The 144,179-nt window shown below is 40.8% G+C and overlaps 3 protein-coding genes across 4 annotated transcripts; all 3 read left to right on the top strand.

Moving 5' to 3' along the window:
- The first annotated feature begins 60,112 nt into the window (after positions 1-60,112).
- RAP1B (RAP1B, member of RAS oncogene family) lies at positions 60,113-92,235 on the top strand. Its single transcript, XM_061467145.1, has 8 exons — positions 60,113-60,257; positions 79,234-79,318; positions 80,730-80,798; positions 83,925-83,981; positions 85,391-85,531; positions 87,571-87,714; positions 89,461-89,576; positions 90,993-92,235. Exons 2-7 carry the CDS (start codon positions 79,262-79,264, stop codon positions 89,545-89,547), a joined length of 555 nt encoding a protein of 184 aa, XP_061323129.1. The 5' UTR covers positions 60,113-60,257; positions 79,234-79,261; the 3' UTR covers positions 89,548-89,576; positions 90,993-92,235.
- Positions 92,236-98,897: 6,662 nt separating this feature from the next.
- On the top strand, positions 98,898-128,704 carry NUP107 (nucleoporin 107). Its single transcript, XM_061467144.1, has 28 exons — positions 98,898-99,007; positions 99,813-99,898; positions 101,642-101,731; positions 104,971-105,086; positions 106,918-107,053; positions 107,584-107,687; positions 109,542-109,669; positions 110,073-110,121; positions 111,316-111,387; positions 111,876-111,964; positions 112,871-112,949; positions 113,862-113,975; positions 116,289-116,379; positions 117,506-117,582; positions 118,109-118,168; positions 119,455-119,600; positions 119,708-119,756; positions 120,869-120,938; positions 121,365-121,483; positions 123,130-123,168; positions 123,518-123,668; positions 124,658-124,764; positions 126,094-126,196; positions 126,359-126,519; positions 126,712-126,837; positions 127,105-127,218; positions 127,490-127,657; positions 128,539-128,704. Exons 1-28 carry the CDS (start codon positions 99,000-99,002, stop codon positions 128,644-128,646), a joined length of 2,760 nt encoding a protein of 919 aa, XP_061323128.1. The 5' UTR covers positions 98,898-98,999; the 3' UTR covers positions 128,647-128,704.
- A 923-nt stretch (positions 128,705-129,627) lies between these two features.
- On the top strand, positions 129,628-135,845 carry SLC35E3 (solute carrier family 35 member E3). Of its 2 annotated transcripts, XR_009745869.1 has the most exons (6): positions 129,628-130,112; positions 130,205-130,315; positions 131,767-131,925; positions 132,152-132,221; positions 132,882-132,964; positions 133,409-133,461. XR_009745869.1 is itself a non-coding variant. In XM_061467140.1 (5 exons), exons 1-5 carry the CDS (start codon positions 129,723-129,725, stop codon positions 133,593-133,595), a joined length of 930 nt encoding a protein of 309 aa, XP_061323124.1. In that variant the 5' UTR covers positions 129,628-129,722; the 3' UTR covers positions 133,596-135,845. The 2 variants fall into 2 exon arrangements, 1 of the variants encoding a protein (XP_061323124.1); XM_061467140.1 differs by lacking the exon at positions 132,152-132,221 and having other exon boundaries at positions 133,409-135,845.
- Positions 135,846-144,179: the final 8,334 nt, after the last annotated feature.

The following is a 144,179-nucleotide window of genomic DNA, read 5'->3' as shown; positions in this document are numbered from 1 at the left end:
TAAAAATAGTGCTATCATATGGGAGCCACTGCAAGGTAAAATTAAAATATGTAATGGGAGGTGCTTCACGGGAGTCAGGGAAGTTTTGACACAGGAAAATAGAAGACAGTGGAGATGATGCATTTCTGTCCCTCCTAACTAGAGCTGGTGTTTCATGAATGGTGCCATGTGAGCTCTGTGGACCATCTGTGTTAACTGAGCCTTGTCTGTGGACAAAAAGGCTGTGTTGGCTGGTGCTAAAGCCAAGCTCTGGGCTGGAGGTTCCAACAGTCCTGTTTCCACCTGCCTAGCTTTCCTGTTTTGGGTGGGCATGGCACCCAGACCCCACACTGGGAATTAGATCAGTTTATCATGTTTACTTACCCAAGAAGAGCTCATTACACCAATACCACTGTCATGCTCACACAGGAGAATTTGTGCTTGCTTCCAGCGCACATGTGCTATAAATCCCTATTGCATCTTATCCACATCCTAGGAACAGCTTCCTTCCCTCCTCCTGCTCCTGCAGTGAGAAGGGGAGAGAGAAACAGCATTTTCATAAAGGACACGGTAAACATCACTGATTACACTTGAGAGATCTAGAGGGTGAATGCTTTAAATACAGTGCTCATTTTGTTAAACACTGTTTGAAAACATTCTGAATGGGGATTAATGAAAACCAATAGTTTACTAGCTATGTTTATTGTTTTCTCATTTAATTAGGGACTTAGCTCTATGGTCCAGTGTCAACAGAGCCAGCTAATACTTAAATGAGGTTGGGATACTCATTTTTTCATTGCTTTGCTATTGGGGGAGGAAACATTTTGCTCTTTGTCTCTCCATTTAATATTTTATTATGAAGCAACAATGCAAAGTTTCTTCTGTCATCCACATCTGTGTTTTGAAATGAGGGGGGCTAGAAAGCAAGGCAACTGACACTACTTAGGAAGCTAAAACACCTTGTCTGTGCATTATGCAGGAACACAGCTACATGATCACAAACTGATGCCCCAGGCAAAAAACAACATAGAGGTCCCTGAAGGTTTCTCTACTCCCCCAAGGACACGCCATCTCTCCACCCCTGCATGGAACAGTATTGACAGGGGAGTTTTCTTCTCTGGCAGGCAGAGACTTGAGTTCCAGCCACTTCTGGCACCATGCTAAAAGCCAGGGGAACATCCGACAGCATCTTCCTGCACCTGGATGGGGTGGCCTGACTCTCCCAACACCACCTTCCAGCTAGTGTGCAGTCACTCTCAGCTTTTAGGGTTTATCTTTTAGGTTTTAATTTGCCTTGAGGTTGTCTTCTAGGTGCCAGCAGGCTCAGGCATCAGTTCATCCATTACACACTCATCACCCTTTGCACGTATCAGCACCGCATTTAGCGTGGGGCATGTTGGGATCATTTGCTGTGGAACCACTTCTCAGAGGGTGAGATGTGCTCCAGTTATGAACAGAAAATACAGACAGCAGCAGTGGCAGGCCGTTGCAAGGCTAGGCTTTCTTCCTTCATGCTGGCATTCCCCTGGCACACGGAAAGAATGGGAATGAAAGACTGCTTCAGATGTAAGTGTAGCATCCATTTGTATTTAACAGCTAGCATTGATTTCCAATTTCATATCTGCTGAACAGTAGCCACCGGCCACATTAAAATTCATCATCATCTTCACTGCACCTTCCAATTCAGATTCTACCATCACCCTTAATGAATCAATCCATGTCAGCATACAATGCATATGGGTTTAGCTATTCCTAGTGACTTTATGAAGTGAATTCAGTTGGACTCCGAAGAGCCTGATTTTAGTTCGTGGGGCTACAAGGAGGATTTAAATATAGAACTGTTAAGCAGCTCAATAACGCGTTCAATCTGTATTGAAAAACATAGTATTAGACTACTTTCTGTCCTTAAACCACACATGTTTAATGCATGATAATAGCATTTATCCATCATCATGAAGGTTTGCTGCTCCTTAAAGCAACATGGAAAACACCGTATCAGCTGTGTTATTCTTTGCCAGTGTGGAAGTGCAGCTTTCTGTGTGGCTCACCCTGTGCACACCATGAGCACACACCAGCACAATCTGCGTGGAGGCTGGGTAGTCTGGAAGGAGGAGGAGATCACAGTTTTTGTCTTTCAGTCAAGAAAGGGAAACAAATTTAATTTTGTGGCTCTGAGGCTCTGTAGCCAGCTATAGGATTTGTTCCTTTGTGAGCGGGTTGCAGAACCTGCTATCTGGTGGCCTTGCTGGTTGCACCAGCAGAAACACTGGAAATGTCAGTGGTGCAGAGGAGGGAGACGAGACCTGGGGCTCTTCCAGTCTGCAAACAGAAATCAGGCATCTCCAGCCCAGGGATCAATACAGGCTGCTGCTTGCTTTGTTTCACACGACCTGGAGCCACCCTACTTTTTTCCCCTTATTACAGGACAGCAGTGAAGTGCATGTTAATGTGTGGCCTGTGCAGCCCTGTGTAAGGAAGAGGCACAAATCTTCAATACAAAGGCAGCACTGAAACACTCTGACAACTGACAGCAGCAAACTCGCTTGGTGCCACATTTAAATGGTGGGTTTTGTTTGGGGAAGGGCAGCTCTGCTTGTATCCTGTTCTCCTTCAAGAAATTAGTTCTCTCTAGACCTAATGTTAGCACAGTGAGTCCAGAGATATTACTCATCAATTAAAAACTCAATAAAAATATAAGTTGTCATTGCCATAATCCTTCATACTGGGAAATGTGGAGTTGAGAGCTTTACCATCCTGGCCTATTGAGAAAAGCCTTAAAGACTGCCGACTGTGGTGTTAATTGATTGGTGTCATTTATAAGTAATCTAACAATCCTGAATAATTTATTTTGCAGTGGCGTGCTGAAAATATACAGCTTCACAGATATGTGCTAAACAGGATGTAAGGCAAAGATTAAGATTCAGTGATCTCCTTAGGAGCACTTTCTCATGTGCTATGCTCTCTGGTGCTTTTATTACAGCAGAAGTATATAGATCTGACAATAGGAACATATAGATCCAAGTGGTTGAGACATACAGGCTCAATATTCTTTTTTTGCAGCAGATTACCCATAATGAATTTTAAAAGCGAGGAAGGTAGATGCCGAGCAGGAAATCTGCAGAGCTGAGGACAGCCTTGCTGAACCGCAATAAATGTTGACCACTGTGTTGCTACAACAAGGATGCTGATGATGGGATAGTCTTAAGTCTCTCTCCAGCCAAAATGGAATAAAAACTCTTGCCATTGAGTGACTGTGGAGCAGGTTTTCCAAGGGTCACCTAGAGGGGAGTGACTCTCATTAACTCACATTGTTTTTACAACTGTATGAATAGGCCCAGCTGATACACTTTGAAATCTAGAGGAACCACCCCAGAGAGCCAGGAAGACTGGAGAGACTGGCAGACAAAGCTAAATCTCTCCCCTTATGGAAATGAAAAGTTCATGTGAGCTCTTATTTGCTCAGCCAAAGCTGCCGCTCAAGTCAATGGCTGATGACCTGGGCTGGTTTCAAGTCCTCATCACCCCTCTCTTGGGAAGAATCCCACCAGCACAGGCCAAACCCTGTTAGTTTTTGGTTCTCTAAAGCACAAGAAGCTTTTCCCTAAATTCCATTTGACAGGAACGATGAACTGCGTTGCTGGGAGTTGCTTTGAAAAATGTTCCATGTGCATTGTAACCAAGAAGTCTAATCCCACGCAAGTTTGTAAAAGAACACGGAAATCAATCCCAAAACACATGTGATGAAAGGATGGGCTCCTTACGGCGTCATTTCTGTGCTGTCATATCAAATTTAAAAAGTAGAGAATTATATTCTTGAGACCTGATTCACGTGGCTGGCTTAAAATTGCATTTGTACAAAATACTTGTATTTTAACAAGTGTTGCAGGGCGCGGTATTTCTTTCAGAAAATGAGTTTCTGAAGTGAATAGATCGTGCAGAAATCCCAACTTTCATTTCACAAAGTTTTTAGTTCTTCAATCTGCTCCTGGAACGGAGCCTAAAAATGCAACCAAATATAGCTAAATGGCTCAGAAACTAGAATGGCAGGAGAAAAAAGCATACAAACCTTTATTTTAAACCTCTTCATTTTTCCCTTCCCTTCCAACTCTGACCTTGTTTTGAGGCCCGGAGGGTGATCCTTCTAACCCTGAGTGCGATGAGCTCTGACTTCTCCATGGGACTTTTCCATCTGCATGGTGTTTCCAGAGCTGTGCTTGTGTGAGGGGAATGCTGACTGCAGGCAGCAGATCCCATTTTGCTCCAGAGAAGTCAACAGCAGAGCTCTCCCTGACTTCAGTCAGTGCTGGATAGCATCCAAAGAGAGCAAGGTCAGGAGGGAATATACTTGTTTTCATTATTCATGTTGGTTGTGTAAACACTGCTCACTTGTGACTGAAACATATGTGACTTTATTTCTATCATTTTTAGGAAAAAAAAGCCCAAACATTTACCAAGAAAATAATCATTACTACACACTGATAGCTCATTTTTTCCATTGCTCTGCACGTCAGAGCGCACATTGGTACAAATACAACTGATCTGGTTAAGCGTTTTAGTACACAGGGGAGTAAATTGTTTAGGATGAAAGAAATTCATTATCCACAGTTTTCAGGGCTGAAAGTCTGGCTGTTTTAATGTTACTGCTGAGTAAAAAATGCGAAAGTGCATGCTGCGACAAGCTCAATACATCTTTAGATTCTATTCTAGTACAGTAAGCATATTAATTAGATTATTGTTCATTCTTTCAGTAATGCTGGACCCCAACATGGCTAGTAGGGTAACTAAAGGTAATCAGCCAAAGAATAGCCAATTTTCCCTAGATTCTTTTCTCATTAATTTAATTCACAATGGGGAAAACTCCTGGTTCCCTCCTGAGATGGGGACAGGGAAAGCCTAAGTGGCAAAACCAGAATGACTGGAGAGGTCACACATGAATCCAAGAGATAATGTATTTGCACAGGAAGGCAGTATCAGGCTGCATACTGCAGCAGCATGTGTGCTCCCACTCCAGGCAATACAGATTAAAGCCTCTCCTCCCCCTGCAAACAGAGGGCTCCTGTACACAGCAAACACAGCCGGCCCTTACACAGACCTCTGCTATTTGGACAAGAGATTCTGTGATAAAATTATAGGACCTTCTCAACTAGGCCCTCACATCAGCATTTTCCTATAAGACTTTTGCTTTGTCCATATTACCTTCCAGCTTGTGTATGATAAAGGAGTGAGAGGACACATTCATTTATTTGTTTCTTTGTATTTCACCCCTTTCACCCCTACTTTGGAAGAGTTTCATGATTCATAAACCTCACCTTGCACTGTCTGAAGCAACTCCATGTATACCATGGGAGTAACATCTTGGGAAATCAAATGTTCCCCACCTGGGCTTTTGTATGGGGCTGCTGCCAGATCCCCCTTTGAGGCCTGAGGTCAAGATATTAAAGAGAAATCATTTCCAATTCACTGAAAAGCTTTGTGGGGTGGGATGGTCCACAGTTCAGCATAGAGCTCTTTACACTGTGTAAAGTTAGGTTTGCAAGTGCTGAGTTAGTTGGCTTCAAGAGAAATTACCATATAGGATTATTTTCTTTTTTTTCATAGTCTCATTCTGGGGTTTTCTTTTGAGAAAATAGAGCTAGTTTGTATGGCCATAAAGCTATAAAATTGCTGTGCACAACACGCACTAGAGATGAGATACAAACAGTATAAGGTTTTTGACTGAGAAAAACTGCACCCCCATCAAAAAATGCCCCGACCACAAGGGCTCCCTTCGGCTCTCTACCTTGCAGTCTGACAAAATTTGCCACCTCTGCAACACAGGCGCTCGGGAACAGACCCATGCCCGCAGTGCGGTGCTCGGAGCTGAAGCAGCGAGGAGGGAGGCTGGCTCTGCGCTGCCTGCAGCTGGAAGCAGCCCCAAGGGACCCGCGATAGCAGCGGGGAGCGGGAGCAGCCCCGAGGGGACTGGGAGCGGGAGCTTCCACCGCATGGCAGGCCCTGCTGCGGCACTACAGCGGTCACTGCTCCCAGCTGCCGGCATCGGCTCTGCACCGCTTGCGTAGCTGCGGAGGGTCTGCGTGCACCTCCGCTGCCCCAGTTTGCAGGCTGGCCTGTAGCACAAGCCGCAGATGAAGATAAATTATCAGCATCACATCCACAGAAGTACCTGCAGCACCAGCACGCTTTGGTGCCCTTCCCAGGCTGTCATTCTGACGGGCCCCTCAGGATAACCCTGGCCTGAGCTGAGCCCAGGCACGTGTAGATCTGGAGGAGCAAAACGAAAACTAAGCACCCTAAAGATATTCTCAGGCAGCCCCAGTTACAGTTTTCTGTTTAGGCAGACCCTGCCTTTAATAGATGGCTCAGTCATGCTGTTGGGAGCTCAGCATCTCCCTGAGTAGAGCCCTCCCCTGCATCACAGCAGAGCTCACCCTGGTTATCCCTGCAGCTGAAAGCACCTTGGCAAAGGTGCTGCATAGACCTGAGGTCACTACGTATTCATGGCATTTCCCTGTGCTGCTTCAGAGCTGCTGCCAGTATCACTGCCAGGCCCTGCGCTGGGCTGCACCTTCATGTGAGGGGCTCAGACAGTGGGAGTGGGACCGGGACCAAGGCAGTGGACAAAGAATGTGTCCCTCATCAGTACTGGAGCCTCCACCTCTTTCACTCCCTTTCTTACTCAAGGGATTGTTTTGCACTGGGACAGAACATGATGGTAAAACCAACGGAGTGAAAAGACATTAACTTGAACGTACCACGTCCAAGTTTTTGGGTGCCTAAACTGAGACACTGAGCTCTGCCTGCTATTCATAGCCAAGAGCTGCCACCGTTCCAATGACCATTACCAACCCTATCTGGAAAAAACAGACAAACAAATCAAATTGAGAACCAAAAAGTAGGGGCAGCCAAAGCCAGTGGTGACTGCAAGACCAAAGGAGGCTGTGCCTGCTGAGGGCTGCACTAGTGCTCAGCCCAGTGCTTTGCAGTGGAGGTTACAGAGATGAAAATTTCTTGTCATTGTCTGTCTCACGAATGCTGGTTTGGGGGTGAAAAGTCTAAAAAACAACAGGTACAGAAGTGCTTCATATATATGCCTTGGACACATCTGCTTTCTTTGCCCATCCTGAGAAACTGGGTTTGGGCTGGCAGGGGCAGAGAAGGAAACAGGTCCTTTCCCTGCTGATGCAGTGTGTTCACTAGACTGTGCTCTTCCATCTGCCTCTCATCTGTGTACTGAAAAGCACAGCAACCTCTGTAATTTTGGTGCCCTGACCTGATGCCACTGATAGCTTTATCTCCACCCCCCACTGCTCCAAGCGGCTTTGACATTTGCCAATGCTGAAGGGTCACTGTCCTGTCCTCAATCCCAGGTCCATCCAGCTGGAGAAAAGGGTACAGGATTTGTTCCTTCATGAAGAAAAACAATGAAGAGCTGAAGATGCAGCTCCTGGTTGCTCTCTGAGTGACAGCATGGCCCTAGGGTTATGCTTTTTCACACCGCAGAGCAGTGTGGGCCTGCTTCAGTCCTGAGCTGCAGCCCTGGCCCTTATCAGGTATTGGCTACCTAGGGGAACAATAGCACAAGGAATTTTGTTTGCTCAAGTAATGACAGACTTTATTATAGTGCAACTGTACCATACCAAACATGTTTAATAATTAAGCAATGAGATAGAACAATAGGCAAATTCCAGCACAATTTTTACATGCCTTGAATTGTATGATAAGGCCAAAGGCCCAGGAATTTTCATCCAAGGATGAAACTATTTTGCATCTGAATCACCTATTCTATCTAGTTTTCTGCACTCTGTAGCACAATGGTGATTTCTGGAATAAATAATATAAGCATAAAAATTTTCATGGTCTGAGACCTTGGAATCTATTATCCCAATAATATATATGTATCACCTGCATACAGAACGGTGGAATACACCCCTTTGTCTATGATTAAGTCTGGGATTGATTTTCAGACTGCAGTTAACAGGTCTGAAAAACAGGTTTGCTGATGGAATTGCTGACAGATTAACTACGTCGATGCAAGGGACATCACCGCAGTGCCACGGTTGCTAGCTCTCAAATATTTTTCCTTAAGCCATAAAAAAGGAGAGAAGAACTTGAGATTTCAAGACAATGCTTGTTCTTATCTGCTGCAAGTTTGATATGAGTTCTGTTTACTTCACACTTGTCTCTCTGCTTTAGAACTTGAGGACATTATTATGAAATGCAATCATTTCCACAGCAATGTCACACAGATGCAGCATCAACTCTGAGACTTTAACCCTGTAAAAATCAGGTGAAACCAGAGTGAAGATTCTCATAACAAATTTACAACAAGCTCTTTGTGGTCTGTTTTGCAAGGGCTTTCTTTACACAGAGAACATAATACCAGGCAGTGTGACGTGCTGTATAGCAAGTATTTATTTTTGAGATAAGCATGGAGGCTTGAAAGGTCTAATGAGCTAATGAGATAAATAAGGCTCTGCTGGAATTCAGGGCCGGATGCATGTGGCGATGGTGAGGAAACTGCCCAGCTGCCCTGCTACTCATTCTCTCAAGACCAAACTGCTGGTGGGCAAGATATTATAGCTGCAGGCTGCTAACCCCTCCCCACCTCTGCTCTGAGTAGTCCGTACCTGCAGAAATAATATAAGCCATTCCTGGGATTAGTAGGCATACTAATATTTAAGGGAGTGCATACTTGATCAGGCCAATTAAAAGTAGAATCTTGCTCTTTGTGATGGCCAGGATGCATCGTTCAGAGGAAAAAGAGCAAACCTAAAACTTAAGTGTTGAATATTTTGTAATATAGTTGTATGTCTGCAATGTTCTTTAGAGATACTGGAAATGTAATTGTGATTCCTGCCCTCAAAACCTTCTGCTTCAGCACCAACCTGAAGTTCAGGATGCACAGGAGACCAAGCCCACAGGATTAACAGGCAACCTCATCTGAAGGCCATCATGTATGGACTAATCATGACCATATGGTAGGGCAGGTGGAGACAGACCAAGCAGGTAAATGATGGATGGTCACTAAGTGTCACCTCAGGGCTGCTCTTAAACATAGCATAGATGAAGATCTGATTACAGTATAGAGAGAAACAGGTGAGGAAAGAAGGCATCAATTAAGACGTGATATCTGGCTGCATGGATAGGTATTTGCACATCTTCCTGTGTGCTCAGCCAGCTGTGAGTGTGTAACATCTGGAGTTAGGAGGGGGGGTTACAGCTGGGACACAGTCCTTTCCTGATTCCTGCAGATAATCAGCTTTTGCCCTGAGGCACGACACTTTGCTAACCATCTTCTTCAAATCCAATTTTAAATGGACTGCAAGATCATATTGTAACACGGGCTGGCCAGTACAGCATATAAATGAATAAACTCAAGGTATGACCTTACATTACAATGCATTTCAGGCGCTGGGAAAGTGCAGAAGGAAATCTGTTCTATCAAAAAGGGCAACAACATTCTTTCAGCATAGCTATTCTTTGTATTAGATCAGATATCTAGATTTTTACCATTTTCCTGAATAAGCAAAGGCTGTTTCACAGAAGCTTCAGGGAAATGGCTGCATTTTAATACAGTCTAATTGACTTTTATGGTTATCTCTGAGGAGTCCTGGTCATAAAAGCTAATTAAATTATACTGATCTACATATTCAAGAACTATTCTATTTCTCACCCTTGGAAAAAGAAAGAAAAGAAAAAACCCAATACTGCAGGCTCATATTCATGATTAGGACATGCTACAATCTCCTGATCCTCTTTGTGCAGTTTGATTTGCTCAGCATTGCAGGATATAGTTAACCTACCTGAACAAGTGCCTGTCCTCACCAGTTTTAATGTTATGTTATTTCACATCTCTCATTCTGCAGATGCATAGGAAGATGGATATACATAATTTCTACATTCAACTAATAATTCTCTAGAGAAGAGATTTTTAAAAAGAAAAACAGTAAACCAAGTCAAAAGTAAATCATCTGAAGCTGCACGATGGGGACTTCCTGCATTTCCTTCATTCTCTTTATTTTAGGTGGCCATTCTTTGTTTCCTTGCACCTTGTGAGAGACCCTGAGTTTACTGTAATAACAGTTCAACAGCACGCCAATCCTGATATTTTAAAAACCAACACTGCTATTTTTTTTTAACCTGAATTCCCATTATTTCCCTGTATGTATTACCTGCACAGTGCCAGATTTCTGAGACATTTAATTGCCAAACAAATCAGACACGTGCCAAGGAAGATTTTATGAAGCAGACAATGTTTCTGAAAGTCCTCATAGAAGCCTAAGTCCATCTTTCAGCACCTAAATACCATTTGAAGCCCAGCCTAAGGCTGTAAGCAAAATTCCCACTTAGAGTTATGGCAATTTGCCCTGACAAAAATTGCAGAAACCAGTTCCTGTAGAGTTAGTATCAACATATTTCTACCAGGCCTTCTGACACAATGCACCATACCAATCTCTGTCCAAATGCAGCTAACACATTGTATACCGAATAATTACTGAGAACCCCCTAGCAGTATCTCAGAGTCCAGTGGTCTCCCTTGCACTTGCATGCTAGGGGGTATGAAACCCTCTAGATGCCAGCAGTGAAGTGGTAACATCCCCTTTTCGCTCTTCTGTTATGGATTGACTTAACAGCTCTGACCATATCTTTCACCTTCTACCTGTCCTCTCTCTCAACTTCTTTGGCTCCAGGTATCCTGGGGACAGCTGTTAACATCTGTTTTTTATCCATGACTTTCCTGGCAATACGATGGAGAAGAATTGCCATTTCCACCACTTTTCCTTACTGCTGACCCATTCTTCTGTCCCAGCTCCAAGGAACTTATAAAACACCCACAACATAATATTTAAAAAGTTCATTTACTAAATGTAAAGACATCAAGGGATCAATGCAATTGGAACCTATAATTATCAGCACCAGCAAATCCCTCTGAGAAGACCCTCAGTATTTTGGGAGTTTGTAATGAAAACCCTCTACATTTTCTACAAAGTAATGCAGAAAATTACCAAACTTTGGCAAAACGTCATTAACTCCCATAGGAAAACATGTGTAGAAAAGGAGGCAGGACTCCTTGCTAATCTAACCAAATTATGAAAGGGACCAGCATCAAGATTGGACACTGCCTGCGTTCCATGCCCTGTAAGGCCAACAGGAGTCACTTCATTATGTCAGGACCTGTTACCAGCTATTAGCTATGACAGGCAGAAGAGCTGGGCCTCTCCGTTTCTTCAGCAAGGGCAGATGGATACAAAGCTTCATTGTACTGGTGCCTCATAGTCCTGTGTTGTGTCATGGAGAGGTTTTGGTGCCAAGCTACTAGCTAAGGATCAGATTGCAAAAAAGAAAATCCCTTTGGGGAGAGAGCCTGTACAAAGCAAGGACTTTGTGAGACAAAGAATAAGGGCTCCCGTCAAAGCAGGCACCTCTCTTGCTCTTGTCAGCCTGCATGTAGCAGCACCTCAGTGAAAGCAGAGCTGTGTGCTCTGCACCACTTTCTCAACGGAATTACACAAAATTCCAGGTCCTGTGCATTGTCTGAGAAATTACCGGCAAAACCAGACATCTGCAGATGCAAGAGGTCCCTGTTTACAAAGATCCTACCCAGCAATGCTGCCCTGAGCCCAGCTGCAATCAAGCAAGGGCGTTGCGGACCCATGCTTCTGGCTAGGATTTTGCCAGGGTGCTGCCTGGACCAGCACCTCCCTGGGAGCCAGAGGTACCAGGGGACCAGGGCAGGACTTCACCCCAGGCAGGGAGCAGGGCAGCGGGGAACAGCTGGGTTCAGCCAAGGGTCCAGATCATTGGGCACCTCTGTGGTGGTGAGGTGGGCCCAACGTCAAGCCAGAAAGTCAGTCCACAGGCCAGGATCAAGGGGGTGGATGGCTAAGCACAGCTGTGGTGGTGCTGGAGACTGGTATCCCAACATCACAGCTCAGATGGATGTCTAGCTGCCTGGCCTGAAATGGGGCACATGGTAGAGGCTTGGTTCCTGGTGAGGCTGGACAGGGCCAGTAAAGCTATTAGTGCTCCCACAATGCTGAGATGCTCAGTCAGGAAACCTTGCTTTTTCATCTGCTTGCTAGTATCTGGAATTTTTTGCTGTGGTCTCATTGCCTTTCCTGTCTGTGATCTTGCTGCATTCCCTGTAGGCACATGGAAGCACAACTGAGATTGTCTCCTGCACTGTCATCTTGCATCGGCATCCCCTTGGGGCATCCCCGCTCCAGCTCCACTGTGACTTCAGCAGAGGTGGAGGTCCCTCCTGTTCCAGATGAGCTGGTGGCTTCTTTATGTTCATGTTGAAAGGAAAGCAGCTAGTGCACTCACAGAGTTTAACCGAACCCAGAAATATATTAGCAGGGAGCAGGCAGTCTCAGGTACTTAGTTCTATTTGTTTAACACCCAGCCCCTCAGGTACTAATAAATAGTGGCATTTCAAGGGTCAGGTTTCAGCGGTGAGTTTGTGCAGCTCTGCAGGGGATCTGCTAATCTGGACCGTTTTTGTTTCTACCTGGGAAATCTGAGCTCCAGGTTGGTACTTGGCAGGGCTGCAGCCACAGCAGTGTGCACAGTGCCTCTCAGCCGATTCCCACTGACCTGACCAGCCCCTTCAATAAACACAACTGATCTATTTTAACTGAGTAGTCCCGCGGACTGGTTATGTCCTTGTTCACAGATGGATTGCTAGGGTAGAGATTCATAACTTCTGTTATTAAAAATGTCTGAAGCTGTTTGCCACCACTGCTGTAACACCGGAGGAGACTGCCCAGCCGGGCCTCTTTTGCAAAGCCGCTCATATGTGTGTGATCTAAGGACAGTTATATTGTATTAGCGTGCAGGATCTGATAAGCAGGGTGGACAATAAGATTAGAGCCTGTGGTGTTGACAGAAACACATCCCATCCACCAAGACCTGTGCAGTGCTTAGGGAGGACTCAGAGAGTCCATTCCCCAGTGATTGCACTCTGATTCTACCTCCCACCCACCCTTACCCACAGCTCGGTTTCACTGTTGTTTCCTCCCCACCAGTTTCTGTAACTATTGACTTTTATGACTCGAATGCTTTTCCAAATGCAAAGCCGGGTTGTGGAAGAACTGGTGAGGGAAGAACAGCCAATGGTTTTGTTTCTTCCAGAGACATCTTCTAGTGCACCACTGAGAAGCACTGCAATGTATCTGTGAAGTGTCTTGATCTTTCAGGAATGCTGTATATCATCCACTGATGAAGGTGATGCAAATCCTCAGGTTACTGTCTGCCTGTACTATGCCTGAGTTACCAGGGAGTACCAGTTTTTAGAAAATAACTCATATTTGGAAGCCTCCCTTCCTATGGGGATTGGGGTATTTTGGTCACTTAAATGGGAGTTAGGAGCCTAAATGCCACTTAGGGTCTAGTCCTTAGCTGTTGCTCCTCACATGATGGCCTGCCCACAGGGACGCGTGGCATGGGTTTGCCGTGAAAGTCATTAATCCTGAGAGTGGTACGAAGATGATGAGCAGGATCCTGTGCAAGACAGACATGCCTCCTGCATCATCCAGGCTGCTAAAAGTATGTGAAACCATAGTTCATCTTTTCTCTCTGGACCTTAGCAGCCTTTGTTAAGACTTTGGTCCTGATCATAAGGATGTTTCTAGGGGTAGATCTAAATCCAGCAAAGCCTGAATTTAATATATTAACAACTGCCATATTTGATTTGTATTGTGCTGGAGAGCCAAGGTGTCCATGCCAGAAATGGCAGTCTGTCTTTGTATGAGGCCTGGTTTAAGTAGCACATCTGAAGACAGCCCTGGCTCCCAAAAACACAGTTTAAATTTAAGAAAAGATTCAGCAGACAGGCAGAAAAGCAGAGAGGAGAACAAGCCTAAGGAGGTGATGAAACAAATATTTGTCAATCTGGTAGGTCTTGTCAAACTCATGTAGGCAATGTGGCAAAAGGAGTGTTTTAAGGGAGGACTGAGGAAAGATTATGAGGCAGCTCTGCTGATGCTTACAGAGAGCTTTTGCTGAGTGTTGAGGCCAGCATGAGACAGAGCATGGAGGCGTGTTTGAAAAGCTAGCAGGAGGAAATGGGCATCAATGCCATGGGCTGGTCAAAGCTCCTCAGCCCTGAAGGAGATAATTGGTAGGATGAGAATAAGCCATGCTTCTGCCCCATCCCCAGCCAGGCACAGAAAGAAGGTACTGGCAGAGGCACATTCTTAGAGCATTACATGTCTGTCAACAACCAGAAAGTCCCCTTCTTTTGACCTGCCCTGAGTCAAACTGTAAAGCTGAAATGGAAACAGATGGACAGAAAACTGCTGAAGAAAAGGACTTCATGGAAGCAGTATAAACATGCAGACAGTGTTTTCCAATGTTTTTCAAACAGCTTTTTCTCTGGTTAAAATTCAATAAGAAGATACTGGAGGTGCCTTCTGATGTTAGTAGAGAGTTATCTACAGTTTGAGAGTAAAGGCTTATTCACTCACCTATCCTTTTGCTTGCTTGTACTTATTTTTACAGATCTTCCTTAACACACTATTAGTTAACATTCAGCAACTGCTTCTTGCTTCAGCTGCACTTTTCTATATCAGTGCAACCACTTTTCTCTTAGTCTCTTGGTGTTTGTTCTCTGTTTTGTTTGGATTAGAAAAGAAGGACTTGCACTTGGAATTCCACCAATTGCTTCTTGAATATTTAGCAGTACCTATTTGTAAATTCCTGAAAGTTTTAGTGAGTTTTGCATAATTGTTCTGATTATTATCTCTATTGTCCTTCATAAAGGAATACTTGTGCCATTTATGCTACTCTGCATTCCTCCAGCTCCAGAAACAGCCCTAAAGTCAGACCAATCAGATGCCTGGATTTGGTGCTGCTAGCCTGGGTTTCAGTGTCTTTGCCAAGTGTCCGGGTTAAAGCATAGCCCACACCTGCTATGTGCTAAGTGCAAGTAGGAGGGAACTAAAGTTGCAAGGAAGAGACAATCTTACCTTGTTACACTAGGGGCACCACGTTTGGTATGTATTTTCACTCCTCTCACACAAACAGAAGTCATCTTCTACTTGGCATTGTCAAGGTCTGTGCTTGCTCTGAGGAGGTGCTTGTGTAGAGGTGAGATTCAGGCAGGATTCTCTCCTGAAAGTTGTGTTGAAATCTGGGCACAGATATATCTGAAAGCAATTAACACCTGTCCTGACTACAGCGTTGTTACACACACAAAAATTGCCAGCTCTTTTTTCTCTTCATTCTGGTGTTTGTTATAGTCACCTGAAAAGACTATTGGAACATGAAAACAAAAAAAGGTCCCAAATTATCCTTAAAATGTGTTCCTTCATGGGTCTTTTGGACTAACAGATCTTTATCATCTGTGCAGTGCATGGATATATGACTACAATTGTCATCTGTAGTGCTACACCAGAAACATGCAGCTTACATACATTTCAGTCAGAATCTGAAATTGTGCCACTTGGCTCAACCACATGCAATGTGTGTATTTGTATTAAGTCACCTACATCAACAGTGCATTTGTCCTCTACTAAAAATCATACTATGTAGATTAAAGTACAAGAGTTACATTTTTTTTTCATGTCCTGTTCTATAATTATGGTGACGTGACCATCAGAAGGCAGGGGCAGTGTTGTAGGGCAGGAGGTTGGCTGCTGAAGCTCTATTGCATTAGTTCACCATAAGTGGGTGGTATGAACTCACTGGGAAGTGTACATCCAAAGGCTCAAAAAGGAGAGCACTCTCACTATTCTCTGTCTAGGTACTGATATTTAGCTAACATTGCTTTAACTACAGGAGACATTTCAAAGGGTAGTATTTCAAAGTGTCTTAGTCACTTCACGGTTTTTTGACCTATTGATTGTACTTTACGTATAACCTCCAAATATGCAAAAGGTGAAAACTCAGGTTTCAAAAGCAGGAGATAGAATGATCCTTCACCACATTTCAGTCTCTTTATGCCAAATACAGTATTGACAGCACATCAAAAGAGAGCCATAAAATTGGCAGCAGCAAATATTCCTTTAGTTAAAGTACTGCTGAAGATAGTAGTAAAACCTGGCCACTTGTGCCAATACTGTCAGAGGGGAATGCTAGAGAGGGGACCAGAGAGGAAAAGCACCAGGTTCAAGGGTGGTGCTCATTTGTGTTGTGGTCACTTGGTTTAAGCTGCAATACCTTTGAAAAGTCCAGTACACACCACTGATGGTGTACATTAAGGAGAGTGCTTCCAGGCCTACAATGTTGATATCGCATCTCCTGGAGATGCAGCACAGAATTTTGGAAAACACTGCTCTACAGTGTTGGCAAACAGCTGGATTATTTACTATAAAAAGGATAAGAAAGAAAATGGTCCAGCTGGTATCAACAGTGGACTGGGAGTCAGGAAGGCTGGGTCATGTCCTGTCTCTGTCTTTAAAAGGGGTCGTTAATTGTGTAATTCTCTTAACATACATGCACATTGTCATGTCAGTCTTTTAAATAATAATACTCATCTTCCAAGAAGCTTATATCATTTCTAGGAAAGTCATTTAGTTACTTGGATGACAGGAGCTCTGAGCATGCACTGCATTATTACTGGACCATGTGGTCTCAGGCTATTGTCACTGAAATATTAAGCAATGATCTGATTGATTCTTCTTATGACTTCTTGAACTGAGCCATTACCCAGAGTTAGATACCTTCTTTGCTGATTTGACAAGAAGCCTTGGTCCTATGTCTCTCTTTACTCTCAAACACCTTAAAAAGAAACATTTTCATGCCTAGATGCTTACCAAACAACCCACCATTCTGCTGCTCCATAGATTAAAGAACAGCTCTTTGTGCTAGACTCCTCTCAGGACTTGGTCAAGCTTTGTCTTTTGGGTTTTTTCTCCTCATCTCTGTCCCTTTGTTGCAAGGCTAGGAGACAGTTGTCATTACTTCCATCTGTCAAACATATTCCACTTCCAAAAGTGTTATCCAGAAGGCTCACACCAGCTTTATATGGGCCTTTCTTGTAGGTGGTGATCTCCTAAATTTATTTTTTTTCCTTCATTTGTAGAAGCTGCTATTTTTTAAGTTCTCTGTTGCGGCCTCCAGCTTCGGTGGGGTGCAGCCTTACACACAATGTTTGTTTAATGGAGTGAAAGGCCCTTTTTTTCACCTCTGCAGTGTTCCCACTGACTTCAGCGGTAATCTCCCTGCAAACTGAGATCAAAATTTGCCCTGCATTTGGGAGTGCCTTGACTTAGCTGCAAAGAGAACCATTTTTTAAGGAAATATTTACATTTGTGTTCTATTTGTGGCTTATTCTATGGGAAACAATTAAACGGGTTCTTTTCCCAAGTGAATCTGAATGCTTTGTATCTTCATTGTGAGATTTTTACTCGCTTTGCTATATTTTTATTGCTGAATTTGTTATGCTGAATAATCACGGGTAGCAGAAGCAGTCAGCAGGCAACTTAATTAATCATGAGTATACATTTCTGAATGTCACATGGGTTGCCCGGAAGAGAGCACAGACAACATCAGAGGAAAGCCAGCAGCATCCGAAAAACGTTCCTCTAAACAACCGGGAACTTGAAGGACAGATAAAGGGGTTTCATACTTAAAAATAACCTGCTAGATAATTGTTCTTCCCATATGTTGAAGAGCTGCTGTTTTGTCATTTCCTTGTGTTTGTTTAGTTTACATGTTAGTACATGCAGTGCATAGACTGTGGATTGTTTTTCTGACTTCAAAACTCTGAAGTTTCACCTAGAATTTGAAAGGGAATATTAAAGTTACCTTAAATGGGAAAGAGATTCTACTGATATTGAACAGTATGGGCTTTCATGCTTCTGACTCCACATGAATGCACAAAATCATTAGACAAGCCATTCAATGTTGTGAGTTTCTCGGTGCTCACAGGGATCCCATGAGAGCAGAAAAGCAAACTGCAATACTCCATTTATATAAAAGTTAGCTACAAGAAAGCGCCGTTCAGGGTACTCACACAGTCTGGACCCCTAACCCAGTCTTCATGCCAAAATCCTGCTGAGGCAGTGGGAAGCTCCTGTGCAAAGAAATCTAGCAGGTGTGGGCCTTATCTTTGTGCCTTCAGCACGTCAGTTCTGTTTTCCGGTTGCAGCTCCTTTTGCCTCCCTGAAATTTTGTTTGTTGTGCAAACAATGAATATTTGTTGATTCAGATCCCATTAAAATTGTAACATTTTGTATTGGCATTTATTTTATAAATTTCCTTACTCTTGGTACAAGAAAGATTTAAATGGATATTCCATTGACCGCCTGAGCAATCAGGGCTTTAATTTTGCTTTCAGTGAAGTTTCAGTTTTCAACAGACACAAGAACAGATCTGCATTCATGACTGCTTTTTATAATTAAACCAACAAGAGAGGAGCTGCCATTAATGTAATGCAGTTTTCCAAATCAATATCATGGCTTCTTCCTCCCTGATCTGCTGAAATACGATTTCAGAAACACAGAGCACATCGCCGCTTGCGGGGAGGAAGGCGCAGAGTACCCAATGTTCCCTCACTGGCAGGAAAAGTGAAACCTAAGTTGGGGGACTTTAGAGAAGAGAGACCAAGGGGAGCTCGGAGTTTCATAAAGCAAAAGACATCAGCTTAAGCCACTGTTGTGCCTGTGCTGGCTCCCCACAGGGGGAAGGCACTATCAACCTCCTCCTTGCTTCCTCATTAGTTATTTTTGGCTCCAGACAAGTCCTTCATTCCTCTTTACCAAGAATTCTAGACTTCCGTCACCAGCATGAGGAGAACAACACCAGCAAAACAATGTGTATGTCTGGGTGTGCTCCAAAGAATGAAGCTCAAGGATAGAAATTGTTGTGACATTTTAATAGAATAAAGACGGTTTCTAATTTAGCAACTGAGTTTATGTCATAAAATGTTATACTGGCAAAGATTAAACATACTTTGTAAATACATTTTCCAAGCTTCCCCAAAGTCAGCTCGTGCTACACATATTTAATTTTGTCATTAGGGTGTCGTGCAGAGTTCAAGAAGTAATACGAGTGTTTCTAAAACAATGAAGCCTGACACTGTGAAGCACAGAGTGTTAGAGAATCCTGCAGGAGACTGTATTCCATCACAGGACCGAGTTCTACCAAACACTGCATCAACTTTGCTTATGTCTTGGGGTTTTTTGTGGGTTGTTGTTGTTTTTTCTTTTTGAGAGAAAACTGGGATAAAAAAAAAAAATAAATATTTCAATCAAAATCAGTTTTTCAGAAAATATTTTGGATCACCAGGGCTTTTTTTTTTTCCCCACAAGAATGAAACCTCCAAAATCTCTGTGGTATTCATACCACGCATCTGCACTTTGAGACATTCTCAGTATCCCCTAGGTCCAGAAATCTTACCCATAGGTGGGGTTCTTCTGAACATTCATGTGTACATTGGGGATGCTTTCATCTGGATTAGTCATCTAAATTTTCTGCATAGCCAATCCCAATGGGAGAAACAGACCCTTCTATAAAAGCAGTTAATCTTATCCCAATCTAGACATCTAAAATAGATCTAATACATGAAGCCCTTTCAAGGTGCCTTTCTGTTCATGATAAAGATAGTCCGAGGTGTCTAGCTCAGGTGTAGAAGTTCGAATTGTAGATGACTCAAGTTAGGTGAGATGAATTCTGCCCCATATGTCTTCTTGATTTTACAGGCTCTCTTGGAAGCAGACTCTGGAGTAGGCAGTGAAAATACTGAGACATTTTTGCTCCGTAAAACAGCAAGTTTGGTGTTTCCCAGGCAGGTCTACTCACCATATGTCTTTACATTTGTTCTGTATCACAAAATTGACTTCTTGTTGCTTGGTTAAATACAACATTTTTAAGAAGCTAACATATGGCAGTACCACACCAGTTTTCAGAACTGGGATGCTATGGAGAGCAATGGGGAATTCTGTTTAAAAATTGGTGTTAAGAGCTATCCTCAAAAAGTCTCTGCTAAATAGGGAAAGGGAGAGGTTTGGGAAATTTTTACCAGAAGTACTTCTTAGAATATTGATAAATTATGTAACATACTATGAGTTAGTTGTATCAGAAAATGCTTATGGCAGTTGTTGAGTATTGCCCTGAGGACTTAATTCTGTGCATGCAAATACATTAAAATTCTTTACACAGACAGATGTTTAAGAGGCAAATATGTTAGAGAAGAACCTGTCAGGTCTAAAAAAATCTTTGCTTGTTTTCTCCACCTTTCAAGTAACATTCATTTCATTATTATTTTTATGTTCCAGGGTAAGGAGTAAATAATGTAATGGCAACCAGCTGTCTTGCTGGCACCAGTCTCCCTGCCCCCTGAGGCTTCAATACATCAGTAGGTGTCCCACGCTGAGAGAGCCAGCAGAAGAGAGATCAGAGGCAGAAGAGGGAATCAGGAGGGAAAATGTAACTCTGGTTGAGACTCAGCACACTTTGGCCAAATTCTTCCCTCAGGGCAGCTCTCCAGGCCTGTGATGCTGCCCACAAGCAATCCATGTGTAGGTCAATGGCAATAACAAGGGCCACATCTACACAGCTCCATAAGGATGAGACTATTTCACAGAAGCTTTCTGGGTGTCACCATTTCCCTCTGGACTAGATTGCACAGGTCACACCGAACTTCATCCAGGGGTAACATAATAGGAAATGTCAACAAAGCTGCTTGCTTCCATGGCATAATGCTCCTCACATCCTAATACTTCAAATAACTGTCATCTTCAGACCCTTCCACCCACTGCCTTAGCTTCCCTACATCTAAGCTGAGGGAGCCTCAGCCACAGGATTCCCCATCTGCACTGATCACAGCAGACCCTGAGTTCAGAGAATCCCATCTTGTTTCACACAAGCTCCCAAAGCTCTGCTGGCATGACAGCACTGCCGCTGAATCACCAACGTGTTCTTAGTCAGCCTGCTTAAAATGGCACAGCTCTGAATTGCCTGGTTGCCTCCTCCAAGCTGCATCTGACCTGCCAATCCTGCTCGCTTGTTTCTAGCTACTGGCCTCATCTCTGACTTTGCACCTGCACGCTCCTTGGGACATCTCTGTTCCAAAAGCCATGCCACCACCTACAGCCCCTTCCTCCGATGAGGTACCAGAGCCTTCTTCCATTTCCACTACCAGACCATAAACCCTCCAGGGCAAGGGCTTATTATGTGTTGGGTGCTGACCTCCTCCTGTACCGCATCATGTACATTCACAGCACTATCAATTATTTAAAATAGCTCTGCCTTCAGTGCAGCCACATGCTGAGTTAAGCTCCGTAGCCTTTGGGTAGTTTGCAGTGATTTTCTTTTTCTTCCTCAATGTTTCACAAATTGCTTGCTGCTCTGTAGCACTTGTTACTATTTGCTAAGGGAGATGATATGGTGTATTATCGCTTGAGAGAAGTGTTTTTGTGGAGATAGTGTTAGCTTTCTTCCCCAAAATTCAGCTTTGCTTGCATAGAAATGGAAGCCCAGACCTCACCCCCAGAGGGGCTTTGACTTCATTAGCACTTTCATTTAGCTCAGACAAGTAATTATTAATATCAACATCCAACTCTAGCAAATCTAGCTGGATGTGCCACAAGATGACAAGATGTAATAAACACAAAATTACATAGACTTAGAAGAAGGGAAAATGTTCCTTTCAGTTAACAGACTGACAGGACAGCAACATCAACAAACAGCAATGCACTTAAGTAGTTCCATATTTTTTAACTTCATGTTGTTCCCATGAACAAAGTTAATTTCTTAATGCTTTTTCCTTTGAAGTGTTGGGGAAAATTTTAATTATTCACTCAGGTTAATGAAGGAATTAAGCTCTGCCTCTTGAAATATAAATACCAGGATGTTAGATGACACAAATGCTGGTTTTGTTTATCTCAGAAACAGCTGGAGGCAAATGCAATGCCTCTGCTCCCCAGGGTCTTCCAGGGCCCAGGGCACCCTGGCAAGGCCTGTGGGCTCCCCATCATCTTCCCATCATGTCTATTCTCTGAGCTAAACCAGGAACAACGGGGTCAGGGTACAAAAGGACATGGTGAAAGGCAGACAGGATAAGAGACCTTTCTTGCCCTGTGCACTCTGTGTTTGAATTTGTGTGTGTATGCATGCATGGTAATGTCCAGGAAGAGGAATCTAGGAGCAGATTCCTCTTTTACCAGGGACCGTGTCATCAAATGACTCATGTTATAGACACGAACAGTCAAAAAACGTTATTGTTCCTGTTTTTCTCTCTTCACACATGCCTGGACCTCCAAATAATAATATTTTATTTATCTAGCCACCGTGCCAAGAGCATTAGCCCCTAAAGCTATTGAGCCTCATCATGGAATATACAATCCCCACTCCTTATTTTCAGGTAAGTCCCCAAATCAAAATGTAGGGCCACCTGCTTAGGCTACTCAGACAGCACACTTCGTCAGTATAATACACAGCAATCCACCTTTTAATGGGAAAACAGTGGGGAAAAGAAACTATGATCTGACCCACTTTCCATGCTCTGTAAGTCTGTGCCCAGCCTCCAATAGTCTCATAGCCACCACAGGATGGGGTCTGCTGGGTATCTGGCTTGGAGACAGCTCAAGGTCTGCAAAGGCCTTCTTTACACGAGCGTTTGTGCTGAGCATGATCAGCTATAGGTCAGTCACTCCCAAACCCACTAAACACAAAAGACAGAAAGAGGAAGGGACAAAATCCTAAAGCATAGCACCTAAATTTTGCTTAGATGTCAAAACCTCTGTGCTTGGCAAATTCACACCAGGAATCAGAGAGAAGAGTTTCTCTCCCTCGTTGAGCCTTTCTCTATGGTGTAGCAAAGCTGAGGCAGCACGGGGCAGGGCTCTCTGGGGTGTTGGTGACTAACACCGGCTGTGACACTGCCTGGCTGCATCTTCAGAAGGAGTACAGAGGAAAGAGGAAGAGCCTGAGAACTAAAAGAGCTAAACCAGCTACTTGAATGCTTTTCCTCAAGTCTTATTCTCTGTTTCTTTAGGCCATTAGCCCACAGGAAACCCTTATGCCATATGTGAAGGCATGTCACAATTAGGAGTGATTTCAAATATCTGTCCAAGAAAAAAATCCTTCTGCTGTGATCAAAGGCAATTTCCTCCTGTCTAACTGACAGACTTTATACTTACATTCTTAAAAGGATTTATTTTTTCCTCCCGTATCTCCAATATCTCAAAATTACATTTAAATTCTCACCTTCTCCTCCACTGTACTGACAGTCCATCCTCAAACTGTTGTCTTCAGATTTACTAAGCTGTTTTATCATCTGAGTTGGTAATGAACACATTGAACAGTGTCAGAGCGGCCCCTGTACAACCCTATTGCATACCTCTATATGGTCTGTTGGTGAACTGTATATTACCACTTTCCTGACATGCTTAGACAATAAACGTGGCTAATCATGCTTTGTATCACACTCAGGGTCCCCAGAACTTTACCATCAGTCCAGGAGGGTGACTCAAGTCAATCATTTCGCTCCCCCTTCCTCACAAACTCCTCATACTTTTGCTGCTGTCCACACTTCCTCCTACCCATCATATCCCTGCCAGAGTCCTCACAACCATAAGAAAACAGCTCTTGTAAGTGAGCAGAAGCAGCTACCAGATTGTGGAGCCACACACAGAAGATCCTACACCACTTGGTGGGGGAACTCAGGAAGTTCTCAGTCCTATATTTTGTCTAACGATGAACCTGGAAGTCCTGGAGAAGAATTTAAGACTGTAGTAAGCTTTTGCATTTTCACCCCAGGAATCTGACTCTGGGACCCTGTGGTGAAATGCCCAAATATATGTAAGCAAAAATCAACCATAGACTGAAAATGCTGAATGAGGAGGAAGTAATTCAGAAATGTTTGCTTGTCCACAAAGTATATTAAAAAGCCACAGAAGCACAACAGAAATAAGGCCCCTAAAGGCAAGACTATAAACTGTACCCTTCATCTTACCCATGGCTCAGAGTTTAGGCAGCCTGGGGTTAGAAGTGCATGGTGTTCTTGTCCAAGTTTTAACTGATCATCATGGTGCATTTGCCATTTTTCCTATGGCTGACCAAAAAGATCCAGTTAAAACTGCCAACATCTTTTTAGAATTGTTTTTAATTCTTTATTCAGTGAAGCCAAGGTTTTACCCATGATCCCTTAGCTCAAAAAAGGGAAGCAATAGAGGAAAAGAAGTATAAGCTTATGATTTATGTAGATGGCTGGTCCTCTATGTATTCCCCAAATCTCTTTTACTTGCCTATTATGCCTAGGCTGGCTTCCTGCTGGCCTCCTAAAAGACATACATTTCAATAAGGAATTTGAGGCAAGGGACAGCGGCCTTAGTGACTCCTTAAGGCAATAGCCACAATAATCTCCTCAGATGTGGAAAATAAACATACATATGACTTGATTAATATTCTGCATGATAATGTCTTACTTTCAGAATGACTTCTTACATGAAAAACTGAGCATCCTCTAACATTCAAAGTGGTTTTATGCTAAAAGTAGCATGCAAGTCAAATTGAATGTCCTTGTAGAGGTTACAGGGTGTACTGATGTGAAATGTATGTGATATCAATAGTCACACGAGCAAAACTGTCCCATATGGATAAATCTGTACACCAAAGGCTTTCATAGCTGCAGCCACTGTGGAAGTTGTTTTGATAGCCCATCTTTCCAACAGAATTAATAAGCTTTTCCAAGAATAAAATACTACGGGCACTGTGTCTTTGCCATCAAATTTGGGGTAACAAAATAATGCTTCTCTGAGACATAATGCATAGATAATCGTGCAGTGGGAGTGCTTTCCTCAAGCACAAAGCCATTCTTTCTCCTGATTAGGGACCAATTCAGAAACAACTGGTTTTCAGTGACTCCAAGAACCAGGCAATTACATCCCTCACACCAGAACATACTCTTCAGATGTATTTCTATGTGCCCCATTCCTCTTCAGGAAAAATGACTTTATGATGGGCATCCAGGCTACTGTTAAAGTAGTTACCAAGGGCAGCAAAAGGTGGTGACATGGGCAATTGACTACTATGTGTACCCAGGCTGCTTGTGCTCCAGTTGCTAGCTTGTGCTGTCATACCTTTATCGCCACTGTTACCAGCATGAAATATATTAAAATTAACACAGTTAGCTCAGAGGTATGCCAAATCTGCCTTGAGCAAATATTTATAGTCTGGGTAGACATATCCAGTTCAAAAGCCAAGAAAAGTGGAATTGTGTCTGTAACGATGCACTTTTCCTACTCATTTTTCTTTTATGCATATTAGCAAAATAAGCTTCCTTTGTGGAAGTTCTTATTATAGTCTTACTTAGAATAGACTGGCAAGCGATGAGCTGAATCATATTAGGTTCAATCTCCCTTTTATGGCAGCAAACAAGGAGTCACTCTGCTGAAGTTCACTGGAATAAAACTAGGCTAAGTGGGATCTGAATCAGGCTCACAAGCTTGTGCAAGGGTGCTACAGGAGCTGCTGGTGATACATGTATTTTGGAGTTAACCCTCACCTAATTCATCACCATCACGGTGACAATAACAGTTCTTGGAATTGAACAGGAGTCTAAATGCACACAAAAGAGCATACGGCAAAATGATCTACAGCCTGTGAAACAGGTTTTACTTATGATGTGTACCATGTATGAGAGCCTCTCAAACCCACATTTGATACTTGTATCCCACAGTGGTAATGGGACTAAAAAGCATAAGTAAGGGTTACAAGATAACCCCTGACACAATTTAACTAATGCCTTACACTCATTTTTCTCCGACCCTCTAGGCTGTCATGTAACTAAGTATTAAAAACTACTGGGGATTCCTTGTGATTTAGCAATAAAAGCTGTTTCCTGACTCTTGTGATCTGACTAGCTTAAAAGGCCACTTGTTCCCTGACACATAAGCAACATTATGACAACATTATACAGCAAATCATTGCGTCTTTCAGCAATTCCTGAACATTTATTATTGCTTAATTGCAATATCAGTTTTGTTGGTGAAGACTGTACCAACTACTTTCCACAGTGTATTCATTTCCACCCATTTTTACTGCCGTCCCTGCTGTTCTGCTTCATTATTTTTTACCCTCCCTGGGCCATGCACCACTTTGCTGAACCCAGTGTCTGTTCTTAAAAGCCAGTTTTCCTTGCTAAGTTGTTAATTTTTTATTTTTTTTTCCTGCTGGCTTTGATGTCTTTCTTCAGTTTCCCAGCGCATCCTCAGAACTGCAATTCATTTCAGGCTTTCATTTCTCTTGATGCCTGCTCTTTAATTTGCTACTACATGTGCCAGCAATTTACAACTGTCTGATTTCTTTAATTTGAATTTTACACGCAATAATAAGGAAGACACTTAAGTCGATGTAGTGCTATCAACCTACAGTGCAAAGAAAGGGAATGTACCAAACAACATCTTCAGTTGCTTTATGATTCTAAGCCTTCATGGCATTTTTCATCTTCTAATCTAAAGACAAGGACAGAGATATGCAAATTACAAACAACAACAAAAGTAACCCTGAATGAAGGTCCAGTGTATTTGAAAACATAATTGAGTCTAGCAATGAAGCTAATATACTTGCTTTTGTTCAAAAGGTATTCTAAATTTCAAGACAAAATGCCCAAGGCCATTTGAAACTCACTTTCAAGAACTGTTTGAAGGTGAACTGCTCTGTCGGGGTAAAAACCCCAGCCCAACCGTGCAGCACTTGCACAGAGCAAGTGTTACACCCTTCATGGGGGATACAGAATGGGGAGAAAGCACACACAAGGGAGAAGGAGAAAAAAAGAGTGTGAAGAAGGAAGAAATAAAGGCTTGCAGAATTATCTCATGGCTTCTTAAGTGCCCCCCAGAATACAGTGTACATCCCACTGTTCCTCCTTTAGCTCACTACAGGGCACAAAAGCGTAGTTTCCCTGTGCTTTGTAGTTCACCTTTAAGACCTTGCTTTCCTGAAGTCAAACTCCTTGCAAAGGTCTGGCATACAGAATTATTCTGCTCAGATCACAAGGAACAGGCTTATATTTTATGTTGATGTAAAACTATAATGGCAGTGCTTCCTGTATATGGTTAAAACAAAGAATGGAGAATTTATCATGCCTAAATTCACAAGAAAAAATGAACATACTTCTAAAGGAAAAAAAGAGTCGGACCCCATTTTCCTTGTCATGTTCATAAAATCATTATTTCTGTGGGATTCTTTTTAAGTTCAAAGCACTGGGATTTTTAGTAAATGAGATAAGGGGGAAATGGTGAAAACAGCTTCCCTGAGGAAAACTATTCCCCTGTTCTTAAAAAGTTTGAGCATATCAAAACCTTAGGGAGATGAAAGCATTTTCCATTACAATTTGTGCTTTTCTTCTTATTTTGTTTTGTTTATTGGGGGGGGGGGGGATATTGTTATTTTTACAGAAACTATTACGGCAAGAAAGAAAGAAACAGATCATTCAGAACCATAAATGAGCTCTTGCTTTGGCTGACACCAGTCTCCTTCTTCTCATGATGTTTTGAAAGGTCTCCCTTCATTTTCAGTAGCATGGCATGGTATCTCTTGCTGTTCTCACATTGGGCTGTCAGTCAGTTGGTTTGTGGCCTTTTAGGCGTCGTGTGCCTCATGTGTTGATTACAGAAGAAAATTCAGCACGAACAAGAGCTAAGAGGAGTAAGCTATGTCCCAGATTTTTTTTAAATGTATTTCAATCTGAAATACCCTGGAATCTTTATGTATAGCAATAGACTCACAAATACCAGGCAGGGAGGGTCCCTGGGAGGTCCTCTAGTCCACCCCATTACCTACAGTAGAATGGACCATATCTGTGCCACTTCTCATAGATACTTCTCCAGCTTTCTCTTAAAGACCTCCAGAGATCTGCTTTCCTAAGACATGTACTCTAGTCCTTCACTATCCTTGTCATTAAAATCTTCATTAATGCCCAAGCTGCACGTTGCACGTGCATTATCCTCCTTAGCACATTTCTTCTGGTCTTATCCGACATGAACACAGAGGTCAGACAACTTCCTGTCCTCTCCCTGGCAGCCCTCAATGTGTCTGAAAAAAACACATTTGAAGGCTAATACATGTCACTCCTCTCTCTTTATTTCTCCACAGAAAACAACCGTGGTTCCTCCTGCCTTTCCTCAGAGTCTGGGCCCCCATGATTATTTCTTGAGTTCTGATTATTCTTGCTTTTCTCATGAAACCCTGCCATTAGTTCCCCCTTCTTCTGAAGTGAGATATCCAAAAATAGATTCTGCACGGATCAGAAAAAGATCCCTCCCTTGTCAGACACTGCCTCTCCGACTCAGTATGGTATATCCATATGGAAAAGCTCCATCAGCCACAGCAGAAACAAATATTATTTAAGTATCTACTAAGCTCAGTTTTCAGGAAACTGCAATTTGGACTCGTCGTGTCATTTGAAAGCGTTAATAGGCATTAAGGCTAGTACTGCATTCACTAATATAAGTGAATACTCATCCAGTGGGAAGGAAAGTTATAGGTGCTGTTGGATCCCTACAGCCATGGAGCTCCCCTTACTGCCATGTAAGGGCCTCCACCAGTGTCCTGCTACTAAAGGTCATTTGCTTCCCACACACATGAAAAAAAGAGATGCAGAAAATCTGAGATGAGAGGGAGAAAGTGCTGACCTGCTGTAACTCAGTGTTGGAACAAAATGATGCATGGATAGCAGGATCATATCTTCATCCTTTCCTTCTTTTACAAAACTCAACCCAGTTTACACTCAATTAGTATAAAGTTTGCTGGAGACTAACTTTCAGAGTTAACCTCCCAAGAGACTGGTCAGTAGCTCTAATAACAAGGAACCTTGTGCTGTACAGCTGCCCAGGGCTTCTCTCGTGTAGTATTTAGGATTCCATTCAAGAGCAGTTCCCCTTTGTCTGCTGCCTTCATAAATAATAGATACATCTTGCATTAGAGATCAGCAAAGATTGTTAAGCTTTCTTTTTTGCCAGTGTAAGTTTTGGTATCTTTTGAAATATTGATATAGTTGTGCAATTTGGTGCACTATTACCATTTATAAGCAAGAATTAAAAAACAGAGAAGAGGAAAAAAACATGGTAGATATAAAAAGCAGATCTCTGGCACTCAAAAACATCAAAAATGTGATCTTTCCATTTTTAAGTCTATGGAAAAATAGCTGCATTACTAACTTTTCGTAATATTCTTTTAAGAAGACTCTACAGAGATTGCTGTAGGTTTCAAAGCAATTACGGTAGGAGGTCATGAAAAGCCTTCAGGAAATGCTGCCAAAGTACTGCACCATCTAAAAGGGAAGAACACAGTGCTGGAAACTTTTCAACTTTGATTGAGAGTAGACAAAGGAAGACAAATTTTCCAAGTACTCTTTACTCATTTCACTGATTTTATTTTTAATGAAACATTTTTATCTGAAAACACTTTAATATTTTACCTTGTTATTCCTTTTTGAGAAAAAAAAACAACAAAAAACAACAAAACACGGATAATTCACTGCATGTTTTGGTGGGAACCAGTTTTATCAAGGCTAGTGACTCCTGCCTTTTTTTTTTGTGCATGCTACGGAGTTTAACTGTCTAAGCAGTGACATTGTACTTGTTATTGTGGTTCTTTGTATGCAGTGAAGTCCTATTTCCAGCTCTCTGGCCCATCCCTTCTGCATATCCCACAGACAAGACTCTTAAGTGCAGCTTATTACAGGGACAAGTTAACCAGTAATTTCATTGTGCTCCGTGGCTGATCCTGAAATGCAGGCTGCATAGCCAAAAAAGGGTGGACAAAAATGAAGGACTGCATTAAATAACCATAAAAGTTACAGGGTCTGATAATACATACAGTTATGGTAAAATCATTGCTTTCGTGCTGTGGCCAACTTGCCATTATCCAGAGCTATGGGAGAAAAGGATGGGAATAAAGGCCTGAAATAACCTAGCTAATGGAAAACTGCAGGCAATATGGTGCTAAGCAACTTGGTGCCAAGGCATTTGAATGGTTTGTTCTGAGGTCAGCCAGGGTGACTGGTGCCACCTTAGTGCTAATAGGCCCTTCTGGAGCAGGTTGATTCCTTCAGGACCACACAAGTGTGGCCTTTTGTCCATACTCCACATTGCAGGGGTGCTCAGAGCTGGCTGAGGAGAGCACAGCGCAGTTGTAGTTAGGGCTCTGCAGGAGTTAGCTCTGGTCCAGCTGGACTTAGTACCTCAAGCTTAGTGCCAGACTAAACTGAGGCCTGCTTAGTGCAAAGCCACAGTGAGCCATGGGGTGCTTGGACACCCAAGTTACCTCTGTGCAGAGCAAGCTTCAGCCTGGTGGGATTGAACAGTTCAGTTTACAAAGCATACGAAATTAGCTGAGCTTCCTCAGAGACAAAATTACCCTAGGTATGGTATGGCTGTCTATGCAACTGTCTAAACTACTGAGCCTGGCCAGATGCAAACTGCCTCTGTAATCATGATATAATTTAGCCTGAAACCACACATCGCTGAGAATGGACTGCTTTAAAGTCAGATCATCTGGGATACATGGAAGATAAGAGATTCACTCAAACTCTTGTTGCATGTCAGTAAGAAGTCCGCAGCTGCTAACTCAACCATTTCTCTAACTTTCAGTTTTACTTCAGGCTACTCTGTGAAAACAAGGCTGGAATCTCTGTCCTTACCTTCTGCAACCACAGGGAACGGCAGGGTGAGGCACTCCTAACCTGTGAAATGGAAACTGAAAAACTGATCATTCAGCAGATAGAAAATGGAAATAACAGGACTGAGTTAATAGGGACTGAAATGTTCAGCTTTCACAACCACACAGGGATACCACAAAATAATCAAGAAAACGAAGCTATTTGGGAGTTGGAAAGCAGGGAACAGGTACTCTATATCCAAATGGATTAGCTAAAGCATGACTGACTAAAAGTACATGTGCCTATTTAAACCACCCATTTAGCAGCACTAGGGATGTGAAAAGAGCAGGAGAGACTGACCGCATTGTTTTCTTTTGACTCAGAGTCAGGCTGTTTGGACTGGAAGAGGATCAGAACTTGCAAGAAGCTCTTCACTCTTCTAAGATTCATCAGGATACACACAATGCATACAGAAGTGGCTTACCCTTTCCTCACATCATCAATATGTTACAGAAGGAGAGTGGGAAAATACATAGAGAAATTTTCCTCTCCTTCAGTTTTCCTCTTGGTGACCTCTATGCACATTCCTCTACAAGTTATTGACTCCTCTCTTCTTCCAGTTTTTCCTATGAAGAAATGTGAAATAACCCACAGAAATCTTTCAAAATAGAAAGAGAGACACCACGTCAATGAATATTATCACAACTCAGTATCCCATCTTTAACCTCGGCCAGGAGTAAATGCCTAGAAAAGCATTCAGGAACAGAGCAAGTGCATGATGCTGTTCCCAGAATATTTATCGAGCACACAGCAATTTGTGTTTCAGAGGAATCATGAACCAGACATGGTGATTTTGCATTTAATAGCCCCCAGTGGATTCATCTTTCATTAAGTTGCCTGGTCACCCTGGAACCCTTGCTAATTTTATTCATCTACAGCATTTTGTGGTAAGGCGAGTCACATCTTCAGCACTTGTCCTCCATCTTGTTGGTTAAGGTTCTTGTGTTTGATATCTGAAGGAGCTATTTCAGGAATTGACCAACTAACGTTGATCTTTGACCTTGAGATGAAGAGACAAAATATGATTCTCCTTCAAAAGATCAGACAAATGTACCTCTACCTTTAAACAAAGAAACCCCACAGCTGAGCAATGGTAGTATCTGGTTTTACACAGTGAAAGTACCTGAGCCTGGTTTCAAGGTGCAAGCCTTTCATCATGCACAGTTGAATCCATTAGAAGAGTTCTCAATAAGTAATATAAACTTGGCTGCATAGTGGAACTATAAAGATGCATTGCTTTTTGATTAATATTGAACTGAGTTTATGCTGCAGTGTGGCTAGACAGATTCACTCCCATGGAGTTTCATAAGCAGCATCTTCTGTTTTCCACCATGCCTTCTTGCCAAAGGAGACAATTCCCCATGCAATTTCTCATAATGTTCCAAGGAATTCACAACAGAAGCATGAATTCTATTGTATACTGAGGAAAAACAGATCCTTTGTGCCATAAGGTAATGGAGCATATCTAAAATAATACAGCACAAGCATTAAGCTCAGCAAGAAAAACTCTGTTCTGTTACTACTAGCTTAGTGACAGAAAATGAAGCTGAAAAATTTGGCCAAGCATACTTCTGTATTTTCCTTACGCCTGGTTGTTGTGTTCAAACAAAGGCCTTCTCTTTCCCACACAATATAAATGCTTCTTGTTCGAATCTAGAGTCCATAACTTAAGAATTTGTTCCTAGGAAAATTGTTTTATTGCTGTTACTAGTTACTGAGAAGAAGAAAGATGTAATTTCCAAAGCATTTAGGATTCTGTGTTAATACAGACAGAAAGAGAGAAAACACTAAAGCAGTGGATTGATTTTGGACAGCCTGGATGGCACCCTGCTGGTGTACCCAGTTTAACTTGACATCAGCTGGGAACTGCCACAGAGCAAGTTGCAGAGATTTGGACAAAAAGCTCTGGCAGAGAGGTGAAAGTCCCAGATACCCATATGGATATGTCACCTGATTCTGTGTAGGTGGATAAGATTGTGTTGGGCTGAAAGTGGACAGGGAGAAGGGAAAACCAAGGAGAATTGTCCATAGGATCTGTACAGAAACCCGTACAGAGGAGAAGGAAAACCTTCAGCAAAAATGCTGAAGGAGCTGGGAGGAACAGAAAAAGAAATGAGTATGATGGAAGACATTCAGTATGATATGACCCAGCACTGTACTAACCAGGAACAGAAAGTTGTTGGAAAGTAAATCCAAATCCTTTATAGTGGGTCAAGAAGTATAATAATAAATGAAAAGGTCAAAGACTCGTAGTTTTGACTCTAAAATTTGCAAGTTTCTTCCCCTATACAAAAGCCTGTTTTTCCAGTGTATTTTTCTTTGCTGCACTGGTGAATAAATTCTGCTTTTGCATTCAGGTAGAGTAAGAACTTTCTGCTTTCTGCTTCCCTTTGAGGACACCGAGGGCCTGGAATCAGTGGGATGGTGAACAGCAGTGATTTTAGCAGGCTCCATAGATTACTATGGTCCAGCAAGAAGGATTTTGCAGAGGAAGAATGGGCAACTAGACCACAGGGCTGTCATTCAGCTGAGTGACTACTTCTCAGCAAGGTGGGAGCTGCAAGCAGCCACAGGGCCACAGACAGCCAGGGGCAGAACCAGAACCTCCTCTGTCCCTGCAAAATCCACACTGAAAGGAGGAGGGAAAATGCCCTGTACTGCTGCACCCCCAAGCATCCCACCTGGGCTCCTTAAACCCTCAGATTGAGTGGATACAAATTTTGCCATAAAGAACAGATGAAGTTTGTTCTTCAGCCACTACTATGCCATGCTGTGCTGTTTGCTGTAAACTTACATTCAAAACAGAGCTGGACTTTTGAACTGCAGGCCCCCAGGGAGGCAGAGCTATGTACCATTACTAAATTTAGATGCTTCTGAAGAGGAAAATGGCAAAATGTTTTCAAATAGCAAACTTTTCAGGATGGAGTGCACAAAGGTTGTTCCAAGCAGCCCAGCTGCTATGAACAGATGACTGGAAAATGGGCAACCATTAATCTTCTTCTGGAAAGACGTATAGATTCCTGAACTGCTCACAGATGACTTCAGATACATCCAGAATGAAAGGCCTGATTTTTCTTCCTGGCTCCAGTCGCACAGAGTGTTTCATACTGGCACCTAGGAATTGCTGTTCCCTGAGGAGGCATTTAAACCCTCTGCAGAAACAGATGAGTCTATGTAGCAGCTGCTGCATTTCCTGACAATATTTGGGGAGGGTGCTTTCACCCCATATTTGGCACTTTCTTTTTGTTTTTTGAGAAGCTTTATAAGTATCATCAAAATTGATAATCTTCTATCTCTGACAATCCTGGTATTTATGGATTTCATCACCTTCAGCTCAGTTCAGAGTATTTAATTACACTTCAGATATAACTTACTTTTCTGTACAATCTTCAAAGTCATCATTCTAAAGCAACATGCAGTCACTTTCTCAAATAAGTTAATATTTCTTAATATTGGGCTAATAGTGTTAGTTAGGATGCCTTACTGCTCTGTGTCTTGCTGTGGCTTATTTACAAAGATCTGTAAGGAAGCTGGCTTTGGATTTCTTGACTCTTCTGCAAAAGCTCATCCACTGCATTGCATCGCAACATCTACTTCACGTAAGCTCCTTGAAGGTCGCTGTGATTCAGCACATCTACTAGTAACTACGGGTTAGCTTGGCTGGTGCAGGCAAGTGAAGGTTCCTCTGCACAGGCTTTCTGACAAGCACTGCAGTCACTGCAAGTGATCTATGCATTGCCACAGATATTCAAAACAGTATGTCCAAATGCCTCCTGGGATCTACAAACTAGAATAGATAAAGAGGAACAGAAAAAGCCCAGAGCTATGCCTTCTCCTCTGGTTTTTATTTATTAGCAATAAAGAAGCTAGATGCAGTGAAATAAAAGGCAGATACTTACTTAGACCAGAATGCTTTACTATTTAGACAACAGATTTAATGACAAGAGAGATAAGATCCTAAAAAAAGTCAGCATTTTGCCTCCCTGATGTGGAAGACATGAAGCAGACCGTTGGTTCAGAGTGAAACTAGGTTGCATGAATTACAAGACAATATAATTTAAGAGAAGAGGAAATTCTGTTGCAACATCATCTCTTGGTTTAAGTTGTACAAGGGTTTCCTAAGACAACTTTGAAAATCGCCATAGAAGCTTTTTTCTTTTCTTAGTTGCCTGGTTACAGAGGTTGTAAGCATATGTATTACACAGCCCATTTGCAATGTGTCCTAAACGTGTTACACATGAAACTATAGCCCTGGCAATGTATCAGACCCAAAGGTTTCTTACAGGAGACTATAATATGCATCGGTTTCCAACAAAACCTACAGATTACAATAATTTTTAGCATCCAAAAAGGTCCAGGTTAGATCCAGACACACAATGACCCAGTGTTTCTCCATGGGTGAATCATTAGGCTTTTTTGCAATTCAGTCCTCTTGATATCTGTAATATATTAAACAAATGTATATATTCTTCATTTCTACAAAGACGTTCTAAGATTTACAAATAAAAAAGTTGTATAACAGGGCTAAGTATTAAGTAACTCTACTGTTGTGTCTTAAATCAATATATCTATATTCCATTATTTGTAGAATTGCTCTCTTTTATCAGGCATTTATACAGTTTTTGCAGGGATTTAATTATTTTCAATATTTTCTCATGTCATGCTCTAGAATGCTCAAAGATTCACTTTCCTCAGAACTCTGGTCTACAGTCTGAATTGCCACGGTATCTGTTCCTTTCCCGTATGGTCACAAAGGTAACCTTGAAATGTGACGGCACCATCAACCAGTGCAGTAATGTCTTCCTGAGGCTGCAAACAGTCTGAATTTAGCACAATCAGCTGCCTGTTCGTATTCCAGGTGACCATGCTTACACTGTGATTCTGTGGCTAGGGTATAAAATTTGTCCACAAAAAAAACACTCAGTGCCTTTTTACATAAAATATTTCACCTTCTCCAACCTCTTCAACACTTCATTTACTCTTTTTCTGCTCTACCGCAACCTCTCTGAATCTGCCCTTTTTTCAACCCACTAGAAGCAAATTAATTGGATTAAGCGACTCCTCCTTCAACTACCATGATAGGAAGTAGGGTGTTAGAGATGCTATCTACAGCTCTTTGGGCAGAAAGCAATGCATGCAGGGAGCAGAACCGGGCAGCCCAAGGACCAGTTGGGAAGAGCCAAGTCCCAGCGTGGAGCTGCTGAAGCCAATTAAGGGTGACCTCTTTCCTTTGAACAAATGGAAAGGAAAGGAGGTGCTGGATAAACATCAGCCAAGCCAAGACCCGAGGAGCAGAGTCTAGACAAATGAGAGGTATAATGTAATAAACTCTTCTTCTGATATAACCTTTGTTGAGAAAAGTCACCAGTTAGCATCACTGTCAACTTCAGCAACAGTCAGCTGTCAGTTAGCCACACTGATTATTCATCCTGCTCCTGGTCACTTTGAAGACAGCTCTGTGCAAGCTCAGGTCATATTTAGAAGCAGTTTGAGCCTTCAAAGGGAACTGTGCCTGGTAGGCATAATGCTAACTCATTCTTTTTTCCCATTGTACATCCTTATGGCCTAATTTAGATAAGTTTTGCATTGCTCATTTCTTTTCAAGCCAAGTGTTCACCTCTGTCTCCCCTGCCTACATTTTGCTAGGTAATTAGCAGATGTGTGAACCATACTTATGGGATGAAGGTAGGCATGGAGAGCTGAGAGCAAGATTAAGGCTTCATTCTTTCACCTTAGAAAACAGCATTTTATTTCAGAAAAGCCCATAAGTGTTGCCATAGAATCACAGAATGGCTAGGGTTGGAAAGGACCTTAAGATCATCAAGTTCCAACCCCCCTGCCATGGGCAGGGACACCTCACACTAAACCATTTCACCCAAGGCTCTGTCCAACCTGGCCTTGAACACTGCCAGGGATGGAGCATTCACAGCTTCCCTGGGTGTCGTGGTTTAAACCCAGTCAGGTAATTCGTTCACTCACTCCCCCCTTCTTTCCCTCCCCCTACTCCCGGAGGGACGGAGAGGAGAATCGAAAAGAATGCAACTCCCACAGGTTGAGATAAGAACAGTTTAGTAACTAAGGTATAACAGAGATCACTACTGCTACCACCAATGATAATAATGATAAAGGAAATAACAAGGGAAGAGAATACAACACCTCAGCACCAACCGACCGATCACTCGCCCCCCAAGCCCGACCAAGCTCCGACCGATACCTCCTCCAACCCTGCAGTCCCACAGCCCTTCCGGCTCACTCCCAGTTACATCCTGGGCATGATGTGCTGTGGTATGGAATAGCTCTTTGGTCAGTTTGGGTCAGGTGTCCTGTCTCTGCTTCCTCCCAGCTTCCCCTCCTCCCTGACAGAGCATGAGGCTCACAAAGTCCTTGGCCAAACCAAAACATCACTATCAGCTCTGTTCCCGAGCCGAAAGTCAAAACACTGCACTGCACCAGCTACCAAGGAGGAGAAACATGACTGCTACTGCTGAACCCAGGACACTGGGCAACCCATTCCAGTGCCTCACCACCCTCACAGGAAAGAATTTCCCCCTTATATCCAATCTAAACTTCCCCTGTTTAAGTTTTAACATGTTACCCCTTGTCCTGTCACTACAATCCCTAATGAAGAGTCCCTCTCCAGCATCCCTATAGGCCCCCTTCAGATAGTGGAAGGCTGCTATGAGGTCTCCATGCAGCCTTCTCTTCTCCAGCCTGAACAGCCCCAACTTTCTCAGCCTATCTTCATACAGGAGGTATCCAGTCCCCTGATCATCCTCGTGGCCCTCCTCTGGACTTGTTCCAACAGTTCCATGTCCTTTTTAGGCTAAGGACATCAGAACTGCACACAGTACTCCAGGTGAGGTCTTACAAGAGCAGAGTAGAGGGGCAGGATCATCTCCTGCGACCTGCTGGTCACGCTCCTTTTGATGCAGCCCAGGATATATTTGGCTTTCTGGGCTGTGAGTGCACACTGAAGTTGGTTCATGTTCATTTTCTCATCGACCAGCACCCCCAAGTCCTTCTCCGCAGGGCTGCTCTGAATCTCTTCTCTGCCCAACCTGTAGCTGTGCCTGGGATTGCTCCGACCCAGGTGTAGGACCTTGCACTTGGCATGGTTAAACTTCATGAGGTTGGCATCAGCCCACCTCACAAGTGTGTCAAGGTCCCTCTGGATGCCATTCCTTCCTTCCAGCGTATCAACCGAACCACACAGCTTGGTGTCATCAGCAAACTTGCTGAGGGCGCTCTCAATCCCACTGTCCATGTCAGCAACAAAGACGTTGACCAAGACCGGTCCCAACACCGATCCCTGAGGGACACCACTCGTTACTGGTCTCCAGCTGGACATTGAGCCATTGATCACAACTCTTTGTGTGCAGCCATCCAGCCAGTTCTTTATCCACCGAGTGGTCCATCCATCAAATTGATGTCTCTCCCATTTAGAGACAAGGATGTCGTGTGGGACAGTGTCGAACGCTTTGCACAAGTCCAGGTAGATGACATCAACTGCTCTCCCCCTGTCCATCAGTTCTGTAGCCCCATCACAGAAGGCCACCAAATTGGTCAGGCAGGATTTCCCCTTAGTGAAGCCATGCTGGCTGTCACCAAGCACCTTGTTGTTTTTCATGTGCCTTAGCATGCCTTCCAGGAGAATCTGCTCCAAGATTTTGCCAGGCACAGAGGTGAGACTGACTGGTCTGTAATTCTCTGGGTCATCCATTTTCCCCTTCTTGAAAATGGGGGTTATATTTCCCTTTTTCCAGTCATCGGGAACTTCACCTGACTGCCGTGATTTTTCAAATATGATGGGCAGTGGCTTAGCAACTTCATTCACCAGCTCCTTCAGGACCTGTGGATGGATTTCATCAGGTCCCATGGACTTGTGCACGTTCAGATTTTTAAGATGGTCTCAGACCAGATCCTCTCCTACAGTGGGCCCAAGGTCTTCATTCTCACAGTCCCTGCATCTGCCTTCCAAGACTTGGGTGGTGTGGGCAGAGCCTTTGCCAGTGAAGACCGAGGCCATAGCACTTGGGGATTGCTTTTGTGCATTGGGTTCCACTGTGCGGTGACTTACATAGAGATTCTTTTAATTTCCTGACATTTTCAGTGATGGAGCTAAACTATAAATTCTCAGATCCCTGAACTTTGCTCCTATTTTGTGGTTTGAGCTCATTTTATTGACTGATAATGATTTCATAATAAGAGAACTGTTTCACTCATTAGCAGTGCAGTGACTGCTGGAGGTCTGTGCCCAACATGGATTGCTTAATTCAGGCTGGCCAGGCACTTAAACCAACCATGCATTCTAGCTATTTCAGACGATGACTGTTTTCATTGAACTGTTTTTTGTTAATGTTCACTGCCCTCTGACAGCTGCTGCATCAGAGTTTCCTCTCCACAATTAGCTATTGCAAATTTGTACATATGAACAGTTTTTAAATACACAAGGTAACTGACACTGGTGCTGTATGCACTGCCAAAGCAACTAGTCCAGTGGGAAAATGAGTGCAGCAGGGACAATATGGGAAGCCTTACAGAGGTGGACTCCTGCCATATGAAATATCATTTGATGTATTGAAGGGCCTCAGAGCCGTGCAGCAATCAGACATCGTGCAACAACCTCCCAACCATGCAGAGCTGTGCCCCACCAGAGGCAACCAACACTCCTCAAGAGCAGCTCCCTCACACTCTCCTGGAGCCTCCTGTCATGAAGCTAACTCTGCTGCCATGCATTTAGCAACCCAGACATACCATAGGTTGAAATGAGTAATTGACATGAAATACTAGTTGCAAAGAGTAAGGCCATTGAAGGGAGGATGACAGGCTAGGCTAGCCATGAGAGCTCTCTGCCGCAACGCCTCCTATGGACAAGTCACCATTTGCCAGCAAAGTAAATAACCAGCTTTTCCACTGTCAGTGATAGCTTAACCAGGTCTCACCATTTCATTTAGCCACTCATTTGTGCCTCCACAAGACTCCCTCCACAGGCCAGCAAAATTTCCTGTGGCCACTCTGTGACCAGCACAAATGATCAGTGTGCACTGACAAGAGTCCTCCTAGATTTCCCAACACATTTCACTGCATCCCCCAACAACAGCTTTACTAACTGTGCAGGGGAGCGAGAAGGCAAGGAGACAAGAAGAGCTGCAATTTAATTAAAGCCATCACAGATAGCAAAGGAAACATCTGTGGAGCCACAACATCCATGCCGAAGGCAGAAGACTGAGCCTCCCCTCGTACTTGTCTCTCTCTGCTAACTACCAACAATAACCTGGGAGACTTCCTTAGGCTGAACACCTAACTTTGAGATGGTTAAAGTCAGATTAATAACCTCCACCAAAAGCATCTCTGGGTCTTTGGTGTGAAAGCACCACATCCTGATATCTTGTTTGCTAACCAGCCTATCAAACACTTCGTTTCTGATCATGCATCTATGTGGTGCCTCCTTGCTACCTACTCTTTTTTTTATTTCCATCCTTTCAAATTGTATTTTGACCTTTTCATTTGTTCTTGCTTCTGTTGTATTTCTTTTCCCCTTTCTTTTATGTTTTTTATCTTCACTTTTTTTTCTCCTCTGTTTTCAGCTTTACGTTTCTGTACTTTGTTTTTTGTGCACTGCTGCCTAGTGGGTTGTCGCAATAACACCTCATATGTAACTAGCTCCTGGGCTCTTCATCATACTGTTGGGTAGAGACCTAACTGGCCTCTCAGTTTCCCTGCTACAACTCCATGGCCAGGCCAAAGACAATCTTGGCTGTCCCTTCCCCCTCGTGCTAGCCATCACCACTGTCCTCCTGAACCCTTCTTCACCTTTACCATTCACCTTTGGTGAGGAAGGCTGAGAAGTGCTGATGTAGCCTTAGAGCCAGCCAGCTTCCTGCATTGGTAGTTCATAAAAAGTCTGCATTCCCCAAAACCTAATCTGGAACTGGCAAGTCTAAAGCTGAGTTTCAGCCACGTGAGTGTGTGATTTCAGGCTGGTGTCCCTGGCCTGCATGCACCAGAACCACCCTTGGGTCCTCAGCACCAAAACCTCCAGAAGATGGAAACAGAAATAATCTGAGAATTGAAGCAAGGAGTGGCTGGGAAGGAGGGGGGAGGAGGAACAAACATGCTCCTTGGTGTTTGCCAAGAGACAGCTTGCTGTTCAATCTGGTTTATAACCATTAGCTTATAAAGAGGTACTTCTCAGCTCTGCTGTGCAATAACACTGAGTCAATGCTCTCCAAGTTGTGAAGGGCCTATGCACAGTGCATTTGATACATTTCCTCCTACTGTCACGCATAAAAAATGTCCCAGATTATTTAGCTCCATTAAAGAAAGTAATTATACTGTCTTTATTCAGCTGGAGTTGGGGGCCAGTGTCACTGTAAAGGAAATTCATCTCCAGGATCTGCAAATGACAGCTGGCTCCCCTGTACAAGAAAGCTTACTGCAGCAGCATTAACTGCAGTACCTTTTGTTAGATTCTGCTTACACTCTGCAATATTGGGTAACGGTATTTCTTCAGGTGACATCTAAATTTAAGTCCAGAATAAAGCTGATTGACATGTTTTGTGAAAAAGTTACGAGAGAATTTTGGACCCCTGTGTCACTTGATATAAATCAGGTCTGTATATAAAAAGCTCCTAAACTACCCTTAGACCCTGTAAGGGCTATAACTTTCACATAATTTTGGTGTGATTATTGTTCAACCCTTTATGTGTGACTATGATAAACGCACTCCCTTGGAATTAGTCCATTTAAAAACACATTTCCATGATCAGCTTGCCCTTCTTAGCCATTCTTGATCCCCACTTGGTAATTTCTTCTAAGTCATTTTAATCATGTTTTATCATTACAAGGCTTCTTAGTAGGACAGTCTAGCCTTCCCTTCTCACTGCATGAAACACTGCTGCTGGAGCTTGATTTGCATGACCTAAATGATTTCTGCAATCACTGCTCTCCAGTTGTTTGTCCTGGAGGGACAGTGAAGGATTATGCTGTTTTAAAAGCATTTCTATTTAGCAAAAACCTCATTTGCAATAAGACATCAGCATTTACCACATTCATAATGCAGCTAATAAATTTCATTTCTGCTTCAATTTTCTTGCTTCACAGAAGACCAGAGACAAGGACTGCATAATTGAGATCCAAGAGCAGGTAGTAATTCCTTACCCATTAGCCCTCCAACTGCAGAGCTATAAGCTCATTCAAAACTGTTAATTGGCAGCTTGCACCATCCATCCTATCACAAGGACCCCACATGAGGACCTCCATATCACCCTGCATAAAAAGGGAGGAAGACCACCCTGCTGAAGCCTTGAAGATCTGTCCCTCATGCTATTGTTCCTTTCTGCCTCAGTTTCCCTTCATTTAAAAATAAGAAAAAATAAACAAACAGAGGCTTTTGGCACCACAAATACTTTGAAACTAAAGATGGTATTTATTCTATTTGAGGGGCTGATGCAACTGGTAGGAGTGACATTATGGAGTTACATTACTCCTAGTTCAAGCCCATTTTGGGGAATGGGGAACAGGAAAAGTGAGGTGAGGTGAAGGGGTGGTATTCAAAACTTTTACGGATGATCTCCCAGATGGGCTATTCTCAGTACCAAGAGCTAATGGAAGTAATACTTGCTAGGCCAGGAGCTATTAAGCTCATATCCTTTGCTGCCACTACACATTTGCACTGAGGAAGAGTTAGGTGGGAAGAGGAAGAGTCTGAAGTTTCCTCATTACACTGCAGCTATGCCATACAAGCGGCATGATTTTCTTCATAACAGCAAGCTAGATGAAAGTTTGAGTTGATTAATGATCATGGCAGAAAAAGAACCCGTAGTGAAAGCATTTATAAGTCACTGTATACCTTCCAGTCCAGAAAAGGATTCTTAAAAGAACTACTTCATGCAGCAGTTGCTGTTAAAGGGAGGCATTCATCTTTCATTATTGATTTTGTTTATTCACACAGGTCTTTGCAATAACCACCAATGTCATGTCAAAAGCAGCAATAATAGATTTCCACATCTTCTTGAAATAGCCTATGTCTTTCTTAAAGATGAGTATGTCTCTGCCATTTTTCTCTAATGCTTAAGACATTGATAATGGACTTCTTAGACTTCATCATACTAGAAGGAGTAATTATTTTATAATCCTTGTAAGAACAATATAACTTAATAAACTTTTCTCAGCTTCCATATCTAGACAACACAACAGCATCCAGCTCCATGGCTCCTTCACAAAACTGGTCTGTTTCTGGAAGAGGAAAGAACTTCCTTGGGGAAATATTTCTTTTATCCCTCTGCCATTGAATCTGAAACAACGCCTCCCTGAAGACCACAAGCAACCCAGAATATTGCTGTTTGGAGCAGTGCGTGCTTTCCTCCGCACTGCAGGCCAGCCTTTGCAGGGGATAAAAAAGCAGCTGAGCCAGCAGACACTTGTTGAATTCCATGAATTCTCCATCACCCACCACAAGCAGTGAGGGCAGCTCGGCTGCTGGCTGCAGCAGGAGCAACACAGAAGACGTATTAACAGAATAGACCATAAGGCATCTTATCAGGTTACACAAACGCGCACACACAAGTGCCCACACAAACACTCACACGCAAGTGCACACACACACACATGGAGAAGCAATAATGGCCCCAGAGAGATGAAAGCAATTTATTAGGTTTCCAACTTGCAGTTCCGCAGCAAACTAGGAGATAGACAACTCCCTAAAATGTGACAAATGGCCATAACTGCAAGTCTCACTATTAGCAGTCTGTTTCTCTGCTAAATTTGGATGAAAGGGGGACTCATAAAATCTGTTGTCAAAAAGAGTAGAATCCCCTATAGTGCCAATAACACTCTCAGAGCAGGTGAGGTTTGCAGTGAATTGGTACAGCTCATGCAACATCAGGCAATATGAGGTGTCATTTGCAAAAAAAAATTAATACTTGGCACAGAACTTTGGGTCTGTTGGCTGAAGCAGAAGAAGCAATCAATACATGTTGGCAATATTTACCCACTTACAGCACTGCCAAATGTGAATTTGCAGGAATGTATCAGCTGTTTTGAACTGATCTTTGACTTTGTCTCTTCACAGACGAATGTGGACTGAAACTAGAATAATCCACATTACAGAGAAAGAGATATGGCAGGAATGCACAGGGTCACCCCTATTATTTGTTCTTGCCATAGGAGTCACTGCTGAAAAAATTGGGTCAGATACAATTTCCAATGGGATTAAGTGAAGTAAATCAGACTGATAACAGAATATATGAGTCTGAAAAACCTCACTGTGTCAGACTTGATCACCCTTCTATCTGGAATAAAACCTAGATTTTTAAACACTTGGAACAGAATTTTTGGATTTTAAAAGAATGATCCCACATCTGGTACTTTATCTACTTCCAGCTCTCTCACTCTCTCTTCCTCTTTCCCTTTTAGGCAGTGGCTTTTCGACGCAGACTGAGACACTAATAGTTACATGACGTACTGTAAGTGGACAGTAAAGAAGAACGCCTACAAGACAGAAACACACCCTGTGTGTTTCTATCTTGTGGCAATAAAAACTAGGACAAACATGACTTCTGCTTATTTCATTTGATTCATGATTGCTACTACAAACCAAGTGCTATGAAAATTTCACTGAAAAGCAATAGTAATTTCAAATATCAGGTCCTAATTAAGAGCAGCAGTATGTCCCACTAAGTCAAACTAATGATCTAACTCATCCAGTACTCTGTCTTCATTGCTGGCAGTGTAAGGTGTTGTGCATGTGAGTCCAGACACTTCCTGTAGTCCATTCTTCTCCATCTCCCAATAAGCAGAATTGCTGTTTGAGGAATGTTAGATGCTGCATTTCTGCCTTGTGCTGTTAGCACATTTACTGACTTTATACCTGCAAATGTGCCCATTTCTTTTTGTCCTGCTGATACCATCTGCCTCCCCAATGTTCTGTATCACTTGTGTAACACAACAAAGCCTTTCCACTCTCCATCTGCGTCTTCATAAAGAAGGTCCAGGTGACTTAGATTGACAGACCTTGCACCATGAACGCCAACATGTGGGTCCCCTCCTGGAACAATGTCTTCCTTCTTGCTCTGCAGAGGCCAAGAAATAGTTAGAAGGGCTGGTTTCTACAGCAGAGCAAAAGCAGGAGAAGATAGCCATTTGCAAGTTGCCAGCAGAAACAGGGCTCTCCTATGGTCATACAGAATTTTTAGAAATTAAGCAACAAGCCTGAGACATGGAATAAATCAAAGGAAAAATGAACTTGTTCTAGGGCTTTTGCTAGCATTCTTAATTGTGGAAAGAAATGAGAAAACTGACAAGTGGAATCTCTTTGATAAGACTGCATTAAAAGATAATTCCATTCCCTGGATGCATGAAATAACTCCTAATGAAAGGTGTGTCCTGAAGGTCAGAATTTGGCCTTATGTGACTCTAATGAACCCAACATCTTTAGCAGGCTTCTCAAACACTCCTTTGTTCTGCAAAGTGCTTTACTATACTGTTTAAGTGAAAGAAGCCGTACAAAAATATGAATCAGATTAAATGCTCTAGGGCCAGATTTCATCTGACCTTCCCATGATACCCTAGTAAAAAATTAAAGGAAGGTCTTGTATGGGGAGTATTTTTTTTTACTGCATGAAGCAGTGGGTCTGCTCCTTCACTAGGAAGGAAGTAAGGACATGGGTCTAGCTTCTCTCTGCACTGGAGGAGATACTGAAAAGTTGAGATCATTTGCATATTTCCCCCACATAGCACAGCTAGGGAAGAACAGTGCCCAAGGTGTAGCCTCACCTTTCAATAATATCTAACTTACACAAGGATTCCCTAAAGGTGCATCTGCAGAATGGAGCTGCTTGCAGAGTCTAGGGTTGAAGGACATATTGGGAAGGCTGATAGAACTGTACAAAGTTGGAAAAAAAGTTCAAAATTAAATGAAGCTTTGAATGAATCACAATGCTCTACTATGCCAAGAAGTATAACTGAGAGCTTCACTGCTCTTACAATACACATGCATTTTTTTTTAACATTTCCTGCAGTTGCACTGATACCACTTTATACTACATCTACTTCTTAATGACAAATATGCTTAGATCCCTGGAGGACTAATTTCAAGACAAACAGAACAGGCACCAGGCCTAGGAGGACCTATAGTTGACTTGTAGCACTCTGGAAGAATTGCTGGTAGGGGTGAGCTCGGTTCAACAGCAGTGCAAAACAGATTGGGAGCGTGACAGTAAGACAGACTTTGGAGGTGCTGTGTGATCCCTGGGAATGAAAAGTATTGGGGAGTGATTTTTAATTTATTGACAGAACTCTTTAAATGTGCATGGTAGAGAAGGAGATACATTTTCTGCAGATCAGTTATTAAATTAAGGTTCTGATTTACATGGACATTCATTACAAAGGACTGTTAACTTGTAGATATTGCCAGACTCCTCTTAGTGGCAAACCTGACAGCGACTGAAGCTAGAGCTCTGTGTCACCACTCCTCACAATCACAAACAGCCAGCCTAAAGCAGCTTTAAAACTACTGACTACATCTCAGTAGCAGAACAGCATGACCATAAAGCCAGGCATAAGGAAATGATGTTGCACAGCACACTTTGTAGCTGCTGGCCCTGATCCGGTTGGGCTCTTGCCCTTGTGCCTGTCTTTGAGGGCCCAGCCTTGGAAACCCTCTGCTGCGCCCTGTGCTCTCCTGGGCACTGAGGAAGGCAACCATATAGACCTCCATGGCATCAAGGCCCTCACAGCAATGTCTCCAGACACACACCCTATACATTGCCTTGGTCTTTCCTGGAGAGGTCCTGATGTGGCCTCTCAGCAGCCTGATCTCACAGTGAGCACAACTTGCCTGCAAGTGAGGGATGGATTTGTGGCACTACATCCTGGGACTGTTGCAGGCACCTGATCTGGTGCTTCCTCAATTGGCCACTAAGAATTACTAACATTTAAAGATCCAAAAGAGATTACAGTGCCAGATGGGGATAAGCATATTACCTCTGAATTTTGGCTTTGACCTTCCCTGTAACTCTGTATCTTACATGGTGCTTCTGCTGTCAACAGTAACAAAAACGGAGGCACCTATCTCAACTCTCCCACATATTAGAAGCCAGCACTACTTGTTTGTGAACACTTTCCCACACCTTTCAGTTGAGAAAACCACATGAAAAGCCACATATGATACCCAGTTTAAACACAAAGGGTCACAGATGATTTTTTTCTGAGAACTACTTTGAGAAATCTTTGTGAAATAAATGCAGTATAACGCAATGAGGTAGATGACACTAAGCTGTTTACTTTAGAAGATGGATGAGCCATATGAAAGGAAAATTGAGTACAGGATCCAGAAAAGAACAGACAAGAGAGAGTGAAAATCCAATATTAAAAAAAAAAACAAACAAACATTCAGGAACTGAAAAGAAGGAAATGTGTACAAAGAGGTAGACTGGGAAACTTGCAGGACTCAAACAGCAACAGTAGTAAGACAAAGTGCTACAAATAAGAGATGGAACCAAGGGGTTTAAAGGGAAAATATATAATCCAAAAAGCAAGAGAGAGAAATAGATTTCTTCCCTATAACTTGCCTTCATGATGCTAAAACTGCAACTATTTGGTACACAGCATCAGTGGCAAACCTTACTCTAAGCTTTCAAGTATTTTCAGATATATAGTCAGATTTCAACTGTACTACAGTTGAACAACTTCCAACACATACACAGGTGAGAGGTCCACAAATGAGTATCAAAAGCACCAGGTACCCTCCAACACCCCCAGTACAATGGTTCTGGATGCTGGGGGTATATGCAAGGAATGGACCACAGAGTGTTAAGGCTCACTCGCCCTTCTAGCTGTGCAATGTCTCCTGTCTGTGTCAAAGGCAGAATACAGGACCAGAAAGATCGCTGGTATGACCGCATGGGGCATTCTTACATGCTTGTGCTCTTAAATCCTTTCAGAAATACTGTATTAGATGACAGAGTAAACTTCAATCTAAATTCATAACCCCAGACCCTGTTGTAGCATCCTATCTCACAAATGTACTGAGGGCATTCAGGAAAGCTGCTGTTGCACCTGGGCAAGAGAACTGCAGGTTGGCTGCAACAGGCCGCACTGCCAGGTTGTCTTCTGGTCCAGAGGAATCCTTTCAACAGATGGATATCTTGGACTGATCACAGGGCAAACCTTGTGGGCACAATACAGAACATGTAGACTGGAGAAACCTGGAAGAAATATTAGATCACTGTGACTGGGCAAAGAGATAAATCTTTCAGTACCTGAAATCCAACAGCCAGTTTCTTGCATCCCTTTTGGCTATCATTATAAATCTGAAGATTCTTGCTCTGCTCAAAAAAGCTGCTGGTTAATAGATATGTAGGTTTGATACAGGGCTTTTTCCTTTGCATTGCTGAGTATCTTTGATTCTCATGTTAATACTTTATCAGCCAGTAGGAAAAGAGCTGGCACCATTTTGCACTTGGCCCACAGGTTCCAGTGTGAGTAAGGAGTACTCATCATCTCCTACCACTGCACCCAGTAATTATCTTTTGGGATAATTAGCATATGTGTCCTGAAGATCTCCATCAAGACTCTTCTATTGTGGACTGTAACTATTAGGTTGGATCTCTGGCTGGTATGAACTGGCGTAGCACCCTTAATTAATATCTTTTCCTCTCCCTTTGAGCTGGGAGGAAGCCTTAGGAATAGATGTTGTTAAGGGATATTCACAACAGCTGTGAGCTGAAGACTTGAGTCACTTAAACTCTGATTATGCATTCCTTGTGCACTCAGAGCTCTGAAAGTTTTAGTTTGGTTGTATGTACGAGATCAGACCCCTGGCTTGTTTAGATGGAGGAATACATGTTGCATAGAACACAGTTAGTGTTAAACTGCTAAACTTTGCACTGACAGAAACATCTTTTAAAGAATGAACAAATTATGTTCAGACCTTAAAGCCTTCCAGCCAATAGTTACAATGCAAAAGTGCTTGGTCTGCCATCTTTCTCATTTTAATCAGTATAATTACAATAGATTAGTTTGTATCATTTAAAAAAGTTCACATATCGGCATCTTGCAACCAAAATACCAGTAACACTTCATGGATCTATCTCAGCTTGAGAACAGCTGAGGTTATTATCCCTCTTTCCCTGTTTGTTGTAGCTATGGCCTATTTCATGTTTGCTGCTGAAACACAACTACAGTCTACTGTGGCAGCAGATCTATGTGCAACCTGGGGAGCCGGCTGTGGGAACAGGGAAGTCAAGTCCCCACTTCCTTTCAGTGATAAAAGCCTCAGGATAAAATGCCTGTAAAGCTGAGTGCTTCTGAATGAGACGTTCAGAGGAGTGGAAGCAGGCTGGGATTGAAGTCTAACTATTTATCCCTTCCTACAGCAGATTTGTGAGTGTTGGCTCTGGGAAGGGGAGAGGCTTCAGAAGCCATCAGTGTTCACAAACCACAATGTCAGAGCAGATGCATTAATGCCTTTCTGTGGCAACATGTTGTCTTTGTAAAAAGTACAGTAGCTTCTGCCTACAGATAAATGCTCACAACATGCATCTCTCAACTTGTGGGGAATCTGTTGGTAATAACAATGGGGTTTCTCTAGCTCATAACATTTCTCTGGATTAAAGGAATTTTAACGATAATGACAATTCCAGAACAGCTACTTTTTTAGGCATACAATTATTTTGGTTAATTTCTCCTCTGTGAGTACCGCTAGTAATAGCTAGCGTGTTGTTACAATCCTCTTGTGACCTTTGTCATCACATACATTTATACAGAATAGTCATTATTATTATTATTACATAGTCCTATATAATAATTATATATGCTACAGGGATATGTATGTATTATGTTGTTAAAATACTGTGCTCTGTATAAATAAATAGCAAATATTAGAATACATGTATGTGCTTTGATACATACATGCAGAGAGTGATGGATACTTTGACATACCTTATAATACTTTGAGTCACATACAAACGAAGAAAAGAAAAGCAGCTATGTTAGTTCAAACTAAATTTCCTGGAGACAGAGCAAGAGAGAAGATCTAAATAAAAGCAGTGTATAAAACATAGATTCTGATGGCAAGTCAGTGCTATAGCTATTATATCAATGTTCAGATTGTTAGTAATAAAGTATTTTTGAGGACAGGTTAACATAAAACTACCCAAAAAGAAAAAAAAAATCATAAATCAAACTGTATTTTTTCTTTCCCTCCTAGAATGACTTTGATTTTTACTGTATTCAAACAGATGCCAACATCCAGGAACTGCCATCAGGCCAACTTGTTATTCATGGGGAAATAAAACAGAACTTGTCTTTCAGTAAATGAAACAAGAACATCTGATATTGCCAGCATAATATCAGCAACTTCTATTTCATTTGGATGCAAATAATCTGTAAGTACAGAAAGGTCCCAAGAAACCAATCTTTTCCTAGTTTCATACAGCAGAAATAGATGTCATTTACTGGAATAGTGACCTCACTTATGTGTGACAGACCTTCCAGCTGGAGTTCCCAAGCACCCCAACACTTTTGCTTTGCCAATCTTCTTATAAGGTATATATCCATTTCCTGTGCTGGCAGTTACATGAGCTGTGATCTCCAGATGTAGTGACACAGGGTGCAGAGCCTCTGCACTTGAGCAGGAGGCAAATTACAGGACATTTATTTGAAGATCTAGGTTACATATGCAGGAGGACAAAATGGTGGATGTGCAAAGAGGAGCAAGCAGACACTGAAGATGTGAAGCTGAGAGGCAAAGAGGGTCATCTTCAAAACAACCCTTTATCAGCAGCACACAGAAAGGACAGCCACAAGGTCTCCAGCTCCCATGGAGCTAATGGCCAGTTCTGAATCTGTTTGGTAGCCCTGTGAGGCTTAGAAGCTCCTCACTCCCTTTATCTGCCCTTGGTCATGACTGCAAGCAGGAGGATGGAGGCTTGGTTCAAAAGGCTGCTTAACTGGGGAGTGAAGATACCTACTGGGATGCCTCTGCTGAGTGTGACATCTTTCTAGTCCCACCCTCAGCTACAGGTAGCTGTTGCTGGCACTAGCCAACACCCAGGCATAAATAAATGTCCTTTACTGTCTCTGCATGAGATATTCAAGCACAGAAATAGACAGGTAACCCCCTAGCCTATAAAACTGCTACAAATGTATTGACATTTAACTATTGTAACTTAATCAAGATTTGTAAATACATTAGAATGAGTGATACACTCAGTGACAATTAAAACGAGAGGATGACACAGCACTGAGTTGATACTCACCAAAGATATTTCTTGATGATCTGAAAACCCGCACCTATCTACTGCTGATGCTTGGGGCAAATTATTTCTGTAAGCTCAAACAATTAGAGATACCCTTCTGAATGATGTTTATCTAATGCTGCTTTCTTCACAGTAAAGACTGTTAATGCAGCAGTTGAGCAACTCCAGGAAGGCACAGTTATCCTGAGATAATCAGGAGCCTGAGGGCCCAGAGGCAGTCATCTGTGTTCTCTGCCCCAATTTCACCGGTATATTAAATCTAAAAAAAAAAATCTGTATGTTAATACATCATGAAGGTCAAGCATTTCATTGCAAAGAAGTGTGGAAATTCAAAAATAGGATTCCCAGAGCAATCCTAGCTGTATGTTTACATGGCAGATATGGTGCATTTCCCCAAATATTTTTACTTCTGTCACTCAAACCTATTAGAAATGTGAACAAATCATTACGAAACTGATGTTGCAAAAACTGCTTATTTATTTGCCTCCTTGTATGTGTTTATGAAGTGTGTCAGTAAGCAGATAAGCAATTAGTTTCATTTCACTTTGGACACATATTTAACAACATTCTTTGGTGAAATTTGTAATTTGTTTATATATTATGAGATTGTATATATAGGATGGCAGAATTAAGGTTGATTTTCCCATTTTACAACTTTCATGTGACTACATGGAATCTGTGTTATGTGATACTAGTACCAAATCAAAGGACACTGGGCATATGGTATGTTGTTATAGCTATAAAGACAGTTTCTACATAGGTTCAGCTGGCAAGCTTCTTGCCATGGATATAATCTGAAAGAAAATGGGGGTGAGATTTATTAGCAGTGTTTAGCATTCCTGATTATGGGCCAAGCTGCCTTGGAAATAATACTAATAAACCTGAAATGAGCTGTAACAAGCTGACAAGCACCCATATGACAGAATGGTTCATGACTCTGTTATGAATAGGTAACTTATTACAGGGATTTTCAAAAATACATATCCAGAGTGTAACTTGGCCAAGTACAAACACGTCTTTTCAACAAGGGTGTCATGAATGTATGCATGTGGCAGGGAGTCATGATTGACTGTCCTCCCTCCACTGCTATCAGAGAGAGCCATCTAGTCACACTCTGGCTAGATGAGCAGAAATCCTGAGTATGGAAAATGCTGAGTATTACCGGCGAAATGAACTGATGACACTCAGTGTTTTCTGTACATTAAATAATGTGGGCAGCTCTGCTCACTTTCTGAAGTCCATGTGCCTGTATACTGTAATCGCCACACATGCAGCCTTCACAAAGAGCCTAAGCCATGTGCAGAACGTTCCTGGGAATTAAAATATGATGTTATGCCTGAAACAGGGCAGACACAGGGAAAGCAGGACACAGGCCAATCTGGGAAAGCCTGAAACACCTCAGAACTTCTATAAAAGGAAGGATTCCCTCCTGAGGGCTTCTCCTCCATTACTGAATGCCCAAAGACAGGAAAAAAGAAAGAAAGAGAAATAACCCACCTCCAGAAAAACCCCACTTAAATGATAAAAAGCTATTTGCAAAAACTGGCTATAAAATGACTGTTATCTCCAAAGCACTGCTCTTTCCCTGAACCCACTGTCATGCACCAAAATCATTAAATAACATGGTGCTAATGTAAGAGTGTTTTCGGGGGGGAGGGGGGGAAAGGCCTAAGGCTACAGACCTTCCTTTTTATATAATTGAAGGAGCATAAAGAAATACGAGTAAATGCTGATCTCAGAGCACAAATTTCAGTATTGTAGTGGATGAAAGGAAGCGTAAAGACTATCTTGAGGTTGATTACATCACACATCCCCACCCCAGAACTAACTGCAATCTTTAAACTGCTGTGTTAAAGCAAAAATGTAGGCAAGATAAAAGATAAAGAAGGGGGAAGGGAGGAAGTTGCTGTTTTATAAAATAACAGAATGATATATAATAAAGCTTAGATGCAGTTATACTAATTAGAGAAAGACAGCATAAAATCCATTGCTGCAATTCTTTGAAATCTGAAACTACCATAATGTGTCCATTTTTTAAGGAAAACGAAGAATGGAAGGAAAACAAAAATGTAGAAAACAACAAGAGTTATGAAAAGCAGTGAGCAAACCTAACAACTGGCAAAACCATTTAAAAATAGAATTTTTATTTTGTGACATCATTAAAATCATGGCCCTGAGTCTTCTTTCACTTGAACTAAATTTGGAAATGCCACATGGCACACACAAACAGTCTACATAGCTAGTGTAGCCAGTGGAGTATCACCTTAGCACATGAAACACAGCACCAGGGCAAGAGGACTATCACCTTCACACAATGAAATGCAACACCACGGCAACAGCTTCCATTCCATCCCTATCTTTGGTAGTGATTCACAGGGCTCCTCTTCACTCAGCCTCTTCTGAATGTTAAAATCCTGTCTAGAGCTCAAATTAGAATGAATTTTATGCTGCTTGAGGTTGGAATAGAATACTGTAGAGTGCAGAGGTACTTAAAAAGCTTAGGACATTGAAGTAAGTCTAAATTTGCAAGAAAGGTTTGGAGAGGGCACCATTTTCATTCCAAATGTGTACTTTTATTGATTAAAATTGAGTATAACAACACAGACATCTCATGGGAATAGGATATTATGAAATCTTCAATTTGAAGTTCAGCAGAACTGCATAGTGTAAGCAGTAGTAAAATGAAAGGATTCATAAAATAAATCTATTATACAAATACTTTATTCAGACCCTCAGGCAGTTAAAGAAGAACACAGGATTTGACCCAGAGTACTTCTGAAAGTGACAGCAGAAAGGGGCAAATAGGCTGTAAGACCTGCTAGATGATACACCACCCTGAAAGATGGGCTAAAATGAACCAAGCAAGCTGGAAAGCGTATGGTGAGAGGGAGTGAAAGGAGGCAGAGTGGGACATCATTAACACTGCACAGCTCTGACACCACTGATTCTCACAGCACTCATACAACATCAAAAAATGTCAGAACTTTTGAAACCAGACTGTGAGCCATGGCCTGTGGCAGATGTAGCAACTTATTTGGAGATGGTTTGAAAACTCATCCAAAATCAGCACACTTGTCAACATCTTCCTGTTTTTACATTGGTTATTGGTTATTTACATTGGTTAAGGGATGCAAAGTTTCACTAAAATATTACTTTCCAACTATAATATACAGCTGGTCGAGTGGTAAACACTTTAATGAAATGACTGTTAGAGGGGTTTGCCATTTATGGACTTGTTAAGACAGAAGTATAACAAATTTTTATCAGCTAAAAAAAACCACAATGCATTCTTTATGGGAGAAGGGGGGAAATGGGAAAAAAAAAAAATACCCTGCTTTTTGGCTAGCTTTAAAAGGCAAGGAATATGTATAACCCTTGGTGTAGGCTTTAACTATCCCTATTAAGACCTCTCTCCTGATTGTCACTGCAGCAACTCCTTCCAGGGCCAGAGGAAAAACATGGCAGAACAAAGCCGTGTCTACAAAGAAAGCTAAGGAGAAAATGATATGACAAAGTTACAAAATGATTTTTCCTTTCTGTGCTGTACATTTTGTTCTTCTAACCAAACTGAGTACCAAAAGTAACAAACTGCTACTGTAACTATTTCCCTGTGAATGCTTTTGGCCAATTATGTTAATTAGGGCTTTATTCTGAAGTGGATAGAAAGGAAAGGAAGTGAAGAAAAATCATATCTATATCTACATTTCAGTGCAAACTGCTATGTTAACTGGGATATAATTCTGCTGCTGGGGAAAACGGGACAGAAAACACTGAGTATTTCTAAACTTGTCATCACTAAATATATTTGCTCCTGTCTTAATATTGACATAAACCAGAAGTGAATATATATTTTAAATGCAAGTGTTGCTAAATGTTGCACATCCTTCAAGGGCTGAATAGAAGTCCTGGTATAAAGCTCATTAAAATAAACAGTAACTTTTCTTCTGTCTCCAGCAGAGTCTGAATACAAAAGAAAGGTATGATAGTTAAAATATTCGTACTGACATTCAGTTATAATTATAAATCCTCTTTTCCCAAGTCAAATCTCTGTACTTTCACATTCATGGTAAAGCAGAGTCAGAAGTACACTCTTCCCATGTACTTGGATAGGACTACCACTGTGGTCCCAATGCTGCCTTTGCTCAGGCTATTCTGTTTTGTTCAATTCATTAATCTGATAACATCTGGTAACACCGTGAAGAAAGACACTCTCAAGAAGACTGCAGAATTATAAATGGGGGAAACTAAGTGTTACCTTAGAACGTTATATTGCCATGTTGTCTAAATTGTGAATGGATCAGTCATCACCATCAGGTAACCCCCACTGCACCCAGTCCTTTTATGGAAGACTTTGAAGCCAGGTCTCAAGAGCTGATGGATCATGACTCAGAAGGTAGTAACCTTCGTTTTGCATCATGTGCTGCTAAAAGTGTTGTCCTGGAAAAGCAGGGAAGCAAAATTTGTGAAGATTTGAAATTGTTAAAACGTGTGACTTTTTTTTTTTTTTTTGGGGGGGGGGGGGGCGGGGGGGCATGGTGGTGTGGTGCTTTTTCTTTTTTCTTCTTTTTTTCTTTTTTCTTTTGTTTTTTTTGTGGGAGAGGATTTTTTACCCATATTCTGGACAGATTCTGCTCCAGGTGATTACATTACCTCTCTAGCTCCAATTGGATGCATTAGTCTTCATTTACTCTTTTAAAACACGTTGCTGTGACAATCTTGTTCCTTATCTGATCAGCTGGTTGTCCACTGCAATTTGAAAGATAGCTTCAACACAGGCTAAAATAAAGTAGGCTTCCCCTTTTACCAAATTAATCCTTATTTTTAAGAGTTTAAATTCCAGGGCTCAGGGCATTTTTTTTGATCTCTTTACAACTCAACGTACTGTGCTTTCACAACAGCCACGTTGTGAAACAGCTATTCCTTACTTTATCTGAAGTAACTGCAGTGATATAAAAGGAGTCTCCCAAAGACAGGAAAAAAAATAGATTAAAAAATTAGACCCCTATAAATAAATCCTAACATTTGCAATTTAAATTGCAGGAGTGTCCATTGCCTGTTCTTCCCTAGCTTAGTAACAAAGGCAAATTTTGCTCCTCAAAGCAGTAATCACAGGGTAGGGAGGGAGACAAATCTCAAGGGAGGGCTATATTATATGAACAAATAGTAGGATTTGGGCCAACAGCCCAGTAAGAGATATTGGCAGATAAACTGGAAGAGTCATGGAACATTCCTGAGAGATAGGAAAAAGCATTAATTCACAATAGTTTGGAGGAGGAAGAGGAGCAGTGACTGAGGGTTTTCCTGAACAATGAGGTAAACATATGGATAGTGAAAAACTTCAGGGGGACGAAATCTTGGAGTTAAGTTTCAGTCAAGCTTGTGATTAATCTGCTGTTTAAACAACTTTGATTAGTAAATGGCAATACATCAAGAAGATGCAGTGAAGAGAGTTTAAGATGCAGAACTGCATAATGAAAGCTACGTCAGAAGTGAAGATGATGAGCTAGTAGAACTGATAATTATCAGTGTAAAAATCTCAGGCTGAAGCTGCTTCAACAGATATGAAGACACAGAGAAGTTGCATTGAGCATGCAGGGGAAGACATATCTCTGAAATACCTGAAGGAGCTACGCAGGTAGGCAGGTAGTCCCACTTTACATGACCAAATGAAAGTCACGCTGGAGGATAAAGAATGATAAAAATATCTCATGCATCTATATCTCAAAAATAACAGACATTTTTTCTTCACTGTTAGAGATGTCTCCTTACCGCATTCATGATCCAAAGCATATTCTGATCTAGTAAATACTCTTCTGATGGAACAACTGAGTCTCTGAGCTAAGAATCGACCCTTACAGTCCATTCACCAGAAAAGACAAGAACTTTGCTTCCTCTCTGAAAGCAAAGCATCCTCCAGATTAAACAAATGACATTTCTTTTCCCTTTAGGACAAATTTCTAAAGAAGTTCATAGCTAGCTGGCATACCGCCAGCACAACATTCCCTGGCACCACATGCCCATTAAATTTTGGAGTTTGCTGGCATGAGCCAGCTCTGCATTCTGTCCCCAGAGATGGCTGTATTTCAGCACTAAAGAAACTGCAATACACATAGAGCCACATTCTTTGCTCCAACACCCATGCAGCCCCAGTGAAAACAATGCTGGCAAAGTTAGAAAAATTATATGGAGGTGACCAAAGGCCATTCTGTCAAGCTTTTACTAAAGCATCATTTAAAAAAATACTCCTTTGTTTTCCCTGAATAATCTAGCAATTCCTCCTTGCCCCCCACTAATTCCACATAACTTTTGAACAAGATCTGTTAGTATTTTTCTCCTCTTTTTCCATCAGAGGGGATCTTCTGTGTTCCCTTTTAGCTGTTCCTCATAACCACCACGACATTATCAGACAGCCTACTGTGTTAGTGATGAGCGGGCTGAATTACTTTCAGCTAAACACTGGTCATTGAAATAAGAAAGTTCTGAAATACAGGCAGGCAACTGGTAAAATGGGAGACAGAAGTTACAGCTCAAAGGACAAGAGGTACAGTGCTGTGGAAAGATCTGTTTGTCATTAAGGTTTATGGACATAAGCAGGTCTCTTGCATTTTTTTCATTTGGAGTAGGCAGCTGGGTATTTGACCTCCTTTTAAAAACTTCAGATCGATGCTGGGCACAGCATGTCCACTAAGGAATGCTGATGTGTCTGTGTTGTTCCCATTCAACACAACAGCACTTTGGACCTGTCTCCCCTGTTTCTTCGGTAGTCCCAGTTCTCTGGGGACTTGCTCTGTCACAGGGGCACCTCTGCACTGGTACGGTTGGGACCATTGGGAAGTGGCTCAGGCACATATGAAATGCTTAGCAAGCTGAGCAGAACAAACCCTGTGGAGCACACAGTAAGTGTGCTTAACAAGCATAGGAATTTCTATTTGCCAGTCACACTGATATGAGTAAAACTGGGTTAAGAATTGTGCTGAGGATTAACCACATAATTCATAGGAAAACCCAAACTTAAGGGCCCAATTTACATTCAAAGTATGTGGCTGAGAGACTTCTGAAAAGGGAACACAGAATGCTCAGAATGGATCCTAATTGCCTATTTCTTCGTAGAGTGATAGATCTCCAAGCATGTCTACACTAAGTAAACCATGTGTATATTCACTTATACACACTTCTTTTCAAATACTGAGTTTCAGATTCCCCTATATGAAACTCAAAACACCAAGATCTGCTCACGACAGATTCGCTCCCACTCCCAAAGGTCCCTTCCTGTTTTCTTGTTATATAGCAAAGAGCAGTATTTGCCCTACTGCCTATAAAACAAAGGGCAATTAAAGGCACACTGCAAAATATTATTACAGTAATGACACACATCTGTTCCCAGAACAGCGCTTGTTATTTGTGATTAATCTAGTCCACTGAAGAAAGCTGTGAAGGCAGAGGATGTATTTCTGGGTGCTGAGAATAATTTCTACTGACAGAAAAGACTGAAGAAGCAAACATTTTTCTACCTGGTGAGTAAACACGTTATACAGCTAATAATTGCATTAGATGTCCTTACGATTTTTACTTGAGAAGTTGTATCTTATCTATTTTGACATCTCTCATTAATGATTTTTGCCCCACAAAGGACAACTCACTGAGAAAGGACTTGTTTCTATGCACTTGATTTCTCATAACCAGAGCTCTTTTGCATTATCCATCATTTACAAGGAAGGATTCATTATCAAAGTGCTGCACAAGGGTTTAAGCTGTAAAACGCCAAGAGACTTGTCTGGACTTTGGAGGAGATTTTATGACGTCTGGGACTTGGGAGCAACACTCTAAAAGAAAAACATTTTTTAAATGCATCACTTTCTGGATGCCTTGGATCCAGATGAAGCTCCTCTTACCAAGCACAGTTCACTGCACTGGTCATTCTTTTGGCTCTGTTTGCTCTGAGCTCTAACATCTCTCACACATTCATTTGAAGCTGTACGGTCTCCAAACATTTATAGCAAGGCACTCTCCATCATGCAACTTGGGGAAATGTAATCTCTCTATCCCTTTTCTATCTCTGTCCTACAAACACAGAAAGCCTGTGCTTCCTCCACACCCACTCTCCTTGCCAGAAGCCTCACTGCAACTTCCTGTCAGTTTTACACACTCTCCTGTGGACTTCCTCTGAGCACAAGTTTTATCTGAATGTACCACATTAACTATTTGCTTACTGAATGCTTCCTAGGAACATAAATACTCATTTATTTTCAACCTGTAGCAGTTAAATCCATCGTAACTGGAAACCAGTGACTGGAAAGAAAAAAAAAAAGTAACTTACATTATTCAGGACTGAAATAAGAGAAAGACTACAAAAATACTGTAATTATTTGCAGGCAATGGGCATCTCCTGCAAGGCTAATGATAGGCTGTTCACATCCAGAGGCATAATAATCTGTGTAAAAACAGTAGTATGCTGCATTTCCATAACATCCTTCACCAATGGATCTTGAAAACCTTTCAGAAATGTACGAACTACTGCTCTAGCATTTATGTTTCCCGCTCTTCATGCTCTACATTAACTTAAAGCAACCATAACATGCTTTTGACCCCTTGGCTCCTACTTGGGGCTTACAAAAACTCAGGGACGGATGGACCACATTAACCCTGAGAACTTGGGGTGAGAGCAACGACGTTACTCCCACAACTTGGGGACAGAGGGAGTTGTGTTACCCTCATGGGTGTGCCGCGACGAAGCACGGGAACATCTTTGGGAACATCTGACAGGGCTGGACATGGGTAAAGACCAGAGACCTAGTACAGCAACGCAACCCTCGGGTCTGCACTCCAGCACCTGAAACAGTGCATTTTGCTCGTGTGCCATCCCCGCGTAAAACCTCCCGCGCCCAAAGCAGGAACGTGTGGACGACGGCCCACAAGCAGCTTTCCTTCTCCTCCCTCCCCTCCCTCGCTGCTGCTACCACCACAGGCGGCGGCAGCAAGCCGCGGGCAGGGGCCGCAAAGACCCTCAAGCGGGCAAGCAAGCACAGCCCGCCTTCCCATTCCCCACCCACCCACCCGCTGCGCTCCAGGGCTGCGTGCCGAGAGTACGCGGGGCTCCCCGGCCCCGCAGGCCGAGACCGCCCCGACGCGGGACTGGGCGCGAGAGCAGGCGGAGGACGGGTGGGGGTTGAGGAGAGGTGGGGGAGGGGCGGCAGCGCGGCCGCGCCTCGCGCCTGCGCAGGGGGGAGCGGAGCCGCGAGGTCACCCCTCCCCTCCGCGCCGCCCCCGCCCCCGCCGCGCCAGAGCGAGGCTGGGCGTACGGCGTCACGGCGACGGCCACAAGCCGCGCCCCGGCACAGGCAGCGAGAGGGAGAGCGGTGGGCTCGGCCGGCGAGGCGGCGGTCGGCGGGGAGCGGAGGCGCTGTCCGGTAGGTCGGGGCGGGCAGCGCGGGCCTGGCCGCTGCGGCGGTGGGATGGAGAGCGGCGCGGTGTGTCTGGTACAGGTGGCGGGGCGGGGACGGGCCGGTGGGGGGGCGGTGGCGCGGCGGGTTGGGGGGGCGGTGGGGAGAGAGAAGTGACGGCGGCGGGGAGCGGCGCGCTGTGAGGGAAGGGGCACGAGCCTGGAACATGGCGGAGGAGGAGCTGGGAGCCGCCGCCTCGTCCGGCCTCGGGCGTGGGGGGACACCGCGGGGCGAGGGGGGTGGGGGGCAGAGCGGGGCGCTGAGGGGCAGCCGCTGCCAGCCGGGCCCAGGGCCCGGCCCTGCCCTTCGCCGCCACCTCCCCCCCCTGCTGCCGGTCCCCGGAGCAGAAGTTGGAGCGGAAGCGGAAAGTTGTAACCCCGTGGCTCGGGGCCGCGACGTGGGGCCCGGCCGGGTGCGGGGAGGGGCGGGTGACGCCCGGCTCGGCCCCGCTGCGGGCGGGGAGAAGGACGGTCCCCGGCTGCTGCCGTCGTTGTCAGCGGGAAGTCCGAGCAGGAGCCCCACCTAGTCCGGTCGCCGGAGAGAAGCTGCTCTTTCCGGCCGGTGTGTGGGGGCGAGGCGGGGGGGCGGGAGACAGGCCGGGTGCGGCCAGCCGGGCAGCCCGCCGACCGTCGGTCCCTCTGCCTGTGGTGGCCGCGGAGCGGGACAAGCGGGCGGAGTTGCGGCCAGCGAGTTCCCCTCCTGCTTATCACAAAATGAAAAGGGGATGACGGGGTGTTCATCATTTAAACACTTCGCCACCACTCGTGTCAAAGCAAATGGAAGAATTTGACTGACACTTCCTGCACCAAACCCGTCTAATAAGCCCGAGATCTTCGTGCTCTTCTGCATGTGTTAGTGAAGAAGCAGTGGAAGGAAAGCGAAGTTTGCAGAGGGGAAAATAAAACCAAATCTGAGTGCTTTCACTCTGGCTTCAGATTACAAAAATAGGATAATAGACTTAGGTTTCCTGGAAAAAAGAAATGAAGAAAGATCAATGTGTTTTTACTCTCATTTCCATTTTAAAGGGATGGGTTGTACTGTTCAGGGTAAATAAACAAAAAAAGTATTTTTCTCTACTTTTGTGGGTTATGAGAGCAGGGTAGTACAGTTCCCAGAGAGGTGGTATTTCAGAGATGCCCAGCTTGAAAATCGCACAAGTTGTATATATGTTCTTGCATTCAGATGTTTTGATTAATGTAATTTGTTATTTCCAGTGTGTAACAGCTGCACCTTACCCCAGTGTGAAATGTGTAGACAGTGTATGACTTTTCAAAGTATGTTTTACCATGAAAGAGTACTTTTAGTAGTAATTCTTTGGAATTACTGTTATAAAATAGAAGTCATGAAACTCTTCATAAATCGTAATTAAAAAGCAAAGAAGCAATCACAATGTCTTATATAGTAACCATTCAAAACCAAATGTATTTACCTTTAGGAAAAGTCTCTTTTCTCCTCTATAACTTGGAAAAAGTTAGCAAATTATCATCTTTTAGATGATTTGCTTCTGTCTTAAAATCACAAGCTTGGGGAGGGGGAACTAACCATCTTGCTACAATCAAGTGTTTTCACTTTCTTTATTCATTGCAATTTCTTTTTTTTTTTTTTTACTCTAGCTCAAAGTCTATCCTGTAGATTTCATTCCAGCTAAAAATGAGCTGAGTGAATAGTGGAAGTTACCTTGGCTGTTCACATCAAAGGCTTTGCAAATAAAGTAAGCTTTCTGATTAAGCAGATGCAGCGTTTTATTCCTTGGTACCTTTATATTTTAAGGGATGCTTCTTGTAGTGTTATGAGCTACTTAAAGTTCAAATTACAACTGTCATGTAAAGCATGTCTGTAGCTAAATAACTGAGTTTTGAGCTGCACTGTACAGTATGAATCCTGTGTATCTTTTTTGCAGCAAAGCTGATCATACTTGGAGCACCTGTCTGCCTGGGGGTGAAATAATCTGCAAAACAGAGTTGAAAGACTATAAGTGTAAAAACAGAACTTCTGTATGGGGGTTTTGCTGTGGTTTTGCTGTCTGTAACTGTATGTCTTCTACTACATACATACACTAGTTAAGTTTTCTGAGTGGTATTAAAATTGTGCTGTTTTGTTCCAAAGCTCTGCTCTAGGACAGTTTATAAAAAATAAATCTGAAGTAAGCCATGACAGTTCTCTTTGCGGTGTGCCAGTTTTGCAGAGTAAAACTGTCTCTTTAATTGAGAGCCTTTCTGGAGCATTGGCAAACAGATGGAAATCTAGGTAAGAGCCTACAAGAGGAGAAAGAAATTCCTTGTATGGCTGAGGAAGTGTGCTGAAGACTACACTGTACCTGGTGATCTGAAAGTTAGCAAATATGGCTGGGCACTAAAATAAAGAGTTGTCCGCCTATCATCTGGGGTGTGGGAGATGCAGAAGTACTTGAGTATTTGATGCATACTGCTATAGTGCCAGTCCTGTCATCTGCAGAGCCCCGCTAGCTGCTCAGAGCTAAGTGCGGAGAAGTGTTCTTAAGGGTAAGAGTATCTTAACGATAGAACCAGGCACTTTGTTGTCCTTGGGTGTATGATAAGAGGCTAGGCAGGTCCTTTATGAGTTGGCCCATCTAAGTAACACTTGGATGGCTTTAGATACCTGACTTTTGAGGGTGTTTACAAGCTCAAGTTTTGAGTTTTAATCAAAGTTGCTCTCTTGGTATGCTTAGTGATGTGTTTATTCTGTGCAGCAGAAGTTTGTGTTTAGCTTGTGATTGCAAGCACTGCCACTCTTGCCTCGGAACAAATACAAAAAGCAGACCAAAGTACACTGTGTAATGTCAGTCCGCTGAATCCCTGCTGAGTTGGGGCAGGCTTCTGCTGTGTTCTGTTGCATCTAGGTCAGGTAGAGGGATATTTTAACCTCCTTATTCCCAGAGATAAAAGGAGTATCTACAGTAAGTACACCTTCATATTCAAAGGCAAACTTTGTTTTCCTGCTCAGATATGCTTAAGATGGTGTGTTTCTATCGTCTAACATAAAGCAGGAAAAAAGGATGGGGTTTTATTATTTGAATGCTGTTAATAGGGAGCCTGTTTTGAAGCTGATCGAGTTTCCAAAGTTATTCAGCAGTTGACTGCAGTAGAGCATTTAGTACAGCATCTAATGCATCACTTTCTCCTTAGGACCTATCAACCATGAGGAAATGGAGTGGGACAGGCGTAGTAGAAGCAATATTCTGGTGAAGCTATGGCAGTTTGCTTGTAGTAGGCAAGCGCTGTTCAGAGAAAGTCAAAGATGTTGTTGTCTGGCACAAACTCTTTCTTTATGGGGCAGTTAAATGAGGCTACCTTCAAAAGGAGCAGTAGGTTTTGGCTTGAAGTTCTCATCTTTCAAGCTTTAGAATGCCAAAACACTGAAACACTGGACAACTTAAAGTGATAAGGTTTTTTATTATTGTTGTTATTTTGTGTGCCTGAGCTCCTGACATACTACGTGTTTCCTGTATCAGCAAAGAAAGTGAGGAAGGCTGTAAACACCAGGTTGGAAATCTGCCTGTTAAGCAACTTTTGAAATAGAAAATGATTTGGGGGCCCTCTAGCTATTCAGGATGCTCTTGGGGGGAAAAAAAAAAAAGGCAGTATTTCAATAGCAATTTTTACTACTGAAGCAGTAGGGTGAAAGTTACTATTAGACCCTACAGGAATATGTGTAGCAGATGTAAAAGCAGCTTTTTAGAGTTGAACCAAGAAGAAGAGGAACTATTCAATAATATCTTGTACACTGTCCCACTCAGCTTTCTGATTATTATTGATCTAAGGACCTTACGGTATTTGAAGTAAATCCCTGCTATGCAACTATGGAAAGAGACTGCCAGTTACAGTACACATGGTTAGTTCATTCCTGGCCAAGGGAGGAAGGCCACATGATAGTGTGGGAGTGGGACAGCCTGGCCCTTTTAATGGCCTAGTGTTTGCATCCTGTGCCAGAGAAGCAGCATCTCATGTTTCTCTCCAGCCTGAGATTCTCTTCAGGAAACCCCTGGTTTCTTAGATCACTTTGTATCATTCCTGCAGATGTTGCAATACAGGCAGGTGTCCTAAATCTGAATGACTTGACCAGGTCCTCTGTAAAAAAAAGATATTGTCTCCCCCTGTTACTCATTCATGAAATAATTTTCAATACTCTAATTATAGAGCTGTGAGAAACTTTATATTGTTAAATTTCTGGACAGTATTGAAAAACTGGAACAAGAGAACAGTCTTATAACTGAAGCATCTGTAGTTAATTTTTGTCTTTAGAAACTGAGAATTTGATCTTTGCATCAAAATTTGTTGATATTGAGGTGAATGTTGCTCTTGCTTTATTTATAACAGTTATTAAGTCTTGATTTCAGTAGGTAATCTGGATTAAAGGGAAAGATGTAGTTTAACAATATTTCCTTTATCATGGTTTATTTCATAACGTTATGTGGAATTAGGTGGTGGAAGTTTTTTCTTAAATTAATTTGCTATGGCCCAAATAATATGTTGGCCCCCTCTTCAGTTAATCTAAAATAACTTGTGGACACAGAGTCCATGCAACTGTTTCTTTTTGTTTCGCTGTATTTGTTGTCCTGGCTTTTGAAATCTTGTCCTGGTTTTTTCCATTTGTAGGCTCTGTTTCTGCAACTTAACCAGTTCTGCTTTCACTTTTTTTCGTTTCTGCAGTGAAGGGAAATTTCTTGAAAGCATTCTTCATGCTATCATGGAGAAGCAAAAAGAGTACCACCACACCTTTGTGAAGTCCTTTGGGGAGCTCAGGAGGAGAGGTGCAGGAGACAGGAGGACCTTTCTGTTGCTAGATCTGGCTCTTCAGCTCTACTGAAATGTTTTCAGTAGTTGCAGGGCCAGACAAGCTACTTCTGTTTGTTTTCTAAAGGTTTCATGTACAGTCAATGTTTTTTATTTGAGATGAAGCTAGCATGCTGAACAGTGCTTGGACTGCATCAAGAACCCAGGCAGTATTATAGTGGAGTTGTGCAGTTGTACAGTCTTTGCTTGCAGTTAATCGCACTTCTGTAACATCTGCTCTGATGCTTCCCCAAAAGTGGTTCATTATAAGACTAGTGGAAAGTTGCAACACGTTTTGTTTTTTCTGTATATGAAGAAGGGTAAACTGGCATATGGAATGGAAGTAATCTATTCAGAGGAAGTTACTTGAGAATCTTGCTCTCTGTATTACAGTATTTAAGACTAGATTTATTTACTTACAGTGCAACATTTGTAGTTGAGACTTAGCTGTACATGGCTGTGTGTTCAGACTTACGTGATTAGTTAAGTGTGGGGGCAGCCCAACAATGTATTGTGCAGGAACCTTTTTTAGGAATGTTGCACATACGAAATGGTTAAGGTGAATTCTTAGATGTTGCAAGATGCAGTCAGTAACCCTCTTCTGATCTTTCATTGTGAAGTTCCTTACCAGATAATTTTCTGAAACCTTGGTGTACAAGATGACCCATAAGCATAGCCTGCTTGTGGCTTCATATGATTACTTTTTGCATAAAATGCTGCTACAAGAATTTTCTTGGGTTTGGGAAAGTGTAATACTTCATGCAGAATCTTGACTCTTACCCTTCTGGAGTTATATTTATATAGTTAATATGTATAATGATACATCCTGCTGTCTTTTTGTGACCCTTCAGACTTGTTTAAAATAGGGAATTGATGGACAATAGGCATTCTGAGTGTGCTGGTTTTATACCCATCCAGGGAATGGTCCTTTTGTTATTTACTGTCTCGTGTTTAGACTGGTGCAAGTGTCCAGAAAATGCTGTGTTTTCATGGGTTTTATGATGAGCAGCATCGGAAATGATGCTGCAAGTGGGAATTCACCTTCCATAATTCTTGCACATGTTATAACAATCTATAGATGAATTTCCAAGATAGTTACATATTAACGCTATTCACTGAATATAAGTACACAGTTTGAGATGCCTTGGACTTGCATTCTTAATGGGCTGCAAAATGCTGTGTTCAAAATCCAACTTCTGCTGCCATTAGTTATTTGAAAATATGCCATGCTTCCAGAAACTGATGCCAAATTGTCATCTTAGGACTTGGTGGAACTTAAGAGACTGTGTGGTAGTCCTGTGGTATCAAGAAGGAGCACTGGAAGAGGCAAAAATAGCTGACTGTCATGCTGGACAATCACTCTTCCATTTTTCTGATGTATCTTTGACTTTATTGGATTAGGTGGGATCTCACCAAAGATGTGACACCCTGTTATTTGATATTAGATCATCCCAGGCATTGAGTATGTTTGGAGGCCAGTTGAGGGATGTCTCTGTTAGTGTAATAAACAGGCACTCGTAACTCATTTTTTAACTGGATGGTAGGCCTTCAAATATTCTCTACTTTTGGTGTACAATTTTCTACTTGCTTTTTATAGTTGAATACTAGAGAGAGAGACAAGGTTTCTGAATTATACTTGTTTTTTTCTTACTTTATGTTGTAACAATTTATTGTGAACTTCTTGCTTTTCTTTATATTTGAGCAAGTCCATTGCCTTTTTTTATTTTTTATGATCCTCTGTTGGGTTTTTTTTTGCCTATTTCCCTACACCTTTTATTTTTGGGAAATGCATAACCTAAATTGGGGCTCAGCCAGAGATAATCACATAGAAAACTTAAGTGTGGTAGCTGAAGTTCTGCAAAAATGAGTAGCTGAAACCAGGGTTTTACCATGAAGTGCTTTAGGGCAATGTATGTGCTGGTGTTTGGCATGCTTTTGATCTGTGTTGCTTTTTAGCAAACTCTTGAATAATTTCAGAAGAAAAGTGTTATGTGAGGAAGAATTAGAGTGAGCAAATAAGAATATTTCATATGAAGCATGGAATGAAAAGAGCAAGTAGTTTGTGCAGTTTTATTCTTGAGGAGCAAAGAAACAAGTAAGTCCTCATGCTGCTTCTTCCTCTTCTTCTAGAAATCTGGGTCCTGTCTAGCTAGGAAACTATGACGAAGCAACATTAAGTGCATATTAGTTTGGACTTAACTACAGTAACCAATATTTTGAACAATATGCATTCTTGCTGAACCCAGGACACTTGCTAACTGAAAGTACATCCTGTTTCTAGCCAGAGGTAAGATCTCAAAACACCGTTTGCAAATACTTTTTTTTTTCCAAAGACAAATATATCAACTTGAAAATATTTGTATTTTCAGGTAATGTAGTTCTTCTCTTACTTAATCTTACTGTGGCCTACTTTTTAAATGAATTTCAGTGGTGTAAGTTTCACAGAGGAAAGCTGAAGCCTCTTCTCCAAGCTGAATGCTGAATCTGCTGCGATAATAGAAGTGAAAATAGGGAACCATTCATAGCCTTACCCACAGAAGGCTGAAGTCATAGATCCCAAGAACCTAAACAGAGGTCACAGTGGGTAAACTAGGAGTACCCTAACCAATGTGGAAATACAAGACTGTGGTTTCATGAAGGATAAACTTGCTTCACTGGAGCAGTCAGGGTGAACTGAAAAGTCTTTCTTCCACTCAGGCCTTGCCCAAAATATAGGTTGTTTTGAGATGCATATATTTAACTTGCTGGAAGTAAAATACTTCAGTGAAAGATTTAGGTTATAGTAGTTAACACTTGTTCAAATGCTGTGATGATTGTCATAGTCTAAATAATAGATAATTCTTTGAAGGCCAGACATGCTGATGTCTTCCCATACAGACCTCTAAAGCGGTTTTTATATTTCGGTATGCTTTGGACATCTGCTACCTTGTCAGAGTATGTGTGTGATCTGACTTAAAGCAAAGTGAGTCTTAAGGTACGGCAGGTTTCTCCAGAAAATGGCAAGCTTTGAAGATACAGGGGAATCAAAAAGTATGGTCTAAACAAGAACTGGAGTGATATTAAGAAGATTAAAATGGAGTCTTGTGGAGACTTGATAAAACAAATTTAACCTTCATTAATTTGGTAACTCTCTATTAAAGATCTAGTCCTTGTAATAAAAAGTGGTGCGGGGATGAGTGTGATTCAAATTCGTTTAGTTAAAATTATTCAGCATTTTGTGTAGGTGTCGTTGTGTCTATGAGCTCAGGCTTGCAAGTGTGAATTACTTGGCTTTGGGTTCCTGCTCATAACTGTCAGATTTCTCCCTGTCCTGGAAATTCCTGACCCATTAAATGAGGCTTTTTGGGGAGTTAAGAAGCATCAGATGCTCAAAAAGCAAATGCAGAACTACAGCAGTTCACACTGTGGCATGCTAAGCCAGAATTTGTTTTAGTGTGGGGATTTTTCGTTGTTTTGTTGTTTCTTTTGTTTCAAATACCCTTTTCTGAAGCTTGTGACAACTTAGCAGTTGCCTCAGAAACAACCAAAGTTTTCTGTGCATCTGCATACGGGTAGAGGTGTAGAGTTAGGTTCTATGGTTACGGTCCTTTCTTTAATCAAGGTATGCTTGTGAGTTGTGTGTTCCCTGAGGAGCTACCAGCCTGAGGTTCAAGATGCTACTGCCTTGCTGCCAGAAATAGAGTAAGATGCTCAGCCCAAGTTTTAGCCACTTCAGTTAAACATTTTGGACATCTTACAAACCCACCTTTATCAGTGGATTCGGCTAATAAAGTTAATAAAGAGAAGAAGCAGTTAGGGTTAGACCTTCATTATTGCAGAGGTAGACAAAACCATGTGGCAGAAGATAGTAATTACTGCTGGGTGTTGAGGTGTGCTTTATTCAGCTTAACCTCAGGACAGATGTCTAGAGCTATAACTGCAGCAAAAAAACTGTTTGTGAAATTAGGTATAATTTGGGTGGCTTTGAGTGGTGTTTGCTGCTTACGTTCAAATACCATGTTTCTATTAGGGATGTATTGATTGAGAGGTCAAAACAGACATGAGTTACAATTACTTGGGACTTTGCTGGTGCAGCTCGTTTATCACGGAAGAACTAATTTTGTTCCCGTTAATGAATGCTAGTAGCTGGTATTCTCCGTTTGCATAGAATCTGTGTCCTTTCAGCAGATAATACTTCTAATCTTAATTGGAACGATGTATGGGGAATTTGTAAGGCTGCTTTCAGGCTACCAACCTGATTTGTAATAGAATTACTGTAAATCATACTGTGGAAGGATACTTAATATGTAAAGGGCCTACACCAGCCAGTCTTAAATGGCCAGTAACAAAAGATACAATGATGAAAAAAATCTATGTGCCTTGACTATGGGTTAGTAATCTAAACAAGCCATAGTCAAGCCGAAACTTTTAGTAATGAAGACAGGCAAGTAATGATACCTTGGTACATAAGCTCTGTCATCACCAGGGTGTATATGATGTGTGGGTTATAGAGAGTAGTCAGGAGGGATCAAAATTCAGGAGATACTGGAATTACAGTTGAACTGAACATTGCCTTATGTTGGTAGAAGGAAACACTATACAAAGCTTTACTGGTTCAGCAACCAGTGTCACAATCAGAGTAGAGCTAGGATTGCGAGATGTTAAGCAGATATCACATGGAATTTGAGGCTAGGTCTTCTTTCTGCAAAGAAGCTAAGTTGACTTTTTCCAAAGAAGAGTGTCTTAAGCCAACTGGCAAGTTTATTCTTGAAGTAACTTAAAAATGGCACAATTGCTTTTTTACAGGAGAAATATCTTGAATCTGAAAATTTCTGTACCTTACTGGTAATCCTGAGTTTTTAACTGTTGTTTTGTGGTGGTTTTTGGTGTTTTTGGGGGGGGGGGGAATCTTTTGGGGGTTGGTTGGTTGTGTTTTTTTTTGTTTTGTTTTTGTTTGTTTGTTTGTTTAGCTTGAAAGTTAAAATTTACTCTAACAATTACGGGGAGAAACAAATGCCTGTATCTGCTTTTAATCCAAAGGATGTATGTGAGCTAAAACGTGTTGGGTATACCATGGTGTTGCAATCCATTGATAAAAGTTTTGGAGCTGATCATTCTCTGCAGTGACAGTAAAGCCAAATTTACAGCAGTAAATTGCTGTTTCAGTTCTCAAAACTTGCTATATGGTTGAATACTCACCTTATGCATAGTAAGGTATCGCAGTGTGGTAATTAGGCATTCTCTGAACTTAATATACTTTTAATATTTTTAAAAAGCTGAGTGTTCTTCTTTCTGTTTATTGTCTGCCTGGATTTTCTTTGTAAGCATCTAAAACATTTGCAATTCAGTTTCTTCAGGAATTCAGAGATTATTGGTTTAGTTGGAGGTCTGAATGGTAGAACATGCACAAACAGTTTGATGGGGGATGGTGACTAGTTTATGGAAGTAGGGAGAGAATGCAAAACCATGGCAAACAGTCACCAAAACCAAGAATAAATGTGACAAATGTTACAAATTCCAACTGAGGCTTAAACAGACTCTATCTTAGGTTTTTATAGGGGACTCCAAATTTGAATTGACATATTTGAATTTTTGAACAGAGTTGAAACTCGAACTCGGTAAGTGTTGAAGCATAGCATATTTTTAGTAGCTTAAGAATGTTTGTTACATCACTTGCTTTGAAATTAGTTTTTACGCTTTATATGAAAATAGTGCAAATTGCACATGCCTGTTAGTCTGTCACATTAGGAAGCTTTCATCTTGAGAATATCAGTGGCTTCAGGCAGGCCTGTTTTCATCCTTGGAACTTGTGCTCAGTTTGTGTTCAGATTTAAGATCTAGCTGAGAGTTAAATTTGACTTGAGGAAAAAAAAGAAACAGCTATTTTATTTAGCTATGCTAGCTATGGACAGTGGAAGTAGTCTCACAAGGTAAGCTCATGTTAGCTGCTTTGCGGCAGTTGTCCCTGCGTGCAGTATTAATCAAGGTAGCTCCCCTCAGTGAAAGGAGGAAAACTTGCTTAAGCTATCTCTGTGGGTAAGTGTCCCCATGGGTATTTCAAGGAGCAGCTTAAACCTTGGTGCTGTTTCTGTGCTGCAGTAACTTATTCTTAGGTCTCTACCTCTTTCTCAGGTGATTTCATGTCACTGGATGAGCTTAATTATCCAGACAGCTTTCTGAAAATCCTCAGAGGATTCTCTGGCATCAGTTAAAAATGTTTGAACATAATGAAGAAATATTTCTCTCCAAGAAAAATTACTGTATTAGTGTCCAGAAGAACTAGTTGTCTGACTGACAAAATACAAGAATCTATCAAAACCAGGTAAAAACTAAAAAGCAGAAAATGCTTCTGGCTTTGTTTACTGAACAAAAGTTGGCTCGCTTGCAGAGAGTCTGCATCAGTAATAAAATAGCTCTACTTCCAGAGTTTTGAGAATAAAAGTCTTCGATTGGACCAGATCAGCTTTTCAGTGTATCTTGTCTTCAGAATTGATTTCTGAATGATGTATGAAAGTCAGCTCTAGAGTATCTTAATTTCTCTTTTATAAGAATTACTACTTATCCTGCTGAGGAGGTATTGTCAGTCGCTTATTCCAAAGCATATAAAAGTTGGTGAAAGTGAACAGGTTTCCACTTTGCAAGGTGCTGTTTGTGCAGCACCTTGGGTGGAAAAAAAATTCCTTGGAGTTGAGTGATAAGAATTTAGGACTTCTCCTTACATGTAAGTATTTGGGGAGTATTAAGAACAGCACACATTCTTCTCTACTATTAGTTGCTTCCCTGCAGAAGGGATTCTGAACCAACAGACCCAAAACTTGGTGGATTCTGGGTGGTGCAGACAATTGGAAAGATTCACGTTTGGCCATCTGATGAGACTGCTCCAGTAACAGAAGTAGGAAACATCTTGTCTGGAAAAACTTAATCTTCTGACCTTGGTTGTTCCTGTGATTGAACTAGAGCTATTTTTCCATATATCTGACCACTGTCATTTTGTTCCATCTTGGAACTAGTATCCCCTCTCTAAGAAGCAGGTTTTTTTACCTTTGCTTTTTTTCCCCCTTCTACTCTTAATTGTAAGCAGATAAACCAGTTGGTTTATTTACTTCATCTGTCATTCTAATGCTTGAAGCTTTTTTTCTTATGGAAACAGCTGACATTATTTGAGGAATACTGTTCCCAAGGTGGTTTTAACAAAGCATCTCTTCCAGAGAGGTAAATGTGCTGGGGGAGAAACATTATGAAAATTTTAGAGAATACACTGCAACTTCACAATGCAACCAGAATGTCAGCATCTGAATGAGAGTCATGGTGTTTGAAGTGTTGAATAATCATGATACCTCTTCAAAATGATAATGCTTCTGGGAGGGACTGTATGTTTAATTCCGTACCTGAACAACTAGTTCACACAAGCAAGTCTCAGGGATATCTTGAAGTAGTGATGGTCTTTAATTCATGTCTTTGGCCTGAGGCTGAGCTCCAGTTAGAGGTTTCGTTTGGTTTAATATCAGTTGGAAAGATTGTATTATTAATTTTCCCATTCCTCAGGTAACAAAAGTTGAAGCAGAAATTAAAACTTGAAGGCACTGAAAGAAAACTAAATTCTACCAAAACCCACCACTTTCATACCTATCATATCAAGCTCAATTACTACTGCTAGTTGAACTTTCTTCAGTTCCTCACTGCATGGTTGCTTTATAGGAAAGCTGTCCAGGCAGTAAGTGTGCAGTTTCTTCATCCCCTGCTAAAGTAGGGTTTCCTGTTCCTTAACTTTCTTAGCAGCATCACTTTGGTTTGCCTTTTTCTGGAGCCATGCTTAAAGAAATTGTTGAAGAAAATGCCCAAGAGTCACTTTCTCCTGGTTTATCTGATAAGGGCAGAAGCAGAAAGGAAGTTTCATGTTCACAGTCCTTGATAGATGTGAAGATTTTAAAATGCTTCATTTCCAGGGACTTTTCCTGGTTAACCTTTCTTCCTTCTGTTGGAATGGGTTTATTCAAAGATCTGCTCATCCTAAAGAGAATCTTTACTGGGAAAAGTGCCTATGTGCATATAAAACTCCTGGTCCTCTAGTTTATCAAGCACTTTAAGAAGTATGACATTAAGAAGTAGAATTAAGCTGTTATGTTAATACATTACACAAATGCATTAATACATGCATTAATTAGAAAAACTAATTTGAACAGACTAGTGAGAGGCTGCGCAGACATGATGGTTTTATGGACTGCTGCATTTCAGGAAGCGTGCAAGGCAGTTACTGGTACAGCGCTGGCAGTTAGTGGAGGCAAACTGAAAGTGAGCTCTGTACTTTCAAGAGATTGTATATTGAGACAGCATTAAAATCTGGAGTATGATACTAGAATGTCAAGGCACTATTTCTTGAAGAGTAGCTTCCCTCATTTTTCTCTTTCTAGCTAAATCTTGCATTAGACATCCCCAGAGTTTGTGTTTGTCAAATATCTGTGCATATAAATACTTAGCTGTTCAAAGACAGTACCTTCTCCAGTCAAGAGGCAAAAAAAGGCCTTACTTTTTGCATGCTTCCTATCTTCTTGTTAGCATCTGCAGAGAGACCACAGTTGACAGTATTTTCCTGCTTAAAGATGAAGGAGCAGAAAATTGAAAAAGCAGAGGAAGTTGGCATTGCTCTTGCTCCTTGCAGGTCTGTCATCTTAAAGGTAGCCAGCCTTCAAAGCAAAATTTCTATCTCAAAACAGACTCCACTAAATGAAGAGGGATTCAAACAGGTTACTTGGTTTATTTGGTAGGAGTAAGTTTGAACTTCTTGGTATTTGTTGGGTGATTTGGTGGATGCTTCTCATCAACTGCCTGATAAATCAGAAGGGTGGGCTTGTTATCTGTTACTCAGCTGTCATAGTCTTTTTCTGTTGTGCCCCTTGGAGTATATGCATTTTACAGATTGATGATCTGGGGACTACAGACAAATAATTGTTGTACTTAATCCTGTCCTAATCTAGGATGCTGTGATACAGCTGTAGCTTTGGAGTGCAAAGTCATAGAGACAAGGAAATATGCAAGCCTGTCTCCTTATTTAAATGACTGAGATTGTGTAATCTAATGAACCTTTTTTCTCCTTTCCAGTTAATACAATTGCTTTCTGATAGGTTTAGAACTGAAGGGTCTTATTGAAACGACTGGTTAAGTGTAGAATGTTAAGAAATATTCTTAAGGTGCAAAATTGAGCTGTCTTGACTATACAAATGGTTTCATAATTACATGTTTTTCCACAGTTCTTCCAGTAGCTTCCTTTTTTTTTGAGGGGTGCAAGGGCATGACAATGTGCGAAGTGCAAGACACAGACTTTTTATGAAGAGGTAGTGGATGTGCTATGTCCAGCATCTGGTTTAGAATGGCTAGAGAAGTGATTTGGGTTTTTTTTTTTTTGTTCCAGGCTTTTTTTTCAGACAGGAAAGGAAATCCACCAGGAGTTTGAGTTTCCATCTCAGGTTTTATAGTTTGCATTTCTTTAAGCAATTGAACTTCTTATTTCAATGTCTTGGTTGAAGCTTAATGGCTTCTATTTTTCAAATACTATCCAATAACTGAAAGATAGGGTGCTTTGTGGCTTTAACATCCTATACTTTGTCGTTGTCTTCGTCTGCCCCCAGTTGTTTGTCATAAATGAGTCAAAATGAAATAGTCTTGACACTAGATGAAGCTGAATACAGTATTCATTCCAGAGTCACATGTTATGTCAATCTGAAAAGTAAACTAAGAGCATGATTGAGGTTTAGGATGCAAGCGGTCTGTACAACATGTGATACTGAAAAATAAGTCTGAGCTAGAGCAGAGTCAGGTCAGGCTAGTTGGGAATCACTGGAAAGTCAAGTTCAGGCAGGATCAGAGCCCTAACTCAGTCTGAGGAATACTGGCCAGTAAAAAAAGTGCATGCTAGGCTTTTTACACCAAATACCGTGACAGACCACAGCATCCTAAAGCAGCTCCTAGTTTCATGGGCTGGTGGCTTAGCTGAGGAGTGGTGAAACTGGTATAGGTTGCCCAGAGAAGCTGTGGCTGCCCCATCCACTGGCAGTGTTCAAGGCCAGGTTGGATGGGGCTCTGAGCAACCTGATCTAGTGGAAGGTGTCCCTACCCGTGTCAGGGGGGTTGGAATTAGATGGTTTTTAAGGTGCCTTCCAACCCAAGCCATTCTGTGATTCTAGGAATGAAGCAAAGACCTGTACCCAGAGAACTTTTCTTAGAAAAGTTCTCATATCTAGGAATTGAGGTTTTTTTTCCAGTTGGAAAACACAGAAAGGTGAAGTGACATCATAACTGCTGCTCAAAGTCAATGGGGTTGTAGGTCTAAGTGGGAGCAGGCAATAGATGTTTTTTCTGCTGCATGCTGTGGTACAGATACCCAAGTTAGCTTTCTTAGAACATTTTGGAAAATACATTGGTTTGTGTTTCATTCCAAGATGTCGTGGCTAGGCTATCTGAGATAGACCAGCAGAGATGCTACACCCCTTCTATGCTCTATAGGTGTGTGCATACATAAAGGATTGCCGTGTACTCCTGGTGAATTAAGGAATGGCTATACAAATGACAAAAAACAAACAAAAAAAAAACAAACCAAAAAAAAAAGAAACCCGAAGCAGGCATAGGGAAGGAGGAAACTGGTACTTACTTTGGCCATTGCTCAAGTTTGGAGGGAAGGTCAGAGAAATGTTTTGTGTACAGCGGTCCAGCTTTGTCATGTCTTCAAAGATCTTAAAAAAGCTCTTTAGGTGCTTCAGAAATTAAGAAGATTGGCTAACTGAGCTGTAACAGTGTGTGTGTGTGTGTGTATATGCTTTAGTTGAGTACCACCACTTTAAGTAGTGAAATTGGCTCCAGTGTTGTGCAGCAGTTGAGTATTTAGGACTGAACTTTCAAATCTGGATTCTGAAAGCAGCTTTGACTTCTGTTAATTTCCCAAATCCTTGTTAGAGAGCCAAAATGGAATTGCCAGTCTCTCACTTAAAAACAAGTTGTTAGCTTCTGTTTCAGGATTTGGAATTTTCTTTAAGAAATTGTAAATAATTTGGTAAGAAAAAGTCACAAATTACTCAAAACACTGTGTGAAACATGTATTTAGTACCTGCTGCTTAAGCTCTATTACTCCTAAATTACTGTTGGCCTTTGTTATTTACATCTCCATATTTAGTTGCTAATTTAAGACTGAAGACTGAAAAATTCAGCTTAAACTGTTCTTTTAAAGACAGTGAAATTGCTGCAGTTCACTCAGATTACTGTATTGGGGTTTCCCCTACACCCACTATGTTTATGTCATTCTAGTGACATAAATAGGCATAGCTGAATGTTTGTAATGACAGGTAATGTAGTTATAGGCTTAACTTGTCATGAGTGTGAAAGGTGCATTTTGGTACAGTTAGACACAATCCTTTATTCCTGTTGTTTGTAGAAAGACTAGACAGTTTACAGGTTTGTGTATTTGCAGTGGTGCCAGACAGATTAACCTTGTGGTGTGACTGGTTTTGGTAGTCCATGTTTGCAGAAAATCTGTGTAGGGAAGGAAGCAGCTTTTAATGTCAGGAGTGAAAAGATGTTCTGTTAGGTATGGAAACCACTGAAGAATCTCAAAATTTATTGGTAACAGAAGTCTGTGGAGAGACCTGCTTTGCTGCATATTGGGTCAATTATTTCCTAACTGCTCTTTCCTTGTGTTCCTTTTGCTTGCTTAAGGTGACAGGAATGGTTTTAGGTAAGTTGAAAGGTGTCTCATTGTATATTTGCAGGAAGAAAATCAAATAGAACCTGGCCTCTTGATTTCTCAGTCTTCTGACAAAGTAGAGTTAATCAGTGATGGCAAAGATGGACATTAACATGGAGATGCTCTAATTTCTATGTAAATAGTCCTAGCATTTTGTGCTAAATACCTAGCAGGTGGTGTGACTCCAGAGATGCTGAGATTACTGCTGATGAAAAGGGTCCATCCGTCTCCCCTGCTTACCTTGTACAGGCACCTGTGTTGGATTCGCTGCACTTCCCCCAGTCCCCAGATTATTCATCACCTGGGGAGGGTTTCATCTTTCCCTGGGGGCAGAGGGGGGAGAAAAGAGGTAACTCAATCTGGTAAGTGCTAGAGCCCCTGCAGGAAAGGAACTGAGACCTTCCTTCCAGGGTTGCAGTAACAGCCTGTTAGATCAGTTGCTACCAGGGCTGAAAGAGGTGTGTTTTCTTGAGGAGTATGACCCAAAGACATGTCCCAGAATCTGTATGGTCTTGTTTTGGTTTTGCTGGGTCAGGTTTCAATAAAGATGAGCAAGCAGATCTGGCACACTGCTGTAGGCAGCTGCACTAGCTAGTGTGAGATAGGGGAACAGATCTTGTTTGTAGGAAAGGAATGGTCTCAAAAGAATATTTTGGTTGCTTCCAGTTACTCCTGAAACTACAGCCATTATAGCTGCGCTTAGATATCTAGCAAAACATTAATCAGCTTTCAGACTTATGAAGGGATTTTTTTGAAAACTGACTTCTGGGATCCTGCTGTTTGAGAAATGTTTGTTTGCTGGGACGAGGTTGATTTAATTTTCTTATATAAGGCTTTCTCTGTGATGCTTTTCTTAGCATTTAAGTGTTCCAGAATGAGAAAAATGCATGTCATCTTCTCTTGGATAATTGTTTCTTACCTAGTAACTTAGCTTTACTGTAGTACAATTAATTCAATATTTCTTTACAGAAGAACGTTAATGAGGTAGAGTAAATACTATAGCTGATGATTTGCAGTGTTTTCTTGTAGCTACCTGAAGAGGTGCTAGTTTGAAAATGGCTATTGTATTAAAAGTTAACTAAGCCCTTTTATGAAACCCTGCTTAGGCAGCTCGATTGTGCTTTCATGGTTGTACTTTCTGCATGTAGATCAATCTTTGGGTCAGTAGATACAAACTTTGGATGTTATTTCAAGTTAAATGACAGTATGAATAAAGAGATGCTGTTGCCTAAAGTTTCCCATTCTGTGGTTTTTTTCAGCATCCTGATGCTTTCAGTTCTTCAGAGGAGACTGGAGATGTTTCTTGCGTATCACATTAACACAATCATTTACGTGTGTGTGTATGTATGAAATTACAAAAACTCGTGATAGGAAATAAGTTTGGGGGATAGAAGAGGTGAGGTTGTAGCAGCTATAAAATTTGAGAGATGTTTGTAGAATTACTGCATCAGTACCATAGGTAACAAATATTGGTAGCTGTTCACCCTATAAACCTTTTCAATATTGTGAATATAGTGTTTGTAAAATTGCAAGCTCTTTAGACGTCTGTATTGCTCTTGACAATGTTGTGGGTTATTTTTGGTCTGTTGTTGCAAAATGCATAGTGCAGGCAACTTCTTGTGGGTGAATGAATGAAAGATCTTGAAAAACCTGTGAAATGCCTTAATGCTTGCTGTGACTATAGCTGAGAGGGACTATGGACTTGTCTGCATGACTACAACGTTTTGCAGGTTTCTGGAAAGTATTGAGATGGGCACACCTCACTGGATGGTGTGCTGTAATCTGACTAATTGGTCTATCATTTAGTAGTAAATTAGGAGTAGATTAATTTCTTTATATAAATAAAGGAGATGAATCCATCCTGAGGCCTCTGAGGAAGTGATACATACACATGGGTGTGAGCAGTTCTTCTGGATACTTGCATGCTTCCTTTGAAACACCTGTGACATTTTGGCAAGGTCACAATACTGAGGTCTTTATTACAGAAAGTCTTAATCTGTGCTTGCCTTTTTTCTAAATTACTGATCCATGGGATATTAAAACCCTCCATTTTAAAAACCTTCCAAGTCTGTATTATCTTCCCTGAAACTAGGCTAGGTTACACATTAATAATGATTCCTCTTGAAGTGTTAAAAAGTCCTGGTAACCAGAAGACCTTGGGGGTACTCGATTTGTACTAGGTGATAAAGTAGCATTCTTCAGCAGTTCTATCAGTTGTGTTGTGAATAAATATCCATCGTTTCCATACTGTGTAATAATTAAAGCAACATCCTGCTTAGGTTGTACCTGGTTGTAATGGTGTGTGTCTTCTGCATTTATCAGTTGGTATTAGTATTCAACTGTTCATGACTTGTTATATGTGCAATCCTGCAGTGGCTGTAGTAATACTAAAATAGTGGTCTTGTTGATCAAAATGGTGAATAATTATCATGTGTTTTAGGTATTGAGGGCGATTTATCTCTTGCATCATGCGTGAATACAAGCTAGTGGTTCTTGGTTCTGGAGGTGTTGGAAAGTCTGCTCTGGTAAGTACTCTGTGAGGCAGGTCAAGTAGGCTTTCTTAGGCTTCTCTTGTCTTTTTTTTCCCTAATACGCTCCCTAGTAACCCGTATTTCTTTTATGTAAGTTTGCACGAATAGAATTACTTGTGCGTATACATAATTATGTAATGTGCATAAACATAATTAAAAAAATTAAAAATTACTTGCTGTGAGTTCCTGGCTGGAATAGATACATCCTTTACTGGGTGTATCCACATCCACTGGTGTGTTCTTGCATGCTGCTATTATTGTGTGGGCTTGGTTTGATGGTGCTTGGTCAGGTCTTTGCCTGTCTGCACAGTGATGTACATCCCCACAGCATTACAAAGGTCTCTGCTTTTGCTGGGTAACCCAGCTGTGGGTTTGTGGGAAATCATGCTGCGTCATGAAACTCGCATGATGAACTGGTTTGCTTGTGTCTGGCATTGGTAACTCCTGTCTGTAGAAAGGTCTTCAGGGTGCTGTTTCCCTAATGTTTGATAGCAGTCTCTAACTATTTTTTTTATGCCATTACAAATAAATATTTGTGTATTCATAGGAAGCTTAACATTTTTCGCTGCAAGTAGGTGTATAGCTGTGGCTAGTAGGTGATTGTAAACCAAAGAGCTCATGCATTTTAGTTAAATGATCACAAAGAAGTTTAGTCTGGCCTAGACTAGCACTGAAAAAGTTCACAGAATATGGTGGTCTCAGCCCACTTAGGCACTTTTCATATTTCAGTTTGTGCACCTTATCATAAAGTAAGGTCTAGAGATCCACTCCATCAGGTAAGAGCTGTTCTCCTACAAAGGGGTTCCTAAAGGAAAACTGAAATGAAAAATCATGTTAGATTGTGAAAGAACTTTACCCATCACCTCTAAATTCTTTATCTTACTGCAGCATTTCTGGATTTGAACCTGTCTCCTCTGACCTGGCCACTGAGTCCTAAAGTTCCATTTGACTTGTGCTAAAAACTTCCTATGTGCTACGTACACAGGTTTATCCTACTGAGTCTAGTAAATGCTGGCAGTTGTTTCTCACTAATTCATGTTCTGGAAGATAAGTAGCAGAAGATGCAGTAGGTATAAATGCAAATATAAAACCCATGCAGCTGTATAGTATCCTATTCAACTAACAACTAATAACAATTCCAAGAGTTAGCCAAACATTAAATCAATGGATGCTTCAATTCTTTTGCTCTGAGAGTAGATAAAGGAAGGTGTAGCATTGCTTCATCTAACAGTACTTGATTAAATAGGCATATACATTTAACTTTCTGTTGAATTTGTGATGTCAGTCACTTAATTTGCCTTGACAAATGTAACAGATAACTGAGTATACTGCTAGAACAGTAACTTGTGTAGTGTTTACAAAATGTCACTGTCAGAAGAGTCTTACAAGAACTTTTGTGTTGCAGACTGTACAGTTTGTTCAAGGAATATTTGTCGAAAAATACGATCCTACGATAGAAGACTCCTACAGAAAGGTATGCAAAAGACCTCTCTAGTGTTACAGAAGCTTAAAACTGCAGTACTTGTCAGATATTTGAGTCATTGCTTGAAAAAGAGTAGGCTTAGTAATGCTACATAATACCAGGTAACTTTAGAAGTTTGAAATATAAAGGTACTCTTAAAGTCTGTCTAAAAGGAGTAATTCAAGACTAGCTTTTTAATGCTAAGCATAATACCTTACTAGGTAGTCAGTAAAAAAATGGTAATTTCATTGTCTGAATTGGGAACATCGTTTTTAAAAGGGAAAACAAAAATAAACAAAAAACCCCACTAAAATATGCTACCACTTTTTAAAATAATATTTATTATTAGTTTGTATTTGTTAGTAGATGCAGGTAGGTTTGGACTTGGAGGTTCTAAGCTTCTTTGCTACTAGGAAAATCTGCTAAAACCAACTTCACGCTCACCTTTAGAATACTGGAAGCATCATACAGTATTCCTAACAATTTGACTGATAGCTTGATACACTTTCGTTAGGTGGGTTGCTGTTTTATGAATAAGTTAACACAAACCTATCATAAATGAACAAACACCTACTGTGGCCTGTTTCTCTTCCCCTCTTCAGCATGACAGGCTGAAAGGTCTGACTCTGCTTGCATCATCTAGCATCTCCATATTGCTCACTCTTCAGTTTCAGCTGAGACCATGATTAATATTCCAGGCTAAGATAGTTTACATCTGGATGGCTACCAAGAGAGTTGACCATTTGGTGAAGCAGATTACTTTTCAGCTGTGTTGGTTTCTTAATCTTTCTTTTTCTAGCTGAATTACTTTTCAGATGCATCGGTACTGTGATGTAGCTCACCACGTGGCCACCACAAAAATGCCATCGTGTATGCAAGGGAGGCAAGATGCACAAACCCAGACTGGGAATGGGCAAAAACTGCAGGACTTCCTCTTTTAGCACTGGATGACATTTCTATTGGAGTAAAAAGGCTGTATTAAAGCCATTGCAGCCTGTATTCTGTTCAGAATCTCTTCTGAGCAGAAGAGGAATTGGTGAGGGCAAAATGATAATTTCACACTTGTTTTCTTTGACCTCATTGAAATCTGTATGCTGGAAAAATCTTGGCCTGTCTTAAGCACATGGGCTTCCAGCCAAGTCTAGAAATCCTATTAAAGAGACAACATCAAAACCAAATTCTATGTAGCCACTTACTTTTTCTGCATTAGAAGAGTAGAAATATTGGACCCTATCCCAGTGTTTGGTACAGGCCTTTTCTGGGTCAGGCCCAGTAAATGACTCTAGAAATATTCACAAGCTGTACTAAAGTGAAATGTTTCCTTTGTTATACATGTACATTCTTCAGGTCATACTAGATTCATGAGGTTTGCTGGGTGAATTTTTCCAAAGACTGTTTCCATGGAGCCTGAAAAAGTAAAACCGTCTTAAGAAGTTTTGTCTTCTGATATTTATTTTTTTTTTTTTAAGCAAAGATCTTACAATGTTCCTTTCAGGTTTGGTCCTAAAATGACTAGGAATATCTGTATTCCTTTCAAATCAGCCAAATTTTTTAAGTCTTGTTTAAGTCTGGACAATACTTTATGCAGTCATTTTCTTTCCATCACTGCTAGTTACAGTTCTGACTTGCTTCTTGACCTGGGTGAATTTGAAATATATTGGTTTGGCAGTTGCAATTCTATACTATTAATGTTAAATCTGATTTTGTAATATTTGAAGTTGAGAAGATGTGGCTTGAAATATTTTGTCTGGATCTAAAAAATTGAGCATGAAAATTCAAGAAGAGATATTTCATTAACAGGATGATTAGAATCCTGGTTTGGAAAATGGAGAGGAATGGTGGTATCAGTTTTTACTTCTCTAATTGTAGTAGCAGGTATATTAATAGCTATAAGATACTGCATAATTCCATATGTGGGAAGACTTCTACAAGGTTTTTACTGTGAGGGTGCTGAGCCACTGGAATGGGTTGCCCAAGGAAGTTGTGAATGCTCCATCCCTGGCAGTGTTCATGGCTGGGTTGGACACAGTCTTGGATGACAAGGTTTAGTGAGAGGTGTCTGTGCCTGTGGCAGGGGTGTTGGAACGACATGATCTTAAAGTCCTTTACAACTCTAACTATTCTATGAAGTCGTGAAATTTGATGCCTTTGTTTATTTCCCGAATATTTCTACATAAAGAAAATAGGTGCTGCTTAATTAGCAGAATAACTTTGTCAGCAATACATGCTAAAATAGTAGTTACTGGAGGAATCCCCATCCCTAGGGTGCATTGGGGAGATGTGAGAAGAGTGGAAATACTCTTCTTCCCTGCCCTCCCAAGCTCAAATCTAGTTACAAAACAGAAACTCAAAATAGCAATAATGCATATATCGGGAATAGGGGACACAAAGTTCTTTCTGAGTGCTGATCTGCCAGCTAGAAATTTTACATGCAGATGGAAACAAGGGAGGTGTATGAGCAGCTTGAACGAAAAAAAAGTGGGTAGCCTGTTTGAACAGCTTGAGGGCACTCCCATGTCCTTTGCTCACTTGCAGCCATTTTTTTCAGGTAGAAACCATATAGGGGATGTCTGAAATAGATACAGAAACTGATCTGGCTTCTTAAACTTTCTATTCTTTGCAAATATTTTAAAGCTGGATCAGTTTCCTAATTAGTGTCACTAAAAGCTTGTTTTGGGGATACCACTCTTAGCAGTTCACATGGGTTATTGTTTGTTGTGCACTGTTTATTCTCTTGTTGATCTAAATTACTATTAAATAAGCATTAGTATGCCAATCCAAATTTCTGGATTTCACTTGTACTTTTCAGTCTGTGAATGATCCCTGAAACAAGCAGAATTTAGTTGTGCTAGATGCTGCTAACAATCATTACAAATTTAGCAGCCTTCTTTTTAATAATCAAAAATCCCTAATCACTTTGCAAAGTGATACTTGGCTGCTGATGCTGCTTTTGAAAATGTCACTAGGGCTCTTTGAAAGGCTTCTTCCTGCTGTTTTCAAAGTGTGTATCCATATAAACTTAAGACATGCTGCTTTATGCATTATGAATTTGCTTATAAAAATCATACGATTTCTGGTGTCTTTGGAGGGGAGAGTTGCAAGAGGAAAAATTCTAACCACATCTTTCTCTCTTGACAGCAAGTTGAAGTAGATGCACAACAGTGTATGCTTGAAATCTTAGATACTGCAGGAACGGTATGTAAAACCAACTTCCCCAAACACTGATTTACAGTGTTAAAACCATCAAAAGCTGTTGGGATATAAATGGTGATGTTTCCTTCCGCATTCTCTAGAGTAACCATGGTCAGTGCATTTGATTAAAGGATGCTTTTTAACATACTAGTGTTTTAATAAAACTTCAGTATTGTAGCAGAAAATGAATTGTAAGCTTCCGGTGAGCTCATGTTCTGTAATAGGGGGAATGTGAGATTGAGTGTTTTAAAAGAGATTGCACTGCTGTTTTAAGTTTATATTGCTCAGAGGAAAACTTAGGCCCAGTGGTTACTCAGGTTTGATTTCTGTTTCTGTAGAAAATGCATGCTTTCTTCTCATCTTCTTTCTCTTTTTTGTGAGATGTGTTCTGACATTGGGATAAAAACAGCTATGGCTTTAGTCAGCTTATGGGAACTCAAAGCACAGGGTTTTTGCTGACCCTTTGCATACTGGTCAGGTATTTCTCTATCTAGTTCCAGAATTACTGAAACCAGTCATTTCCTTCATTGATTCTAGTGAGCATAAGCTCAATACCCTTAGAGTGTAATGTGTTCTCTGAACTGTAGTAATAGTCTGGTCCAATAATAACTTATTTAAGCTCCATAATACAGTAAGGCCATGTAAAACTACAGAAAGATGGAGCACCTATTATCTCAAAATAAATTATGCTTTTTGTCTGACATACAAAAAGGGACTTGGTGCATGAGTGATCAGGTACAAGACAGCCGAGTCACCAGTGCAAGAAAGACAAATGCTATTTCACAGTTGTACTGTTGAGAGTTTTCAAACAAGAAGTCCTAATGCTTCTGTGCAGTGCACTTGTGAGCTTTTATGTGCAGTATCATAGTTGTCACTGGTCTAGGAAATGAGTCTATTGAGTGTCACCATCCTCTAGACAATCTCCTTAAATATTAGAGTAGAATTTAACACAGGAAAGTGACTACAAAATGGAGGCTGAAAACGGATACGTTTGCTTTACGATGTGTTTTAAAGAATGATCAGGAGATGGGAAAAACTTGGTATGTAAGGAGAGATTTAGGAGGAATATAACTTCTGTAATCTACAGATTTCACTTTACCTTTTATTGTACCTCTTCTCTGTTAAGAAATTACTCCAGTTTCTGTGACTTTTTTCCAGGGTTTAGCCCTTGGCAATATCTCAGTGCTGTTCAGCCACCCCAGATAATGTCCCAAGCTTCAGATTTCTCTAAAAGCAGTTCAATTTACTATAATGATTTTAGTCAAACAGTAAAATACTGGTCACTTTAAAGGAGGGGAGGGGGCACAAATGCATCATACTTGTGATCTATTTTTAACCTGAAGTGTATATGGCAACTTGTGTGAGAAAAGTGCAAATTGACTGCAACATCTGTATCTACTTTTCAATTACAGGAACAGTTTACAGCAATGAGAGACCTATACATGAAAAATGGACAAGGTTTTGCATTAGTATATTCCATCACAGCACAGTCCACGTTTAATGATTTACAGGATCTAAGAGAACAGATTCTTCGAGTCAAAGACACTGATGATGTAAGCATCTTTAAAAATGCTTAATACTTAGAGTTTTCAGTACGGATGTTGTTGCAGTGTGATTGGGTAGCTTCTGAGCTTTAAGAGACAAACTAACCAGCAGATGTGTAGTACAGAAATGCAACTCTTAAGGCAAACTGGAGAAATTGTAACTTGTCACATATAATTAGAATTGCCTTTTTTTAGTATTTTCTGTTAAAATGCTCAATTTGAAATTGTATTGAAACTTACTCACTAGTACTGCAAAAAAAAAAAATTACCAAAAACATTCCTAAAGCAAATCTGTTCTTACCTCAGTTACTATCAATGAAGGTTTAAAAACCAAAAACCACCATTAATTTTTCTCTTCAATATGCCTACTGTTTATGGTTATTTTGAAGGCACAAAATTCTAAGCTCCTACAGAGTACTTACAGTACTGTAAGCTTTATACTTAAATATTACGTAGCTTTTATGTTTTGTGTATGCCTGCAAGTAAGTTTGGGGGTTCTATTTCCACATAATCTCAATATGCACCTCTTAACATTAAAGCTACAAAGTGAGGCTTAAGCATTCCAGTTTATAACTGATTAAAAAAACCTTGCTATAGTTGTAGAAGTGATACTCAGTCCCTTAATAAATGGAAGAAAGGTATCTCAAATATGAAACAGCAGTAACAGCGTGTTTTTAACAGAAACACCTTAAGCTGTAGCTATCAGGCAGGGAAAAATCTCCTCCTCCTGGTGGGAGTCAGGGGGAAAGCATTGAACAGTCTTTTAAGTGTGCTCATCTCATTTAAACTGTGTTCATGGAAACTTTGATGCCTTCCTTACTGCTCTGTATCCACATGTGCTTGCTGACAGCAGGCAAAGAACATATTAAATTTAGTTCAGGGAAGTTCATTGTGACTTCTGTAATACAAACCACCTTGCACTTTTAAACTGTAAACATTTGCAGGTCTTGCCTATGTCCAGCAGATTTATTCTGGAAGAGATTTATTACCCATTATCACAAATGCCTCTCAAAAGAGTAATATTTAACTTGCATGTATGTCTCCCAATCAGAACCCACCAAGTTATAACCTTGTTTAATGTCAAATTAATTTTGTACGCAAAAATCAAGATGTGACTATACTTGAAACCTTAGTTTACGTGGTGTATTTATGCTGACTAGCATAAGCTTTCTTTGCTAGTATTTTGGTAGTATTTCCTTGGAATTGTATTTCCTTTTAGGACACTCCCTTCAGTCTTGAAAATCATTCCATAGTATCAGGAAAAAGATAATGAGCTGCAACTGACAAGTTTAGTTTTTGCCAAAATTTACATAAAGTTCTTCCATTACTTGCTCTCTCAGTGGGGGGAAATCAAATGGCCAACATATTGTGAACCTTTTTTTCAGCACTTGAATTTGGGAAAAATTTAGCCATGTCCTTAAAATAGTAAAAGGAAAGGTGTGGGGGGGGGGTGACAGACAATGGACAAGTTTGAATGGTTACCTTTTCTTGCCACAAAGGTCAGTTTGTTTTCTATAGTTGGTAATTTTTATAAGGTGGCATTTTTCTTTCCTCTGTGTACATCAGTTTAATAATGAAAACTGTGTGAGCAAACTGCTCTTGCAAGGAACACAGATATGCTGGAAGTAGAGGAGTGGTGAAAGGAGCTTTGTCATCCTTCATTATGCTCCTCAGTACAGGCTACTTTTTTCCAGGATTTCTGAACACGTAAGAATCCTGTAGCAGATTCTTTGGTAGGTTTCTTCATGCCTCAAACATGTGAAAAGGAAATCTCATTAGGTCATCTGAAACATGTGAAGTTTGCTCCATTGACAGTGTACTGAATGCTCAAACCATTCCGCCCACCACCCTGCCAAATGGAAGGCAAAAAACAGTCAGTTTGATTTGAACTTGAAAGTATCGCACAGTGGCAAACTTAAGTTTCAGTTATACCAGAATCTGATTACTCTGAAAGATGGAATCCTCTAGATAGGCTTGTAGGTGTGCATTTGCAATGTGCCTTCCTGGAATTTTAATGATTTCTTTGCTGATACTAAATTGGCTTTTAGGTGCCTATGATTCTGGTTGGCAATAAGTGTGACTTGGAAGATGAAAGAGTTGTGGGAAAGGAGCAAGGACAGAACCTAGCAAGGCAATGGAATAACTGTGCATTCTTAGAGTCTTCTGCAAAATCAAAGATAAATGTTAATGAGGTAAGGCATGTTACCCACAGTAAGGAGGGTTGGCAGGGAGGGAAGGATGGGACACTGTTCTGGTAACGAAATGTTTACCGTTTGTCAAGGAAGAGCTAACGATTATTCATAACATTGACTATAATGGACAGAACGCTTCCCTACTATTGTGAGATTTGGAGATGTTTATATTAAGGGATGTATTTAGCTTTGACTTGTGACTTTTTGAAATTATACTAATTCTAGTATAATTAATTTTCAAAATATATTCATAATAACTTGATTAAATACTTTTTTTCATGCTACATTCCCTAGTTGACACAGTCTCTATCAACTGAGAATACACTGCTGGGCTACTTCTTTTTTTTTTAAGACCTTTAAAGGAATGAAGACCTTAAATTCTTTCTTTGGTATTAAATTATTTGAGATGGTAAGAACAAAAACTCTTCAGAGTTTTGTCAAAATTAGCAGCTTTATAATGAAAAGGGGGAAAAGCCTCTTTGCCGTCTAGCTCTTTATTTATTTAGCAAGAGCTAGGTGACTGATCCACACAGATGCATTTTGGGACTTCCCATAGTGCATGCTTTCTTACCCAGTGTGGGTGCAAGCATGAAGAAAGGGATGCGAGAATGTTTAGAAAAGGAAACTCTTGATATTTACATTTCTGGAACAGCTTGAATTTTATGATAAACGCTGCAGTTCTGTGTGTCTTCTGGAAAACGTTGGCAGCATCAGTCAGGTTGAAAGGGCCTCCATGCAAGACTTGTATGTAATCAAGAGAGTATGGTGGGTTTAAGCACAGCTAAAAGATAATGTGTGTTTAGCTAGTTGGGAATTTCTGGAAACTATTCAGATTTTCTTAAATACAAATTAATCAGCTTAACTGTATAGAAGTCATATGTTTAATAAACTAGAACTTACTTCAATCAAATGCTAAAAGCCCTCGTTGGGATGTTTTCTGCTTTGCAGCCAGTGCTTAGGAAATTGTTAGGATGGCTTTAGTATGAGGACTTGCTTGATTTAAGAGATGCAGAAATAATTGGAACAATGTCAATTATGAATGAAACATATGCTATTTAATTGTAGTATGTAGGCGTGTCTTAAATTAGCCTTTCAACAAAATCATGTTCTAATTAGAATTCTGGGAGGCTCAAAGTGTAAGTCTCTCATACATGACTTGCTTATCTAGGAAATGTTAGCTTATGTCATGCTGTAGTTGTAGGGAGTCTGCTGAATTAATTCTCTAGACTTAGTATTTTCAGACTTACCTTGAAAAGCATGATCTCGTTTAAAGAGGAGAGACTATAACTGAATGTGCAGCTTAGTTGAGTTACCATGAAAATGTGCAGTTAAGGCTTACTAGACTTCCTTTAAAAGAATATCCTTAGTGAGCTAAGTTAGAAGCAAGCTGTGGCCTGTTTCTTGACCTCAGTACTAATTGCAAAGTAATAGCATATAGTAATTGATCACTGTGAAATATAGCATGTGTTTTAAGATAAATTTGACCCAGAGTTAAATAGCTGTAGATTACAGATGCCTTTCCAGTTCACGTCATTGAAAGTGGAAGACCCTTGGAAGACAATTACCTTAAACAGAAAAAACACCAGTTGTTAACTAAGTATATGCTTTAACTTTATGGCTTTGTGATAACTAAATATTTACAGGGGTTTATGAGTATGTGGGAACATTATGTGTGAAGATTCAAGGCTTAAGGCTATGAGAGAAGCCTCTTAATGCCAATAACCAACTGAATTTTTATATTCTCAGATCTTTTATGACCTTGTGCGGCAAATTAACAGAAAAACTCCAGTGCCTGGAAAAGCACGCAAAAAGTCATCATGTCAGCTACTTTAATACATAGCTGTGCTGTAGCTCTGAGCCAGGTAAACCTTTTAACATTTTCTGTGTATTAGGGCTATAAAAGACCCAAACAGAACAACAACAAAGAAAACCTGAACCTATGTTGTAGCTCTTGATGCAGAACAGCATTGAAAATTCTTGATTTACATTATCATAGAAATATTTATGGTCTTTATTTTACTGTTACAAAGTCAGAACTACAGATATGTGCAAGATACATTCACACTGGTATCTTTTTTTTTTTTCCAAGCTTTAAGGTGTTGGTTGTTCTCAACAGTGTTTGCTCTGATACTTCAAAACTTTAGCATTTGGAAATTGAGTTTCCTTTTTTAAGGACTGATAGAATATATTACAAAAGCTCAATTATCAGGAAGGCACATTATAGAATACTGCAGTGTGTGTGCTAAAATGTCACTTTCTGTTCCTTCATATATTTGCATGATCCCATAGGAGTTTCTCACTTTCTTTGGACAATATGGGTATTTTCCAGGCTGCATGGTAATAAGTACATTTGCAAGAGAATGGTGATCATTGTAACACTCCAAATACTTGGCCCGGAGCTGTTGGTTACTAGATAAATTTCTTACTTGCTGGCAGTTGGTTAATATTCTACATGACTAAATCCGTGCTTTAAGAATGCTGCTGAAGGCTCAAGCAAGTTCCAGCCTTTTCAGAACTTAGTGAGCAGGCATGATTTTTATTTTTACCCGGCAACTTGTTCTTGGGCAGATTGTTTCCCTCTTTCCACATCCATGCCCGAGTATGGGCAGAGGTTCCCTCTTGATTGACCTGATACCATGTGAGTTGCCTGCTCACCTTGATTCTGTACCATTTTACTGGACATACAGTGGTTCAGTTGCTTCAGTACTATGATCAATTATTTTGTCATCCAGTAGATCTGTTTGATATACAGGAGGATCCTGCTAGGACATTTCACTGTCGTAAATTGCAGGCTTTTATTAATATTCAGGTAGTGCCACGTTTTAAGTCTTCTTTAATCGATATTATTACTTACTTTATTTGAACAACAGTTCAAAGTAAACTGAGAAGGTTCCAAAAGCATTAGCTGAGGATGGCAAATGGCTGCTCCATTTCCTTAACAGGGCTTTTGATTCAAGAGCTTTGATCCTCCAAATGTGTTTTTAGTTTTTAAAGCCACTGGAACTATCATACTGTAAGCAAAACTAGTCCCACCCATCAAATATTACTTCCACAGTTCAGCTTGGATTACCATATGCATCTCAATTCTGTTTTACTAACTGAGACAGTCTGTTATTCGTGTGCAGTAGAAATTGTATTAGTAGAAGAGAAGCGATCAGGTTATTTTCTGAGTCTGCCAAGAACTTTGCTAGTTAACCGTTTCCTGCTTTAGTTCTTTTAACTAAAGAGAAGTGACAAATAGCTGTTACTAATACTAACCTCTTGTTTTGCTATTACAGGTCTGAAGAACTGTTGCCCAATTCAACAGTGCCAGCATTCCAACTTTATTAAACCTACCAACATCTTAAATGGACTTTCCTGTGGTGGTACCCTTTAAGAAATGGATGAAAGCTACTACATCAGTTTGCACATTCTAATCACTTTCCAGTGTCATGAGAGATTTTTACTTATAAATATTCTAAGTGTATGCAACTGGTAAAACCAGAGCCTACATCCAGTATTACTGATAAGAGACATTGTTCATCCACCAATGTTGTACATGTATGAAAACTGTGTACTGTATACTTCAACAATCCCCACTTTCTATTGGAGAGTACAATAATGTAAATCCTAAAAGCACCACTATTTTAGCATAATAAAAGAAAGTCCAAAGAGCTCCTATATAGACTACTCCAGATAACTTTGCTTCATCGGTATTTGTAGCTTATTGTAACTTTTTTAAAGAAATACAGGATCATCATCATCGTATTGTACAAAAGCGCTTTGATTAACACAACAGCTATATAGTTTTTTAATTTTAGGAAAAACCTGTGGAGACAGTGATCTAGTCTTTAAGAGTCCTTTCAGTATAACGTCTGACTAAAGACATGGCCTTTAATATCTGTTGGGAAGGAAATGTCCAGACTTTTCAACCTTTTATTGTATGTTTCCTTTTCCTTGTTTACATAGGGAACAATGTTTATAGTTGTGTGTACAGTGGGGGTCTACAACAAGAAGTGTATATTTTAAAACAATTTTTTAATGATTTAACAATTTTTTGTAAATCATTTTCGGGCTTCTGCAGCTGTAGATTCTCACTGTGAATTCCCTTGCTTGCTCATGCATAAGTGTATTTGCAATACCAAATATACAGGTTTAGTACTTTTGCCTGTTAGTGATTGTTTTACATGTGTAACGTTTTGGTTGAGATGTTAAATGGTGGAAGAGTACTGTGGATGTGAATGTGGGAAGTAATTTTAATCATGTGTAATTGGTCACAGGGCCTAAGTTGCAGTAATTAACTTTTGCTGATTTATTTAACAATGCCTTGTTGCTTTGTATGCATTAACGTTTGGGTGTAAAGATTGTGTGTATATCCAACAGGGAGCCACAGTATTTAAATTGACCAACCTAATGTTACAACTGCTTTGAGGTGGCCAAATGTAAACTAAAAGCCTTAATTAAAGTGGTGCAATTTTGTATGACTTAGCATCAGTAGTTCAATAAATTTGGATTGCCATGCAAGGGCTTGCATTACAGTTATATACTACTTGAATGTTTTGTGTTTTAGTAGTGCTAGTAGATACTGATTTTTAAATCTCTTGCAAAGTGCAGATTCATACATCTTAGGATGAAAAGGAGCCATTATGGCTTTGTCTTCTGACAAATACAGGCCATATATACTTCTTTCAATAGCATCTCATGTGCTAGGGTGGATGAATTTCTGACAATGAAATTCCACTTACAGTATTGGACTTGGAATATTCCAAGTTCTAATGTGACAGAGAAACAAAAAAATACCTGTCTTCAAAGGTTAGACTTTGTCAGTGGCTGTTTTGAGAACTTGGAAATATGTTGCTTGCTGTTTTTCCTTATTTCTAGGAAGAATTCATTCTTAAAATTGACTTAGTGTGGCTTAAAAAAAAAAAAACAAAAAACAAACAAAAAAAACAACTATTGGGAGAAAATACGATTTTTCTGCATGATTAAACTGTATTTTTGTTTGATTTCAGGGAGATCTGCCGAAGAGCATTTTTGCTGTATTGAGTGTAGACTCTTGCAGGCTTTTAATATCTCTTAACACTGTTGGACTGAGAAGTGGAATGCATGGACTGTGGATGACTTACTGAATTTGGCTGTGTGGCTGAAAATTAATGTCACACCCAAATACTTGGTACCTCCTGTTTTTCTGGCACAAAATTATCAGGGCTTGTTCTAATCCATTCCTGCAAATTCAGTGAGATTAGGTTAGCTAATACCAGTAAACTAATACCGGTAAGCTTTGAGATAGTTTGTTGCCCGAAGTTAAGTAAGTAACCCAGCTGATCCTTCCTGCTGGTAATTTCACCAGTCATCACTATTATTTAATGGAGGTAAAACACTCTTTCACTGTACAGAATCGGAGTTAAGACTGAAATTCCTTTTCATTTATCATTAGAAACTGAACATGTGGTTAATGATCCCCATAAATATCTTGTTTTGGTACTCTGTGCATCCTGATTGGTCCCCAGAGTAGATGAGACTGGAGCACTAGATGCTCTAGTTCTTTTTTTCACTAGGTACCTTCCTCCTTGATGAGCTAATCAGTATTTTTCCTCCCTTCATTTTCAACCCCTGCTTATTCAGGTCTTGTAACACTTCTGTGTCCCAGTTGTCCTTTTATCAGTCTTCTTTTTAATGTGGTTCTTTTTCAGGCAGCTGTACAGATGGCATTGAGGGGAGGGAGAGTAAATTATTTGATAACATCAGAGAGGAGCCCATGGTCTAGTCTTGGTGTCCAGCCAAAGAGTGCCAATTACAGGGAGCATCAGACTTTGTCCCGAAAGCTCTGTACTAAAGCATTCTTGCCCTATGGAATGGTGAATGTACAGTTCCTCGGCATTAGAGGTAGTCAGTTTGATCAAACCCCAGAGAAGCAGAATTTTCAAAAATGTGAGTTTTTGCCATCTAAAGATTGTGCTAAAAAAAGTGAAATGCACCCCCCCCACACATACTCCCCTGTATTTAGAACTTAGGCCAGATATGTAAAGCCAACACGTCATAACCCAGGTAATACCTAAACCCCAGTATTTTTCTCCTTGAAGACAGGCAGGCTTCAAGGGAGCAGTGTCCTGCTTGTTAAAGGGAAGATGCATGACAAAATGATGTGGAGGAAGTGACGGACACGAAGCGTAATGAAAAAACACATGAAAGAATTTTCTTCATATCTAAGTAACTGCGGCATAAGAAGCTGTTCCCGCTGAGGAAGTGAACATCCAGTTCCCCACAGGAATTAGAACTATGTAAGCAGTTACCAAATCTAGAAAAGAATCCTGGCTGCTGAGATTTTTTTGAACAAACTTTCACATATCTTCAGGATAACTGCTTTGTGTACCAACGCTTAGGAAGTTCACGCTTGAACTGCTTCTACAGAAACAGAACACTTCCCATACAGCTTTGGATGAAAACATGCATAATTCATATTCTGAGAACTAATGCAGTTATTTTCCGAATCTGGTGTTAATACTGCTTGTAACATTAGCTTATGCTTACAGTGCACGCAAAGGTGGAGCCTGCTTTATTTCCACCCTAATCTGAAATTGGTATATGTCAGTATTTAAGTGTCTGACCTTTCTATGGAAAAAAGTAATGTTTATGTCCTGAAATACAGGAGTATTATTTCATGCAATTGTTCTCTTCATATTAGGATTCTTTTCTTGCAGTATAATTTTTTCTTATACCTTATTCATAATGCCTGTCTGCATTCTCCAGTTGTTCTGTGAAATGGATGTCTGCTTGTCTAATTTACAGAATGTTTTGAGACATTGCAAGATGTTTTCAGATGTCTAAAGGAATGAACTGTAAACTCAAACTACTGCTGCTCTCCTACATATGAGAACAGAACCTCTGGAAAAGTATTGTAGAATTAGATCCTAAATTTGTTTCGTAATAGGTACTGATAAATGTGATGCTAGAAATAGGAGGTGGAAGGAGTTTGGATTAAACTGTGTGGTTTTCTCCTATTCTGGTATAAATATAGCGGCAGTTTCCTCATGCGTAAACACTTAAATATGAGGATTTTCTTGTTTTAAAATGCTCTAAACAAACTATGGATTAATCAAACTTGATGGTTTTTTTTCCCCAGTGTTTTCTAATCTTTGCCAGTTTGGGTAATAACTTAAAAGGTAAGAAAATTTTGCCATGATACTGTACTAGTTCTAGATAGACTTAAATTTAGATGCATTAATAGTACAAAGTTATTTCTAGATGTCAGTGGTCAAAAATAGTAGTCAATATACAGCTCTTGTAGCACTTTTTTAATTTAATATGTAGATGCAGCCAAGCATCAGCATAGACAGAAAGCAAGCTTTTTGTCCAATTTTATACTGTTGACCCAACAGCATTAGGCTGTACTTCAATTCATAGCTTTTATTTTGCCCAAGTATGGGGAAGAGAATAAAAGCAAAGAACAAGTTGCTCAAGTATGTAAGAAAATGCAAATGTATATAGATCTCTAAGGCAGAGCTCTTAACCAAATTAGGTTTTTATTTCTGAGTCTCAAGCACCTTTTATGCTTTACTTTGAAAAGTTTATCAACAACTTGAAGATTCTTAAAATCTAATTTAACTTCTCTGTTATGCTTTACTTTGGAAAGTTTTTATGCTTTACTTTGAAAAGTTTGTCAACAACTTGAAGATTCTTAAAATTTAACTTCTCTGTTCTATAAACTCTGGAGTGATAACTTCTGTTTGTCACAAAATCCATTCTCAGTCTGGAACTATAAGCAAAGTTGGTTTGTAGTCTTGATTTTGTTCTCAGTGTTGAAATATCTGGGCTTCAAACAGCAGTTAAATATGGATTTTGCTTCCTTTTTTCAGTGTTTTAGGGCTTGGTTTTTTTTTTAAATGCCCTCCATAACCAGTTCTTTTCAGAATTTTGAATCCTCAAGCAGAGGGTGACTTCCTGTTTTGAATGTGATGTTCTTTAGGAATAGGTTTGTGAATGGAAAAAGGAATGTCTTCATAATTCCACTGTACTCACTTCAGCCTCAAGAAATATTAGTTCTGCTGAGCAACAAGCTCTACTCATTGTTTCAAGAAGGTTCACTGCCACCAGGATTGATTTTTCTTTGATGTTTCTTTGGGGTGAACTACTTTATTTGAAAGACAGTGTAATTTCTAATTAATTCCTGTAACATCTTTCAGCTACCCTAAACGTGGAGAGAGGGGGCATTTCTGCAGTCTTAGGTACTGACATTATAGTTGAAGTTATAATTCCTTTTTTTTGTCAGTACACTTTACCTTTTCATGGTATGTGGCATTTTTACCTTAGATTTCTAAATCTAGCAGGGAGGAGTCAGTAACCTTACTCCTGTATGAAGTACAGAACTCTACATGTGAAATCACAGCTCTCATAAATTGGGTTTACTGCTTGCCATAATGCCCCGTTCAATAAAAACCCTTGACACTACTGTCATGATCTTCAGACACAAATAAAATGACAGTTGTAAATTTGTCTCTTTTTTCTTTTTAATCAAAAGGGGGTATAGTCGAGCTTCCCTGATAGAAGTAGGTATGGGAATCAGTTTGCTTAGGGTATGACCCTCAGCAAACATTAATTTCAGAGTCAACATGGGTATTTTAATACTATGCAGCCATGTAAAATTCTTGAGAGGTTTCTTTGTTGTTGAAGTTTCCTTACATTTACATTTAAAAAGTAAAAAAATTACACATTTCCAGGCATGTTTCAACTAAGACAGGCTAAAACATCAGCTTTCTTCCTTCTCTTACAGAAAGACAAGGCATAATATATGTTCCACAGTCTTCTTTGTACCAAATGCAGTTGTGCTGCTTGTGTACATCATACAAGAACTGTCATGCTGTTGCTTTTGATAGTTCTGACTACCATTTTGTATATGTAGATGCCATGCATTCAGCTTAGCAGTACATTAGGGCAATTTGAATTGTGATCTGTCTGTTATTAGAACATATCTAGTGAAGGATAATTGGAGATTTGAGTTAGTTTACTTGTTTAATTTAAATCTAATATATCCTGAACTTTAACTTTGTTCATTCTGTAAGCACCATTACCTTCACAGACACCTAATAGGGAGCAGAGGAATCTTTGGCATTGGTGATAAACATGCTGTGTTTCAGTGTTTGGCAGGCTACCTGCCAAGTTCTTGTTGCTTGATCTGGCTTTAAGTATGGAGCATTACTACCCCTCATGATATTCTGACAGTGTGGCTGCAGTTGGGATCGGTGTGGATGCAAACATGTGAAACTTAAGATGGTTTTATAATTTTTCATTATTACTTTCAAGTCAGAATCCTTTATATGACTGAAAAATTTACATTCCCTTCTCTGTAATATGCTTGCATGAGACTTTTGGTTCTTTTTTTCTCATTTTATCCCTTTCCCTCCCATTAAATAAATATGAAGTGGGATGCCAGTAAAACAACACTGCCTGAAAACACACCTCCAGGTTTTTGTCCTGTTCCCCACCCTTGCCCTTTTCTGGAGCCAACTTGAAGCCTTTAACGTGCTTCCCAGCCTGCACGTACACTAACAAATTCTCTCAAGAACTCAAAATATTTTATCTTTTTTTTACAGGTTGGTTTGGTTTGGGGTTTAATAAAGCATGCATGCACCCCTCTTCTCTTCAGGCTCACTTCCTCTGTTCTCATCTGCCATTACTTTGAATAAACTTGAGGCACCATGCAAGGCAAGCATTTCTCTGTTATTTTCTCATTTGTTCACCCTCTTCTTCCCTGAGAAAGAGCCAGCCTGAGAGTGTGTGCTCTTGGCAAGGAAATGAACCAGGTACTAATTCATGCATTACAGAAACCATAATGTTATACTGTTTTGTGAGGATGTGCTGAGGTAAATTCTATTAAGTGTGTAGTACTGAGTTAGGATGTAATGGTTCATTTCACGTTCTTTTAGTTCACTGTAATGAAGGTTGTTGCTTTTGTTCGTGCTTTGATGATGGTATACATGATAGGACAGCTTCATTTATTATTTTTTTTTAATCCAAAACTACATTTCTCAAGTGACTTACCTGCTGTCTGAGGGTCTTCTGCTTGCTTTTGTTCTTGCATACCTGATCTTCAGTTTTGTTCTTGTAAAGCCACCTGAGGTTATAGGCTCTGCAGCAGCTTCAGTGTGAGACACAAAGTATTTTATTAGCAGCTTAAGCAAGTTGTTGGGCTTCAGACAGTGTCTTGCAGTTCTGCTACCTTTTGCAGCTGTTTTCAAGTGTATGTTTCTCTCGCTGAGGAATTTTCTCAGCGGACTCCCTTGTAGCTACCTGTAGCCTGAAATATACCCCAGTACTTGCAAGTGTTTTTCAGAACCTGTCCATCTACACTAGAAATGTAGTTTGGACAGTTCCTTGTCCTAAGGCACAATGAAATGACCTACTATCAGCACAAGTATTTGTACTGGTAAGATTATCTTTCTATAGTTAAAAAGTGTTAAAATCCGTATTAGGGAGGGAGAGGTAGTTTTATAACGTTGTTAGTCTGTCCAAGGTGATAAGGAGTTATCCTGCGTAGTGGTCACTATCTCTTGCAGTATGTACCTCTTGCCAGTAGTCCAAATTAAATGGGAAGAAAGGGGAGAGGATGAGATATAGCGTCTTTACTGTGAGGGTGGTGAGACACGCACAGGTTTCCAAGAGAAGCTGTGGCTGCCCCATCCCTGGCAGTGTTCAAGGCCAGGCCCGATGGGGCTTTGAGCAACCTGTTCTAGTGGAAGGTGTCCCTGCCCGTGGGAGGGGATTGGAAGTGGGTTATCTTTAAGCTCCCTTCCAACCCAAACCATTCTGTGATAGATACAAGTTTGTACCTCAGCAAACACAAGCTCAGCTTTCCAAAAGCTAGGAGGTGGGTTGCCCTGGCTGAATGGGTACTTTGTGCATCAGCTTATTCCTTCTCTCTGCAATGAGAGAGAACCTAAACAGCACCTTAAGTTAAAGCTACGGAAGGGATGGAAAGTGCGTTTAAGCTTTGTCGTTCAATGCGCGATCTCACTGCTCGGGACTGACAGGAGCGCAGCCTCTGGCCGGTGATAGTCACTGCCCGCGCAGAAGAGGGCAGCTCCGCTCGTTACCCGTGACTGCCACCACGGCCAGGATACTCTCAGCCTGGCACTCCCGCCCGGCCACCCTCGTTGCGGCCCTTGCCCGCTCTGCCGGGACGGCCCATGCGCACTGCGGCGGCTCCGCTTGGCGCCGGCGGAAGCTCGCTCGTGTCCTTCCGGGCCGCGGGCCGGCGCTGGCGGAGGCGGGAACGCTGGAGGCCGGACTTAGGCGGGCCGGGGGCTGCCATGGACAGGTGAGGGGCGCGGGAGGTGTCTGCTGCCGGTGGGGCACAGGGGAGGGGAGGGGAGGTGTGGTGTGGTGTGGTGTTAAGCGACGCGTCCCCCTGCGGCGACCGCGGAGGAGCGGTGTGCGCACAGTGCGGGCTGGGGAGTGCAGCAGGGCTCGAACCGTTCCTGAGGGGTGTCGGAGGCTTTTATGTCGGCCGAGAGCTTTGACCCTTTGAAGTTTAATTTCTTCTGGAGTCCGTTTGTAGGTGGTGGTGGGTTGTTCGTGCAGCGGGAATGATGGAGCTGGGCCCTTGCAGGGCGCTTTGCGGGAGGGCCGGCCTCGGCAGCTGCAGCTGCGGCCTTTGCTCCCCGCCTCTAGCTTCTCCTCCCCGTTCTATCAGTTGTTCGCGATTTGTTACCCTTCTGCAAGACACGTGAGCTGTCTCAGTCTGGTGGTTTGTGTGTCTGAAGGAAAACGTCAAGTAACAAAACCATGTCATTCGTTCAGTTGGATTTTTCAGTCAAAACGTGAATTTCATACTGTTGCATCTCTTAATAGCTGGTTTTTTTTATTATTTTTTACTAAGAACGCGTCCGTTGTCGTGTAGGAGGAACAAAGTGTGTGTTTTCAAACAAACTCATTTTTCCCCAAGCTGAGCAGCATCCTAGGTGTTCTCTAGAGGAAACTAGACATCAGTGCTGGAACTGCTGATGACTTTATGCTTTGTTTAAGCTCCCAGCTGTGGAGGTACTTGAAGCAACAAGACAATCTTGCTCTATGTTCTGCTTGGATTCGCTGGCTTACCTTGTATCTTTGGTGCTGTTCTCTAGGAATGGTTATGAAGACAAGTTATCCCCCCGTGACACAGTGATGGTCAGACCTGGGCGGAAGCAAAGCTCTCAGAAAAGAGTTTCTGGTATCCTTTTCCTGAAAGATTGTTCGTTTTCTCTTTAATCTTTGCTTGCTGTGCTCACAAGGTGTCTGTATTTTTCCCACTGCTTTCATTTTGAGCATGTTTGGAATAGTTTTATAATGTACTGCAAGTTACTTTTTGGTTCGTACCTGTTGGAAGAGAAGAATGTATGCGTATAATGTGAAATAGAGAGGCATTCTGCAGCCAAAATTTTGCTGTTGAACTGTCTGTATTTTCCTCTTCTGTGTGTAGTCTGTTTTCCGTGTGGTGGTTTTGTGTGTTAAGAAGGAGAAAAGTTCCAAAACAAAACTATGATTGTAGTGTCTGAAAACTGCTGGAGAGGGATATTAGTGACTGACTGAAAGTGTGACTGGGATATCTGGGGGAGTTTTATTTACAAAAATACTGTATTGTCAGTGATATGATATGTTACTTGGCCTTTGCAGAAGAACTTAAAGATAAGCCAAAAGATGCAATTTTTTGTCTTTTCACAGAATAGCATTTCCTCTGAGTGGGATTTTTTTCTCTCCCTTCCTCTTCCCCACATTTTAGTCCCAAACCATGTGAAAGCTGTTGTAGTGATGGCTCAGAACAGATTATTCAAATAGACTTAGGGGAAGGAGTCGGGGTAGAATAGGGAAAGTAAGAGATTGTTGAAATGCTTGTATAGTCAGTTCTTGGCTACATATAGATTTATTGTTTTGATTATGAGTTAAATATGATTACAGGGATGTTGCATTGCCTGTGTCCTAAACTTGTGTCATCACATTCATGTGGTCTTGTGTTTCACAGTTTTTCGTGGGCTTATGAACTCAGGTTGATGTCAGCCCAGAGAACTATGTGAGCTGGAGCCAAATCCATCTCGGTTTTTTAAACTTAAGTTTTATTCAGTCTATTATATCTTAATTTTATGGTTTTATGCTCTTTTGCATGTATTGTGTTTCCAGAATATTTTGATTATTCAGTGTATCTTAACTTTCCATTCACAGTAATAGCAAGAGAAATTCACAGACACAGATCTAAATTTCCACAGAACTTTCCCCCCCACTTATATAGAATAAGAAAAAAATGCCATGTAATTTGAAAGTTAATGGAATAGTATTTTTTGGTTATGATAGCAAAGGAATCCAGTACATTTTCTTGTCCTTCTGGTTTTTGCAAGCAAAATAGAACCAGTGAAGTAGTGGCCCTGATTATATTGTGCCTAAGAATCGCGATGTTCTTGGGTGCTGATATGACATGGGATACTGAAGCTACTGAAACTTTGACACAACTCCTTCTTAGTAAACCAAACATAGAGCACTGAACCTAGTTGCTGACAGGCAGAAGTAAAGTAGAGAGACAGAGAGATTTTCTGTTCAAGTCATCAGCACACTGGAATGGAGAGAAACTTTTTTTTTTTACATGCATTCAGTCTCAGATTTTTGTATTGCTTAGCACAGAGCAGCTCCTCATAGGACAAAAGTATTTTCTTCAATCTGAGCAGTGAGGAGAAGCCCCAGATCTGGTATTCTCGTATCTCCAAACTTTACTTCTCAGTGTTCCTTTCAGCCCTCCAGCTTTTAAACTTTTAGTGAAACATTTTGTGACCTAACTCAGGCTTATGAATGGGATTTTCTGCTCCAGTCTGAATGACTAGATGTGTAATCCTCGTAATATTTGAGCTACAGCAAAATATTTTTCCTTTCCCAGTATTCATTTTGAACAGAGCCAAAAGCATGGTTTCTTAATTCGTTTATTAATCAGTTCTTGCATCCCTGGATGACTCCATTGGAAACATGACACCCAGAGGCCAATTGCTGTCCCGAACTCCCAGTTCATTGCATCGCCAGCCAGGTAAGGCTACTTTATTTCTTTAGTAAAAGGAATTATATGGTTGGACTTCAGAATTGATAACAGTTCATAAGGAGAAAGACATGGATGCACTGTAGTGGGTCCAGTGAAGCACTGCGAAGTTATTTAGAGGACTGGAGGATCTGACATATGAGGAGAAGCTGAGAAGAGCTGGGATTGTTTAGTCTGCGAAAGAGAAGGCTTGAGAGAATCTTGTCAATGTATATAAATACCTGGCAAGAGGGTAAAAGGCAGCCAGGCTCTTCTTGGTGGTGCTCAGTGAAAAGGCAATAAGCACAACAGGATATATTGGGAATTCTGTTTAAATGTAAGAAAAAATTTACTGTGGAGCTTATTGAATGCTAGAGCTGGTTGCCCAGATGGTCTGTGGAGTATCTGTCCTAGGAGATAGTCAGAGCTGATTGGAAACCAAACCTTGAAGATAACCAAAGCAACCTTTTCTACTTGACACTCCCTTGGGTAGGAGGGTTGGAGCAGCAGATCTCCAGAGGTTCATTCCAACCTCAGTGTGGTGGGTTGATGCTGACTGGACACCAGGTGCCCACCAAGCCATTCTGTCACTCCCCTCCTCAGCAGCACAATGCAGGGAAAGAAAATGTAAAAGGTTTGTGGGTTGAGGTAAGGACAGGGAGAGATCACTTGGCTATTTCTGTCATGGGCAAAACAGATTTGACTTGGTAAAATTGGTAATAAATTAATCAAATCAGAGTAGGGTAATGAGAAATAAAACCAAATCTTAAAACATCTTCCCCCCCCATCCCTCCCTTCTTCCCAGGCTCTGCCTCCTCACACTGAATGGCATGGGGACAGGGAATGGGGGTTGTGGTCAGTTCATCCCACTTCTCTGCTCCTCCTTCCTCCTCAGGGAAGGACTCTTCACACCCTTCCCCTGCTCCAGGATGGGGTCTTTTCCACAGCAGACAGTCCTCCATGAACTTGGAATATTGTTCCTCAGTTCAATAAGGACAGGGAGCTGCTGGAGAGAGTCCAGCACAGGGCAACTAAGATGATTAAGGGAGTGGAGCATCTCCGTTATGAGGAAAGACTGAGGGAGCTGGGTCTCTATAGTTTGGAGAAGAGGAGACTGAGGGGTGACCTTATTAGTGTATATAAATATATAAAGGGGGAGTGTCACGAGGATGGAGCCAGGCTCTACTCAGTGGCAAACAATGATAGGACAAGGGGTAATGGGTACAAACTGGAACACAAGAGGTTCCACTTAAACTTGAGAAGAAACTTCTTCTCAGTGAGAGTGACAGAACACTGGAACAGGCTGCCCAGGGAGGTTGTGGAGTCTCCTTCCCTGGAGACATTCAAAACTCGCCTGGACACATTCCTGTGTAACATTATCTAGGTGTTCCTGCTCTGGCAGGGGGATTGGACTAGATGATCTTTTGAGGTCCCTTCCAATCTCTGGCATACTGTGATACTGTGAAACTTCTCCAATGTGCGTCCTTCCCACAGGCTGCAGTTCTTCACAAACTGCCCCAGCGTGGGTCCCTTCCACAGGGTGCAGCCCTTCAGGAGCAGGCTGTTCCAGCTTGTGTCCCCCATGGGGTCACCAGTCCTGCAGCAAACCTGCTTCAGTGTGGGCTCCTCTCTTCACAGGGCCACAGACTCCATGGGTTGCAGGGGTACAGCCTGCCTCACTATGGGCACATTTTCTTTCTTTGTATGTCCAACATCACTTCATTTTCCATTTTCTCTCAAGTATTTATCTCTGATCTTCAGTATACATTACTTTCACATCTCAAGAGTTCAGGGAAGATTTGTGGTGAATGAAGATACATGCTAGTACAGGGACAGAAACCTTTGGTTCTTCAGCTTACTTGATCTGTGTAAAACGCGTGGAAAACTAAATCTGCCTATTGATACAAAGAATTCCAAGGTCCCTGTACGTGTTTGCAATGACCTTGCCCCCTTATAATTTGATGATCTTCTAGACTGGGAACATTCCAAGAAAATTCTGTTTACCTTGGACACCGAGGTGGGGGGGGGGAGGAGGGAGCAGAAACAAGCAAAGTGCCATAAACATTTGATCATCTGTTTCTAAACTGGATGGAGGCTGATGGAGATCCTGGGCCTGCTTTTTATTTGTGGTTGTATATGCTGTTGTGAGTGTCTTTGATGCCTTTGAATCCAGCAGTCCTCGAGTCCAGAAGGAAACATTAGTGATCTCAATGCTGACTGAAGTGGTCTTGTTATGAAGAACTGCTGCTGAGGTTTCTGCAAGCACTTTTTTCTCCAAATTCAATAACAAAATATTGGGACTGTGTTGTTCGCTCTATCACTGTTGACAAAACTCCTGATTTGGCTGTCACTGTCTTGCTGCAAACAAAGTTTTTAGATGTCTTCCCAGGCTGTTTGTGATTGATAAGAGGATCAAAGTAGCTACTATTTTCATGCAAATTCTGTACTCTTTGGGCTGTATGAAGGTCTGTTGTGGTGGAGCTCCCTGTTGTCAGTGTGGCATTTATCATCTTGCAAAGCAGTTTCTCTGGTTTTAGCATGGCTCAGATATTCCTGGCAACACTGGCCACTGCACTGATATGCAGGAGCATCTGGAGCAGATGCAGTGCTTGGTAGAGCAGACTTGTGATTGTCTTTTGTTTTAAGGGTTTGGAGACCAGTTTCAAAGAGAGACTGAAGATTTATCGCTCTTTATGCTCATGGTGTGTGTTTACCAGTGAACTCTGGCAACTGGAAGTGTGTCACGTGTTTGATGCATAATACGCACACATTCAACATGGTGTCAGACATATATCTGGAATGCTGCTGGACTTGAGAAGGAACTGAAATGACAATAGATAGGCTTTGTCTTTACATTTATATGTGCCCTACTTGAAAAACTAGGGCTTGAGTGTACTCCAGACTTGGTTACCAGGGTGTTTGTATAACTCCTGCGTAGGTAGTTGTGTAGATTATTAAGTTCCATTATTGATAGTTAACCTCTTTATTTCTAAGTTCTTGGGCCTAAGACTTGCTTTTCTTTCATAACTGATGTTTGTGCGTTTAGTACATGCCTTCTGATGGAAGGAAAATGAAGACAGACAAGAGCAAGTTACTTCATCAGGTTGGTTCGTCTGTTTCTTGTGTGACAGAGCCGGTTTCATAAATACTTCAGTCTGCATAAGATTTCTTTAGAGCTCCTTAATAGACCATAGCAGCCTTAAATACTTTTTGTTTTCAGAAAAGGTTCTCTCTCTCTCTCTCTCTTTTGGTTACAGCATTAACTCGAAGCTTCATGAAGCCATCAGACATGTCTGCCCTCCTGGGAACAGGAGGGCAATCTCCACTGATTCTACAAAGTCCTGGACTGTTTGGCAATCTGTCAGGGGTAAGAGAGAGCATCTTTTTCTCTTCTGTTCCTGTGAAACATATAAGAAACTACAAGCTTACACCTTCTTTGCACCAAGGACAACCTATGGGTGGTACAAGCTTGCTAGTACTACTCTTGTGGCTTGCTATTAGTATTATTTATTATTGTGGTTTTCTTTGAAATGCCATGAGGAGTTTTAAGGGTTTTAAGGACTTGCTAAGTACACCATGTTTGTTAAGCTAGTCCTTAGAACATCAGCTTGTACCTACAAAAATCCTGACTTTGCTTGTTTACAAATTCATCAAAGACAATTATTCTATGTCAGCAAGTTAAACCTCCGAATTTTATTTTAGTGCTCTGAAGTATTAGGCTTCACTTGGATGTTAAAGTTTGGACTTCAAATACCAAGCTCTTGACTTTTCAAATGGTGTTAATTATCTTCTGTCTTTGGAAAAATACTGATTAGAAAAGTTATCGGTGGGGACCTCTGAAGTATTTAATCTATGTTTATTTTTAAATGAACTTGAAACAAGCTAAGATGTCTCTCTATATGCACATTTTAGTTCATCCTCCCTTTTAGTTGTAGTTGTAGTTTGTTACAGCCCATTTGTTTCTGTAAATTATCAGGTTTTGGGGCCTAGTTGATCAGCATGATCATGGCAGGGGCACTCTTCCTCTGATTCAGAGCCTCTTGTCATTCTGTAACTAGTGTTTTGTGGAGAGGAATACGCTTTAGGTTAGCATTTAGTGCTTTGACTTGAATCCAGTTTAGATTATCGGGGGAAACTTGGAACTAGACGAAAGCTTTTGCAGGAGGGCAATGGAAAAAGGACTTAAAATTATGTCTTGTGGAAATTTACTTGCTGGTAGATAAGAACACCCATCAGCCCTTTTTGCGTTTCCCACAGAGACCTGATAGGATTTTACTGGAACCGAGTTTCTTGTTATTTTTACTCTGCAGTTGGAGTGCTATAGCGTTCTGTTCTGCTTGGCCAAAGGGCAGTAATGGCAGAGAGATTAGGCAAGAGGAATACTGTGGGTAGAAACTGGGGCATAAAAGGAAGAATAACAGGTATATGTCCACAGTTTTTGGATATGCTGAAGAGGCTGCCACAGGCAATGTTATGGGGTTCCCTTTTTGTGGTTTTCTGGGTAGGACCATTTTAAGAGTCTGGAAAAAAATCAACCACTGGCGCATCTAGCTCTTTGTTTAGCATTAGCTGCTGATGAGAAGACAATTGCTGTCGTGGAAACAACTACAGGAAGCTGACCTGTCAGTGCAGTGTATATATAGTCTATCTTCTGGTTTGGCCATTTTGCTGCTCTGATGTCAGATAAGGTATCAAATACCTCCCCTGAAATAGCCCCCACAAGGTATAGGTACATCTTTATTTCCCCCTGTAATATTCTGATACTTGCTATTATTTTAAACATATATTGCTTCATTTGTTCAGATAGTTTTGGTCCTTTCCAACCCTAACTATTCTATGACTCTATGATTCTAAGGTTGAAAGACTGGTAAATGGTTCTGATTCAAGTTTTAACTATTTTACTTAAATTCTCACAGCTGCTTTACAACATAGTCAGTGTTACTATTGTTTTACTTTGAATGCCGAAATAGTAAGTAAACATTTACCATAATAGATTTGTTTTAAAATGAAAAGTGATACATGATGTTTTAAAGTGGATGGTCTTCTTAGATTAGCTGCTACTTTAGTTATTTCCTGAAGAAAAAGAAATTTGAGAATTTCTGTTTTCTAGATTAAAATTTAGCTTTTCAGAGCTGTTTGCTACAGGCTTGTAATAGAGGTTGCTATTTTTTTCCTTATGTTCTTGTTAATGCTTTTAGTTGGATGAAAGTAGCTGGACAATGGCACTCTCCCCTCAGCAGACAGGAATGTTTGCAAATCTGGACATGTCCAATATGACAGACAATGTCACTATGAGCGCTGTGCTGCTGCGTGAGGATGACCCTGGGGAAGCGGGTGAGACAATCTGAAGTTGTCATCGTAATTGCCCATAGTTTTTGTGTGTGGAATATAAACATCTATTTGTTCTTTTTTTTTTATGTATTCTTTTTCTGACATTTCTTTGTTAAAAAGAATCTAGTTTAAAAAGTTCAGCAAGTGAATCTCTTCCAGTTATTGGAGTTTTGATAGTTTGTGTCATCTGTGAAACCTAATGGCACAGATGGGATGCTCTGGTGATGTAAGGCACAAACTGGATTAGTTTTGTGGAGATACACAAATGAGTTTGTTGTTAAAAGTTGCACAGATGACAGATTTACAACAAAAGTTCTGTAATTATTTTACTTACAGGTTCTGTGAATCTTACTGTCTTAGCTGAGAAGTTCTTCTGATTTTATAGCACATAAATAGTACATATCATCATTGTCCTCATTTAGATTTACAAAAGATGAGATGCCTTATCAGAAGGATTTTTTTGTAGTCTGTTTGGTTGGGGGTTTTTAGCAGGTTGTGTCTAATATGGCTGTTCCTTCTTTCATCTGTTGTAGCTACTATGAGCATGTACTCAGATTTTCTACATTCCTTCCTGAAGCATACATCAACTACCATTTTCGATCTTGTGGATGAGTATGAAAGTATTTGTAACAATCAGGTAAGTAGTTTGCCTGGGGGTTTTATTTACCTTATTTTACAGTCCCTTCCCAAAGTAGTATTGCCAGTTTTCTTCAAGCAGAAAGTCAAAGTGCTTCACATAAATGCTTTAAATCTTCCAGCTGGTTGCAGTCTTATGAGTCACTGAACACTAGTATTGAATAGCATCCCTCTTGCCTCGTACACTACTTTGGCACAGGAATACCCATTGTGTAGCTTGCTGAATACTAAAAATGTCATCTGGCTGCCATTCCACTATATGTGTCAAGTGACAATAAACATTAGCAGATGTATAGATTTAATTTTTTTTGTGTTATAATAATAAGCTGGATTAAAACATACTTATTTCTGTCGGGTATAAATAAATAAAATCATTATGATGCTTTAAGAGTTGTCTGCTACGTTACTAACAAGCTGGCAGTCGCGAGCTCAACATTAGCTTGAATGTGTCTGCTTTTAGACACAGTTCTATATTTGATTGGCTGTTGATATGACAGTTCAGCAGGGATTGACAGTTTGAGAGGAAGAAATGATGCTGCTTTTATCAGTAAGTGTTGTTCAGAAGAGAAGAGTGGACAAATCATTTTCTTTTTAAGAGACTTCATACCTGTGTCTGTGTTAAGAAAATGCATTCCTGCCCTGTTTTGTGCAAATCGGTTGTTGGGACTGAGTTAGGGGATGCTGAGGTGTGTACCACAATAGTGTTCTCAAGTGGCAAGCAGACAAGAGAAGGGGAAATAAATGTGAACTTGATTATTTTGTGAGGTGGTGGAACTTCTGAGCTGAAATGGAAGTATCTTCAATTTCTCCTGTTTGAGAACATGGATACAATCTACAAGATTGTGGAACATAGAGTGGTTGTTTTAAGATGTGGAATCTAGGGGGAGCTGATTGTATGTTGGCACAGACCTACAAAAGTAAAGTGAAGGATGCTGCTCCAAGAGCTGGCTTTGATATTGCTATCAGGGCTTAGAATGGGGGTGGAGAGACAGCCCTGAGCTCTCATGCTGCCTCTCATCTGTGCCCTGAGATCAGCCCAGTGGCTCCTAGCAGCCATGAACTCTTTTCCTATTTTATGGAAGGTAATAGAAGGGAACAGAAAATCATGTTCCTCTCTTGCATCATGATGGCACACCTCATTCTGTTTTCCAGATCTGTTGTTCAGCTCCCACTTAAAAATTGATGAATAAATTGATACGTGACAGTTTGGGTACTCCTAAAACCTAAGAGTTTGAGGTTGTTCTCAGAAGTAGTAGGAGCTTTGGAACTAGCTACTGATGGAGAATATTTATTGTCTAAGTTTTCCTCATGAGAAATAAAGCAGAAGATAATAGAATTTCTTTTTGGTGATACTGTAAGTTATGTGGTAAGCAACAGTTCAGGTTTCCTCATTTAACGGAACTAGAAAGGAAAGGGTATCTGTCAGGCACTGATAAATGCAGTTGCAAAGACCAGTAGGGCCGACCTTATGTTTGATATTGATGTGTATGGGGAAAAAAATTTAGGAATTGTGGTGGGTTTTTTTGTTTGTGGTTTGGGTTTTTTTCCCCAATGGTTCTCTCCCTCCCAGTCTTTTGGTGCTTCTTAATTGAGCAACATAAGCTGGTTTTATCCTGGCTTTGTACAGTGCATTTTAAAACAAAGCTAGTCTCTTGGTTTATGGCTTTTAGGCTGTGGTAATATTATTTTTATTAATAATAAAGGAAATCTGTGATGTGAAGCATCATCTACCTGTTTTGAAGAGATGGTAATCACAAACTTGGTTATTGAAAGCATTCAGGGTAATGAAAAGATTGCCGTAAGGGATGGACTATATTACTGTATTAATGTAAATGTATACATTTATTTACCTCAGGTGAACATACTGGGGAAGATAGTTTATCGGGCAGCTCCTGGACAGCAAAAGTTTTCAAAAACTGCCAGTGTCTTGTGGCTTCTCAAGCAGGAGATGGTGACTTGGAGACTCTTGTCCTCACTTTATAGGTAAGTCCTTTGAAAAGCACGTGATGGTTTTGCACTGAGCTTACTTTCTTGGAGATATATATATATATATATTTTTAATGAATTTATAAATATGGAGTGAAGCAGTAAGTATTAATCTGTTTATGGAACTCAGTGCTGATATATATGTCGATTATCTATTTACAGGCATGAAAATTGTAAATGGGCCTATTGCTACCTTTGCAAAATCAAGTATTTTTTAAAAAGAATGCTTTTGTAAAGGTGTTTTTAAGTATTTTCCATTGTGGTGTCCCTGCCCATGGCAGGGGGTTGGAACTAGATGGTCTTAAGGTCCTTTTCAACCTAAACCATTCTATGATTGTGCATTCCACTGAAGTTTCTCAGCTTTATTTTAATCATTAACTTTTTGCATTTTTATTTCTAGAGATAGAATACAGTCTGCACTGGAAGATGAAACTGCATTTGATATCACAGTAAGCTTGGACTTTTATTTAAAGTGGTATAAGAAGCTAAATACAAGCTAAGTGCTTGTATTTTAAGTTTTACAGTCACAGTATTGCAGTCACTCAAAATCCAAAGGTCAAAAAATGTAAACAAAAAATGAGGCTGATTTGATTTTTATCAAGACAAATATTAAATCATTCCATATATTGACAAGTGAATTTAAATATTCCATGGTAAAGAGAACATGCTAGTGTAAAAATAAATAAATGTACTGTATTTACTTCAGTATTCCCCATACACTTGGAAAATTCACTGGAAATAACTATTTTGTTTTAAAAGTTGCATCAGTAGCTGTAGTGTTCCCGAAGGTCAAAGATAATTTTGCTTTGCTTAAAACAACATGTGGTCTCAAGCTGTCTGGCCTTTGCAATCCTGATTCCAATTTATCTCAAGAGAAATGAAAATTTTTTAGCATTCTTGTTTCAGCTGTAGTCATCTTGTCTCTGTCAATACAGTGCTTCCAGCCTTAGCTGCCAGATTATGCTTACAAAGACAAAACAATAAGTGACTCTGCCTCTGTAAAATTTATGATTGCAGTTGCTTTTTTTCTCAGTCATAAAATAGCTTCCTCTAGGATTCCTGCTGCTAAGTTGTCACTATTAAATTAAACACTGTTGTGCCAAAATCCAGTCTTCTTCTGCCTGTGTTTTTTTAGGAAAATGTATCTTCTCTTCTTTTTGTTGCAAGCCTAATAGAAGCTAAACTAATGCAGGAGAGCAGATAGAAAGATCAGGGTTCTGGGGTTGGGATTTTTGATTCCGAGTTTGTTTTTTTTTTTCACTTGTTTATTTTAAGTGTGCATATGGGCTTGGAAAATGTCGTCATGTGTCATCTTTTTATGTTTACAGTAATAAGTGGGATCTAGAATAATATGAGTGCAGTCAGTGGAATCAATGGGTATGCTATTTAGAATCTTTCTGTGGTCCTACATTTGTGAATTGTATTCTGAATCTCATCTTTAAAATTTTCAGTGTAACTGGATATAAAATATCATCCAAATAAAACAAATATATAGTGTTACCCATTTTTATAAAGGGGGTAGAGAAGAGGTAGCAAACTGAACTTGCAGCAAGTTTGCATTAGTATGTGTTTAGTTTGGTATTCATGGTTTTACTTCATGGAAAAGAAAACATGCCATAATAATCAACTTTTTTCTTCAATAGGTTTTAACTGCTAGTGAAAAAACAAATGTAGACAACTTGTTTCAGAAAGATTCACTTGTCCGACAAAGCCAGGTATGGTGGAAGGTGTTCTAAGATGAGAATGGAAATAGCTGTGTAGACACTCAAATATTTGCAACATTAATGCTTTATGCACTTTTAAAAGTTGTTTCTAATACTTTTTTATATTCACTGAAGTGTGTTATTCTTTGTATGCCTTAAAAATAATGCTTCTTAGTTTCTAAAGATCAGATATGTTTTTCAGGCAGGCTTGGAGATGATGGAAGGCTGACAGCAATTTCCATTTGGAGCATGTTATTGTTGATGTGATTAATAAACTGTTAAGTAGCACTATAGTAACTGTAGCATCTAGTGAGAAACGGAGATCAAGTACCCAAACAACCTTCATGTTGGATACTTAAAATCAAATTGTAATATTTGTCAGGATGCGTATGCCTTTGATTACTGTTTAGATAACAGGTAGATCCAGAGATGAGAGGAAGGCAGTTAAAATTTTATTTGTTAAATGTTTGTTTTCAAAATGCAATTTGGTTTTATTCCAGCTGGTGGTAGATTGGCTGGAGAGCATTTCCAAGGATGAAATTGGGGACTTCTCTGATAATATTGAGTTTTATGCAAAATCAGTATATTGGTGAGTCAGACTTCCCTTGATTATATCTATACTTCCATCAGGTGTAAAATTCACAGGTACAGACACAGAATCACTCTTAAAAAGAAGTGAACTTTTTAAAGCTATTCAGTTTATTCACTTCTTTTTCTTTAAATTCTTCTATGTAAAAATTGAGGTTTTCTATCCACCTGCTGAAGTATTTCTTCTCAAAAGTCAGTTACTGCTTTTGGGAGACAAGGATAGAAGGAAAATTATCAAAGCAATTCACTTTAATCTTAACCTGGATGCAGATTTGATTCTTTTATAGTAAGGCACAATAAGAGAGGGTCACCTTATGATCAGCCTGTTGTTTACACTGGATAAAATCATGTTTTTTTCAGGTGGTCACTTCCTTGGCTTTAATTTTTGCCTGTTTAACTTCTTGTTGTCACTTTAAGTCATTGACCCTTCACCGGAAGCTGATGTTGTCATCTTTATTATCAATGATGGGGTTTAGGGCAGAAAAAAACAAAGACTATCTTTCATGCTAGATGCCTAGAATAAACCAGAGAATACAGGCTTTTGGAATCATACATTCTTCCTAAGTTGAATTTCTGTCTTAGACTGATGTTATAGTGAATGCTAGTGGGAAATTTTCCTCGTGCGGAAATTGATTCATAATTAAATACATGAATGACTGAAATAATGGATGCTTTTAAAGGAAGTAAAAAGTATGTGAATTGATTCTAATAATATACTTCTTGTGAAATGTTGTGTTTTCACAACAGTAATGCAGTCCATTGGTAAACCAACCCAAATGTCTGTCACTTCTTTAACCATATTCTAGGTAACAAAAAATATCTTTCAATATTTGTGGCTTATTAAAAGATGCTTGCTTAAAAAAAAAAACAACAAACGTTTTTCTGAAAAACATTTCACTTCTCTCAGGGAGAACACACTACACACCCTGAAGCAGCGACAGTTAAGTACATACATTGGGAGTTCTCGCGCTCTGGTAACAGAGCTGGTAAGTATTATTTAAAATAAGGTTTGATTTCACAATGGGTTAGAGAAAGCATATATGCTGTTTTCACAGCCTTCTGCCAGTTTTTAGATGGTTGTATTATCCAAAAGTAGTTGTACTATTTCAAAATCAGTACAGAAATGAGGCTTGGCACCTTTGGAGTTTTCCGGGGGGATCTGTCCACTTCTCTTCCAGCAGTCATGTCCATATCCTCACCCCTCTTCACAAGTACCTGTGGTCTATTTGGTGAAGTAAATGGCTTTATTAGTACTTTTTATGTCTGAAACGAACCCATATTCCTTACTAGAAAAGCTTATATGATTGTTTGGAAGCCCTTGCAGATAAGGGCATGCTGTCTTTATACAAGAACTAGTACAAGGAAGCCAAGTCCTGATGGGATTCCTTGATAGCTACTGTAGCAAAAGGTAATGGGGAAGTCAAGGAAAGAAAGGACTGTCCAGTAGAACAACGTAATGAATTGCCTCAGTGACAGCAAAGCACTTACAGAAGATTAATTCAGTTGGGGAGTGATCTGAGATATTGACTGGCTTGGGAAAATTTGTTTGGATTAAATAGAAGCAAGTACAGATGTTATGAAAAGCCTTCTCAGTCAGAAGGTGGAGTAGAGAGGCAGAAGGGGAGAGGATGTTTGACAGAAGAATTGGAAGAGGGGCAAAAAACAAAGTGGAGTAAATAAAGAAATTGCAGTGGCACCTTCTGATAGGAACAATGACAGAAGAGGAACAGAACAAACGAGAGGAAAAACAGGAAAGTGCCATGCTAGATGTTACATGGGTTGTGCAGATTGTTGTGCCAACGTGAAAAAGTGACTCCAAGTTACAAAACAGGGCTGGAAATCATTGGAAGAGGCATAATAGGCATTGTGTGGATGAATGATCACCTTTTTCCTCACAGGATCCAGATGCTCCTATCAGACAGAAACTGCCACTGGATGATTTGGACCGAGAAGATGATGCGAGGTTATTGAAGTATCTCTTCACTCTCATCAGAGCAGGCATGACAGATGAGGTAAGCTGCAGAAAGTTACAGTATCTTCTTGGTTAACTACTGTAACTTATTTTACATCTTACTATTAAAGCTAAGGAAAAGCTCTATACTAAAATGTCTGTTTAAATGTGGCTTGTGAATTAATTTTCAATTTATTATCAGTGCTGACAGAGATGGGCTGCTAAATCAGTGTTTTAATAAAATCTTGCATTTAGTTATGTAATTTTGGAGTATAGAGTAAATGTTATGGAAAAAAATGTTGCATGGTTTTTTGGCTGTCAGACTTTTTTTTCACTGTAGTGGCTTTATAATCTCTAATAATCAGTGGCTTCCTTCTAGGTGTAGATTACGTATTATGGAGGAGCTCTTTCCTGTGAGGGTGTTGAGGCACTAGAACAGGTTGCCCAGAAAAGCTGTGGCTGCCCCATCCCTGGAAGTGTTCAAAGCTAAGCAGAACAGGGCTTAGAGCAACCTGGTCTAGTGGAAGATGCCCCTGCCTCTGGCAGAGGGGTTGGAACTAGGTGGTCTTTAAGGTCCCTTCCAACCCAAACCATTCTATGATATTATTAGAGTAGAACATTGGCAATTTTAGCTAGAGAGAGAGGTTTGATGTATGTTTTTCTTAGAAATAGCGTTAAAGTAAGCACACTTTACTGCTCTGCTCCTCTGTTCCCTTGGGTATATGATCTGAGTGGAGCTGCGGGAGAGAGTCAGGCCTATTTTATCACATTGTTGTATAAACAGTTGCAATGGCACATCTGGAGAAGTGTCCCAGGACTGAGAACTGGGCACCAGTGCACAAGCTTCATAGGCTAATGCTGCCATCAGAATAAACATAGTTATTTACAATGGTTATTCCTACTAGTTAAAATAACCTTTCTTTCTTTCTTTCTACCCTTCATTTTCTTACCTTTGCTGTTTGGCAGGGTCTTCAGTGGTGAAAACTCTGATAGACTTGATCTGAGTATTACAGAAAGCATGTTATTATCCTCCATTAATTCTTTCACTATAAGTCTGCTTGTTCCCTCACCTTGGAGAGTATCTGATGTGTATACTTTGTATTAATCCTTAGCTGAGTAACAGCCAGGCAATTTCAGTCCTAAAGCTGTTCTGAATAACAATCCCCAGTTGTGAAGTGACTTTCATGGTTTAATCATGTAAATACTTGTATTGTGGTGCTGTTTAAAGGCTTCAGCTGGAAACCAATTCCCTTACGCTAGGCTCTGTATATATATAATGACATATGAGTAATGGGAGGGGAAAAAAAGGGACTTGAAATTCTTGTATCCAAGACCTTAGACGTAGAAATCTGGTTACTTGCTAGTATTCTGTTCCAGCATGGTGCACGTCTATTTATTTTCTGATATAGGCACATCAGCATATTGCTGCAGGGCAACATGAATATAAATTTGCAGCATCAGTTGTTCTGCAGTCACTATTGTGATGTCCCTACTGTCTGATAAGCATGAAGAGGGTTATTTGCTACTGAAAGAGTAAGTCAAAATACTTTGAGTTTAATCTGAATTAAGAATGAACCTCTGTTCATTTACTGTACAATGGGTAATACACAGCAGATAAACTAGAACAACTTGCTTTTCTGTTCTCTAAATTTACAGTTTGTCACCATTCCCCAAATGGCTGAATGCTTGCAGCCTTCCAGTGTGAAAAGAACAGGATTTGGCTAAACAAGCCAAGACTGTATATTGCAATTTCTGTATGTTCATACTGTTTTGTCAGTCCTGGAACAGTACCAGCCAGACGTATTAGATAATCTTTAGCTGATTGTTCCCCCCACACCAGGGGTGTGGGATTGGGATAATTGTAGGTAAGTGGTTTTGTACAGTTCCTGTTCTACTTTCCATGCTATTCAAAATAGCTTTGAATACCTGTTTGTGCTACTGCACAGACTATTGAACATCATTATGGGAAAGGTGGGATTGCTATTTTTAGAAGTGCATGAGGGGTTTGGAAGGCTAAGTTAACTGGAAAAGTAGATGACTGCATGAAGACATGGATTATACATCTAAGCAGCAAGATGACGCCTTAAACTAAACTTATCAAAAGGATGCGTAACAGCTGTTTCAAGCTAGCAAAGATGAGACTGTATTTCATATATTACTATAAATACTGACTGAAAAGCTGTTTAGTGAAAAAAACAACACTGGCATTTTATTTACTTTGAAATCTTTCAGTTGTTTCAAGTTTAAGGTTCTTTGTGCTTGTTTTATAGTAGAATCTCCACACATTATTTTAATACTGTTCACATTTTTAAAGGAGGAGCTGATGCTTTTCTAAGCTTCAGGTCTGTTGCTGAGAAAATCCATTCTTTTTCAGGCACAGCGCTTATGCAAACGATGTGGTCAGGCCTGGAGAGCTGCAACTTTAGAAGGATGGAAATTATACCATGATCCTAACATAAATGGAGGTACCTACTTCAAAGTGCATTTAAGACAGATGTAAAAACAGGGCTTTCTTTTAATACCTGTCTGTGGCAAAGAGAAACAGCTCTTTCCTTTCACCTGAAGAGCCTCTTTTGTATTTAAAATATTTATCATGTCTGTTGAACATATGAAAACAGAATATGAAATTACTTTAGTTGAAGGTGTGAGTTCACTTAAAGTGCAAAAGTCGCTTTCTTTTTGAAAATCAAGCATAATCATAAAGTAGTAGGTGTCTCAGAGGTCCAGACAGACTTTTTCTACCTCCATATAATATTTCGGTCTGTATTTTCTCAACACCTGACTTGTGCTACCTGCAAACATTTTGTTGCTTACAGGCTCAAAAGTTGGACACTGTATCCAGCTTCAGAAAAGTATAGTAAGACTAAAGTTCAGCAAACGTGAATGCAGGAAAAAGAGATGCTTTTAAAATACTTGAAATTTGTTAAGTTACCCTTCTCTTTGGTCTCAGGGTTCCTTGCACACTCTCCTATTTATAACACAGTACCTTGCTTCTCTCTATGCTGAGGACAGCAGGATTTAGCAAAGAATTTAAGACTGTGTCTAAGTGTTATACATAGCTGGATCTGGAAGGCATAATGCTTTCATGGTTTTCAAATCCTGATCTGTTTATCTGCATGCTCCATCAATGTCCTAGCCTTGTTTTGAGTAGTACCCGCCTAGCCTGCTGCTGTGTGAGGTTTAATTCATGCCTCATGCAGATGCATGCAGAATAGCAGCACTGAAGCAGTGACCTTTATTTGGAAGGTTGTATTCCTTAAGATGTAAAAATTATTTTTCTCCTTAGCTTTGTGTTTTCCAAATGTAAACACTGTAGATATGTTATGGTCAGAAACATTATTTTCTTCAAGACTAGATAACAACTAAGCTTTCAGGATGCTGTAACTTTTAAGTTGCGCGTTTACCAAACTTCCCAGAAAAGCTGCCTTGTGGTCCTTGTTGTTGAAAGCATTGAAAGGCTTTGGGAAAAGTTCCAAAGGGATTGAAGTAGGGTTAGTAACAGAAAATAGGCTTTAGCTTCTTACTGCTTTCTCTTTCTTAATAGCACCCTTTTCTTCCTCCTTTTTTTCCTTAATCCTCCTTCACATGTAGGGGAAGAGCTCGAGCCTGTTCAAGGGAATCCATACAGGTGCATTTGGAAAATAAGTTGTTGGCGTATGGCTGAAGAGGTAAGATAATGCTGAGTTGCTTGATGTATTATTATTGTAAATTTGAACCTTTCTGAGCTCTGTAACATTCTAAGTAAACCTGCCCCCTCTGCTTATAGGACTTATAGTTAATGTTTCCAAGAGGACTTCTGAAATAATGTATTTCTGTCTGGCAGTGAGAAATCTGGATGATGAGCACCAGTTTTTCAGGCTTAGGAAATGTCTGGCTTTTTTTTATTCAGTTGAAAGTGAAACTGCTGATACTGGCTTTTGGCTTGACTTAATTGAATGGGAAAGGAAAACCATTGCTTTGTTTCCAGGTCAACATAAAGTTAACTTACAAGAAGATACCAGTGGAAAGATGCAAAGGGAAAGTCACCTGCTATTCTTATTTTGGCTCTGGATGTGTTCTGTGATTTTTCCAGCTTTTCTTGGAAAACTGCTAGCTGAAACATTTTGTAGTGGATTAATCTCTAATAAAATGTAAAGTGACAAGAAAACTTGCATGCTTTTAAAAGTTACATAGTGTTTTTAATGTTTATTTTAGGAGCAGTTTAATAGGTATGAGAGGGCAATCTATGCTGCACTGAGTGGAAACCTGAAACAGGTATGTCACACCTCCTGGCATTTTTTTATGTGTAACAGGGACATCATCAGAAATACTGCAATTACTGGTTATTGTACTTTTAAAGATCTAATAAAAAGGACAATAGCAAATATTGCCGCTTGAGTATATAATGTTCTTGTAGGATTGATGTGCATTAAATATACAATAGACTTGTCTTATTACTGCTAACTTCTAGTATGAGCAGTTCTAATGTTGTTTCAGTTATTTCCTAGTTAAGTATTATTTAAGAGCATTTATAGTCACTTTCCTGCTCGTGCACAGTATTCTTATAGATGAGTTGGCATATTAAAAAATTATTCTGTATCTGAATTTCATTATCAGTAGGCTGAGAAAGTTGGGGCTGTTCAGCCTGGAGAAGAGAAGGCTGCATGGAGACCTCATAGCAGCCTTCCAGTATCTGAAGGGGGCCTACAAGGATGCTGGAGAGGGACTCTTCATTAGGGACTGTACTGATAGAACAAGGGGTAACGGGTTAAAACTTAAACAGGGGAAGTTTAGATTGGATATAAGGAGGAAATTCTTTCCTGTTAGGGTGGTGAGGCACTGGAATGTGTTGCCCAGGGAGGTTGTGAATGCTCCATCCCTGGCAGTGTTCAAGGCCAGGTTGGACGAGGCCTTGGGTGATATGGTTTAGTGTGAGGTGTCCCTGCCCATGGCAGGGGGGTTGGAACTGGATGATCTTAAGGTCCTTTCCAACCCCAACTATTCCATGATTCTATATTCTGTACAATGCTCACTTTAGTTGTCTCTAGTTTTAATCCTCCAGATGTTTTTCTGCTTTTCCACTCCTAACTAGGGATTTTTAATCACTAATTTTAAAAACAATGAGGAATATTGCAGACTGTAATTAATTTTTTTTTGCTGTTAAAGTATCCCTGGTAGGCTCTTACTTGAGGAGTTTGATTTCCTACCACCAACACCTTCCATTGGTGTGATGTAGTAGAAATAAAGGCAATTCAGAAAATAAAAAGAAGGGGAATAAGGAATGTTTCCAGGTTTTATTCATTGACATTTAAAATTAATTCTTCTATAGACTTATAGAACAGAAGATACTTACCTTCACTGATATAAACAAATCAAGGAAGTAGAGCATTCTTCAGTGAAAGGGGGTTTTTGTTGCTTTGATGAAGGAAAAGGTGCTGTTCATGATGGTTATTAGTCTGCTTTGGTGCCCAGAAATCTGACCTTAAATTACAGTTACTCTGTTTGGATTCTGATAGTTCTCCATCTCTTGACAATTATTGCTCTGGTTTTTGAATCTGTAGCTTCTTCCAGTTTGCGATACCTGGGAAGATACTGTTTGGGCATATTTCAGGGTCATGGTGGATACTCTTGTTGAGCAGGAAATACGAACCTCAGTAATAACTGCAGAGGAGATGGAAGAGCTCCCTAGAGATTATTTAGAAACAAAGTAAGTTTTAAGTACAGTTATGAACCTACACTCAACAAAGGATGCTGTCTGATCTGGTTGGAATATTCAAGGTAATGTTTTTTTGTTTTTTCTCTCCTACTTTGAAGCTGGACTTCAGAAAAAGTTTTTGAGGAACTTCAAGCAACAGACAAAAAGGTACATAATAATTACACTGTCTCTCTTCACTGTTTACCATTTCTTACTATTCCCCAGGTGCTACTTTTACTACAGTATTTAACAAAATGCTCAAATATGCAGTGACTGATTTATTTTAGGTTTTCTACCTCTGTAATGTGTAATTTGTCAAATCAATTTTTCTGTATGCTGCCACCTTTTAACAATGAAGATACAGGTTTTGTTTTGCCCTGTGTCTGCCAGACTAGTTGTGTGTGCTAAAGAAAGAGCTGACTGTCAAGTGGTGTCAGCCATACAAAGCAGATTAAATCAGCTATTTAATACTTTGATAAAATGGGCAAAGATTGATTACACGCAGTTTCCTATATAGGAGTTTGGGTGCATATTTCAAAACAGGCCTTTCAAAATTTAAAAGCACATTTGCTTGAACATACTGTGTTTGTTATTTGTAACACCCAGGATACTTACTTCATTTAAGATTGAATATATAGCTTTTATGTTAATTTTGTAAAGATTAAATTGAAACTATACTTACTCTGATTTGACGGAATGGCCATAGGGCATTTATCACATTGCTAAGACAAGGGTGTGTTGAAAGACATCTTATAGATTGATGCAGTCAGCCACTGATACACCCAGCTGACTGCCTTTTTGGTGCAGTCCACCCCATACAGCAACTTTATATGTGCATTTGAGTTGTATTTCATGCATTAATTCCTCTACTGAGGAAAAAAATCTCTTCCTCCTTAAGTAAGTTTCAGGGGCATTTTCTTTAAGGATTTGTATACATTGTTGCTCCTTCTGTGACTTTTTACAGTCTGTTCTAGGTAACATCCTTATTTGTTCTCTTCAGAGCAAAAAAGCTCTGAAGGTACGTGTTGGATCTCTTCCATGGAATTTTAACTCCACAGATTTATATTCTGGTTCTTCTTTCAGTTTGTCAATATTCTTGTACTTTGACATTGAGATAGCAAGTGCCTTTTCTTCCGCTCTTTATGCAGAATACTCCTTGAAGTAGGATAGTTGTGTTTTTTTTCCCTAAGGAAACTTTGCTTTATTTAGAAGTTTGCTTTCTTCATACATTATGCCATAAGATTTTATTCAAAGTTTGAACTTTCTTTTTCTCTCCCCAGAGGGTTATAGAGGAGAACCAAGAACACTATCATGTGATTCAGAAATTCATTATCCTGGGAGATGTGGATGGTGAGGCTTTTTCTGAGTGATTCTTAAATGTCAATTGACTACATTATTTCTGGTGACCTTTCCAGAAACCTATATGTGAATGGATTTTAGAAGCACACAGTAGGCAAACTCCACCTAAACGCTAAGCTGCTTCTTTAACCAGGAGCTGCAGTTTGACATACAAGGTAGTTTTCAAAGAAGTCATGAAATCCTGTAAATGTGTCGGAAGGTAACAATAGTCCCACATATAACTGCTCCCAAGAAATACAAAATATATATAGCAGATATTTAAGCCAAACAGATAAATCTTCCCCAAAACTGTTGTTGTTCTATTGGGCTTTTAGGGTAAATCACATTTCTTGAAAATAAATGCATAATTTTGGAATATTTCTTAGGTGTTTTTTTCCCTTGCTATGGCTAATACCCATGTTTCCTTGGTGGCTATAGGTTTGATGGAAGAATTCAGCAGATGGCTTTCCAAAGACAGAAGTGTGCTCCCAGGGCACCTCCTTCGATTCATGACGCATCTTATTCTGTTTTTCCGCACTTTGGGCATGCAAACTAAGGTAAGTTTCACTTGTATCTGATTTGTTGTCATAGCAGTAGCTAGTCTTTGAAGTAGAAATGCTTGTATGTAAATACTTAAACTGCATACAATGATGGTAAATTATTACCAGGCTGATGAGGAGCTGCATGGTTAAATAGTGTGTGTGTTGATTTTAGAGCCTAAATGCAACAGTCAGACTTAGAAAAGAGCATCCTCCTCCCCTCCAGTTCAGCTTAAAAATTGGATTAAAAAATGGATTCTGCTCCTAAGCCCTTTACTGAGAAGGACCTGAGTCAAACTTCAGCATTAGGCTTATTCGTAGCAGCCAAGATGCTTTGAAGGGAACCCAATATTAGGTACAACTCCAAGGACTGTATATGGTACTGTAAGCTCATGAATGTTTTTGATTGAGGTAATTGGTACTAACTGAAACTCTCGTATTTTCTTAAAATATATACTCGGGATAGCCTACTAGCTACTTAGTTTATTTATGCTAAATATGCAGATGGATCACGTAGCTGTAATTACTCTTTTCTGATGCAATACAAAGTAATTAGAAGCTCACCTTTTCTACTATTTTAAAATTCAAAAGTACTTATGTATCAAAAATTTTGAGTGTAACCTATTGCAGCAAAAGAGGTGATTTAAGTACAGCTCTGAGTTAGTATTTTTCATGCCTCTTACTGTTGCTTCATTCCCCATGGAAATTTATTTTGAAGTCAGTTAACATTTAGGTAATTAGGAAGGCCTTGTGTGTGTGTGTGTGTGTGTGTGTGTGTGTGTGTATATATGTATGTATATGTTTTTAAGCCAGACTCAAAATTTGATAGAGTAGGTCTTTTAAGCTAAAATATGGTAAAACTAGTCGCTTGTGCAGGTTTAACAGAGGGGACAGAAAAGGTGCAATTTGCTATGTAAATTGCATTGTTAGATTGTGAGTAACTGCTGATTACTGCTTCTACCATTTTGGAGTGGGTGAATTTACTGGAAGATTACTCCACCAACCCTCAGGACCTCAGAGGGAAGAGGCAGTTGTGCAAGCTTTTCTGATGTTCCTTATTTGATGTTCATGTACAATTCGTACAGGCATATGCTTAGATGAAGATCCGTCATTTGCAAATATAAAACTAAAATGACAGTTGTTCACAGTAACAAACACTTGTTCAGCTAATGCAGTCTCAGGTGCTCAGACTATACTTTGGGTTATTACAAATGAGCCAGGTGACATTTATACCCTGTACGTCAGAACATTAGGATTTTCTGTAATGCAGCATGTGTGAATGACACTGCAGTAGGTTTCTGTTCACCTGACATTTTAGTCATTAATAAAAAAATGAAAATATCGTAAAATGGGAAGATTTTAAAAACAGTTTTAAAAGTAACTTTCCAGTTAGACCAAAAACTGTATGATCCAGTTGCTGAAAAAGAAAGTATTTGGAACACTGTATCTTTGAATCAGAAGACATATTCTTTTTAATCACTGTCTGAGAGAAGCAGTTCTTCCATCTGAGCCTCTAGTAGATTACTGAAGCAGGGTTTAGCAAGTAACTTTGTGTCTGTGTAATAGTACTGCAGAGTATCTTATACATACACACACACACACACACACACACACACACACACATTATCTGATTTAAAATTGAATTTGTATTTCTTTGCAATAAGGAGGAAGTTTCTGTTGAAGTCCTGAAGACCTACATTCAGGTAAGCTTTCAGAAATCTACTTTGCTTTCTCTAATGTAATTTAGCAGTAAAGGAGGAGGAAAAGGAGACTTAAGGTTACAGGATGGAGAGAGCTATGACGCAGATAGTGCTCTCTTCTCCAGGAGATAAATGGAAGCTTGCCTAATACGCAGTTTCTGTCAGTAGTGCTTAAATAAGAGACTATTTATTGATCTTTGCTTCGAAGCTCAGATGTGGAAGCTACCTATAGCAGAACAAACTAACCAGAAATTTGTCCCACATTTATGTTTTCACACAAGTGAAGAGCACTTCTGGGCTTACACAGAGGAATATAGTATATATTTCTAAATGTTCGCTTCTTACTCTGCAGCGGATGATATCTGAGAAGCTCACAGATTTAATAGCGTTTTATGTAAGCCACTTACCCCCAGAGCTAGCTGTTGCTCAGTATGCTTTATTTCTTGAAGATGTTACTGACAGTGATCAACGCCACCACTGCCTTGAATTAGCAAAAGATGCAGGTGAGACATGCTGATATTCCAATTATCATTTCATATCCTGTCTTATTTTGTCTTTTAGTAGTTTTTAATGCAAGACCTAGCCATGAAGATGGTATTGTTTCCTTCCTGTGCCTCTTCATTTTTTCAATTAAATTAAATGAATTTGCTTAATCACTTCTTCAAATTAGGTATATTGTGGTTTTTAACTAACATGGAACTGCAGTTCCTTTTCTGAATTAAACTAAATCTTGCTTTGGTTTCTGGATTATGTCCAAACCCAGCTGCCTTTCTCCAATACATGCTCTGAAGCTGGACATGATCGTATTATTTCAGAAAACTGATAATGAAAATACATACCAGTTTGTGGATTTAGGAAGGTTATAAGTATCTTAAATTTTTTGTCCTATTTGTAGTGCTCTTTTTCAGCCGTTGGTTGCATTAATGGTACCTTCCTGCCAGGCCTGTACGTCAGACTAAAAGGTGAAGCAGCACACTGTCCATTGGTTTACAATGCCTCTGTGCCACTCACAATTCACAAAGAAATAGATTTAGTGCAGACTTCATTGTCTAACTTTCCTTCAATTATTTTTGAGCCATTTGCTTTTAGTAACTTGGCTAAGGCCTAAAAAATAAAACATCCTGCTTAAGCATCTGAAAAAGAACTGTTCTGAGCTTTCCCTGGTACAGTCCTGTCAAATCAGTCTCGCCATCAGAATTGTGGGAATCAGTGGTCTTAGCAAATACATCTAGATCCTGCTGTCCACACAGACTGAAAAATCTATTTGTCTTGTTCTTTTTCCCATGTTAGATGTTCTCTGTTACCTCAAATACCATTCTTCTAAGATGTCTGCAATAAATTGCATATCTCTAAAGCTTATCATTTAATCTGATGATTTATGAACAGATTGATAAGAATTCCTAGCAGTAAGGAATAAGATAAAGTCTGAAATTCATTTTGTGGCAAGTTTAAATTCTTGATTGCTCTTACATAATTTTCTCTCTTAACCCAGGTCTGGATGTTGCAACCATAACAAAAACGGTCGTTGAAAATATCCGCAAGAAGGATGCTGGTGAATTCAGTCACCATGACCATACGTTAGATACAGGCACAACAGAGGTGAGTGTACTTCATAGGGCAGATGTTTCAGTTTGCCACCAACCACAGAGTCTTTTTTACTATATATGATCTGTATCTGTCTTTTGATTGTATCTATCATTTTGGTGGAAATTGCCTTGAAAAAGCCTGAGAGGGAAATGCACTTTCCATGTGACCAAGTGAGGAGTTGGATTGCACAAATCCATAACTCCTGTTTCTATATCTCCTTGATCTTCTGGGCTGTGGTGTGTGTTGCTCAGCAGCATGTCTGTGTGCAAACAGCATGCTGCTAAAAGCCCCTGAAATGACTGTAACAAAGTTGTAGCTGAGAGTAGGGTATTGTAGCTTCTGAGAATTATGAGGATTAATGCTTTGGATCTCTGATATACCTTATTATGTGCTTAAGTGACATTCTAGATATGACGACTTGTAACAGCAAGTAGTGATGGGATGAGGAGGAATGTCTTTAAACTGAAAGAGGGTAGATTTACATTAGACATTAAGAAGAAATTCTTTACTCTGGGGGTGCTGAGGCACTGGCACAGCTTGCCCAGAGAACCTGTGGCTGCCCCATCCCTGGCAGTGTTCAAGGCCAGGTTGGACACAGGGGCTTGGAGCGACCTGGTCTAGTGAAAGGTGTCCCAGCCCATGGCTGAGGAGCTGGAACTGGATGATCTTTAAGGTCCCTTCCAAACCAAACCATTCTGTGCTTCTATGACTGCCTTTATTGACGGTTTCCTTGTCATCACTGCTGTGTTGGTTGGATCCAACTCAGTACTTCAGTGGCAGTGAGGTACTGTTAATACCTCGCATTCAAAGTACTGTTTAGAAAGCAGCTGATGGTTTGTAAAGTTGTGGTGTTTTTTTTGCTGTTCAGTACAATGTTTAAACTCTCTAAGCCAAACAGACAGTTTATCTAACAGGAGAATTGGAGAACTGTGTTTGCAGGCTGATGGCACCTCTGAATATTTAGCATTAAGGCTAAAATTTAGCTATTTAGCACTAAGGCTCCATAAAGTGTGTTTGTGCAGTGCATTCATATTAAAATTTGAGGAAGATGCATGATAATTCATAAAATTTTTTGAGAGTTGATGCTCATCCATTGGTCTGAATATCTTGGGAATGCTTAAAAATGGATTTTTGAATTCTTCCAGATTGCAGAGATTGTTTCCTAAGCTTTAGAATCAAAAGTTGTGAATAAAGCAATCTTTGTTAGTATGCCATAATGCTATCCTATGCATTGGATGCATGTCTAGATGCATGCCTAGAATCTTGTGTATTTCTTTAATATGTCTAACAACAGGTGTGTGCTTGAAATGTGACTGAATCTGTATGTTGGGTTTTTTATAGGCGGATCGGCTGAAAATTGATGTAATTGACTGGCTCGTATTCGATCCTGCACAGAGGGCAGAAGCGCTTAAGCAAAGCAATGCAATCATGAGGAAGTTCTTGGGTACTAAACTTCACAAATATTGTAGACTTTCTAAATGCTGGTTTTGTGCTCATTGGCTCTTGGCACTCCATTTGATATAACATCCAATCTAGTAATTAAAAAGCATGGGTTTGCCAGTACTGAAATTGCAAAGCTGTTGATACACGGTTCACATTCTCATAGCATCCAAGAAACATGAAGCTGCAAAAGATGTGTTCGTGAAGATTCCCCAAGACTCTATAGCAGAAATATATAACCAATGGGAAGAGCACGGAATGGATACTCCACTTCCAGCTGAAGATGACAATGCTATACGGGAACATTTATGTATTCGGGCATATTTGGTGAGTTTCAGATACGCTGTATTCCAAGTTATAACATAGAGATAATGGTGGCTTTGCCTTGGTGGTGAAACTTCAAGGTTTGTCCATTTGATTTAACTTCTGATTCCTGGATGCCCTATAGCTATGCATTTAATAACATTTTGTAATTCTGTGAGCCAAAAATGTCCTAACACTGTTTCCAATGCAATCCAGGAAGCCCACGAAACCTTTAACGAATGGTTTAAACACATGAACTCGGCTCCCCAGAAGCCGTCTTTGTTACCACAAGCAAATTTCACTGAAAAAGTGGCCCATGAACATAAAGAAAAGAAGTATGAGGTAAGTAAAAATTGAAGTTGTTTGCTATAAACATTTATGTTCTTGCTTAGGAAGCAGTCTTAGTTTAGTAGAACAGAGTAGAAGACTGTTAATTCAGATTGCTTAAGAACTCTATTATAACTTACTCTGTTTTTCTGTGTCAGCCACTGGCTGAAGATGCCAATTTGGAGTTCTGCTGGCTGTTGCATGCTGGGTGAAGAGTCTGTGTTAAAATAGCCTTGGAAATTATCCTGTTCTGCAGTAGTTTATTTTTTGGTTTTTTGCCAGATGGATTATGGTATTTGGAAAGGCCTCTTGGATGCTCTTACAGCTGATGTGAAAGAGAAAATGTACAATGTATTGCTGTTTGTGGACGGAGGATGGATGGTTGATGTCAGAGAGGTAAAATGAATTCTTGTATCATAGCACAGGTTGCACCCAGCTGTACCTTTGTCACCTTTAGCTTGATGTTAGGCTCTTTAACTCATTCTGGCCTTGCTGTGACCCATTATGGATTGCTTCCCCTTCAGTTACTGTATAAATCAATCTGTCAGTGCAGCCTAGGCTGGTTAGTCCACTTTCTTGCCTCTAACGCTATTCCTCATGTGGTTTTGCCAAGTTGCCTTTTAGAGGTGACGTTCATAATACTAATGTAATAATTTGCTGTGATAAGGATGCCGAGGACGACCCTGAAAGAATACACCAGATGATTTTGCTGCGAAAGCTGTGCCTGCCTATGATGTGCTTTTTGCTGCACACCGTGTTACACAGTACTGGGCAGTACCAGGAGTGCCTCCGGCTGGCTGACATGGTCGCTTCTGAGCGACACAAGCTTTACACGGTGAGTTAAGGAGCTGCAGGCAGCTTGGCTCTGTGGGTTGACTGTGGGAAAAGCTTCTATATGAAGAGGAAGATGCCATATGTTCCTTAGCATCAGAAGTTTCTTTATCTTTTCCCATTCACTGCAGTAGTAAAGGGTTTTCTGGTATCCTGACTTAAGGAGTTAACTTTGAAATGCTGAAGATGCCACCACTGTTTTGACAAGCAGCAATTCTGAGTTACTAATTTTTTATGAGTTTAACAGATGGACTTTTGTGATCTTACAGGTCTTTTCCAACCTAAACAATTCTGTGATTCTAAGTTGAACTGCAGAATTATGACTGACTTTTTTTCTTTTCTTTTTCGTTCCCATTACGTCTCAGAACATTGTATAAGCAGGTTTTGCTTTGGAGCACTTGGTTTACCCCAAACCTTCTTTCCTTCCAAAACCTTGAGAAACAGCCCCAAAAAAACTCTTATCACAAAAATAGCCCAAAACCAAAGCCAACCAAAACAAACCCCAGATAAAACTAAACCACAGCACGCCCCTACAAAACAAAACAAGGATTGGAAGTCTGAGAAGAAACATCAAAGCTAAGAAAAATACTGTGATGCATTTGCCTGGATGGGCTTAAAATCTCTGCCAGCAATAACATGGAAATTAAACTTGGCTGTTTACCAGTAATTGCTGTAACAGTTATGAGACAGAGCTATCTTGAGACTACCTTCAGGTCTGGGGTGTTGCTGCTAATCCTTTACTAAATGCTGTTCTGAAATGTCTGATGTTCACACTGTCTTAAATAGAAAGAAAAAAAATAGTAACTTAATGAGCCATCATTTCCTTTGATATCGATGCTTTTCATTGTGAATAAATATAACTTCCTTATGGTTTCTTTTTATTAGGTATTTTCAAAAGATGAACTCCGAAAACTTCTACTGAAGCTGAGGGAATCTTCTCTGATGCTTCTGGACCAAGATCTTGATCCTTTGGGATATGAAATTCAGGCATAAGATATCATGAGATACTTGCAAAAACTTCTGAACATGGACATTCTGTTTATTAAAAAAATGGTCTGATCTTGGGGGGGGGGGGGCAATGGATTCATCCTCAGATTTCAACTTGAAAAACTCTGATCAATTTCAGAGATGATGTTTGTTACACAACCTTGTTTCATAATAATTTCTTTTTTTCTAATAAAAGTGCTTCACAAACAGAATGTTTGTTCACTAATTTAAATGTCATTATATAAACACAGTGATTGTATGAACCTCCTTAACCTCTTTGCCATAACCAAAGAGCTGCCTGTGGACTGGAAACACTACTTTGCAGGAGAATGTGCAAGGGTGCAGGGGAGAGGCAAGTGAGACTGCCACAGCGTTACGTGTGGAACGCAGACAAAAGGGGGCTGGAAGAAAGAGCCAAAGCGGAGGGCTGCTGCCAGAACTGTTCCTTACGTACTCTTGTGTAGCTGCCAAAACGTTGCTGTAATCGTCATCAGGAGAGGTGATCGCACCTTGAAACTCCCAAGTTTGAGATACCGTGATTTTCTTAAAAAACTCCTCCTGCCCGTTTACACCTTTAGCTGCTTCTCCCTTAAGTGCAGAGCGCAGAGGATGCAGCCGCAGCGCACTCAGACAAGGGCTGCAGCTCCTGCACCCAGTCTGTGCCTTCAGCCACTTGGCGAAGAACGTGATTTGTGCTGTACCTGTACTTTTACGCGTGTTTACAGAAGCTCCCACTCCGGTCGCTCAGCGTTGCTTGCCCCTTGGCGAGAGAGTGAGTTTCTGCCCGCTGCTGGGCAGCAACACCGCCGGGGGGAAGCCGGTGGCTTTCCGGCCTGGTGCGCGCTCTCGCTGTGCCTCCGGCTGCTGCCAGCGGGCCGCCCCCCGCCAGGTCACTCCCGCGATCGGGCGGAGCCGCTGGATCCACAGCTCCGCCCCCGGGGCCGTGCCGTGCCGGGGCGGGTGCCGCCACCGGAAGGCACGATCCCACGTGTCCCGGCGGAGGCGGGCGCCCGGTGCCGGGCGGAGGGCGGCCGGCGGGCTGCCTGAGGCGCTGCTGCTGCCCGGCGCCCAGCGGGGACGCCATGGGTTGGCTGCCGGCGCAGGGCCGTCTGGCGGCGGGTCTGCTGGTGAACCTGGCCGCCTCCATCTGCATCGTGTTCCTGAACAAGTGGCTGTACGTGCGGCTGGGCTTCCCCAACCTCAGCCTCACCCTGGTGCACTTCGCCATCACCTGGCTCGGCCTTTACCTGTGCCAAGCGCTCGGCGCCTTCTCCCCTAAGAGCCTGCAGCCCTCGCAGGTGCTGCCTTTGGCCCTCAGCTTCTGCGGCTTCGTCGTCTTCACCAACCTCTCCCTGCAGAGCAACACCATCGGTACCTACCAGCTGGCCAAGGCCATGACCACGCCGGTCATCGTGGTCATACAGACCTTGGCTTACGGCAAGACCTTTCCTCTCCGTATCAAGCTCACCTTGGTGAGGAAGCGGCAGGGGAGAGGGGAATGGCTGCTGCCCTCGCGCGTCGCCTCAGGCAATGGCTTTAACCCCGCCTGTCCCCGTCTCCACAGGTCCCCATCACGCTGGGCGTCTTCCTCAACTCCTACTACGACGTGAAGTTCAACGTCCTCGGGATGGCGTTCGCCACCATGGGCGTCCTGGTGACCTCCCTCTATCAAGTGGTGGGTAATGGCGGGAAGCAGAGGTGGGAGCGTTGTGGTGGCTGGTCTTCGAGGTGCTGACCCTCTGGGTTAGGTCGCGTTTAAACGGTGGGTTGCCATATGGAAAACCCCCCATACTCCTTTATATATACATACATATATATATACACATACTATTCATAAGTAATTTGTACCATTTTAAGGTAAATTTTTCAAGGAATTGGTAGTCCTCACTGCTAAAATTGGGGTGTCATCTTCAATGTGGTCATGAGTATATTTTCAAGGGCTGAAGATGGCTTTATCAGTAAAACTCTGTTTTTCTAGAGAGGACAGATTTTCTCCTTGCTGAAGCCAGTGCCTTGTGTTTGAGCCTTTCCCTAGAAAGGGCATTTACCACTCCTGTTTATGCCGCGGTTTATCACTCAACTCTTTGCATTTTGTGAGCATCCTTCCTCAGTTTTGACTATACACAGTCTAAGGTGGATTTGTAGAGGGTGAATTAATATACATGCACAGTATAACCTTTCTGGCTGGTTATGGCTGTAAAATAGGTATGTCCGAGGACTGCCTTAGCCCTTTCCACTGTAACAGACCAGCTCATTATAAGCTATGACTTTGTCTCCTGTCATGTTGATGTGATGCTCATCATGAATTTTAACATTAATTTCTTTGTAACAGGTGTACTGTGCTCCAAGAACAGTGATGCTCTTTGACCTGTAGCATGCAAGATGATAAATAATGGTCTCTTGTCCTGTTTAGGCGGAGGAGGAGGAGAGAGATGATGCATAATAACTTTAAGTGATGGGGTGTGTGCTAGAGGAGCAAGAGTACCTGAGTGAAATTATTCTGGCTTTTGTTTTTTTTTAACTTAGCAGGTTTATATGCTGGAATCCATGTTACTAATTAATGTGAGTTATGGAGTATTAAACATTCTTCAGTGCAATACAAAAATGCATCTTTTTGGCTGTACCATCCATCTTCACAGATAACCTAATAGCTCTTAAAGCATGTTACATTGAAAGTCCAAATTATAGTCAATATTGAAATGAAATCCAGTAAATTTGGAACATGCTGGTAAAAGAAAAACGTTTACTGGTTTTGTTAGCTTGTGCATGGAGAAGAAAGGGGCAAAAAGCAGATCTCTGCTTAGGCAAAGGTGCTTAGCTCCATCATAGACAGGATCTGGAATTTGTCTTGAACTGGTCTTTTTTTCCAAGCTCTGCTACTTTTTTTGTTCTTCATTAAGAACAGCACTTTCTCGCGTGGCTTGTGTGCTTGCAAGAGACAAAGACATGGGCCTCCAGTTAGTCAAAGGCAGAAGATGATGCGCGATAACCTGTTCGTGTAGTATTGCCCCCATGAGATCCTTTCTGTGTTAGTAGCCAGTTTGCTTTTGCTCAAGTTTACAATTGATGATTTGGTTTTGTTTTTTTTTTTCCCTTGTGCATAACAGCTTTCTCTTTTGGTTTCAGTGGGTAGGAGCTAAGCAGCATGAGTTGCAGGTAAACTCTATGCAGTTGCTGTACTATCAGGCACCAATGTCCTCAGCTATGTTGTTGTTCATCATACCCTTCTTTGAGCCAGTCTTTGGTGAAGGGGGAATATTTGGGCCCTGGACGCTTTCTGCTGTGGTAAGACTTTTATTGACGTTATTTAAATATAAATAGTCATCACTGATGTAGCTAAATTTGGCAGTCAGATCTGTTTCTTTGTGAAACAGATTTTTCTACAGTCATTGACTATGATGAGATGAGGGGGGCATGTGAAAGAATAAAAACATCGTTGTGTCTGCCCCACTTCCTCCCAGAGGAGTCTGTCTGACAATCAATTTACCTCCTTATTCTTGTTTCTGTTTAGAGGGCATCTGAGCAACAGGAAAATCTGACAAAATCCAGAAGCTTCCCTTAGTGTATTAAATTAAAACTATGTAAGTGCCCTAGTTTCAGCTCTTACTGTCCACTCAGAAAAGAAATGAGCATGCTCACTTTGACACTCTCAACTCCTCTTGTGTGGAAAGATGCCAGGGTTGGTTGTTCTCTAGGATTGCTGGTTTATTTTCACCACGGCAACTATGATTTCTCTCTATCCTTCCGTCCAGAAAAAGAGCCAATGGCACATTCATACCACTGCTGATTGTGCTGCTCAGTGATGGGACCTTTCTTGTAGCGCTGCAGTTTATGAATGGGATAGCAAGTATTCACAGGGATAAAACTGGATGTTTTTAATAATAGCTTTTAGTGTGACCATAGGTAAAAACCTTGTCTGAAAGGCAAAGCCTATGACCTCTGTGTGTATGAGTAGCCAGACTTTCCAAATCATTCTTCAAGTGATTCTAAATTGCTGAGAGTGAAGGAGAAAAGGCTTGTGGTTCTATAAGGATATATTTATGGACATCATACCCTGAGCTACTTATACACATCACCAGTGTCTGTACTGATCTGAAGTTGTTCCTATTTTTGTTCCCCATATGTTTTTCTTGCCTGATACTTTGCATCTGAAAGTAAAGGAAACTAAATAAATAACCTGGAATGTATCTACAAATGGCCAAAAGTGTGTCAGATTACTGACCGTGTCTGTTAATCCACAGATAATGGTACTGCTGTCCGGAGTAATAGCCTTTATGGTAAACTTGTCCATTTACTGGATCATTGGGAATACGTCACCTGTCACGTATCCTTTGTGCCATTAGTTGTTTCTCCTGTTTCCAGATGAATTATGTTATCATTCATTTGGGCTGATTTACTGTGGGAAGAGTGGTCACCTGCTTGCTTTATCTTAAAAGGTGAAGCTGGAAAAGCATGTTCATGTTTCAGTGTATTTAATTTCTCTGTATAGATAATGGTGGTTAACTTACTGACGTGACCTTCACACCTACAAAGAATATTCACCCACACTTCTTGAGGAAGTGTTGGCATGTCAGTTGTCATGTACAGTGGTCGGAAGGCCTTAGATGGAGGGTAATTCTTAGAGTTGCAGAGACACAGTGAAGTGGCATGAGTTGAAGTCAAGGTGACATACCATTGCTTGTCGTGGATGTAGTTACTGACATTCCCAAGTGTTTCTTTTTGCAAAAAGCAGTACTGCTATTTGCTGTTATCCTTAACAGATGTCTAGATATAACATGTTTGGACATTTCAAGTTCTGCATCACCCTCCTGGGAGGGTGCCTCTTGTTTAAGGATCCACTGTCTGTTAATCAAGGCCTTGGGATTCTGTGCACGTTGTTGGGCATTTTAGCTTACACCCACTTCAAGCTCAGCGAGCAGGAAAGCAGTAAGAGTAAATTGGCTCAGCGTCCATAAAGCAAGGGCTTCTGGAGCTTAATAATGTTGTGAAGGAAGACAAGTATTTAAATATGCATTGATTCCAGAGTGTGGAAAAGATGCCTTGTTTGTGTGCATCTGTGGTTTTAGTTTAACCACCAGGATCGTTGTTCTGTAACAAACCCAAACAAAGTCAATTCTGTAAAATGCTGGGGTTTGCCACCTCAGTCCGTCCTGTCATTTTCATTCAATTAAAATGGTAAAACAGAAAAAGGCACACTTCAAATTGCTGTGGAAATTGTACTGAGCTAATTATATTTTTTGCATACCAAATGAGATCATGACGTCTACAGTTATAATACAGAGGGAGAAAAAAAAGAAAAGGAATCCTGTCTTTGTGATCGTGCCAGTATTGCTGTTGTGAAGAGACTTGGAGGCGCTTTTACACAGATGTTCTGGTACGTAGCGATGCTTCCTCCTTTTTGTCTGGTGAGTGATGAAGAGGAAACAGACTTTGTTCAGTAGGTCTAAAAAAGGCCGCCAAGCTCATTCCTGTTCTTTGTATGCTTTCTTATCTATGCTTGGCTTCAACACATTGATAGATTTTTGGCTGAGGAAGCTAGATAAAATTACAGGTAGAGAGAGACCAGAAGAGACACTGGAAAACTTGAAGCCACAGGTCAACCTACAGAAAAGTAGGAAATTGGATCTAAACAGTTCATCTTAAATTTTTTTCCTCTGGTCTGTCAGGACACTAATGAAGTCATTCATGTTCTAGATAATTCTGTCACTGCTTTTCACTTTTCTCTGTACCAAACCCAGGGCTTTACATGAGGTCTTGTAAATGCTCGTGAGCTTAATGAACTCCCTGATTTTGTGGGAATAATCAAACATTTTGCAGCTCTTGCTCGCAGACACCCATGCTGAATGTATTCTTGGAGAAATCTTCAGAATGGTCATGCCATCTGCAGTGGACATGAGGGCTGCCAGTGCTCTCTCCCTCTTCAACCCTAGCTCACTGCTGCACCTTCCCCAGGAGTTACTTGGACCTGCAAGTCCAAGTTCTGCAGCTTGGCCTGTTGTCCTTGTTCCGGGAGCACAAGCAGTGTATCAGAGCAAGTGAAGAGTGTGATGTGGGACCTGCTCCTGCTCTAATTCAGGAATGCTTTGAAAATTATTTTATGACAGTATCAAGCACTGATTTTGACAAGGGGGAAGGAGGAAGTTGAGTGCTGTTCTATTTAAAAAGAGACAGAAAAAATAACAGCTTTCAGTAAATCTGGTGAGAACATACGTTCACTAGATTTGCAGGGTTAGAATTTATTTGCAGCATCTTAACATTTTGAGGTTCGTTTTATCTTCATCTACCTCTAGCAGATTTAAAGAGGGGAATTTCATGAACAAAAGCAGGTATTTAAGTTTTTCAACCACTGACAGAAATGATATTAAGTTCCTCTAAGCTTTTACAATAAAGGTAACAAGTCTTTGTGTAGGAAAGAATGCAGGTCTTCTCAAGCCTATAAATTATTTATTCTGTTACAGAGTTCTTGATTTAAGAAAAAGTTCTTTCTCTGTGTAACCTAAGTTTATACTGTAATACTTTGTCATTTCAGAGTTAGAAATACCTGAATAATTTTACATCTTTACCAACTGTGTCTTGGACATTGTACTGGTTCAAGGTTAATATTTTGTACATGTTTTTATAAATCTGTATCATTAGTTTAAATGGAGTACTGAAAGATGTGCTCATAAAGCCAATCTCTGGATGCATATCCTTCAGTACATACACTGAGAAAGCCATTTGCATTATTTTGTGCTGTGCACAAGTTCTTCTAAAATGTAGATAGACCACAAAGACTTACAGTTAGCAAACAACTGAATTAGAAGCCTGTGTGACAACAGTACTTGGGATGAGAGTGACGTAAATGTGTAGAAAGTGTTAGAATGAACAAAGCAATTGTGTCTGAAAATATAAAAGAATCCTTAAAGAGGGGAGCAGAGCTGCAGGAGAAAGTTACCAGTATCATTATACATTATAAATGCAGTCTGTTGCTGGAGTGTGTAAGTTGTGGAGGTCACTCAAGTGATGTGACTTTTTTTCATACGTTCAAGGAGTCTCTTTTGAGATTTACCTGTTGTATCTAACAAATAAAGTATCTTGAACTTTGTCATATGGTTCCAAATATGAAATCCAGAAGGCATGTGTAATTGTGGGATGAATAGATCTTTGTATGTATTGTTTCTTTGGATACCATGTGTTAGGTGGGAATAAATTTTTCACTCATTTGACTGATACGTGCTTATTGCAGGGGAGAACAGTTTTTCTTGTCATTTTCCATGTTTTGCTTGAATTGCATATGCCTTGGGGAGGGGTGTCTATGTGTGTATATAAGACAAAATGGTGCTACTTGGAATTCTGTCTGTATTTCAATGAGTTTGCATGTTTTGGGGCTGAACATACGCACTAATGAGGGAATTTTTAAATCCTGAGGTACAACTGGAGTCTCAAAAAAAATTACTGATAACCCACCTGGTCAGAAACTTGCTCGTTCTAGTTTTTACTACATCATTTTAATAGGTTTAACTGCTAATTAATTATGTGTACTTCACTCAGTTTTGGCTTTCCTGGAAGAGTAATCAGGAGACTTGACAGCTTTAACAACATGTAGTCATCACCCTGTTTGTGCCATGCTGTCCAAACCCTCGTGTTTACTTTCTGCTTTTCATTTCACTTCATAGTCCACATATGATTAAGCAGTGGTAACAAGATGGACTTTGGTCTTTTTCTGCCATTGAGTGCTTTGCTGCTTATATTACCGTGATTTACTTTAGAAGCTGCCCTCCAGTGGAAATGCTGGCATAGATACCAGCATGGTGTTTAAAAATGAGAGCAGATGATTCTGATTAAAATATGAATGATGGGTGGTAAGTTATCTATGCTAGCCTTGTCCCTGAAAACACTTTAGAACAACACACACAAGGTTTTCTTGCTTTTCCCAAAGGAATAGGAAGTATACCTTCACTTATGAGATACTCTGTTCAAAGCTCTGTGTTAGCATTAACTTTGGTAACTCAGCAGATTCTGCATCTGGTTTTGTAGGACTTGCTAAGTTCTTGCAGGCTTTGGGGGGCACAGTGCCAGAGAAGTTTTCCTGTTCATGGGTGAGCAGCTTCTCTCAGGCTTGAGGCTGAAGGAGAGTGGTTTGCTGCTGTTATGTGTATGAAAAGGAGGTTTGTCTTGCAGAAGTATACCTTCAAGACAGAGCTGTGATTCAGCAGGAAGGTGTCCTCTCTCTGCCTCATTTTGTGAAATGAATACTCAGTGGTGGCCCTGGGCTAAAAGCAGCATTAAAGCCTGTTTGGGATATCCATCATTTTTGCTAAACCTTTTAAAAAATGCAAGTGGTAGCCAATGCTGGTGAAGTATTAAGGTGAAAAAAACTCATTTTTATAATGTCTTATGTAACAGGAGTTTCAGAAGAGTGTTTTATAACATTTTGAAGCACAGCTAGTGTCTAATCCATGTCCAGTTGTCACATCCTTTGCAAAATCTATCAACAAGTAATGATGGATTTCATAACTGGCTGTATATATTGATGCAGTTTTGCTGCGGAGAAGGGGTTTGCTCTTGAGCAATACTGTGCTACCAAACACTGGCATACTGTTAATGTATTAGCAGTGATTTAGAAACCTCTAGACTGAAAGTCACCTACATGCTTAGGAAAGCAAAAAGAATGCTTCCTCTGATAGGCAAGAGAGCTTTTTATCTTCTTGCTTTTAACAACAAACAGGAGGCTGGCAGTTGAATGGAATTCAGAGAGCAGGCCTTAGTGTTCCTCAAATGACTTTTCATAAAAAGGTTTTTCTCCTAGATGACTCTTTTTTTCTCCCAGTTTTGGAGTTGGTGTTTTCCCTGGATTTTAACAGTAGCAGAGTTTGGACTGCAGACTTGTGGGTCTTGCTTGTGTTACTGAGTTTTTCCTCTTAAAATGTTATGTTGGCTTTTCACAACCCAACTTCCCTGATAAATGAGAAAACAAAAAAAAATGTTGAGTAAATGAAAGGCAGGGTGCATATATAGTAAAGACATGCTTTGTTTTGCGCAAGAATTTAACTCTTCTAACTGTAAAGATGCAGCTCTTTCTCTGCTATTCTAATCATGTAGATGCACAAAAGCACCAGCTTTCTGCTCCATACAAATCCACTTTCTCCCTGCTGGTGCCCTCTGATCAGTTTCAGCCTTCCATTTGACAGCTCAGTTGCTGCAAAGATGATGGGGATGTCAGCTGCAGAAGGTTAAGAACATGAAGTGAAAAACTTATCAGCAAGAGCTGATATAATCTTGGGTAATGAGAAATACTATTCTAAGATGCAGACATCTTATCAAAAAGACCTGTACTAAGTGGGGAGAGGTGTGGGTTTATCTCCAGGCAAGTATTGGGAAGAATTCAAGAGCTGAATTGTATGGATTCTTGCAGTGTTGCAGTAGTTGACAAATTTAGTTCAGTTTTAAAAATATAAAAACTTAAAATATAAATGCCATGCAAAAAAATCAATAGCTGGATTCAGAGAGCATAAGACCTTTGCCAGACAAGTCCCACAGCTATGGTTAACCTTCCTAAAAGAAGGGAGCTGCTGTTCCGCTTCTCTGCCCAGTGATGCTGGGCTTAGTGAAGGGGGCTTGTGTTTGCAAAGGCTGGTCTGCTTTTTTTCAACTCTGTGAGTTGGTCCAATGAAAACATCACCCCTCCCTGCAGAGCTTCTCTCGCTGAACTTACTGTTCATGCTTTCATCCAACTGACTTGGATCGTGCTCCTGTCTTCTTCCAGTAGCTGAAAGGTCTTATGGACCTCAGGGAGCACAACATACTCCATCACCTCCTGTAACTGCGGTGTGCAGTCAGCCCTGCTGCACAGGATCCAACCCAGCCCAAAGGACTGTAGTTACAATTAAGAACTAAAGAAAGAAATGTGATACCTTGTCATTATTTTAGTTGCAAGGCAGTTACTAATCCTTTCAAATTTTAGCCTGGCATTTCCCTTTAGTAGGGGCAAAGCAAGCTCTCTTTCCTATTTCAGTTGGCCTTGTCTGTATAATTATGCTATATTTTACGGAATTCTGAAATTGAGACAGAAATTGTATCACTGCTCTCAAATACGCTGATATCATGCACTGTTGCATTTTTTTACCTAGGGACCCTTGACTGCCTTCCTTCCAATCCAGACAAAAAATAGCTGTAAAATACAGGAGTCAAGTGAACCTGAATTAAGATGTAATTTGGCATCTGAGGAGCTGCATGTGCCCTTTCAGCTTCATTAGCTCAGTATCCAATAGGCACAAATTTCCATTCCTTCGGAATGGAAATGCAGGAACAGACATGGACAGACTAAACATAATGTAATGCAAGTCAATTACATATTTAGAAGCAAGCAGTAGGGATGATCCAAAGGTTGCTGAAGGATTAGCATTGCAAAAATATATTCTGGTTTTTTTAATGGCTCCACTGAAATATGAATACCAGCCTTTCATTTGAAGGTACCTGGTTATATTTAAGGAGCTCCACAAAGTCCAGCATGGCTGTATGGGTAACTAGCACATGCAGAATGCACATGCAGGCTAGTGGTGTGTCAGAAAACAGCAGGATTGTTTTTAGAACTGCAGACGGCTGTGTCACATCCAGGAAATGCAGGGAGGAGATCTCTGGTTGAAGCACAGCATAAGAATGTAATTTTTAATTACTTTGGCACAGAAAACGGGTGTATGTTTTTACTTTCTTACAGAGCAGAAGCTGAGAAGCAAACTTGTTTAAAGGAGCTGTGTTCTGATCGAGTGAGGCACATGGAGTAATCATGGTTACTGGGACCACAGAACGGCAGTGGCTGTGATGGGGAAGGGGAGGGAAGAAACAAAAGTGAGACAGTGGATTAGGAGACAACTGAGAGGAGTTACAGCACATATACATCTAGGCATGTTTTTAAATGTAAAATCTAAGTTTCGATGCTTAACTCCACAATTAGGCATCTGAATAGCAGAGCCAGATTTGTCAGTGTGAGCTTCTTCCGTTTCAATTGTACTTAATGGAGAAAGGCACGTGCTCAACATTTCCAGAAATAAAGATGCATCATTGACAAGTTTGACATCTTTTTTGGTCTCCAACTAAATTGGAGATACTGTTCAACAAAGAAACTGAGTCTTGTTCTGCTTCCTTACTCTGTCCATAATGGTTTTAATCCTCCTCACTCTTTGGGGACAAAGAAACCATTTGCACACTCTTCTGCTGTGTAACTAACTCAAGTGACGAGTATGTTTTGTTTTACAGTACACTGGAGTTGCATATCAAAAACTTTGATTCAGATCTTGTAATTTATCTACACGTGCACATGCTGGTTCCACCCAGGCTTCTGTGTCTGAGCTGAATGGAAAAAGACTAGTATTACATATCATCAACTGTTGTGAAATGAAGCGCTTCTCTCCAAGAGGTGTGAAGGCAATGTTGATGTCTTCTGGGATCCAAAGTGGTTACTTGTTAAAACCATTTCTTGCAGTTGTTAGTAAAAACCTGGTTTTCTATTAATCCAGTTGAGAAGAGAAACTGACAGTGGTGGTCACAGCTTCTTCAGGCAATTGTGGTACGTTTCTGAACACACACGATCCTGCTTTTATGAGTGGTAACGTAAACCTGATCAGGATTAACAGTGCTTCTATGTTTTTTTAGCTACTGTCATTCCCCAGAGACACACTTCTTCAGCTTTTCTTCACGTGCATTTTGCATAAGACTTTGGTCTACAAATAGGGGAAATAAAAAAAGAGGGAGAGAGATGCAGATTTGTTTCCCAAACAAAGCCCAAGCGAGACTTTCCCATAAAGGGTATTTTGATTCATGGAGAGCTTTGCCTTTATCACTGGTGGACATTAACCTTAATTCCAGACCCTTAAACCTACAGTCTCAGAGAGTCAAAGAGGACAAACACATGGGTGGCTGGCGCTGAGCTGCAGTTGCTCAGCACCCACAGTAAGTTGTTCTTATAGAGCTAGATGCAAGATTACAGAACCAGCTGTGCTTAGGTGTCATTCAAACCTCATCTGAAGAGAGAAATTACAATACAGGTAGTTTGAAAATCAGAAAAACACATGGCCAAGTCATCAGAACAGCATGTTACAGCCTGAAGGAACGTGTCCTGCTCCTCCCCATGGACTCAGCTTTGGGCACGCACTTCTTCCTCTTGTTCTGTGTGACCGAGGAAATTCATCTGACCCTCTGCTAGGCAGAATAGCCGTGGCTGGTCCAGGCAGCGAGCTGATGCCTTGCAGTGCAGGCAGGCAACTCTCCGTGCTGGAAAAAGGGGAAGAGTGACACCACCTGGTTAAAACCGGGACCAAGGGAAGTGGGGCGGGGGCCGAGGAACCTCTTTCAGCCGTCAGCTGTCATGTCCAGCCGCCCAGCCTCAAAAGATGGGTTTTGAAGGAGAAGGTTTCACACATAAACGAAATGGCAAGAAAGCCCTATATTTTATGTACAGCTACCAACCTCTCAGCAGGAAGCCCTCAGAGTGTCACAAGCACTGCACAACATATTTATGCGCCTGTACTCATCTTGAAGTCTTTGGGAGACCAGCTGGCTCTGAGCCTCAGTGGCTCATTTCCTGCCTCTGCAGCTTGCCCTGGACTCGCAAGTCTATTTTCCTTGTCCCGTGTACAACAAGAAGATTTTTGGAAGGTTTCTATGTTGGTCCTGTTTTTCAGTGTGTCCTATTTAGCTGAGCCAGTCTGTGCAACATCAGCTGTTCCTGCTTCTGTGAAGACTGCTTTACTCATTAGAGTCTATAATAATTCACAGGGTGCCACACAAATCAGAAATCACTGGGATATTGTTTTTAAAGGCTGGTTAATTTTCTAATCAGTTACATGTCCCTAAGCAAGCCAGGAATTTAAAGACTTGTATTTAAGGATTCCAAGGATTTTCACTGAAGTGTAAGAGTAAGATAAGCAGTTTCCTTATCTCCGGAGTTTCCTTTTAAAAATTTAGGTAAATCAATGCATACAAGGATATCTAAAGAATTTTTTTTAGGATGTGACATCCTTATTGAGTAATGGTATTTTACATTTTGGGGCTAGGAATAACTGAAATGAATGAAACTGCTTGAAAAACTTTTCTGCAAAAGTGGCTTGACAGGATTGGGTTGAAGCAGAAGAAGCCAGAGACTGGGCTCAAAAGAAGCACTGCTTGCATTGAAAAGTGGAACCAAACCTACTAAAAATGGAGAGCTGATATACACATATAAAGCACAGATAAAACTATAAAAAGTTTCCTTAGTTTTACTGAGGCTTGCATAAAATAGCCATATGACTGCACAGGCCAAAAGGACTCTGAACTCTTACTGTGTGTGCACAAGCTGACAGTGATGTGGAACAGTGCTGCTCCACAGCTGCTTGTGGCTTCTCTTCCAGAGACAGTTGCCCCTTTCCTGTCTGTGTCAGCAAAGAGGAATGTGTGCCCAAGGTGTGGTATCCCTGGATGCAATCACTGGAGTAAGTTTAACATATCAGGCTGTGAACAGAACCCACTGCGATCTGGGTGGCGATCTCTCTGACTTAGTGCACTGCCAGGGCCGGTAACTTCTGCTAAGAAGGTACAGTCAACAGCAGAGGGAAGTGATGTCTTGAGCTGGAGCAACTTTGTTTACTAGAGTTGCTTGATTAAAGCTATAATAACAACAGCAAATCATGCCTGCTAGTAGGCAGAGAAATATCAAGATCATAATTTTGGGACTGTGTGAGGACAAAGCTTTGAAAGTGATGGAAAGATCAGCCACAAGATGAAAGAGTCTCGCTTCTCAGTCTTTATCAGAAAGAAAAGTTGCCACAGTAAAATGTGTGCATTTGTTAGCAGAAAGGAAATTCCCTTAATATCTGCACAAATGGAATGCAAAATAGACAGCTGAGACATGCTTTCTACAGATGTCAAGATGTACATTTCCAAAGCAGCTTTCACAGATGTTCAGCTTGAAGTAGAGAGCAAATGAGCTAGAAAACAGAACAGCCTGCAAATTATCATCAGAAGTGTCTTTATCAGTACAATCTGATGAAGTTTGCATCAACTCATCCTGCAAAGAAAGCTTTCAGCTCCTTTGCAACACAGGAAAAGCTGGCTAGGGCTAGCTAAAGTAATTACCAGTGGAATCATGTATTCTTGACTTCTCCCTAAGTAACACCAGAGGAAAACTCCTGGGAATTTGGACTCAGGTCAATCACAAGAGGTACTGCAAGGGTTTATCAACAGGTAAAGGCAGAACATTCAGGGTGTAGTTAGTTGATAAGGGAAAGAGGACTGAATGGCTCCCTGTCTTCAAAAGGGGTTATTTCCCCATTTCCAGTTCTCTGCTTCCAGCTGTGTGTTCCTGCTGCTTTTCCTTATGATGTCTCATGTGCTCCTGTGACTGCATGATAAAGCAAGCTGATATACTGCTAATGCAGCAAATAAAAATAAATATCCTGCTGTTGAATCAGCTGAATCTGTGGGCAAATGAGCCAAAGCCAGTTCAAAGAAATACTTGGCTGGGAATGCACAGCTCCTGGGGAGGGCATTGTTTAACAGGGCACTAGATGGGCTCAGGACATTGTTTCAGTGAGATACTTGATGGCTTCAGCTGCATCACCTGACCACACAAGGCAGATGAGTCAATCCAATGCCATGCTGCTTTCAGAAAAGGTCTCATCACCAGAGCTTGCAGCTAGCGGTGAGGAGACAAGAACAGACACCTCTTTCACAGTGGTGTGCTCTGAAATCAGCCAAGCTTTCTGTAGGCTTCACCTTCAGTAGCAAGTGCTGCTGCCTAATCTAGCTGAAGCAGATCCCACCTTTTCCCCTGCTCACCTGTCTGCTATCATTTGGTGATGTCCTGGCCTACCCACTGTCTAGCTACTTAGGACTACCTCAGGGAACTGATCTGCAGGGAAAAAAAATTGCATTACCTCTCAGGTGTGCCAGATCCCTTTATTCATTTCATGCCATAGATGCACAAATATCTGTGCCAATATAACAGAAGGGGCACCAGGAGGATGGAAGGGGTAGATGTGGTCTCTGTGAAGCAGCATGCTGACCAAAGAAATGCATGATAAATCTCCAGACCTCACCATTAAACACAACCATTTTAGTGTGGCTGTGCAGCTGAGTAAGCCCCACAATTGATGGGTTTCTTTGAGCAGAGCAGGTGCAGTAGATAATGTGGCTGATGAACAATCAGGAAGAGGATAAGACTGGCCCAAATCAATGATTATTTGCAGCTTTACCTACATTCCAACTGGTAAGAAAGAGGAAATTAGATATTGTGGTATCTTCTGCATTGGATGAGCTAAAGATCACGATAGGCAATTATCTGCCCAAAGGGATGATCTGTATTCTACCAGACCTTCAGTAGATACTGGGAGAACAAGTGTTCTCATGAATCTTCTTGAAACTCCTTATTTTGGTGTGGAAAGCCGAAAGACCTGTGCTCTCAAGTATCTCACTGCAGTGCATTTCTGGTATGTTTGTGCGAGGCTTGTTTTGCTTATGGGAGGAAACTGCAGCTGGGCTCGTGATAGCCAAGTCATGAAGCAGCAATATCTTACAGACCCAAAATG

The sequence above is a fragment of the Pezoporus flaviventris genome, unplaced genomic scaffold (genome assembly GCF_033815535.1).
Source record: "Pezoporus flaviventris isolate CSIRO_AGI_PZ_B2104156 unplaced genomic scaffold, CSIRO_AGI_Pfla_v1 ptg000045l, whole genome shotgun sequence".
NCBI lineage: Eukaryota > Metazoa > Chordata > Aves > Psittaciformes > Psittacidae > Pezoporus > Pezoporus flaviventris.
Note: the sequence above shows the minus strand (reverse complement) of the source record. Positions and strands in the feature narration are given on the sequence as shown.

What these genes read in the sequence shown, in the direction of transcription:
- RAP1B (XM_061467145.1), top strand. Translation starts at nt 79,262, where the DNA reads ATGCGTGAATACAAGCTAGTGGTTCTTGGTTCTGGAGGTGTTGGAAAG. An exon ending in GTGTTGGAAAGTCTGCTCTG is followed by an intron (nt 79,319 to 80,729) that starts GTAAGTACTCTG and finishes TTTGTGTTGCAG; the next exon opens with ACTGTACAGTTTGTTCAAGG. An exon ending in TAGAAGACTCCTACAGAAAG is followed by an intron (nt 80,799 to 83,924) that starts GTATGCAAAAGA and finishes CTCTCTTGACAG; the next exon opens with CAAGTTGAAGTAGATGCACA.
- NUP107 (XM_061467144.1), top strand. An exon ending in CACTTGTCCGACAAAGCCAG is followed by an intron (nt 111,388 to 111,875) that starts GTATGGTGGAAG and finishes GTTTTATTCCAG; the next exon opens with CTGGTGGTAGATTGGCTGGA. An exon ending in ATAAAGAAAAGAAGTATGAG is followed by an intron (nt 126,838 to 127,104) that starts GTAAGTAAAAAT and finishes GTTTTTTGCCAG; the next exon opens with ATGGATTATGGTATTTGGAA.
- SLC35E3 (XM_061467140.1), top strand. Translation starts at nt 129,723, where the DNA reads ATGGGTTGGCTGCCGGCGCAGGGCCGTCTGGCGGCGGGTCTGCTGGTG. An exon ending in TCCGTATCAAGCTCACCTTG is followed by an intron (nt 130,113 to 130,204) that starts GTGAGGAAGCGG and finishes CCGTCTCCACAG; the next exon opens with GTCCCCATCACGCTGGGCGT. An exon ending in TGACCTCCCTCTATCAAGTG is followed by an intron (nt 130,316 to 131,766) that starts GTGGGTAATGGC and finishes TTTTGGTTTCAG; the next exon opens with TGGGTAGGAGCTAAGCAGCA.